Source organism: Artemia sp. Qi Xiang Cuo, chromosome 5, assembly GCF_049724085.1.
Source record: "Artemia sp. Qi Xiang Cuo chromosome 5, ASM4972408v1, whole genome shotgun sequence".
Lineage (NCBI taxonomy): Eukaryota > Metazoa > Arthropoda > Branchiopoda > Anostraca > Artemiidae > Artemia > Artemia sp. Qi Xiang Cuo.
Genome location: NC_142798.1, coordinates 40,687,156 through 40,831,334, shown reverse-complemented (window position 1 = coordinate 40,831,334; position 144,179 = coordinate 40,687,156). Strand labels below are relative to the sequence as shown.

At 35.6% G+C, this 144,179-nt stretch overlaps 3 protein-coding genes across 4 annotated transcripts; 2 read left to right on the top strand and 1 right to left on the bottom strand.

Moving 5' to 3' along the window:
* Positions 1-28,222: 28,222 nt before the first annotated feature.
* Klp64D (kinesin-like protein 64D) lies at positions 28,223-74,359 on the top strand. Of its 2 annotated transcripts, XM_089088857.1 has the most exons (8): positions 28,223-28,325; positions 46,186-46,568; positions 50,526-51,553; positions 60,790-60,970; positions 63,624-63,860; positions 66,148-66,264; positions 71,101-71,240; positions 73,627-74,359. In XM_089088857.1, the coding sequence occupies exons 2-8, from the start codon at positions 46,296-46,298 to the stop codon at positions 73,667-73,669; spliced, it is 2,019 nt and encodes a 672-aa protein (XP_088944983.1). In that variant the 5' UTR covers positions 28,223-28,325; positions 46,186-46,295; the 3' UTR covers positions 73,670-74,359. The 2 variants fall into 2 exon arrangements, with proteins under 2 accessions (XP_088944983.1, XP_088944984.1); XM_089088858.1 differs by lacking the exon at positions 73,627-74,359 and having other exon boundaries at positions 71,101-71,779.
* Positions 74,360-90,815: 16,456 nt separating this feature from the next.
* On the bottom strand, positions 90,816-120,463 carry LOC148952139 (uncharacterized). Its single transcript, XM_089088856.1, has 2 exons — positions 120,397-120,463; positions 90,816-91,374 (listed from the first exon to the last, which is right to left on the bottom strand). Exons 1-2 carry the CDS (start codon positions 120,400-120,402, stop codon positions 90,997-90,999), a joined length of 384 nt encoding a protein of 127 aa, XP_088944982.1. The 5' UTR covers positions 120,403-120,463; the 3' UTR covers positions 90,816-90,996.
* Positions 101,355-103,221, top strand: LOC148952140 (uncharacterized). The gene is made up of 2 exons (XM_089088627.1): positions 101,355-101,402; positions 102,781-103,221. The coding sequence occupies exons 1-2, from the start codon at positions 101,355-101,357 to the stop codon at positions 103,219-103,221; spliced, it is 489 nt and encodes a 162-aa protein (XP_088944753.1).
* Positions 120,464-144,179: the final 23,716 nt, after the last annotated feature.

The following is a 144,179-nucleotide window of genomic DNA, read 5'->3' as shown; positions in this document are numbered from 1 at the left end:
ACGCCTTTGGGTGTATCGGACGGACAAACCCATCTGATAAAAATTTCAGGTGATCATTTTGTAAAAAATAGCTCAACCATCAGATATTAAAACTCCAGGATCGACACAACCCCCCAGGGCCCAGGGACAGGCATTGTAAGTTATACTCAGGGGATATATATATATGTTTTTTTTAGAACGGATACTCGAATAAACTTCAGAGAGGGCTCATTTGATTGAAAATAGAAAGTTCTAGTTCGCTTTTAAAGAGTAAAACAGACCGAAGCTTAATCTAGTCCCCCCACGCCGCTTTTCCCAAAACCCATCCGATAAAAATTTTGCAATAGCAATTTTGTGAAAACTAGTTCCCTTTGATATTGTTATTTTGATATCAGTTTTGATACTTTGATGAATATTTGATTTTTTTTTAAAGTTTGATTTTGAAATAAATTTTTTCTTTAAAGCTTGAAATTTTTTGCAATCAAAAATGAACAAAAATTAATTAAAAACACTTACCGAAAAATAAGTTTTTCAAAGAAAGGTAAATGCCATTTTAAACTTAAGCTCAGCAGATACAAATATTTTTTAAAATTCAAAATTCAAACCGACCAGAAATTACTATTAAAGATTAAATGAAACCCAAATCGAACAGAAATTAAATATACAATCATAGCAAAATCATAAAACAAGTAATAATATAAATGAATAAATAGATCTTCAAGCGAGTAATGCTTGGATTGAATATGAAAATCAAGCTTAAAACAAAAAAAAAACATTTTCCTATTGAAGTATAAATGAAACTTAAAATGAACAGAAATTAAATAAACAATCAATGCAAACAAACATACAATAGATATTAATTTAAACTGATGAATAGATCATAAAACGAGTGACACTTAAATTGAACATGCAAATCAAGCTTGAAACGAACAAAAATCACTACAAACAAGAGTTTGGGTATGGCCTCCTTCTCTCAGTGTAAAAGTCTAAAACCTACTGCGTCATTGGCGCTTTACTGAAAACCAATTTTATTACAAATATTTCCTTTTGTACCTAATATTGAAAATAAACATTAAAATTATAGTAACATTTTGAACTGATGAGCTTTCAGCAATTAATCTTATACATCAAATATTCAGTTTAACTTATTAGCTCTTTTTAAAAGTGTTAATGACGAATATAGTTTCCCTACAAACAAGTGATTGGATACTGCCTCCTTTCCTAACTGTAAATAAAAACCAAAAGCCTATTGCGTCATTGGCGCGTAACTGAAAACGGATTATATTACAAAAATTTTCTTTTCCAGTTCATACAGCATTGAAAATAAAAGTAAAATTACAGTGAAATAAATTATTGAACTGATGGATCTTTCAACAATTAATATCATTATACATCAAATATTCAATTTGATGCTGTTTATGCTTTCCAAGATTGTTCAAGATGCATATAGTTTTCAGTAAAGCGCCAATGACGCAATAGGTTTAGACTTTTACAGTGAGAGAAGGAGGTCATACCCAAGCTCTTGTTTGTTGTGATTTTTGTTCGTTTAAAGCTTGATTTGCATATTCAATTTAAGTTTCACTCGTTTTAAGATTTATTTATTAATTTACATTAATATCTATTTTATGTTTGTTTGCATTGATTGTTTATTTAATTTCTGTTCGTTTTTAGTTTCATTTATACTTCATTAGCAAAATATTATTTTTCGTTTTAAGCTTTATTTTCATATTCAATCTAAGTATTATTCGCTTCAAGATTTATTTATTCATTTATATTATTACTTGTTGTATGTTTTTGCTATGATTGCTTATTTAATTTTCTGTTCGTTTTGGGTTTCATGTATTCTTTAATAGTAATCTCTCGTCGTTTTGAGTTTGAATTTTAAAAGGTATTTGTATACGCTGATCTTCATTTTAAAAAGGACTTTACTTTTCTTTGAAAAACTTATTTTTTGGAAAGTTTTTTTTTAATTAATCTTCGAGAAACATAGCAATTTCTTCTTTCAGTTCAAGTACCCTTTGAATCACTTTTGCACAAGATAGCCAGTGCGCTTCACAATATTACAGAAGTGACGCGTAATTACCTAGCATATCTTCACACAGTTTTACGAACAACCTTGCTTTTAATGGAATGTTTCTTGTGTAATTTATAACTTTCGTTACTTTTGCAAAAATATTGTGAAGTTCCTTGCTTATAGTTTTTGATACGAAAGCTGCTCTGTGGAGCATGCAGTGCATCCAGTGAGTGGTAATGACACTTTGCTTTCTATGAGAGCCCCCTCCCCAGATTCCTATGAGAGCCCTCTGAAGTCACAACATCCCTGGCAAGATTCCCATGAGAACCCTGTTTCGAGGTGTTCCAACATTTTCCCTAGCAACCGCCATTTTGTCACGATTCGTAGCCATTTTTGGCATATCTATTGTTTTCTTGTATTGGCATCTCTTCGTCCCACTATAAATGGAAGCCACGATTCGTAGCCATTTTTGACATATCTATTGTTTTCTTGTATTATCCTCCCTTCGTCCCACTATAAATAGAAGCCATGATTCGTAACGATTTTTAGTACATCTATTATTTTCTGGAAGACACCGAGGATTCCCGTGACCAGGTGTAATATGGATGACGCCATCGTGTGTGACGAGCTAGGATTCAGGAAACCTTGGGGAGTTACAAGCGGAAAACCCCGCTTGTAACTAAACACGGCAGACACGTGGGTGTTTCATAATGACTGAGTCTTATGTTAGGACGGCGCACACCTAGCGTAATGACGGCACACACCTTGCGTAATGACGGCACACACCTTGCATAATTGCAGCGCACCTTACGCAATGACAGCGCTCACATCACTGTCACACAATACTTTTTTGACATTCTATTTTTCGCTGAAACATTCAAAGAGTTTTTTCTTTTTTCTATTCTTTTTTCTTTTTTTTTATTATTTTTTTCTTTTCTTTAGTTCTTTGTCCTCGCTTGGACTCGTAAGGTCAATTTTATTCCAATAAAAAAGTGCCACAAGCGATAGGACTAGCCTGCTATCCCCAGTATTCTGTATCGAGAAGAACTTTCTAGAAATAACCTATTGCGCGCAAGGAGATTTCCCATTTTTCACGCATGCTAGAACGGCATGTTTTTTGCAATAATTTGGCATGCAGTTGGAGAATATCGATTTCTGGACATTATTGTTCCCAATTCTTTCTTAGAGAACGATACTAGATAATATTCTGGATTTTGCTTAATGTATTTCTATTAATAAAGGTGAAAAGGGACTACAAGACATATGCCTTAATTCCATATTTTATTGATTTATTTTCTTGATTAATTAAAAAAAACTTTCCGAAAAATAAGTTTTTCAAATAAAAGTAAAGGCCATTTTAAACTTAAGCTCAGCAGAAACAAATACCTTTTGAAATAAATTCAAAGTCAAAACGACCAGAAATTACTATTAAAGAATAAATGAAACTCAAAACGAACAGAAATTAAATAAACAATCATAGCAAAAACATACGAAAAGTAATAATATAAATGAATAAATAGATCTTAAAGCGAGTAATGCTTAGATTGAATATGAAAATCAAGCTTAAAACGAAAAAAAAAATTCCTATTTAAGTATAAATGAAACTTAAAACGAACAGAAATTAAATAAACAATCAATGCAAACAAACATACAATAGATACTAATGTAAATGAGTAAATAAACCTTAAAACGAGTGAAACTAAAATTGAATATGCATATCAAGCTTGAAACGAACAAAATCTCTACAAACAAGAGTTTGGGTATTACCTCCTTCTCTCAATGTAAGTCTAAAACCTGCTACGTCATGGGAGCTTTACTGAAAACCAATTTTATGACAAATATTTTTTTTGGTACTTAATATTGAAAATAAACACTAAAATTATAGTAACATTTTGAACTGATGAGCTTTCAGCAATTAAAATCATTATACATCAATGTTCAGTTTAATTTATTAGCTCTTTTTAAAGTTGTTAAAGACGAATATAGTTTCACTACAAACAGGTGTTTGGATACTGCCTCCTTTCCTATCTATAAATAAAAACCAAAAACCTACTGCGTCATTGGTGCTTAACTGAAAACGGATTATATTACAAAAATTTTCTTTTCCAGTTCTTACAGCATTGAAAATAAAAATACAATTACAGTGAAATAAATTCTTGAACGGATGGATCTTTCAACAATTAATATCATTATACATCAAATATTCTTTTTGATGTTGTTTATACTTTCCAAAACTGTTCACGACGCATTTAGTTTTTAGTAAAGCGCCAATGACGCAGTAGGTTTTAGACTTTTGCAGTGAGAGAAGGAGGTTATACCCAAACTCTTGTTTGTGATGATATTTGTTCATTTCAAGTTTGATTTGCATATTTAATTTAAGTTTCACTCGTTTTAAGATTTACTCATTAATTTACATTAATATCACTGTATGTTTGTTTGCATTGATTGTTTATTTAATTTTTTTTTCGTTTTAAGCTTGATTTTCATATTCAATCCAAGCATTACTCGCTTTAAGATCTATGTATTCATTTATATTATAACTTATTGTGTGTTTTTGGTATGATTGTTTATTTAGTTTCTGTTTGTTTTGGGTTTCAGTTATTCTTTAATAGTAATTTCTGGTCGTTTTGAGTTTGAATTTTAAAAGGTATTTGTATCTGCTGAGCTTAAGTTCAAAATTGTCTTTACTTTTATTATAAAAACTAATTTTTAGGAAAGTTTTTTTTTAAATCAATTTTTTTTCGTTTTTGATTTCAAAAAATTTCAAGCTTATAAAAATTCCTTATTTCAAAATCAAACTATAAAAAAAATCAGATGTTTATCAAAGTCTCAAAACTGGCACCAAAGTAGCAATACCAAAGTGAAAAAATGGCTTTTTGTCAATCTTTGAGTTTCCTTATTCTGATATTTAATCTATTTTTAAAGAAATGAATATTTGAAAACTTTTATCAGATGGGTTTTGGGGAGAAGGGAGTGGGGGGACTAGATTGAGCTTTGTTGTATTTTTACAGATTAAAAGAGTCTTGATGCACTCGGTTTCCCGCAAAATTAACCCTCTTTGGAATTCGTGTATGCATACTTTAAATATCATCCATAAATATCACCAGTGTAGCCTATAGTCTCTAGCGCCTATCTCTATGCCCTGTGAAACGGTGCCAATCCCCGGAGTTTCACTATCTGATGGTTGAACTATTTTTAACAAAATGGTCACCTGACATTTTTATCGGATGGGTTTATCTATCCGATACACCCAAAGGCGTGGGAGGCGGGAGGGGCTAGTTGCCCTCCGATCTTTTTTCACTCTGAGAAAATGAACTACAATATTAATTTCCATTCAAATGAACCCTCTCTGAAGTTTATACGAGCATACCTTCCATAAGAACCATGTATACCCCCAGAGCAATACTTACAACACCCGCCCCAGCCCTGGGGGGGGGGGGAGGGTTGTGTCAACACAGGAGTGTTTTCTTATCTTCCCTTTGAACTTTTTTTTAGCAAAATGGCTACCTCAAACTTTTTATCAGATGTATTTGGGGAAATAGGTCTGGGGGAGGGGGGCAGTTGCCCTCTGATCAATTTTGACTCCTAAAAAGGGCACTAGAACTCTCGATTTCCAATCAAATCAGCCTCCTTTGAAGTTTATACGACGACCCCTTCTATATGAAGTGCCTCTGGGAAAAAAATAAATGGAGCTTTGGGGAGGCTAGCTGCCCTCCAATCACTTTTGACTCTTAGAACGTGAATTACAACTTTCAATTTCCAATCAAAGGGGCCCTCTATGAAGTTTATACGAGCATCCCTTCCATAGCAACCATATATGCCCCCAGGGCATAACTTACACCGCCTAACCCCGGGCCCTGGGGGGCTCTGTCGAGACACCGGAGTTTTTTTTTGTTATCAGAACTTTAAACTATTTTTAACAAAATGTCTATCTCAAACTCTCTCCTTTGAAGCTTTTACGACGACCCCTTCTATATGAAGTGCCTCTGGGAAAAAAATAAATAAATAAATAATAATAGAACATTGGAGCCGCATGACCTTTACTTTAGACAACGCTATAGCGTTGCCTCTGATATTATTTTATCCCAGTTCCAAGCCAGTGACATATTTTAGAAACGAACGCGCCCCATACAGCATTGCCGCCACTGAAACAGGAGGTTCAATATCCGTATAGATTTGTAGTAATTCTAACTCATTTGACTTTTACCTTTTCAGCCTTATTTTTGGCTAGAATTCAAAGATCATCAAAGTTCTCTCATCATTGTTCTATATGGCAAAACAGTGGCGGTCTTCACACTTTTTGCTAACATCAGTGAGCTGTAAGATCTTAGAAGAAAGATGAGTTAAAAAATGATAATCTTTGCAGAAAGATGTAAGATCTTAGATGTAATATGTTAGTGCTAAAAAACGGGCCTAATGATGAGTAGATCATCAAAGTTCTCTCATCATTGTTCTAAATGGCAGAAATATGGTGTCTTTCACGTATATTGCTAACATCAGTGAGCTAAGATCTTAGGACAAATATGAATTGAAAAAACGATAATCTTTGAAGAAAGATGAAAGATCTTAGCTGTGAGATCTTAATGCTAAAAAACGGCCCTAATGTTTTCAGAAATGGTCAGCAGTAATTCACCAGGATGAAGTTATCTCCTGGCTCCCATCTCCGGGTTTATCTCCCTGACCTAAAATTGCTTACCCTATAGCTCTGAAAATAAAAACTATCTTTTAAAAACTGCTGACACTTACAGCTCTCAACTGATACTAAGTTTTTGAATTCTTTTGCTGTTTTTGATATTTTACTTAAAATTACAAATATAAGCCTGAACTTAAAATTAATGACTGAAATATTTTTTTTCACCGAATTTTTCATTGTTATTTGGAATTAATTTGTCAGGAGTTTCAAATGAGGTGTTACATGACTATATTCAAAAAAATATTATTTTGACTGTTAGGCCTATTGAGGTAGAGGGAGACAAATTTTGTTGCTTCATTTTTTATTCAAAAGCTATCAATTAGCAAATCATTTAAATGCTATCTTTCTTATAAACATGTTTCAAAAGTTATTTCATACAACAAACCTAAAACGGCCCCACAAATCCTCTTTTGCCTCCATCTCCCCTTTCCTCCCAAACCCTCCTTGTCAAAAACAAGTAAAATGAAAATTTATAAAGAGATGCTTTGTAGTGACATCTTTCTGATATAGAAAAGTTTCTCTTTCACAAAAATGCCCTAGTTCCGAAAACCCCCTACTCCAGAATCTTAATACCACGCAAATGAATAACAGACCAATTTAAAATTTATTAAAAAATTAAGGAATAAGGAAGTGAATGTTTAAAATCTTTATTTCAGGAGCTTTCAAATAAGGTGTCGCATGACTGTATTCAATTATATTATATTTTTACTGTTATGGAGGTAGTCAAGAGGAAGACCAAATGAGGTTTTTCACTTTTTGTCAGAGCTTATCAAACAGCACATCATTTGAAAGCTATCCTTCTTCTGAGTACGTTTCTAGCGTTGTTTTCTTCATTAAACCTAAAAGGACCACACAAGTCCTCTTTTGCCTTTCATCTTCGCTTTCCCCTCAAACCCTCCATGTCAAAAAAAGAAAAATGAAAATTCGTTAAAAGATTCGTTATAGTAAGATATATCTTAAATGGAGAAGTTTTCCTTGCCTAGGAATGTCCTAGCTTTATAAACCCTCCTACCTCTGAATGTAAGTACCTCCCAAAGAAAAACATAGCAAATTCAAATTTGGCTCAAAACTATTGCATAAGACTTGGATATTTAAAATCTTTATGGCAGGAGCTTTCAAATGAGGTGTTGCATGACTATATTCAATTATATTTTATTTTTTACTGTTATGGAGGTAGTCCAAATGAGGTTTTTCACTTTTTGTCAAAGCTTATCAAACAGCACATCATTTGAAAGCTATCCTTCTTCTGGACATGTTTCTAGCGTTTTTTTCTACATTTAACCTACAAGGACCACACAAGTCCTCTTTTGCCTTTCATCTTCGCTTTTCCCTCAAACCCTCCATGTCAAAAAAAGAAAAATGAAAATTCGTTAAAAGATTCGTTATAGTAAGATATATCTTAAATGGAGAAGTTTTCCTTGCATAGGAATGTCCTAGCTTTATAAACCCTCCTACCTCTGAATCTAAGTACCTCCCAAAGAAAAACATGGCAAATTCAAATTTGGTTCAAAAACTATTTAATAAAACTTGGATATTTAAAATCTTTATGTCAGAAGCTTTCAAATGAGGTGTCTCATGACTATATTCAATTATATTTTGTTTTTACTATTATGGAGGTAGTCTAGAGGTAGCCCAAATGAGGTCTATCATTTTTTGTCAAAGCTTATCAAACGACACATCATTTGAAAGCTATTCTATTCTAGTGTCGGTTTCTAAATCAAACCTAAAAGGGCCACACAAATCCTCTTTTGCCTCCCATCTCCCCTTTCCTCTCAAACCCTCCGTGTCAAAACAAGAAAAATGAAAATTCGTAAAGAGATTCGTTATAGTAAGATATATCTTAAATAGAGAAGTTTTCATTGCCCAGGAATGCCCTAGCTCCATAAACCCCCCACCCCTGCATATAAGTACCTCCCCAAGAAAAACATGGCAAATTCAAATTTGGTTCAAAAACTATTGGATAAGACTTGAATATTTAAAACTTTTATTTCAGGAGCTTTCAAATGAGGTGTTGCATGACTAAATTCAATTATATTTTATTTTTACTGTTATGGAGGTAGTCTAGAGGTAGGCCAAATGAGGTCTTTCTTTTTTTGTCAAAGCTTATCAAACAGCACATCATTTGGAAGCTATCCTTCTTCTAGACATGTTTCTAGCGTTGTTTTCTACATCAAATCTAAAAGGGCCAGACAAATCCTCTTTTGCCCCCCATCTCCCCTTTCCTCTCAAACCCTCTATGTCAAAACAAGAAAAATGAAAATTTGTAAAGAGATTCGTTATAGTTAGATATATCTTAAATGGAGTTTTCATTACCTAGGAATGTCCTAGCTCCATAAACCCCTTACCCCTGAATATAAGTACCTCCCAAAGAAAAACATCGCAGATTTAAATTTGGTTCAAAAACTATTGCATAATACTTAGATATTTAAAATCTTTATGTCAGGAGCTTTCAAATGAGGGGTCGCATGACTATATTCAATTATATTTTGTTTTTAGTGTTATGGAGGTAGTCTAGAGGTAGCCCAAATGAGGTTTTTCATTTATTGTCAAAGCTTATCAAATAGCACATCATTTGAAAGCTATCCTTCTTCTGAACATGTTTCTAGTGTCGGTGTTCACATCAAACTTAAAAGGGCCACACAAATCCTCATTTGCCTCCCATCTCCCCTTTCCGTTCAAACCCTCCATGTTAAAACCAAAAAAAAAAAAAAATTAAAATTCGGAAAAAGATCCGTTACAGTAAGATATATTTTAAATGGAGAAGTTTTCCTTGCATAGGAATGTCCTAGCTATATAAACCCCCCTACCTCTGAATGTAAGTACCTCCCAAAGAAAAACATGACACATTCAAATTTGGTTCAAGAACTATTGGATAAAAGTTGGATATTTAAAATCTTTATGTCAGGAGCTTTCAAATGAGGTGTCGCATGAATATATTCAATCATATTTTGTTTTTACTGTTATGGAGGTAGTCTAGAGGTAGGCCAAATGAGGTCTTTCATTTTTTGTCAAAGCTTATCAAACGGCACATCATTTGAAAGCTATTCTTCTTCTGAACATCATTCTAGTGTCGGTTTCTAAATCGAACCTAAAAGGGCCAGACAAATCCTCTTTTGCCCCCCATCTCCCCTTTCCTCTCAAACCCTCTATGTCAAAACAAGAAAAATGAAAATTTGTAAAGAGGTTCGCTATAGTAAGATATATCTTAAATGGAGAAGTTTTCATTACCTAGGATTGTCCTAGCTAGGAACCCCTGAATATAAGTACCTCCCAAAGAAAAACATGGCAAATTTAAATTTGGCTCAAAAACTATTGCATAAGACTTAGATATTTAAAATCTTTATGTTAGGAGCTTTCAAATGAGGGTTCGCATGACTATATTCAATTATATTTTGTTTTTACTGTTATGGAGGTAGTCTAGAGGTAGGCCAAATGAGGTCTTTCATTTTTTGTCAAAACTTATCAAACAGCACATCATTTGAAAGCTATCCTTCTTCTGAATGTGTTTCTAGTGTCAGTTTCCACATCAAACATAAAAGGGCCACACAAATCCTCATTTGCCTCCCATCTCCCCTTTCCGCTCAAACCCTCCATGTTAAAACAAGAAAAAATGGAAATTCGTAAAAAGATCCGTTACAGTAAGATATATCTTAAATGGAGAAGTTTTCCTTGCATAGGGATGTCCTAGCTATATAAACCCTCCTACCTCTGAATGTAAGTACCTCCCAAAGACAAACATGGCAAATTCAAATTTGGTTCAAAAACTATTTGATAAAACTTGGATATTTAAAATCTTTATGTCAGGAGTTTTCAAATGAGGTGTCGCATGACTATATTCAATTATATTTTGTTTTTACTGTTATGGAGGTAGTCTAGAGGTAGCCCAAATGAGGTTTATCATTTTTTGCCAAAGCTTGTCAAACGGCACATCATTTGAAAGCTATTCTATTCTAGTGTTGGTTTCTATGGAACGTATATAATGTGGGCTATATTATTGCAAATTAGATTAAAGTAACGTTTAATGCTTTTAGGAAAGATACAATTAAGTATTTTAGGACAGTTTAATGTTTGATTCGGAGTTTTATAGTGTTTTCTTTCGAGTGGGCCTAACTGTAAAGGAATACCCAGTAATATGAAAGTATTTTGCAGATTTTCATTCACATTTTAATATTCAAAAATAGAGCTGGAGTTATATTTGTTCTTGGAGGGGGGGGGGAGGGGGGTAAATGTAGACTTTGCCATCTCCAGTTGCACCATCTATTCTGTAAATTTTACAATTTTTGCCCACAGATATTAAAACTTAAGCTTGTTTGCAACCCCCGGAGCTTGCCCTATCTAGCCCCCTACCTGGATCTGACCCTAATCAAAAGTACCACTTTCTAATCAACTGCCAAATCAAAATTTATTTTCACTTTGTTACCAAATTGGAAAACGAAGGCATAACTTTATCACGGAGGAATGATCTTATTACCAAAGCAGATTTTTTTTTCTTGGTATCTTGAATTCTGCTATTCTTTTGTCTAAATCTTAATAAATCCGTAATAAAACTGTTTAATCTATATTTAAACCAAAATATTTGAAAATTGTATATTGAAATAAAACTTACACCTTCAATTTATGCTAAAAAAAATATTAAAAAGTTTTTAAATTATAATACAGATATCATACGAATATAATTATATCCGTTGCTTCGTACATTAAGGATAACAGACACATATATCAATCTGAAAATAATTAAAGATATCCAATCATGCCTCTCTTTAGCAATTTTTGAAAGCTGACCAGCCTTGAAGGTGGATAATACATAATCAGGAGTCATCTACTGAAACATCCAAGGATTATATCACATTTTAATTACGTTAATACGAAAGTAATTTGCAGATGCATAGACAGAATTGGTGTATTTACCAAATTAAGAATTAGCCCTGATTAGGCAAAATTTTTTAAGTTATTAATACACAGCAAAACGACCTAAGTGTGCATGCTGGAAAACTGAAATAAAAATTAAAATCTATGTAGAGAGGGAGCAGCTTAATGACACTAGACGGATATGACAGTATTTTCAGTGAGATAATCAAGAGAATAAGCTGTCTTTGGCCTGTCATATTGCATATTCCCTCAGTCAGAAGAGTATACCATCTTTGTGGATTCTTAAATGTCATAATTAAAAGTCATTATTCTGCAATGGCAGTCTGAAGCAAAGAAGTAAAACAACGGTAAGAAACAAAGAATCACCGGTAATTGGAGTAATTTTTCAAATATTGTTCTTCAAATTCACAAATCGTCTACTAGGACAGCTTCGACTATGTTACCACCATGAAATCGCATAGGTTATAGAGTAAAACACGCAAAAAAAAACTTACCAGAATACACGAAAAATACCCAGTTGAATCAGCTGGACAGACTCAGAACTGAAAACGAGCAGAAATTAAAATGAGTAGGGCTAACACCCCTATGCAATCTGAAGACCATAACACATTTTGTACTTTAATGAAAAAAGTAAAAAACAAAAATAAACGAATGTGGAATGACATTTTTATATAAATATACTGATATTAATTCCTGAAAGTGTTAATAATTTTTATTTATTAAAGTTAAAAAAGTTAAAATGTTTAAAATATGTTTAGTTTTCAGTAAAGGGCAAATTATGTTCTGGTCTTCAGATGGCATGAGGGTGTCAGCCCCACTCATGTTAATTTCTGCTCGTTTTGAGTTTGACTCGGTTATTTATTGTGACTTCTGCTAGTTTCCAGTTTCATTTATCTGTTAATGGTGATTTGTGGCAGTTTTACGCTTGGAAGATTATTTGACTTAATTTTTGCTAATTTTTGGCTTAATTTTATCTATCAACAAATGAAATGACATCATTTTTATACAATCCTAGAAATAGCTTATCCCAGATTTGCCTCTCACCCACTCACTTGGACTATCTTTCTTGTTTTTTTCTACAATTAGCCATGGCTTGATGAATGCCCACAACTACTTTGGTTTTAATTCAAAATCAAAGGACTCGGTCCTTTGAAACCATATTTTGTCGAAAAAGTTTTTTTTAATTAATCTGAAGAAGGAAAAAGAGTTAGCTATTGGGTCAGGGGAGTCTTAAAGTACATAAAAACTTGAAAGAATCTGCTTAGTCGGACAAGAAGAAAAAAATTCTTTTCCAATCTTTTAGGAAAAATAAGTTTTTGTCTCTGAAATTTTAGCTCGTACAAAGAAGGTTTCACCTTAAGGTGGCCTTTTGAAATTTTAGGGGGCAGTAGCCCAGCATTTATTTGCAGCAGTTTCTGTTCTTTTGAAGTTTGGCTTGATCATTTATTTTAATTAATTAAGAAAAAAACTTTCCGAAAAATGAGTTTTTCAAAGAAAAGTAAAGGCCATTCTAAATTTAAGATCAGCAGATACAAATACCTGTTAAAATTCAAACTCAAAACGTCCAGAAATTATTATTAAAGAATAAATGAAAGACAAAACGAACAGAAATTAAAAACAAAATCATAGCAAAAAAAACATATAACAATTAATAATATAAATGAATACATAAATCTTTAAGCGATTAATGCTTAAATTGAACATGTAAATCAAGCTAAAAATGAAAAAAAAAATTTGCTATTGAGGTATAAATGAAACCCAAAACGAACAGAAATTAAATAAACAATATATGCAAACAAACACACAATAGATGCTAATATAAATTAATAAATCAATCTTAAAACGAGTGAAACTGAAATTGAATATGAAAATCAAGCTTGAAACGAACAAAAATCACTAAAAGCAAGAGTTTGGGTATCGCCTCCTTCTGTCACTGTAAAAGTCTAAAATCTACCACGTCATTAACGCTTTACTGAAAACTATATGTGTCTTGAACAGTTTTGAAAAGTATAAACAAAAGCAAACTGAATACTTGATATATAATGATATTAATTGTTGAAAAATCCATCAGTTCAAGAATTTTATTTGGCTGCAATTTTATTTTCATTTTCAATACTGTAAGGGCTGGAAAAGAAAATATTTGTAATACAATTCGTTTTCAGTGAAGCGCCAATGACGTAGTAGGCTTTAGGTTGTCACAGTTAAGGAAAGGGACAGTATTCAAACTCTTGTTTGCAGTGAAACTATATTCGTCTTCAACAATTTTAGGAAACATAAGGTAAAAAAAACTAATTGCTAAAAAGGTAAAAAAAAACTAATAAATTAAACTGAATATTTGATATATGATGATATTAATTGCTCAAAGCTCATCAGTTCAAATCTTACTGTAATTTTAATGTTTATTTTCAATATTAAGTACAAAAGAAAATATTTGCAATTTAATTCGTTTTCAATTAAGCGTCAATGACGCAGTAGGTTTTAGACTTTTACAGTGAGAAAAGGAGGCGATACCCAAACCTATGTTTGTAGGGATTTTTGTTCGTTTCAAGCTTGATTGGCATATTCAATTTTAGTTTCACTCGTTTTAAGATTTATTTCTTCATTTATATTAGTATCTATTGTATGTTTCTTTACTTAAATTGCTTATTTAAATTCTTTTCGTTTTGGGTTTTATTCATACTTCAATAGCAAATTTTTTTTCGTTTTAAGCTTGATTTGCATGTTCAATTTAAGCATTACTCGCTTTAATATTAAGTACTAATTTGTGTTATTACTTGTATATTTTTTTTTTTGCGATGGTTGTTTATTTAATTTCCGTTCGTTTTGGGTTTCATTTATTCTTTAATAATAATTTCTGGTCGCTTTGAATTTGAATTTTAACAGGTATTTGTATATGCTGATCATAAGTTAAAAATGACCTTTACTTTTCTTTGAAAATCATCTTTTTCTGAAAGTTTCTTTTTAAATTAATTTTTGTTTGTTTTTGATTGCAATACTTGATTGCTTCTATATTAGCCATATATGCCTCCAGGGCATAACTTACAACGGATGTCCCTGGACCCTAGGGGGTTGTGTCGACCCTGAAGTTTTAATCTATGATGTTTGAGCTATTTTTAACAAAATGGTCATTTCAAAAACATTTTCAGATTGGTTTGGGCAAATAAAAGTATCAAGAAGGGATGTGCTAGTTGCCCTCCAATCTCTTTTGACTCTGAAAAAGTGAACTAGAACTTTCAATATCCAATCAAATGAGACCTCTAAGAAGTTTTCACGCGCATCCCTTTTATAAAAACCATATTTCTGTTAGAACCAAGCATAACTTACAACGCCTGCCAACGGGCCTTGGGGTTTTTTTCGACACCAGATTATTGTTATCTGACCTTGGAATTATTTTGGACAAAATGGCTATCTCAAAATCTTTAACTGATAGATTTTGGGAAAAAAGGGCTTGGGGGAGAAGGCTAACTGCCCTCCGATCACTTTTGAGCATTAAAAAGTGAACTAGAACTTTCAATTTCCAATCAAATGAGCCCTCTCTGAAGTTTATACGAGCATCTCTTCCATAAGAACCATATATGCCCCCTGGGTATAACTTACAATGACTGCCCCCGGGCCCTGGGGGGTTTTGTCGACACCAGAGTTTTTGTTATCTGACCTTTTAACTTTTTTTTTTTTAACCAAATAGCTATCTCAAAATTTTATCTGATGCATTTGGGAAAAAAGAGCGTGGGGAGGGGGGGGGGGGTATTTGCACTCCGATTTCTTTTGAGTCTTAAGAAATGAACAAGAACTTTCACTTTCCAAACAAATTAGCTCTCTCTGAAGTATATAGGAGCATCCCTTCCATTAGAACAATATATTCCCCAGGGCATAGCTTACAACACCTGGCCCCGGGCCCCTGGGGGGTTGTTTTGACACCAGGGTTTTGTTATCTTACCTTTTAACTATTTTTAACAAAATGGCTATCTCAAAATTTTATTTGATACATTTGGGGATAATCAAGGGTGGAGGGGGGACTCCCCCCGCCTAAAAAAGTGGCCATCTAAAAATTTTTATCGGTTGGGTTAAGCGGGGAAAGGATGTGGATGGGGGAGGGTTAGTTGCCCTCTTATCTCTTTTTTACTCTTAGAAAGTAAACTAGAACGTTCACTTTCCAAACAAATTAGCCTTCGCTGAAAATTTATACGACCATCCCTTCCATATGAACCATATATTCCCCCAGGAATAATTTATAATGTCTTCCTCCGGGCCCGGGGGGGGGGGTTGTCGACAGAGGAAATTTTTTATCTGACCCTTGGACTATTTAAAAAAAACAACTATCTCAAAATTTTCATCTGATGCATTTGGGAGGAACAGGGTGTGGGGGGGGGGGAGAGGCTAGATGCCCTGCGATCGCTTTTGACTCTTAAAAAGTTAACTACAAATTTCAATTTCCAATCAAATGAGCCCTATCTGAAGTTCATACGAGCATCTCTTCCATAAGAACCATATGTGCCCCGAGGGGAAAATTTGCAACGCCTGCCCCGAGGCTCTGGGGGTTGTGTCGGCACCGAAGATTTTGTTATCTGACTAGAACTATTTTTAAACAAAATTTCTATCTAAAAATTTTTGTCTAATGTATTTGGGGAAAAGGTCGGGGGGGACTAGCTCCCTCCGACCCTTTCGACTCTTAAAAAGTGAACTAGAACTTTCAATGTCCAATAATGTGAGCCTTCTATGAAGTTTATACGAACACCCCTTTCATAAGAGCTATATATAACCCCAGGACATAACTTATAACGCCTTCCCCTGGACCCCGGGGGGTTTTGTTGACTAGAAGAGTTTTGTTATCTGACCCTTGAACTATTTTTAACAAAACGGCTATCTCCAATTTTCATCTGATGTATTTGGGGGGAAAGGGTGTTGGGGGGGGGGGCTAGCTGTCCTGCGATCACTTTGACTCATAAAAAATTAACTACAACTTTCAATTTCCAATGAAATTAGCCCTCTATGAAGTTCATAAGAGCATCCCTTCCATAAGAACCATAAATTCCCCCAGGGAATAACTTTCGACACCTGCCCCCGGGTCCTGTGGGTTGTGTCGACACCGGAAATTTTGTTATCTGACTTGAGCTATTTTTAAACAAAATGTCTATCTCAAAATTTTTGTCTGATACATTTGGGAAAAAAGGGCATGGAGGGGGGGGGAAGTGGCCCTCCAATCTCCTGTAACTCTGATAAAGTGAACTAGAACTTTTGAATTTCCAATCAAATGAGCCATCTCTGAAGTTTATACAAGCATCCCTCCCATAAGAACCATATTTACCCCCAGGGCATAACTTACAACGCCTGCCTCCGAGCCCCGGGGGGTTGTGTTGATCCCAAACTTCTTCTTCTTTGACATTTGAAATTTTTTTGTAACCAAATGGCTACTTCAAAATTTATATCGGATGTATTGGGGAAAACAGGCGTGAGGGGGGGGGCTAGCTGCCCTCAGATCACCTTCGACTTTTAAAAAGTGGACTAGAACTTTCAATTTCCAATCAAGTGAGCCCTGTCTGAAGTTTATACAAACATCCCTTCCAGAAGAGCCTTATATGCCCCCAGGGAATAACTTACCTCGCCTGCCCACTGGCCCTGGGGGGCTTTGTCGACACCGGAGATTTGTTATTTGACCTTTAAACTATTTTTATTATAATGTCCATCTCAAAATTTGTATCTGATGCAATTTAGGAAAAAGGTATAGTGGGGGGGGGCTAGTTGCCCTCCCAATCACTTTTGATTCTGAAAAAGTGAACTAAAACTTTCAATCTCCAATCAAATGAGCCCTCTCTGAAATTTATACAATAAGCCCATCTATAGGAACCTTATATGCCCCCAGAGTATAACTTGCAGCGCCACCCCCGATCCCTGGGGCGTTGTGTCGACCCCGAAATTTTTGTTATCTGACCTTTGAACTATTTTTAACAAAATGGCAACCTCAAAATTTTTATCTGATGCATTTGAGGAAAAAAGGGCGAGGGGGGCTAGCTGCCCTTCGATCTGTTTTGACTATGAAAAAATGAACTAGAACTTTTAATATCTAATCAAATGAGCCCTCTCTAAAGTTTATACGAGCATCATAAGAACCTTCCATAAGAACCATATTTACCCCCAGGGCATAACTTACAATGCCTGTCCCAGGCCCAGGGGGGTTGTGTTGGCCCCTGAGCTTTTGTTATTTGATCTTTGAATTATTTTTAACATAATGGCTACCTCAAAATTTTTATCGGTTGTATTTTGGAAAAAGGGCGGGGGGGGGGGGCAGGAAACTAGTAGCCCTCCGACTACTTTTGACTCTTAAAAAGGGCACTATAACTCTCGATTTCCAATTGATTGAGCCCCCGTTGAAGTTTGTGTGAGGACCCCTTCTATAAGAACCATATATGCCCCCAAGGTATAACTTACAACGCCTGTCCCCAGGCCCTTGGGGGCTTTGTTTACACTGGAGTTTTTGTTATCTCAACTTTGAACTGTTATTAACAAAATTTCTATCTCAAAATTTTTATCTGATGCATTTGAGGAAAAAAGGTGAAGTGAGGGGGGGGCGGCTAGTTACCCTCCAATGACTTTTGACTCTGAAAACTTGAACTAGAATTTTCAATTTCCAATCAAATGAGCCTTCTTTGAAGTTTATACGAGCATCCCTTCCATAGGAACCATAGATGCCCCCAAGGCATAACTTACAACGCCTGCCTTCGGGCCCTGGGGCGTTGGGTCGACTGCAGAGTTTTTGTTACTAACCTTTGAACTATTTTTAACAAAATGGCTACTTCAAAATTTGTATCTGATGCATTTAGGGAAAAAAGGCGTGGGAGGGGGGCTAGCTGACCTCTGATCTCTTTTGACTCTTAAAAAAAATAACTAGAACTTTTAATTTCCAATCAAATGAGCCCTCTCTGAGGTTTATGTATTTTTTATTTTTTGCTTGATGGGACCATTCATTTTGATTTCTGTTCGTTTCAAATTTTAATTATTGTAGTACTTTATTTTCTTCGTCTTAGGTTTTATATGGCTCTTCACTTTTCTTTGAAAGATTCCTTTTTCCAAAGCACTAAAAAAATGTTCGACTTTACCTGAATTAAATAAAAAAACAAGTTTTTTAAACTGAAAGTAAGGAGCGACATTAAAACTTAAAACGAACAGAAATTATTCTGTATATGAAAGAGACTGTCCCCTCCTCAACGCCTCGCTCTTTACGCTAAAGTTTTTAATTGTTAAAAAAAATAAAGTTGTGAGACAGAGTCAAACTTTAGCGTAAAGAGCGAGGCGTTGAGGAGGGGACAGTCTCTTTCATATACAGAATAATTTCTGTTCGTTTTAAGTTTTAATGTCGCTCCTTACTTTCAGTTTAAAAAACTTGTTTTTTTCTTTAATTTTTGAACGTTTTTGAATAAATGCAGGTTTTGATCTTGGCTCACCGTACATGAATAATTAAAAAAAAAATTCATATTAATTTACTTTTATTTAGTTAAATGGCTTTCTCGAAACTTGTTTAATTTTATTTACGAACGTTTTTTATTAGTAATAAATATACGTAACTTACGAATTAACTTACGTAACGTACTTCTTTATTCATATATTTTTAATACGTTTATTAGGGGGTTCGCCCCCCAGTCAATACCTTGCTCTTTAAGCGAAAGTTCAAATTTTGTTCCAATTCTTTAGAAATGACCACTTAATCACAAAGGCCGTTAATTAGAATAAATAACTCTTATGAAAGTACTTAAAAATCTTTGGCTTAAAGAGCGAGGCATTGACTACGGTGTGAACCCAATTATATATGTAATATTTTCTGTTCGTTTAAAGTTTCGATGTTGCTGCTGTTGCAGTTGAAATACATGTTTTTTATATTAAATTTATGATCTTTTTTTAAATAATTCTGGGAAGTCCGGCGTCCCCTTCATAGCAATGTCCCTTCCCCCATGAAAACTTCCTTCATGGAAAGATCCTCCCACATAACCCCTGACCCACCCACCCGCCCACTACCAGGAAAAATATCCCCTGAAAACGTCTGTGTGCTTACCAATAACCAATACTATATGATAACATTGGGTAGAGTTAATAACTTTCAGCCCTCCCCTCGAGAACTTTGGAGGATTAAGCCACCCTAAAATGCATATTTGTAATATTTTCGAACATGTTGAACAAAATGACTATCTCAAAATTTTTATCAGGTGACTTTAGGAAAAAAATGAGCGTGGGAGGGGGCCTAGTTGCCCTCCATTTTTTTTGGTCACTTAAAAAGGGCACTAGAACTTTCAATTTCCATTCCAATGAGCCCTCCCACGATATTCTAGGACAACTGGTTCGATACGATCACCCCTGGGAAAAAAAAACAAAAACAAACAAATAAACACGCACCCGTGATCTTTCTTCTGGCAAAAGATGCAAAATTCCACATTTTTGTAGATGGGAGCTTGAAACCTCTACAGTAGAGTTCTCTGATACGCGGAATATGACGGTGTGATTTTCATTAAGGTTCTATAATTTTTAGGGGGTCTTTCCCCCTTTTTTCGAAAATCAGCCAAATTTTCTCAGGCGCCTAACTTTTGATGGGTATGATGAAACTTATATATTTGAAATAAGCATTAAAATGTGATTCTTTTGATGTATCTATTTGTATCAAAATACTGTTTTCTAGAGTTTCGGTTACCATTGAGCCGGGTCGCTCCTTACTTACAGTTCGTTACAACGAACTGTTTGATAAGGTGAACGTATATTCCCTTTTAAATACGGAGTAATTTCTGTTCGTTTTAAGCTTTTATGTTGCTCCTTACTTTTAGTTTAAAAAAATTGTTTTTGTTATTTAATTTCTGAGCGTTTTCAACTAATGCAAGTTTGAATTTGACTTACCGTACATAAGAAATTAAAACGAAATTTGCATATTAATTCCGGAAAAAATTTCCCCGATGTGAAATTTCCTCTGAAAAAATCACCTCAAGAAACTACCCTCCCAATTTAAAAATCTTCCCGTATAAAACTACCGCTCCCCCACTGAAAATACTTCCCTCCAAAAATATCTGTATACTTCCCAATAACCAATAAAATATGTAAACAATAGGCTAAGTCCAAAGCTTGTAACTATTCCCCGTGGGTGTTGAGGCGTTAAGTTATCTTCAAAAGCGTAGTTATCAAATCTTCTGACTAATTCTGGCCAGTTTCCACAGTGTAAAACTTCCCCTGGAAAGTTCACCCCCCAGAAAATTCCCTCCCTATGGAAAATTTTCCCTGTTGAAAATACCCTAAGCAGAAAATTCACCCCCCCCACCCAAAAAATGTACGCATACTTCCTAATAATAAATACTATACGTAAACAATGGGCAAATTGTATAACTTAAATACCTTTCCCTATGGGCTGAGGAGGGTAATGTTATCTCCAAAGGCATGATTATTGGACCTTTAAACTATGATGAGAAAAATGGCTACCTCAAAACTTTGATCGGGCGACTTTCAGGAAAAATGGGGTTTAGGAGGGGGTAGTTGCCCTCCAATCCTCCAATTTCTTGGTTTACTTGAAAAGGGCACTAGAAATTTTAATTTCCGTTCAAATGAGCCCTTTCCAGATACTCTAGGACTATTGGTTCGATGCGATCTCCCCTGAAAAAAAAACAAAAACAAATAAACATGCATCAATGATCTTTCATCTGACAAAAAAATACATAATTCCACATTTCTGCAGATGGGAGCGTCAAAATTCTAAAGTGGGATCCTTAGATATGCTTTACCTGATGATATAATTTTTATTAAGGGCCCTTGACTTTTAGGGGGTGTTTCTCCCCTTTTTTGAAAATCAGGCAATTTTTTCAAACTCATAGCTTTTGATGGATAACACTAAGCTTGATGAATCTTATATATTTGGAATCAGCATAACAAGCCAATTCTGTAGATATAGCTAGTGATAACAAGATTCTGTTTTTCAGTTTCGTTTACTATTGAGTTGCGTCGCTCCTTAGGTACCGTTCGTTACCACGAAATGTTTGATTGTGTTTGATGTGTTTCTTAGAATGTTGTAGACAACGCAACCTTTTAAGGACGAAGACTGTCCGAGGAAATTAATGCAGATGAATTCTTAACTCCTAATTCAAGGGTTGCCACTCAGCCAGTTTTTTTGGTGCCACTTTGGGTAGCAAAATAGTGTCAATTTTCTATAAAAAGTGTCATTTTCCAAAAATTTGCCGCTCGCAACGCTTCGTGTCGCTCGCGTTCATATCAACAAGCTTCCCAAATTGAAAATATTGCCCAACACGCTTGGGATCACCCCCACTTGGGATCACCCCCGCGTGGTTTCCCGCATCTTTAACTTCTCCAACATTAAATGTCGGATCTGATGCCATCTATCGACTATAAAAAAGAAATTTTCATTTTACTTAGTCGGTGCTGATTTCCGGCTTTGCGCAGTACTTCCACTCTTGTCAACTTTCCAGCCCCCCTCCTAGAAACCCGCTAAAACGCAAATGGTGTTTACTGCATAAAATGGGAACTCGTCCCACAGAGTACTTTCTTCTCTTTTAGTTTCTGAGCAGTCTTTGTTCATAGCGTGAAAAGGAACGGAAAAAGAAAAGAGGAAAAACCTTCATTTTTTTTTTCTTTTGAGAAAATGGAAAAAAAGGACAACATTAATAATCTACATTGAGAGTTTTTCATCCATTTTTTACATAAAATGGACTATATGAATTTTTGCAGTGTATTCATGTGCTTGAATCTTTTATTTTTCCGAAAATGCCGAAGAGAACGCCTCGGACATAGATCGTAGCTATTGATGACCCTATGATAAACACAACTAATAGTGGTTCAAACACTAACTCTTTCATTTAATTTGTTTGGCAAAAACTAGTGGAAAAACAATCAGACAGCTATATCATCTAATCTGTTTATCACAACCTGAATAGAATAAGTTTCACGATAAATTTTTCTTTAAGATGTCTCCAGGGACTAGGGCATAGGAACAGTCAACTAGCATTTTAAGTATCAATATGAAAGCACCTTTATAATAAAACATGGGCATTTAAAGTATCAGCGTGAAAGCACATTTACAATCAAAAATAAGTGGGAATGAAATAGCTAAAATGAAGAAGTGCGTCCAAATTCAATTTATGTAATAATGTAACATAAATTTAAGTAAGAAAAAAAAGTGAAATTAGATTGTGATTTTGCTAATGATAGCATAGGATTTAAGATAATGGAAGTTTTTGTATCAATTTTGTTTTTAATATGATGGTTATGTATGACTATTCGTTTGTCCATTGCCAAGAGTTCAAAGAAAAAATATGAAAAATATGAACGGAAATGTTAGAGCGCATTTTTGCTTCACTGGCCCAGTCACTAAAGAGGTCACTAGATATTCTTGTGGGACATTAGTGAGCTTAGTGGATGTTTTTGCGTTGCTGAGTCGTTGGGTGATGTCACCAGAGAGCTTTTCAGTCACTGGGCTTCAAGAGCTCCAATCACGGAAATCGATGAAAAGACGCGTGAAGTTAAGCAGTCACTGGCCCAGTGACTGGTTAACATATTAACAGCTATTAACATAGTGGCGCAAAAATACACTCTTAGCTTTTCTTGCTTTTTTCTTCTTTGAATTGTAGTCAACCCTCAACTAATAACACATAAAAATTGAATTCAAGAATTGCTAACCACTTGACTGACTTATCGACCATGAGCCTACAAGTTGTTGTAGCAACACAAAATAGTTGAACTAAACAACTGAAAACAATTGAAGGCTTTTCCACCACATTGCAGTTAAATGTCTGTCTCTGTCCTCTTCAATGCCAAGTATTTTGTACCGAAGATCACTGGGTGATCTTCGCTTATCAGTGATAAGAATAAGAATATAAAAATTTCTCACGCCCAAATAGAGACAAACATGTTTGTGTTTTTCGCCGCACAGAAAGATTCTTGCATCCAATAATTGCCGTGAGCAGAGTTAAGATAAGAATCTTAACTGACAGAAAAAGGATATCGATGCAAATCTACATCGACAGTTTTTCTTCCGGTTTTTGTCTGAAAAAATTCTTTTTTTGTATTAGTGCTACTTATCAAAAAAAGTGCCACTTTTGCTAAAAAGCGTCCTAATAGTGTCAGGTTTCCCGAAAAGTGCCATTTTGAAAAAGAAAGTGTCAAAAGTGACACTGAAGTGTCACCGGTGGCAATCCTGTTTAACTCCTAGCATTGGACGAATTGAATTAAAGTTATCAAGTATTTTGCAGTAGGTTGCATAGGTTGGATCAAGCCATGGCCATTACCTTCTCAATTGACCCCAGATGAATGCCAAGCAGGGTTGCCACCGACGTTACGTTCGTACCATTTTTGGTATGTTTTAAATAAAACGGTACGTTTTACGTTACGGTCCTAAAGACGTTACACTTTTGTTACGTTTTTGAATTTATGTTACAATTATGTTACGCTTTTGAACGATAAGTAAGTTTCATATTTTCTGAGTAATCTATTTTTTTCCCCGTGAAAAGAATCCGCTGTTCCCATTTTAATTACACTTATATGAGGTATCGACATTCGTTCATATCGCGGTCATTTAATCTTATAACACAATCACTCAATTATTAGGATGAGAAAATACCCACTTCGCTTACTCGCATTGTAAGTTAAGAAAACATCATGGGCATAAGATTGTATTTGCTAATGACAAGTGACAATAGTTAGTTAGTCACTTTACCAACTTTCAATTTCATCATTTGAATTTGAATCTTGTTCAGTCAACAGTCATACTAAAATGATATGGGGAAGGGGCTAGATGAAGTCAGGAAGAAAAATTTATAACAAAAGCAGGTAAATAATAATAAAAGTTATTTTCTTTTTAATTTCTTTTTAAATATATGACTATAAGATGATATATGTGTTATTCTTTGGGTAACAACCTCACCCCCCCTCCTTTCTGTTTGGTTGGACATAATATCAGGTTTTATACAAAACTTACTCTTTTTATATGGGATTATTAACAGCTGATATTGACAAAATATATGAAACTGTACAAATGAGCCATTTTTTGGTTATAACCATCACTTAGGACTGAGGAGGGTTAGTTCAGGAGGGTTAATCACTGAAGAGGGTTAGTTGAGCAAGAATTTTCGATTTTATGGTAGACTTTCCAAGTATCATGGTCATTTTTTGACATTATACTCCCCCTCCCCATCTGTATTTTCAGAAAAGCGGCCATGATATTTGAAAATAGTATAAAATAAAGGATTTAATGGTACTGCTTGTGTGTTTAGCATGTTTAATTCAGAAAAGGACAATCACTAAATATTTGGCTTAAGAAAAAGACAACTAGACTAGTACCCATTTTTATGAAGAAGATAAACAGTCTTGTATCTGTATAGGGTAGGCTTGCAGTTTACTTAAACACTGATTCGTAGGGACCACACAGGTGGAGTGGGATCCCCAGCCCCCTGAGAACTTAAATTTCTTCCTATTTCTCTGAATTTCTTTATTATATAATAGGTTTTTTACTATGCCCTCAAATTTTTTAATTAAACCATTTCCTGTTCGTTTTTATTAATTCATTGACCTTTTTGTTCCATCTTCCCTTTATTTCTTTGTCACGCAATTTTTTTTTTAATTTGTGAACTATTTTTCAACCACTTCCGAATGTTCAGTATAGCATAACGGTAAGAGCACTTCGTGAGGCTTTGTTAACTTAGGTTGTGATCTTGGATGAGACATTTATTTTTTTTTAATTGGAAAATTAAAAGTTGAAAATATTTTTTTCCAGAATCTATAAATATAAGTGAAAATTAGGGGCAAAAAACGATTCGTTTTTCATAATTTGATCCTTTTTAATTGTTTTCCTCAAATCATCGACTTATTTCGATAATGCACTCAAAACCTAGATAAATTTGGTGTTTATGTTATGTAAAACTCAATGCTTTTTGTGCCCCTCATGTTCACTTATATTAATATATTCTTCAGAAAAAAAATTATTCTCTACGTTTTAGTTCAATTAATAAATGAGTTAATTTTTTTTTCATTGTTTGACTCCCTCCCCTAAAAATTCTTTGTACGTGCCTGGACTTGTGAGACCCATCAAAACAGCTTTAGGCTAGCATTCTTGTGGTTGATTTATATGAACTCTTCTTTTATTTGTTGATTTCTTTTGGTTTGGAGTTACAATTCAAATTACAAACGAAAAAAGACATTTTTTTGTAAATGACTGCCACTTTGCATAAGAACTGATCACAACGATTGAAATATTTTTTATTGTATAAAATAAAAACAAAAGAAAACCTCTATCACTTGGAATTGCTCAAGTCTTCATTTAGGAGCGATCAATCAATCAACCTTTTATTTTTAAATAAATGAACAAACGAAACAATTAAAATGAACATTTCGACTCAAAGCAATGCTTGTACGAGTCACTGTAAACTGTGGAAGTAGGTTTTTCTGGGTTGAAACCAATAATTAAAACTCTAAGTATAAGTCAAAAGGTTCATTTCCTAGTTAAAATCCCATTTCCTTGATAACTAAATTAATTCTGAATATTTGCTGCAATTCCTGGAAGTTGACCGATTAAAATAGAGCAGTTCCGTCAAATGCCCGGATGTGTATCTGCATATTGTGCTGAATATAAGTTACCAATTTAGATTATTTGAGTCAGTTCTAATTCTGTATCTGTCCTCACCATATGTACATTCACTGTATTATATGTACAAATAAACATTTTATGCTCTAAACATAGACTATGTGATGGTTAGAGACTCTAGACATCCTCCACCGGTAGAACCCAGATAATAGGCCCACGCTACCATAAGACTCCAAAGAGAAGAAGTCACACTTTACAAAGTAGTACACAACTTTACATAGAAGTTGACAATTCATAGAGAAATGATCCCAAAAGTTTACATCACACAGATATTGGTAAACAAATTTATATCACACTATGAAATGAAAAGAGAAGAGCTTATAACATAAGAATTAGAAAGGAAAGAATTGAGACGAGGTGGAGTCAAAGAAGATGAGTGAGAGGATAAGATACAAACGAAAAATTGAGACAGTAACTCATGCAGTATCCAATACTGTGTAAGAAAGGTATCGTTTTTGGAGTGTGCCAAATGATTTTATGGATTTAATAGATTCATTAGTTGAGTTCCAAACAGAAATACTTCTATAAATTGGAAAGTGTTGAGACCTTGTAAGCCTTCTTCTCGGTAGCATAAAATTGTACTTGTTGCAGCGGGGTGCTCTTCCTCGACGAATTGTCCTACAAAGTTTGAAGTACCTGGAAAGACCTTGAGGAATTCTATTCGATATTGCCGAGTGTGCTAAACGCAGATTACTAACGTTGATTATCTCTGTTATGTCTATTGTCCCAGTGTCTCTGTATAGGTCTGTCGAGGGGTATAGCCTGGGGAGGCAATATGTGGCATTAACTGCACGGTTTTGTGATCTCTTTAATGATTTTAGATGAGATTTGAATGTATTCCCCCAGACAGAACAGCAGTAATTCAAGTAGGGGAAGACAAAAGCATTATAAAGCATTTTCATCTTGTCAGCACTTAGAAGCAGGCTAGCTCTATGTAACTTTGATGTTTGCCGTAAGACTTTGAAGACAGCTGGGATATGGGATGTTTGAACGAAAGAGAGGAATCTACAAATACGCCAAGGAACTTTGTGACTGTGGTGTGAGGAATGGGATTTCCATTGATTGACAGTGCGACATTGTGAGACAATGAGGAGTTTGAAGGAGCAGAAGTGAAGACTATGATGCAGCTTTTTGTAGCATTTACCTGCATTTTGTTACGAAAACACCAGTCAGATATTTCGGCAAGTGTTTTTTGGGCCTTTTTTGCAGCAGACTCGGGTGATTCAGCAGCAATGAAGAAATTTGAGTCATCAGCAAATGGTACTGGGTGTGAATTTGTAGTAAGACATGTTGTCAGGTCATTGATACACAAAATAAACAAGAGCGCTCCAAGTACCAACCCAAAAATGCCACTTTAAAGCTGGATGAGATGAGACTGAGACCGAGCCAATCTAAAATATTAGACGGGAAGGGAGCGATTAAAATTTTTTTTGGGTCTTTTTAAGAAGCTGGATTTATTAAGATCGTTTAAGTTGAAATTTGACAGTTAAAAAAATTTAGTTGGTTATTTTTTTTTCTGAAAAACTCTAAATTGTCCTGTGTTTATCGGTTTGCCATTTATCTTGTACGTATTACTCATCAACTTTTTGGTTTAAATAAATAGATTCAAAGACTTTTTGTTTAAAAAACCAATAATGTCAATTAAAAAAAAAAAAAAAAAAAAAGAAAAATAGTAGCCTGGGGTTATATACACCGATCGAGGGGGGGGGGGTGTCTTTCTGTTGTGCCAGTAAACCGGAAGCAGCACTTACAGTTGAATAAATAGTAAATTCCTAAAGGTAAAGAAGCATAAATTGTTATTATTGTATCCTTTATGGCATCTTTTAAAAGTTGGAGGGAAGATTTTAATGAGATTATGTAAAAATATATTTTTAAATTATATAGGCAACCAAGTCCCCTCCCTCCTTTAAGTACCACTCTTGATAGCGAAATTAACGAACCCTGCCTTGAAAAGAGACTTTCCTATCAAACATTACGAAAAAATTACGTTTTAAGAGTTTGGACGTTACGAATTTTTTTGGTCTGGTAGCAACCCTGATGCGCAGACGAAGTAGTGCAACTGCAAGAACTATCTTCAATTATTTCAACCAGTCTTGCTGATGAAAACTCAGCATTAGAGAAGACCCCAATTTTCTTTGGCCTCCTCAGCTGAGATACAAGTAATGTCACCTAAAAAAACGTAAATTGCTACCAAATCATATTATTGACTTACAAATAAAGTGAATATACCATTTGATGCCTTTTTGGTAAAATTCTACTTTAGTTACTTTTGGCTATCTTGGAAAGGGGTTGGGTTAGGAAAATGAAACTTTCAGGGATGGATGTACATGCTAAGGTTTGTCCCAGGAAGGTACTTTGAAGTACTTACCTCCACTCCTCCTCCCCCCTCTATATAATGGTAAATTACTGCACATTACTAGGCTAGTTGTTTTAACTCATATTTCATCCTATATTACTATAATAATTATAAATAACTGCTTACCTTACACAACTTCAGCTTTTAACCTTGTTCATTAAAAATATATTCCAAAATTCTATTTCAATCCTAAACCATTTAATTTCCTATCCTTGCTGACTATTGTTATGGTATAATAAAACCAGGTTTGTTGTGATGTCACAACTTTGCTTATCACAAACCCTTACCCTTGAGGGTAGCAGGCACATGCCATAAACCTCTGTGTTGATAAGACCATTTAAACTGTATTAATTAGGGGAAAGATTCGACAAGAGAGACCAGTAAAAATAACCTAATCATTTTTAGAGGACAAATTATGTCATGGGAAGATGTTTTTGAAATCCCTCTTTCACCCAAACTCAAAATTTTCTAAAATTCTACTTTAGAAGCTTTTAAAGTATTTCTAAAGTACTAAAAGATAGAGGGCTAAAAACATCAGAATCCACTTCAGAGGAGACGTTACATCACGGGAAGAGGTTTTTAAAATCCCCCTTCCCCCCAAACTCAAAATTTTCAAAAATTCTACTTTAGAAGCTTTTAAAATATTTCTAAAGTACTAATAGATAGAGTGCTAAAAACATTAGAATCGACTTCAGAGGACAAGTTATATCAAGGGAAGAGGTTATTGAAATCCCCCGTCCCCCCAAACTCAAAATTGTCCAAAATTCTACTTTAGAAGCTTTTAAAATATTTCTAAAGCACTAATAGATAGAGTGCTAAAAACATTAGAATCAACTTCAGAGGACATGTTATGTCATGGGAAGAGGTTATTGAAATCCCCCTTCCCCCCAAACTCAAAATTTTCCAAAATTCTACTTTAGAAGCTTTTAAAATATTTCTAAAGCACTAATAGATAGAGTGCTGAAAACATTAGAATCAACTTCAGAGGACACATTATGTCACGGGAAGAGGTTATTGAAATCCCCCTTCCCCCCAAACTCAAAATTTTCCAAAATTCTACTTTATAAGCTTTTAAAATATTTCTAAAGCACTAATAGATAGAGTGCTAAAAACATTAGAATCAACTTCAGAGGACACGTTATGTCACGGGAAGAGGTTATTGAAATCCCCCTTCCCCCCAAACTCAGAATTTTCCAAAATTCTACTTTAGAAGCTTTTAAAATATTTCTAAAGCACTAATAGATAGAGCCCTACAAATATCAGAATCGACTTCAGAGGACAAATTATGTTATGGGAAGATGTTTTTGGAATCCCCCTTCCCCCCAAACTCAAAATTTTCCAAAATTCTACTTTAGAAGCTTTTAAAATATTCTAAAGCACTAATAGATAGAGTGCTAAAAACATTAGAATCAACTTCAGAGAACACGTTATGTCACAGGAAGAGGTTATTGAAATCCCCCTTCCCCCCAAACTCAAAATTGTCCAAAATTCTACTTTAGAAGCTTTTAAAATATTTCTAAAGCACTAATAGATAGAGTGCTAAAAACATTAGAATCAACTTCAGAGGACACATTATATCACGGGAAGAGGTTATTGAAATCCCCCTTCCCCCCAAACTAAAAATTTTCCAAAATTCTACTTTAGAAGCTTTTAAAATATTTCTAAAGCACTAATAGATAGAGTGCTAAAAACATTAGAATCAACTTCAGAGGACACGTTATGTCACGGGAAGAGGTTATTGAAATCCCCCTTCCCCCCAAACTCAAAATTTTCCAAAATTCTGCTTTAGAAGCTTTTAAAATATTTCTAAAGCACTAATAGATAGAGTGCTAAAAACATTAGAATCAACTTCAGAGGACACGTTATGTCACGGGAAGAGGTTATTGAAATCCCCCTTCCCCCCAAACTCAAAATTGTCCAAAATTCTACTTTAGAAGCTTTTAAAATATTTCTAAAGCACTAATAGATAGAGTGCTAAAAACATTAGAATCGACTTCAGAGGACACTTTATTTCACGGGAAGAGGTTATTGAAATCCCCCTTCCCCCCAAACTCAAAATTTTCCAAAATTCTACTTTAGAAGCTTTTAAAATATTTCTAAAGCACTAATAGATAGAGTGCTAAAAACATCAGAATCAACTTCAGAGGACACGTTATGTCACGGGAAGAATTTTTTAAAATCCCCCTACCCCCCACAAACAACAATTTCCAAAATTCTACTATAAAAGCTTTTTAAGTATTTCTAAAGCACTAAGACAAAGAGCACTACAATCGTAAGAATCAACTTGAGACAACATTATATTGTGGAACTAAGTTTTTGAAATCCCCCTTCGCCCCAAACACAAAATTTTTTAAAGTTCTAGCCTTCTTTTCCATGTGGGGGGGGGGGGTATTTTCCCCGGGGTTAAAGTATTTGGACCGTTTTATGTAATAAAATAATAATTTCTAGGTAATAGGGCAACTAAAAAATTAAAGAATAATAGCGAGTTATCTGTAAATTTTGTTAACAAAAAAAAAAAAAAAAAAAAAAAACATCCTTGTATACAGTAAATGTAATCTTTCATTTAATTTTTTTTTTTTTGAACAAACATCGGTGCCGACTCGAAAGCATTACGGTTTCTGCCAAAGTTAAATTTCCGCAACCTGGGACTAAACAAGCCGAATGATTCAATTTTCTACTGTCGAGGCAGTCTTAGAGTTGTATTATAACCATAGCATGTTATTGAGAAGCAGGAATTGTGATAACTGTGGCCAGATTTGCGTAAAATATAGAAATTCGTTTTGTTGCCAGGAGTAAAGGCTTATACCTATCTGAGGTGGCCACGAATATTCTCAGGTAAAGTGTAATTTTTCAAAATCGGTCTATGACAAAACATGGATGGCTGGTTCACATCTTTCTCTGCTAAAAAATTTCTGTTTTTTGATGATTTGGGTTCAAATACCGCCTCCAAGGGAGAATTTTATGATCAAAAATGTTATTTGATGTAAAAAAAAACCTTTGTGGATTGGAGCCAGTTCTACAGAGAGGTTTGTATGTAAATATATCATTCAAACTCCGCTCCTTTGGGAGGAGAAGGAGTCACTGTTGAGATAGATGAAGCCAAATTTGGGAAGCGTAAATATAATCGTGGCCGGATTGTCGCGGATGCTTGTGTGTTTGGTGGAATAGAGCGAGGAACTGGTAATTCATTCATGGTTTCTGTGCCGGATAGAAGTAGTGCAACGTTGTTGGGAATTATCCAAAACCGAATCCTGCCAGGGACAACAATTATCAGTGACTGTTGGAGGGCCTACGATTGCCTGGCTAGCCAGGACTATTAGCATTTACACGTCAACCACAGCATAAATTTTGTTGACGCTGCAACAGGTGCTCACACACAAAGCATCGAAAGACACTGGCTTGACGTTCGAGAAAATATACCCAAATATGGCAGAAGAGAAGAACATATGGAAGGATATCTAGCAGAGCACTATTTAAAAAAAAATATTCAATCTCGTCAAGAATGCACCATTTCATGAAACATATATCGGAGCTTTATAACCCCAACTAATTTGTTTTTTATGGGTATTATTTACTAGTTAATTTTTAAAACGTTGTAACAGAAAATATGGCAATTTACGATATCTAACCCCATTTGTTCTTAAAGCAATCCAAATGATGTTTTCCAAATAGTTTAGTGTAGCAATCTTCATTCTTGAAGCTGCGAGACGTTATTGAAGTGTACAGAGGGTGTGGGAGAGAGGGGGCGGACTTAAATATTTAACTATAGAAAAATCGGTACTTGTGCATTATAAATAACCCACCACCATACACGAAAGAAGTTAAGTTTGGTTACTGCTAATGAAATAAAATAAAATAGGATGAATATAATAGTTTAGAAACAAATTTGGACTACATATTTGCACATTAGGGGGTAGGGGTAAATCATAGCATATATTAAATACGTAACCTAACCTAGGTACACTTTTCCCTCCCTAAACCAAAAAAAAACAAGAGTTTAAATATTGTAAACACAATAAGAAATCACGCTTTTTTATCCATTTGTCTAACAAATACCCGGTTGTCTGGTTTCCATGTACAGTCTATAGCGGTGGGTTATTTATAATGCACAAGTACCGAATAATCTATATTCGTTTTGATAATTTTTTTTGGAGACCGCTTAACATTTTGAGTTGGGTAACCATATAAAACATTTTCAAATAGTTTAATCCTATAACACTGAGAATCTTTACTATTCTTTTTTACATCTATAATTTAAAATATACAAAAAATGAGAGAACTTATATAAAAATTTTCTTTCATGGGTTGACTGGTTAGCTGCATGGGGATTTGATCGCTGGGGGTGGGGGAGGGCGGGGACTAAATAGGTTGAGTCACAAGTTTGAACCTTCAAACATACAGGAGTTAGGAGGTACAGTTGGGGGGCTGCCGCCCCCAAACCCCCGCTTTTGAAGCCTTTAACAAAAAAAAGTTTTTTAAACGGAAAGTAAGGAGCGACATTAAAACTTAAAACGAACAGAAATTATTCCGTATATGAAAAGGTCTTTCCCCTCCTCAACGCCTCGCTCTTTACGCTAACGTTTGACATTCTCACAACTCTATTTTTGTTAAACAATAAAAACTTTAGCCTAAAGAGCGAGGTGGTGAAGAGGGGACAGCCCCTTTCATATACGGAATAATTTCTGTTCGTTTTAAGTTTTAATGTCGCTCCTTACTTTCAGTTTAAAAAACTTGTTTTTTTTATCTAAAGGCTGCAAAAGCGGGAGTTTGGGGGCGGCAGGCCCCCCAACTGTACCTCTTAACCCCTGTCCGTTTTATCGTTCGAACTTGTGACTCAGCCTCTTTAACTCTTTAGAAAACGTAGTTTTTTTCAAATAATTTATGCACGTTTTGTGTCTTAGTGCTTTATAAATATTTAAAAAATCTTCTAAAGTAGAATTTTTGAAAATTTTGAGTTTGGGGGGAAGGGGGATTTAAAAAACATCCTCCCATAACATAATCTGTCCTCTGAAGTCGATTCTGATATTTGTAGCACTCTATCTATTAGTGCTTTAGAAATATTTAAAAAGCTTCTAAAGTAGAATTTTGAAAAATTTTGAGATTGGGGGGAAGGGGGATTTTAAAAAACTTTTCCCATGATATAACATGTCCTCTGAATTCGATTCTGAAATTTGTAGTGCTCTATCTATTAGTGCTTTAGAAATATTTAAAAAAGCTTCTAAAGTAAAATTTTGTAAATTTTTGAGTTTGGGGGGAAGGTAGATTTTAAAAACCTCTTCCCTTGATATAACATGTCCTCTGAAGCCGATTTTGATGTTTTTAGCACTCTATCTATTAGTGCTTTAGAAATATTTAAAAAGCATCTAAAGTAGAATTTTGGAAAATTTTGAGTTTGGGGGGAAGGGGGATTTTAAAACCTCTTACCGTGATATAACGTGTCCTCTGAAGTCGATTCTGATGTTTTTACCAATCTATCTATTAATGCCTTAGAAATATTTAAAAAGCTTCTAAAGTAGAATTTTGGAAAATTTTGAGTTTGGGGGGAAGGGGGGTTTTAAAAACCTCTTCCCGTGATATAACATGTCCTCTGAATTCGATTCTGAAATTTGTAGTGCTCTATCTATTAGTGCTTTAGAAATATTTAAAAAAGCTTCTAAACTAAAATTTTGAAAAATTTTTAGTTTGGGGGGAGGAGGATTTTAAGACCCTCTTCCGTTGATATAAGGTGTCCTCTGAAGTCGATTCTGATGTTTTTAGCACTCTATCTATTAGTGCTTTAGAAATATTTAAAAAGCTTCTAAAGTAGAATTTTGGAAAATTTTGAGTTTGGGGGGAAGGGGGATTTTAAAAACCTCTTCCCGTGATATAACGTGTCCTCTGAAGTCGATTCTGATGTTTTTAGCACTCTATCTATTACTGCTTTAGAAATATTTAAAAAGCTTCTAAAGTAGAATTTTGAGTTTGGGGGGAAGGGAGATTTTAAAAACCTCTTCCCGTGATATAGCATGTCCTCTGAATTCGATTCGGAAATTTGTAGTGCTCTATCTATTAGTACTTTAGAAATATTTAAAAAAGCTTCTAAAGTAAAATTTTGGAAATTTTTTAGTTTGGGGGGAAGGAGGATTTTAAAAACCTCTTCCCTTGATAGAACATGTCCTCTGAAGTTAATTCTGAAGTTTTTAGCACTCTATCTATTAGTGCTTTATAAATATTTAAAAAGCTTCTAAAATAAAATTTTGAAAAATTTTGAGTTAGGGGGGAAGGGGGATTTCAAAAAGATCTTCCCATGACATAAATTGTCTTCTAAAGTCGATTCTGATGTTTGTAGCGCTCTATGTCTTAGCGCTTTAGAAATATTTAAACAAGTTTCTAAAGTAACAATTTTGGAAAATTTTGAGTTTGGGGGGAAGGGGGATTTCAAAAAGATCTTCCCATGACATAAATTGTCCTCTTAAGTCGATTCTGATGTTTGTAGCGCTCTATGTCTTAGCGCTTTTCAAATATTTATAAAGCTTCTAAACTAGAATTTTGGAAAACTTTGAGTTTGGGGGGAAGGAGGATTTTAATAATCTCTTCCCGTGATATATCGTGTCCTCTGAAGACGATTCTGATGTTTTTAGCTCTCTATCTGTTAGTGCTTTAGAAATATTTAAAAAGCTTCTAATGTATAATTTTGTAAAATTTTGAGTCTGGGGGGAAGCGGGGTTTTAAAAACCTCTTCCCCTAATATAACGTGTCCTCTGAATTCGATTCTGATGTTTTTAGCCCTCTATCTATTACTGCTTTAGAAATATTTAAAAAGCTTCTAAAGTAGAATTTTGAGTTTGGGGGGAAGGGAGATTTTAAAAACCTCTTCCCGTGATATAACATGTCCTCTGAATTCGATTCTGAAATTTGTAGTGCTCTATCTATTAGTGCTTTAGAAATATTTAAAAAAGCTTCTAAAGTAAAATTTTGGAAATTTTTGAGTTTGGGGGGAAGGAGGATTTTAAAAACCTCTTCCCTTGATATACCGTGTCCTCTGAAGTCGATTCTGATGTTTTTAGCACTATATCTATTAGTGCTTTAGAAGTATTTAAAAGGCTTCTAAAGTAAAATTTTGGAAAATTTGAGTTAGGGGGGAAGGGGGATTTCTAAAACATCTTCCCATGACATAAATTGTCTTCTAAAGTCGATTCTGATGTTTGTAGCGCTATATGTCTTAGCGCTTTAGAAATATTTAAAAAGCTTCTAAAGTAGAATTTTGGAAAATTTTGAGTTTGGGGGGAAGGGGGGTTTTAAAAAACTCTTCCGGTGATATAACGTGTCATCTAAAGTCGATTCTAATGTTTTTAGCACCCTATCTATAAGTGCTTTTGAAATATTTAAAAAGCTTCTAAAGTAAAACTTTGGAAAATTTTGAGTTTGGGGGGAAAGGGGATTTCAAAAACATCTTCCCATGACATAAATTGTCTTCTAAAGTCGATTCTGATGTTTGTAGCGTTCTATGTCTTAGTGCTTTAGAAATATTTAAAAAAGCATCTGAAGTAGAATTTTGGAAAATTTTGAGTTTGGGGGAAAGGGGGATTTCAAAAACATCTTCCCATGACATGAATTGTCCTCTGAAGTTGATTTTGATGTTTGTAGCATTCTATGTCTTAGCGATTTAGAAATATTTAAAATAGCTTCTGAAGTAGAATTTTTGAAAATTATTAGTTTGAGGGGGCGGGGGATTTCAAAAAGATCTTAACATAACATAAAGTTTCTTATAAAGTTGATTCTGTTGTTTGTAACGCTCTATGTCTTAGCGCTTTAGAAATATTTAAACAAGTTTCTAAAGTAACAATTTTGGAAAATTTTGAGTTTGGGGAAGGGGGATTTCAAAAACATCTTCCCATGACATGAATTGTCTTCTAAAGTTGATTCTGATGTTTGTAACTCTCTATGTCTTAGCTCTTTAGAAATATTTAAACAAGTTTCTAAAGTAACAATTTTGGAAAATTTTGAGTTTGGGGGAAGGGGGATTTAAAAAAGATCTTCTCATGGCATAATTTATCCTCTAAATTTGAGTCTGATGTTTGTAGCGCTCTATTTCTTAGCGCTTTACAAATATTTGAAAAGTTTCCAAAGTAGAATTTTTGAAAATTTTTAGTTTGGGGGAAGGAGGATTTTCAGAACCTCTTCCCGTGATATAACTTGTCCTCTGAAGTTAATTCTCATGTTTTAGCTCTCGATATATTAGTGCTTTAGAAATATTTAAAAAGCTTCAAAAATAAAATTTTGGAAAATTTTGAGTTAGGGGGGAAGGGGGATTTTAAAAACATCTTTCCGTGATATAACGTGTCCTCTGAAGTCTATTCTGAAACTTGTAGAGCTCTATCTATTAGTGCTTTAGAAAAATTTAAAAAAGCTTCTCAACAAAAATTTTGGAAATTTTTGAGTTTGGGGTGAATGGGGATTTTAAATACCTCTTTCAGCGATAAAATGTATCCTCTGAAGGCGTTTTTGATGTTTTTCGATCTCTATCTCTTATTGCTTTATAAATATTTAAAAAGCTTCTAAAGTAGAATTTTGGAAAATTTTGAGTTTGGGGGGAAGGGGGATTCTAAAAACATCTTCCCGTAACATAATTTGTCCTCTGAAGTCGATTCTGATATTTGTAGTGCTCTATATATTAGTGCTTTAGAAATATTTAAAAAGCTTCTAAAGTATAATTTTGGAAAATTTTGAGTTTGGGGGGAAGAGGGATTTTAAAACATCTTCCCTTAACATAATTTGTCCTCTGAAGTCGATTCTGATATTTGTAGCGCTCTATCTATTAGTGCTTTAGAAATATTTAAAAAGCTTCTAAAGTAGAATTTTGGACAATTTTGAGTTTGGGGGGAAGGAGGATTTCAAAAACATCTTCTCATAACAAAATTTGTCCTCTGAAGTCGATTCTGATATTTGTAGCGCTCTATCTATTAGTGCTTTAGAAATATTTAAAAAGCTTCTAAAATAAAATTTTGGAAATTTTTGAGTTTGGGGGGAAGGGGATTTTAAAAAACTCTTCCTGTGATAAAGCGTGTCCTCTGAAGCCGATTCTGAAATTTTTAGCGCTCTATCTATTAGTGCCTTAAAAATATTTAAAAAAGCTTCTAAAGTAAAATTTTGGAAATTTTTGAGTTTGGGGGGAAGGGGGATTTTAAAAACCTCTTCCCGTGATATAACGTGTCCTCTGAAGTCGATTCTGATGTTTTTAGCACTCTATCTATTAATGCTTTAGAAATATTTAAAAAGCTTCTAAAGTAGAATTTTGGAACATAATTTGTCCTCTAAAGTCGATTCTGATATTTGTAGTGCTCTATCTATTAGTGCTTTAGAAATATTTAAAAAGCTTCTAAAGTAGAATTTTTGAAAATTTTGAGTTTGGGGGGAAGGGGGATTTCAAAAACATTTTCCCATGACAAAAATTGTCCTCTAAAGTCGATTCTGCTGTTTGTAGCGTTCTATGTCTTAGTAGCGTTCTATGAGAAATATTTAAAAAAGCTTCTGAAGTAGAATTTTGGAAAATTTTGAGTTTGGGGGGAAGGGGGATTTCAAAAACATATTCCCATAACATAATTTGTCCTCTGAAGTCGATTCTGGTTTTCGTAGCACTCTATCTATTAGTGCTTTAGAAATATTTTAAAAGCTTCTAATGTAGAATTTTGGACAATTTTGAGTTTGGGGGGAAGGGAGATTTCAAAAACCTCTTCCCGTGATATAACGTGTCCTCTGAAGTCGATTCTGATGCTTTTAGAACTATGTTTATTAATGCTTTAGAAATATTTTAAAATGTTCTAAAGTATAATTTTTGAAATTTTTGAGTTTGGGGGGAAGGGGGATTTTAAAAACCTCTTCCCGTGATGTAACGTCTCCTCTGAAGTCGATTCTGATGTTTTTAGTACTCTATCTTTTAGTACTTTAGAAATACTTTAAAAGCTTCTACAGTAGAATTTTAGAAAATTTTGAGTTTGGGTGGAAGAGGGATTTCAAAAACATCTTCCCATGACATAATTTGTCCTCTAAAAACGATTAGGTTATTTTTACTGGTCTCTCTTGTCGAATCCTTCCCCTAATTAATATAGTTTAAATGGTCTTGTCAACACAGAGGTTTTTGGCATGTGCCTACTACCCTCAAGGGTACAGGGTTTGTAATAAGCAAAGCTGTGACATCACAACAAGCCTGGTTTTATTATACCATAACAATAGTCAGCAAGGATAGGAAATTAAATGGTTTAGGATTTAAATAGGATTTTGGAATATATTTTAATGAACAAGATTAAAAGCTGAAGTTGTGTAAGGTAAACAGTGATTTATGATTATGATAGTAATATAGGATGAAATATGAGTTAAAACAACTAGTTATGTGCAGTAATTTACCATTATATAGAGGGGGGGGAGGAGTGGAGGTAAGTACTTCAAAGTACCTTCCCGGGACATACCTTAGCATGTATATCCATCCCTGAAAGTTTAATTTTCCTAACGCTACCCCTTTCCAAGACAGCCAAAAGTAACTAAAGTAGAATTTTACCAAAAATGTTACCAGAGAACAACAATTATTTGAAAAAAGAAAATAGGCTATTGAAAAAAAAACTCAATTCATGGTTGCTGCCATTTTCACTACTGCCCCATAAACAATATATTTTTTTCAGACAAATTATTTTTAAGACAGGTATCAACAAAACTCCATCAGGGATTGTAATTACTTAAGCAGCATTCACAAGCATGTCTAGCTAGAATCCCATGTCTAGACATGTGTCTAGCCAGAATTCAATGTTTATGCAACAACCATTCACAAGTAAAAGTTGGTGCTTAGCTAAAACTGCAAACTTAGTTTCAAATTGTCATTTCTAGCCAATCAACACAGCTTATGCAGGCAAAACTTTCAAATATTATAATCCCTTTTTTTACTGTCACAAGCTAATGGAGGAGATAAGCAAAATAATTGCCTTAGTGTGCTTTATTATTATGTCTGGTGTTGTATATTTGCCTAAAATGAAAGAAACAATTAATGAGAAAACAAAAATTAAATTTCAGTTTACAAATATAAACAAAAATGATGAAAATAATGGATATTGATACATTCTGATTGGCTGTAATAAAAAATCCTAGACATTGAGTTTTAGAGGCTAGAACTCAATGTCTAGCTAAGCGCCTTGTCTAGCTAAGCGCTGAATTTTACTTGTGAATGATCTTTGCCTAGACATTGGATTCTGGCTAGACACGTGTCTAGACATCGGATTATAGCTAGACATGCTTGTGAACGCCACTTTACAATACAATCAAGCACTGTGAATGCCTAGTTTTGTGATATTTTAGTCTTGAAATAATAAAAAAAAAGAAAATTTATATTTTCTATTTGTTTTCCACCAGCTCATTTGGGCATATTGTGCCAGCAATATGCCCATGGTTGACTTAGAATGTCTCTAAAATGTTTTAAAACAGAAAAAATTATTTAAAACAGAAAGACCCACCTAGGACAGGAAAGCTACAGGGTGGGTTAATAGCCCTTGACATATTTCAATTTTTAATAGCTTTTCCTTCAATTCATCCCCCCCCCCCTTTGGGACACCCCTGTCAGTATGTATCCCAATTTTTATTTATTTCCCTTAAAATCAATGAGTATATAAAATAAATAAATAAAATTGCCAAAAAATACAAAATATACAACAACAAAATATCAGACATTATTTAAATTTTTGAAAAAAGGAAAAGGTGGTGCAAAAGAACTTACCTACCATTTAATCTTTAATAAAAGCTCCTCATAGACGTTAGGGCTAATCAATAATACCAAATTTGGATTTTTCACCCAGTTGTGCTTGCTAAAAGAAAACATTTATCATTTTCTTTATTGTTAATACATTTCTCAAAACAAGCAGCCTATTCTAAACTGAGGCTCAAAAAACAAAGCTGGAAATAACTAAAATAATTATCCCAAACTGCCACTTCTTTAGCCTAGGCCTATCCCTCCCTCTTCATGCTTAAATTATTCTGATTATACAAGATTTCATGGATAAAAATTGATTAAAGTGAAAATCTTGCAAGCCTATACCAAAATATGCAGCTAAAATTGATTAGAATCAAAATCTTGCAGGTCCACAATTCCTTAAAAAGAAATATATATATTTTAAATTCATGCTTATAGAAAAAAAGCATCAACAATTTTCTATCAAGAAAAGACTTATTGCAGCTTATTGAGGTTTTAAGTGCAATAAGCAAATAATAATTGTAATAGCTTATATGAGTGCAAACAAATGCAATAGCAATAACTGCAATAAGCAAATGAATGCTAAAAATTTAAAAAAATTATTGCAATTTTTGAAATAAGCTTAACTGAACATGGGGCTTATCTCTGATGGTTATTTCAATAAAAATGAGTAGGTCTACTAAATAATGACAGTGGGATCCAAATCCTGGAAGTGATATAAATAGTTGGAATTGGCTGACTAAAACCTTGGAAAATTCCTTGTTCAACATTAAAGCTTAAGCAAATATTACCTGTATAACCTAGTTTTTTTTACACATCCTCAACACAGCTATATGTGATAATTTGTTCATGATTGGCTTTGTATTCCATTGAGATGCTTTGTTCTTGTTTTAAGATCCTATAAGTATCCAAGAGTGGGCAACATTTAGCTAAGATGAAAGTAAAATCTTCACTTGTTGCCCTTTTTTATGCTCTTTCAGAATTCAACAGTTGCTTCTGGGGAAAATTACACCCCCCCCCCCATAACTTTGCCCTCCTGATCTGTCAGTGTTCAGTTGCTGAAAATTCAAAGACTGGCTTTTAAGAAAGACTTTTATGGAAAAAGAGAATTTTTTACATTGTAGAATAAATTTACTTATTTCAAAGGTGAATTTTGAGGGGGGGGGGTGCAAACCCAGATTTCCATGTTTTTAGCCATGGATGATAAGTTGTAACATTTTTGCATTGGGCCCATTTTCGAGGGATTTCAGGCTTCTTTCAAAAATCCACTTTTGAATTGGATTTTATTCTGAATAATATTGTATTTTACTCAGGAAAAAGAGTTTGTTTAGGCACATTTCTACCTTTGGTTATTATTGACCAGGATTTGCCCTTTATTAGGTAACCATGATGTGTGAGGCTGTACTGCAGTAGTAGCCTACAACTTTTTTATTTTTGTTACTTTCCTATTTGCTTCTTATAACAATTAATAAGAAAAAAAATAATGAAATATTAGGATTTTATCATCCTTATCCACATCCAAACTGGAAGACTCTCCTGGAGGCACAATATAAGAAAAAAATTAGTTACTAGAACCTGTATAGTCCTTGTGCCTCTGTTCTGAATGCCTCCAAGTAGTCACTTTTTCTGAATGGAAAAGCACTAAAGTCACTTTTATTGTGCATCTTGTTGCAGCCGACCCCTGTAAATATGTTTCCAAAAGAATGTCTAGTGAGAAAAAATTGCCTTTTGTTGCTAATTCAGGAATGGTAATTGTTATTTTCCTTAGTCTTAATAGTAAAATGTTATTTTAAAAAAATTGCAAGAATTTTTAATGAGCTTAAAACCCTTTGAAAAAGACATTGCAGCAAAATTGACATCATTTTTTATGGGCTTATAGATCCTTTTAAAAATTTCTGCTAATTAAGACTAATTAAAATAATAACCACCATTCCTGAGTCAGGTACAAATGACAATTTTTTCTCACTAGCCTGTTTAAAAAAAAAAGACTCAATTTTTAAACTTCTGGTTACTATGGCTGTTTTGAGTCCTCTAAGGGCTCAAATGTAATTTCCCCCAAGAAGTAAATATCGAATTATAAATGAGCATAAAAAAAGGCATCAAGCTATGTATTTACTTTCATCCTAGCTAAAGTATGTTGTCAAGTGCAAATTTACCAATATTTTATCATTTTATTTTTTTCTTCTAGTAGTATAGTCTCAATGTCCTAAAGCTATGTATAGGACCAGCAGGGATGGGGGTTAGAGGTAAATTATCATAAATGCTTATTTAACCATACAAAAGAGCATAAAATTAGGAATCTAAAAATGCTTCTATTTTGTTTTAGCATGTCTCCTTCTGGAGAGCCCTCACTCTACACATTTACCTACTTTTATATCTCAAAGATTGTCAAATTCATCAAAGATCAGTGCCCTCTGGAGAGAGAAGGAGTGGGGGTAGGTGCTTCAAAATATCTGTAAAGTTGTAGAATCACCGCTCTCTAGAAGGAGACATTCTAGAACAAAAGAGAGACATTTTTAGATTTCTATAATTTTATGCTCTTTTTTTATGGTCAAAGTTACATTTTGACAATTCACCATCACCCCCAGGTGGATCAATAGTTGTGGAGCAAATAAGCAATCCAGCTAAAAAAGAACAATGAAATTATTGCTTCATAATATGCAGCATGTTTATGTTAATCAGATTATCATGTTAATTGATTATTACTCACATTTTTAACTCATTCAAAATTGTATTTTTTTTATCCAATATTCAGCACAATCACTATGGCTAAACTGGATATCTGAAATGTACATAGAGTAACCAGTTTTGTAACAAATTAATCAAGGGAAAGAACGACTGACAAATCAATTGTTAGAGCTATATATGGTCCATTAGTGGGGTAGGGGAGTCCATTTTTAGGGATGACTATTATGTTGAAAATGAGCATAAAATAAGGAATCTAAAGGTATCATTTTTATTTTCTATGAGTTTTGATTAGAGTCCAAGGTTATTTAGGAGGGGACTAGAAATGAATTGTTGTAAGCACAACTTTAACCATTAAAAAGAACAAAAATGAGCAATTTAAAAACACTGCTAGTTTTGTTCTAGTATGTCTCCTTCTAGAATGCTGCTACCTGTAAATTTACTGAAGTTCTTACCTTATAATATGCAGCATGTTTATATTAATGAAACTAACTTGTTTCTTTCTATTGTTATTTATATTTTTAACCTGTGTCCAATATTCAACACAATCACTCAAACTAGATAGGATACCTTCAGGACTTCACAGCATAACTAGTTAACAATGGAACCAAGAATAGAAACAACAACAAACAAATATATTATTAGAAATCTACATATGGGTCCATCAGGGGGGGGGGGGAGTGCATTGTCAGATTAATGACTATTATATGGAAAAAGATAATAAAATAATCCAGTGGTTCAATTTTGATTTTTAGTTAGTTTTTTTTTTATGTAGCCAGGGGCTATATATGGTACTATTAGGGGTAGGGCCATATCAATATAGATTTCTGGGATCCAATTTCAATTCTGATATATAGGTATTGTATCAATATAACTTGCCAATAACTTCCCCTCCAGAAAACAAACCTTACCTAAAGTTTAACCCCCCCCCCCATTTTTCTGCCAATTTTCATGCTCACATGTTTCTTCCTGGTCTATTACACACCAAAGAACAGCGTCAAAAATTCTTAGTGGATTCCAAAAATTAGGCCATTTACAAGATTTCTGATCTTCAGCTTCTGAGCCAAAAACAAAAATGGTGGATATTTGCAGAAGTGATAAATAAGAGAAAAATTAATCAAAGAAGCCAGTTTAGTGAAATAAACGCAAATCTATGCAAATCTGATTGAAAGAAGCTTAAGATATTTATTGAAATTGATTATCCAAAACCCAAGTTTAAAGAGCGGGTTTTGAATTTTAATCATTTGCATATGAATGCAAAAATTTTACTTTATAATCATATGGTATGGTCTCTTACTAACGAATCCATGCTAGGCAAACTGGATACAGGGGTGCAGCTAGAGTTTTAAGTTTGGAGGAGGGATTTAAAGAATGTATTGACAAAATCATCCAGTTTTTTGACAAAAGTTGACACACAAGCTAAATTTCCAAGGTGTTGACATGTGGCAGCAACACTTGGGAACTCCTCCTTTTCCCCTCCTTACAACACCCCCTATTCCCCTTAGCTGTGCCCCTAACTGGATATCATGGTTTTAACAAATTGAATCTTTCATCTATTCAAGTGAATATTCATTAAACAGAAATGTATGGTTTATTATATTCTTTTTAGTTGTTTTTGTAGAAGATTTACATTCTTGAAGTCACCATACACTTTGATCATTGCTGTAGCAGATGTGTATTGAAAGGTATCAACAAAAAACATATTTTGACTTCATTTGTCTCACCTCTGTTGTTCTCTCTCCCCTTCCAACAACTGGACAAGCAAAAGGTTACATGGGGACATCTGGTGCCCTCTTTTGTACAAGTTACACTTAAAAGAAAATATATTGGCCAATAAACAATATTTTTTTTCTGATATCTAATAATGACACTGACCCTCATATTGGCCCAATAATGTTGGTTGGGCCCTAATTAGGCCGTGGAGCAAATACTCAAATCTAACTAAATGCAACTTTAACTGTACAGAAAAGCATAAAATCTGCAATGGAGTGAATTCTCAAATCTAAATAAATGCAACTTTAATTGTATAAAAAAGCCTGCATCTGAAGCATCTTTTTCATTTTGTCCGTTTTTTCTTCTCAGTAGCTAGCTGGGCACTAGATCATCATAGACAGCTGTTTAATAGCTCACTTTAAAGTAAATTGCTGCATATAGTTGCTTTTGTAATTAACAAAGAATTAAATCAATGTTTTTACAAAAAACTTTGAAAAGAGCTCATTTGATTAAAAATTGAAAAGGCTACTGCCCTTTTCGAAAGTCAAAAGTGATTGGAGGGCAACTAACCCCCTCCCACACCCACCATCTCCCCAGACACATCCAATCAAATTTTTGAGATAGCCTTTTTGTTCAACATAAATGAAAGGTCTGAAAATTAAGTCTTTGAGGAAGACAACCTCCCCCCCCCCCACCCCCCTCAGGACAAGTGTTATAACTTATGCCCTTGGGGTATGTAAGCTATATATAGAAAGGGTGATCGCAAAAACTCCAGAATGGGCTTATTTGATTGAAAATCAGATGTTCTAGTACCCTTTTAAATATTCAGAGTGATCAGAGGTTGGATGCCCCGACCCCCACTTCTTGTATTTTCCTGAAATGTATCTGATAGAATTTTGAGATGACCATTTGTTGTCATAGAAACTTCGAAAAGAGCTCATTCGATTGGAAATTGAAAGGGCTAGTGCTCTTTTTAATAGTCAAAAGTGATTTAAGGGCAACTAACCCCCCTCACACCCCCACCATTTCCTCAAACACATCCAATAAAAATTTTTAAATAGCGATTTTGTTCAACATAATTGAAAGGTCCGGAAATTATGTCTTTGAGGATGACGACCTCTTTTGAGGAAGAAATTTCAGTATATGTTAATTAAACTGACAATCCACGGTCATTTGTTTGTTGTTTTTTTTCAGTAAAGCACAAATTGTTTTCTGGTCTTGAGAAGGCATAGGGGTTATCAGCCCTACTCATGTTTATTTTTGCTCGTTTTGAGTTTAACTTATCAATTGGTTGTAATTTCTGTTCGTTTTTAGTTCCATTTTATATATATATATATATATATATATATATATATATATATATATATATATAGACTAATTGAGCCTGATTAATCAAATTTGAAATTAAAAGATATTAGAAAAGGAGTAAGGTGTAATTTTTGTCAAACATTAGTTTTAATTTATTATATTTTTTGTGGTTTTGTACATTTCATTGTGTAGTTGTGCATATATCCTTGGTAAAGAGGGAGGACATATAATCAAGAATTACTTCCAGGTTGACTGTAAATAACCAATGTTGATCTCAATATGGTATAAAAAAGCCAGTAGGATTTAAGTTCCATGAAGAATTTCTGAAGCTCCATTGCCAAAACCAACCAAATAATTATGGGAAAAATGAATGAAAGTGGAGGTGACTTTGTAAAGGTGGCTGTTCGAGTTAGACCTTTAAGTGATTCAGAACAAAATGCAGGCCATATTTGTGCTGTTGATACAAATGAAGACCTTGGTATCATTGAAGTAAAAAATGCATCCAATACTGAAAATGATGCCAAAGACCCTCCAAAGACCTTCATGTTTGACACAGTTTTTGGCCAACAGTCTAAACAGGTTGATGTCTATAATAAAGCTGCAAGACCCGTAGTTGAAAATGTGCTTCAGGTTGGTCAATCCTTAATTTGGTTCTGAAGTAAGAGTAATTTTTTCCTCTAGCTTGTTAAAATGTATTTTCCTTTGTTTGAGTAATCAATCACATTTTAGAGACTAGTCTCCTAAAAATTGAATGAAACTCATATTGCAAGCCAAGAAAAGGATCAATAAAATGTTATACTCGCCTCAGTTCTAAGTTTTTTTTAATCCATCTCATTCACAAAAGAATACAGTTTTTATCTCCCCCCCCCCCCAAACATTTCTTGCAGATTATGCTACTGTTTAATCTTATGCTGCTTTATACTTTTTGGGAGCCAGTACTGATTCACTCCAAGGATATCCTTCATATCCTGGTTTATTTGCGTTGCATTATATAACGCTAGAAAGCTTATCTTCTTTTGTTTCATAAGTACCATTTACTGGCAAAGGACCATATTTTTTAATGAAAAATTGGACTTTCTTCAAAATGGTAAGGTTTAAAATTCGTCTTGTCTTTTAATGATTTTTTTCTGGGGAATTTAGTGCTTGGTTGTGACAAAATCACCAATGTAGAATATAATCACCTGTCTGTGCGGCTCCTCCCATTACAAAGCAATGGATAATTATATTTTAGTCAATAATGCTCATCTTAAAGTTCAACATCAAAGAAAGAATGGAAATTCTGGAAAAATTCAACTTGATGCCCAAGTTCTTCCTGAGATAATTAGCAAACACTAATTTGACAACCTGTGTACCCTTTTTTTTTTTTTTTTTTTTTTTTTTTTTTTTTTGTCTACGTCTCTACTTCGGCGGTAATAGATTCTGTTACAACAGGGGCTCATAGTGCCAAAAATCTTGACCAGACTGGAGACCAAGTATTTTGACTCTTCCTCTCTTCCCTCTCTCCACTTTCAATATTTAGGTCCCCCTACCCCCCCCCCCCTAAGATTCCCTAAAAGTTTCCACTTGATCCACAAGGCTGTTCCCAGGATGTTACAGATACAATGTTTTGATCACATGGTAACTTAATAGTGTCTTTTGATTTACTTTGTTACTAATTAGATCCTATATACTATGGAGAGTTATAGTGTAAAGATGTCTAAGGCGATCAGGAAAAAAATGTTGTCTTCCCCTCTGTCCTCCCTACATGAGTCAAAACTATAGGTCCGCTTATTCCTTCTAACACCTCCTAGGGGTTTCAAATTGATATCTCTAGCCATTCCACTGATGTTGCAGATACACTGTTTTGATAACCCGTACCAGTAGTCCTTTAATTACCTCACTGCTTAGACGTGAATAAATTGTAATTCCTACAGGGGTGTATAGTGCAAAACGTTTAGGTTGATTGGAGACATATCGTTTTAGCTACACCCCCCCCCTCCCACCCCCACTTCCCCATGTAAAAAATTAACAACAATTGGGCTGTTGGTGCCTCCTTGGGTGTGGTATTTTGATTTAGATATTGCCTTTCTCTTTTTTCCTCTTTTTAGAAGAGCCTTCCTAGGTAGTGTCTAGCACCCACCATCGTTTTGTCCCCATCTCCACAGCTCTTCCGCCAGCCACCAGTCCTAAGCAGCACTTGATTCTCGGAACTGTTCGTAGCAAGAAAACTTCTTTTCTTCCATCACAGGCTGCTTCTCAAGGACTTTTTTCTTGTGTCATAGTTTTTGCCTGATATATCCAGGGGGAAATGCATGATTTTCTACGCCAGTACTGTTTTCATTCCGTCAATAAGTCTTGGTTAAGTATTTTACAAAACACCCTGGAGGCTTAAAACCTTGGATTGTGGCTTAAAATAGCAGCATTAGGCCCCTACTCGCGCTAATAATCTTAGGGTACCATGTGAAGGTTGTTACCATTACCCTCTTCGAGAAAAATTGCTGATGGGCAATTTTGATAGTCTGCATACGCATATTGTCTTTAGATTTATCACTGCCCCCCCCCCAAATCGAAGTTTAAAGTCGACGTGCCTCCCCTTGCCCTTGACACCTTTTATAAGCTTCAAATCGATTTCTAAAGCCGTTCTTGAAATATTGTGGATGCAGTATTTTGTTAACCTGGTCACATGCAGCATCTTTCATTTTACGTCACTTCTTCACCATGAATATATTCTAGTTAGCTTAAAACAGCAAAACTTTTAGGGAATTTTCAACAAAATATGTTTAGCCCCTTTTTGTCCCATTCCCAAGTAGAAATTAGAGGTCTGTATGGGCCTCTCCCCATCATAAAGAGACCAGGAAATTTCAACTAGATAACAAGCTGGTCCCTTGATGTTGCTGATATGCTATTTTAAGATCCTGGCAACACATGGCTTCTTTTCAGTTACCTTTGCTACTTAACCATGAATAGATGTCCATAGCAGCTTATGGAGCAAAAATTTTTAAGCAAACAATAGACAAAATATATTTAGCCCCCCTCTCCCCAGCATAATTTGAAGTCCCCCTGCCTCTCCCTCTTCCTCCTCCTACGCTACCTAAAAGTTTAAAATGTACCCCTGGAGCAGTTCTCAGGGCATTGCAGATTTGGTACTTTCATTACCTACTACTACTACTATCAACTCACCGGAGCACTAAGTCGCCTGTGGCCAACACAGCTACACACGGTCCTCTTCCATCCCAATCTGTTTGACGCCTCCCTCCTTACACCCTCCAAGGAAGTTCACACTGCCCATAAATCTTTCCTTACGACATCCTCCCACCCCAACCGGTGACGATCTACTTTTCGTTTGGCCCTAGACGGTTGGCTGAAAAGGACAATCTTTGGCAATCTGTCATCCTTCATTTGTAGAACGTGCCCTAGCCATCTCAATCTTTCTCTCGTTATAGCCCTCGAAAATGGGATTGAAGCATACTTTTCGTACATCCTACTGTTTGAGATACATTCAGTCAGTTTGGTTCCCAAAACAATCCGTTGGCAATTGATCTGGAAAGCATCTAACAAATCTCCCTCCGTTTTTCGGAGCGCCCATGCTTCAGAGCCCTGCTTCACCTCTGTCATCACTGTAGCCTCCAGTTTTCTAATCTTGGTTTACAAATTTATCTTCCTATTCTTCCAAAAAAATTTCAACCATGAAAAAACAACCTGGGTCTTGGCTATTCTACTTGTAACATCTTTATTACAACCACCACCTTTACTAATAGTACTACCTTGATAAGTGAAGCTGTCCACTTGCATATAATGTTTTTGGACTTAGCTCCACCCTCTCTCTTCTTGCCTTTGCAGTACCTAAAAGTTTCAACTTCATCCCCCAAGCTGTTCCCAAGATATCGCAGGTATGCTATTTTGATGACCTGGATGCACATAATGTGTTTTGATTTGCCTGTATCCCTCCCCTACATCTAAAATTGGAGGCCCACTTAACCCCCAACACTTTAAGCTTTTTAGAATTCACTGCCCTATATTATGTCTTCTCAAATGAAAGCACATATTATACCTCATTTCCGACCGAAAAGGAATTCTATAAGAAAGAAAGAAAAAAAAAACTGTGTCAGCAAGTTTATAAATTCGCAAAATGTATGTGGTAAAACATAGCCTAATTTAATAGTTTAGCCGGGTACCAGTGACAGCACTTGGACCCTGAATCTTCTTTGTTCTTCGCCTATTATGCTAAAATACCTGTATTCTTCAGAATACCCCACAGAAGTATTTATGAGATGAATCTTGGTAGGTATTTGGAAAAATTATCTCCTATATCCCCTGTGCGCCTATATGAGTTCATTTTGTTGATATGACTTTCTGTGGTGTCCTGAAAATAGTATTAAGAAAAGATTCTCAACCCCACCGTTTTATTGGTCTTTTTACACTTAATCTAAACAAAATTACTTTCTAACTTTCTTGTTCATTTTCAGGTGCTTTCTTTATTTATACTTATCAGTGGCAAAATATCTTGAGATTGTTTATTCTTCTATTGACAACATGAAGGTTCGAAAATTGGGGAATCTTATCATTTGTTAGATATTTTTTTCCCTAAACATTTTATTCCTTTTTCAGGGATACAATGGAACAATTTTTGCTTATGGTCAAACGGGGACAGGTAAAACCTATACAATGGAGGGAGATAGATCTGTACCCGAAAAAAGAGGAATAATACCAAATTCCTTTGCTCATATTTTTGGTTTTATCGCTAAAGCTGAAGAAAATAAAACATTCCTTGTTAGAGTATCTTATTTAGAGATATATAATGAAGAAGTTCGAGATTTACTTGGTAAAGGAAAGAAATTGGATGTCAGGGAAAGGGCAGATGTTGGAGTGTATGTGAAAGATCTATCTACATATGTTGTTCATAATGCCACGGATATGGAGAAAATTATGACACTTGGAAATAAGAATAGAGCCGTTGGTTCAACAAACATGAACGCCCATAGCTCACGGTCTCATGCAATTTTTACCATAACAGTTGAATGCAGTGAAAAAACTAGTGAAAAGCTACAGCATGTTCGTGTTGGGAAATTACATCTGGTTGATCTAGCTGGTTCTGAGCGTCAATCTAAAACCGGTGCAACTGGTGAGCGATTAAAAGAAGCTTCAAAAATAAATTTGTCTCTTTCAACTCTTGGAAATGTTATCTCTGCTCTCGTTGATGGTAAGAGTGGACATGTACCTTATCGAAACTCCAAGCTAACTCGTTTACTGCAAGATAGCCTGGGTGGTAATGCAAAAACATTAATGTGTGCAAATATTGGTCCTGCTGACTATAACTATGACGAGACAATTAGTACCCTTAGATATGCATCCAGAGCTCAGAAAATTCGTAATTGTGCTCGTATCAATGAAGACCCTAAAGATGCTCTTCTGAGGCAGTTCCAAGAAGAGGTTGAAGAACTTAGAAGACAGTTGGAAGAGATTGAAAGTAGCAACGAATCTGAAGATGACCAACACAAAAGTGCTGAAAAAGTTCATTCGGACATTCAGGCTAAATTTGACGAGAAGCTGCTAGAAGAAAACTGTACTGAAGAAGCTGAAAAAGAAAAGGCTGCAGAAGAATTGAAAAAGCATGAAGAAGAGCTAAATCAGGCCAGGTAGGCTACCCCTTTCCTTTTGTCAAATAGCCTACCTTACTAAATTTCTCAAATTTTGCTTAAGGTTGAATGAACTTCTGAATTGAATTAATGAATTTTATTTTCATAATTGAACTGCCAAGTTCACGAACTTCTCATAAGATCCTCTAAATTAGTAGAAAATGGATGGGTAAACATATAAAAGTTGAGGTTTTGACGCACGTTGCAGGTTATACTACCTTAAATTCCTGAACCTGGATGCCAGATAAGGAGATAGAACTTCTCAAGTTATTTATATTTAAGCCCCTCCCCTTTTTCTGGGAGAATTAAAGAAAAATTGGGATACTTGTGGTGACTAACTACATTACAAAATAAAAAAGCAATATTTTTCCAGTAACTTACTTACCGTAATTACTTATACTTGAGATGATTTATCCAGGAAAATTTTGTTTGATAACCTCCTGAATATCTAATTTATTTTTACTTTCCACTGGTTTTGTGTTAGACTATGTGCATGAATTAATTCTTAGAACTCAATCGCCGTTTGAAGCGATTTCTGTAATGCTCATTATAAAAGTGATTTACGAAAACATTGGTAATTTATCATGCCTATAACATTATTGTTCATGAAAATCCAGAGCCGATGCAGTAGGATGATAAGATTTATTTCCCAAAATTGGAGAATCAAAAGCTCAGATGGGCTGTATTCACACTTCAGAGTCAAAATTGAAATCCGGCAAAAACGACAAAAGAGCTATTCCGCAATGAATTGTACTAGTTCTGTCTTGTTCTCAACTGGAAACTACTGTCACCAACCTGATTACTTTTCGTTGTTATCCTTGTCCATTTTCCCACCTCGCAACACCCTAGATAATTTCACTCCTAACCCTGACTTACTGTGGTTGCCTTGTGCTTGTTACAATAGTAATGACCGGCTTCGGTTGAAACTAATCACTCTCTTTTACCCTGTATTCTTGCCCAGCGCCCCAATTCGAAACGCTTTCCAGGAATCGTTCCAATCCATCGACTGTCGTGCTTTTCAAATCGTTTTAAACTTCTTAAATTCTTAGTTACTAACGCCGAAAGTCTAAATTTTGAGAGGCTAACCGAGCTTGAGACGTTATCAAAACCAAACCATATAGATGCTATAGCTGTTATAGAAATATAGTTCCATGATCCCATGATCCTGAATCCGTCATTTTGGACAATTATTCTCAGTTTACTAAGCTCCGTCCTACAGGTTGCTCACTTTTAAAAAAAAGTTGGTGGTTTTTAGTTTTTTATTAAGGGTAGCCTTTACCACAAATTATTTCAATCCTTAGTTAATTTGAGTGTGATGGAATTCTTTGGCTAAGTATCAGGCCGAAAGTACTCCCCCTTCTTTCAATATTATTGCATTAGCTGTTTTTACTACTCGCCAAGCCAAAATGCTGATTAAAAACATAGATTCATCCTGCAATTGCAGACCTGCAAAAGTGCTGATATATCTTCTCTTAATGTTCAGCAAATAGCTAAAAGACCAACTACTAGGGTAAGCACCTCTCTTGTGCTGAGGCTCTTCTGTTAATGTTAAGCATATAGTTAAAAGACAAACTTCTAGGGTAAAACCTCTCTTGATGTCACTCTATCCAATATGAATAGTTTTACAGACTATCCTCGCCCCTCAGTGTTGCCCTCATTGGCTCGGAGAAATATCCTTTCCCTCCTTTTGTCTCCCTATTCAAACTTTAAACAATCTTTTTCAATCACCCACGGCTCCTACCACCCTCTTTGCAATTCTAGTCTTCTTGTTTTTGGTAAGTGGCTGAATACCGAATAATGATCCAATACTTATAAAGTAGAAAATCCTGATGATAAAATTGCTACTTTCCACACAAAGCTTAATGATAAAATTTTTGATTTCTTTCCCTGAAAAAAAAAAAGGTTTCAAAAAGTGCTCCAATAATAAACCCTACATCAATCGACCTACAGACACTAATTGGGAATAAATAACAGCTTTTCAGAAAGGGAAAAATGGATGAAGCTTGTGAATTAAGAAAGATACTTAAACAAGAATTTCTTAAGCCTGCCCAATCCTACTAAAAAAATACTCGTAAGGTCCAAGAATTGTTTAATAGTAAACCCAAAAAATAGTAAATCGAGATAAAAAAAAAAGTACCAGTAAGAAGCGACACGGCTCAATAGTAACCGAAACTCCAAAAAACAGACTTTTAATATCAATAAATTTATCTAAAGAATTCGAGCCTGAGAAAATTTGGCTGATTTTCGAAAAAGGGGAGAAACACCCCTAAAACTCAAAGATTCTTAGTGAAAATCACACCATCAGATTCAGCGTATCAGAGAACCCTACTGCAGAGGTTTCAAACTCATACGTGCAAAAAAGTGGAATTTTGTATTTTTTGTCAGAAGGAAGATCATGGATGCGTGTTTGTTTGTTTTTTTGTTTTCCTTTTTATCCACAGGGGTGATCGTATCGAGCCAGTGATCCTAGAACATCGGGAGAGGGCTCATTTGAACGGAAATTAAAAGTTCTAGTGCCCTTTTCTTGTGTCCAAAAAGATTGAAGGACAACTATCCGCCCTCCCACGTCCCTTTTTTCCCCAAAATCCTCTGATCAAATTTTGAGGTAGCCATTTTGTTCAGCATTGTTGAGAAGTCCCAAATTTATGCCTTTGGAGGTAACATACCTCCCCCCTAGTCCTTGATAATTTTGATACCAGAACGGAACTTTGATACCAAAAGATATATCAAAAGAATCGGCTTATTATGCCGATTCCAAATATATAAGTTTCATTAAGTTTAATGTTACCCATAAAAGGCTACGAGCCTGGGGAAATTTGTCAGATGTTTGAAAAAGGGGAAAACATCCCCTAAAAGTAAAAAATCATACCATCAGATTCAGCGTACCGGATAACCCTACTGTAGAGGTTTCAAGCTCCTATCTACAAAAATGTGGAATTTTGTATATTTTGTCAGATGAAAAATCATGGATGCGTATTTATTTAGTTTTTTTTTTTGGGGGGGGGGGTTCTTTTGTTTTGTTTTTTCCACAGGGATGATCTTATCGAACCATTGATCCTAGAACATCGGGAGAGGGCTCTTTTGAACGGAAATTAAAAGTTTTAGTGCCCTTTTCAAGTGACCAAAAAGATTATGCCAAGGAGAATTTTTTTCGGCTGAATCTTCGGCAAGAAAGTTTACAGAGGGGGGGGGGATTCTCAGCGGTGATGGAATTGCCTGGAAGGAATTTTATGGGGGGAGGGTATTTTACGTGGGAGGAGTTTCCCTGAGGGGAGAGAATTTTTCATGGAGGATGAGCCAGATTTACCGACATTATTTGAAAAACCGTCAGAAATTAAATAAAAAAACAAACAATTTTTTTAACCGAAAATAAGAAGCAACGTTAAAACTCAAAACGAACAGAAATTATTCTGCATATGCCCCCATTCTCAATACCTTGCTCTCTACGCTAAAGTTTGACTGTTTGTCCCAATTTTTTTAAGAACACCTCTTAAACACAAGGGCCGTTTAATTAGAATTCTAATTAGACTGCCTTAGATATTCTAATTCGCCTGATTAATGTTTTCGGCGATTTTCTTTCAAAGCCATTGTCTGTACCTTCCAACGGAAATACCGAGCCTGGGCAGTTTCTACAAACATCAAAACACGTTTTCATAACCCCTCCTAGGTCCGGTTTTGAAGGTGTTCAGCTTATCTATCACACATCTATATTCTGAAAACTATTAGAGGATTCCCTGCAGATTGGCTAAAGGAAAAAATCCTACCCCTCACTGACTTGAAGCAATTTGGGAACCTCAAATCCACTTAAACTTCCCGTTACCTTGTTTATCTTGTCGACTCCATTAGGAAAATTCGTGAAAAGCCTAATGCCTGTCTATTTAATTGTGTTGCAGAGCAAAACTGCTGCTTTCACAGCTGTTTTTACCTTTTTGATGGGTGGTTTTTACCTCCGCTGTGGTAAGAGACGCAAACTCGAAATTTTCCTGGGCGTGAGAATCGTGAAACGGGGAAAAAAGTTCCAGTGGAAATTATAAGATTTGCTGTAGTTTTCCAGAAAGAAAAAATGTTCGCTTCCTCATATTGTACTTGGTGTTAAAGTAAAATTATCCCAACTGGGAAAGTCAACTTTTTCACAATAAGTTTATGTCATACTCTTGCAGAACATTAAGTTATCCCTTTGAGAACCAGAGAATAAAGGCTCTAGATTTCTTCGAAACAACTCTGGAAAAATCGATCCTGAATGCCAAATTGTGATTTTCTGGGTTGTTTTCTGAAATTTTTTATTTGATACCTCTTGTGTGTCAATCTTGTGTATCAAGTTCGCAAGATTACACGAAGTTGCTTCGTTCACTTAGAAATAATTTCCAAAGTTGTCATGATACGTTAATTTTTTATATCCTAGAGGTATTTCTTTTTCCCTAGAGGTAGTTAGATTTTTTTTTCCAACGTGGATAAACAGATTTGAAACTTCTAAGAATGGGAGCTGACATAAGTTTTCCAAAAATAAGATTTCTTCTTTGACTTTCTATTTTAAACTTTTGATTTTGTGTATTTCCTATATTTTTCCGAAGTAGAACGCCCTAGCTTCGAAGCTTAACTTTCAAGAAATCAAATAACTTCGGAAACTGGTCGAACTTTATATTATCTCTTCGAAAATCTATGACAGATTTTCATATCTATCATAAATATTTGGGAAACAATAGAGGAAATCTTGATTTTGAAAAAGAAGCTACGATTTTTTTCATTTTTTCTCTATTTTTTTTTTCATTTTGATGTTTATTGTATAGTAGACGTTTAATGCCACGGAAAGTTATCAAGAAGGTATATACTCTTCTGTATCCGAAAAGGAACCGCACACTGATAAAAGAGAAGTTTATACAGTACATTATTTCATGAATGTTAATTAACCGCAATAGAGTGTTAAGGTATATGGTCCCTCTAATAGAAGCGATTTTTCGGCAAGCCTGCAGCTTTACCTTACGCCAAAAAGACAAAATACTTCAGTCATTAGATTCATAAGTTTCATATATATCCATTCACTGAGCCAGAATTATGGTAGGCTATAACTTTGACTTTGTCTAAGAAAAAAAATTTAGTAAAGTTGTTCTCATTTCAACGATTTCAACAAATTTTTGACTCATTTTCAATCTAAAAAACCGTATGTGCCCAATTTATAAACTGTAATTCGACAGATGCGTTGAATTGTATTTCAGCTATGAAGCGACATCAAAATTGTCATCTTACGTTAAAATACTAAAACCATAGAGGAGCAGAACACAAATATTTGTATTGATGTGGTACAGAGTTTGACGATTACCTCGTACACTCATAATGTATTTCCAGAATTCGATAGTTACAAGTTGACCTTACAAATAAGAACTTACGATAATCATAACGCATTTGCAAACTTATACAAGTGCATACACATTTATTATCCATTATATATAGTTGTATGTGTTGGTTAGCAACTGTGACCCATCGACCACCGTCGCTGCATCAATTTATCAGGTCTTGGCAACGGGGTTCTAGTCTCAATTGATATCTTAAAAGCATTTGACCTTGTTAATCACAATATATTAGTTGAGAAACTTGCCCATGAGTTCGATATTGACTTTTTCGTGGTAAAGTGGTTCCCTCTTTCGTATCAAATAGATAAAAAGTAGTCAAATGTCTGAATTATTATTCTAGTCCTCCCTCTCCATAATAAATTACCCCAAGGTACTCTCCTAGGCCCCCTCCTTTCTCTAGCTATCTCAAGATCAACAGCCTTGCTGAGGAATTTAAAGACAGATGGAAATTTGTCGATGACCTAACTGTTGTTGAAATCTACCATGGGAGTTTAATGAGCAACCCCATGGGTATCCTCAACGAGATTGCATATGATGCCTCCGACTTAGACATAAGAGTAAACCCCTCTAAATTCGTGATAATGCTATTATGTATCGTTGAATCCCCGCCCCTTTTTTATTGATACTATTCCTCTTAAATTTTTGCATCCTCCTTGAAATTCCTTTGGTGTGACAATTTCTTCTCATTTAAAGTGAGCTATCCATGGGAAATATCATTCACCGCGGTAATGCGTCTATGCCCCTCTTAAGCTTTTGAATAAATTTTACGGCTTCCTTCCCACTCTTTAAGGATTAATACCTTCTTTTTCTGCCCTCGTCTTGAATATGATTGTCCATTTTGGCAACCTTCATGAGTCAGATGAAATTGAATCCATTCAGAAAAGAGGCATGCGAATAATTTCCAATAATAATTACGAATATTTGACAGTAAGTTCCATACTCTCTTCTTCTAAGATAATAGCTAGGGTAGAAACATTTGAGTGCAGAAGAGCTACTGTATAGTTGTAGGAGGTTTTATATAGTTGCGTGTGTTGCTCTGCGACTGTGACCCATCGATCACAGTCGCAGCAGCACTTCACCGAGCCTTGGTAATGGTTTTCTAGTTTCAATTGATATCCCAAAAGCATTTGACCTTGTTAATCATAATGTAATAGTTGAAAAACTTGTCACTGACTTCGATATTGACTTTTTTGTGGTATATTGGCTGCCTCTTTCGTAACATATAGGTTACAAATATCCAGATGTCTGAATAATTATTCCAATCACCTCCCTATCCACAACGCAGTACCCCATGGTATTCTCTAATCCCCCTCCTCTCTCCAGATATCTCAAGATCATTACCCTGGCTAAGAAATTCCTCGACAAATGGACGTTTGTCAATGACCTAACTGTTGTTGAAACCTACCATGGGAGTTTAGGGAGCAACTCTATGAGCATCCTCAACAAGATTGCACATGATGCCTCCGACTTAGAAATAAGAGTCTCCTTGAAATTATTAGGTGTCATAATTTCTTCTGATTTAAAATGGGATATCCATGAGAAATGTCATCCACAGAGGTAATGCGTCTATGCCCTCCTTAAGCTCGTGGACAAATTTTGTGCCCTCCTTCTCATTCTTTAAGGACTTGTACATCCTTTGTCTGCCCATATCGTGAATACAATTGTCCATTTTGGCACCCTGGCATGAGTCAGACGAAATTGAATACATTCAGAAAAGAGACGTGCGAATAATTGTCAAAGACAGTAAGTTCCATATTTTCTTCTTCTAAAATAACAGTTAGGTTTGAAACTCTTGATTGCCTGGGAGTTACGTTGTGCCTCTGTCTTCCAAAGAAAGCAATGCCAAGCCATCGTGCGCAAAATATTCCCCCCCCCCCCAAAAAAAAAAAAACACTACCAATCTAAATTCCACCCGTCTCGGGATGTTTCTCAGCCTGCACCTATCTTGTTCCTCATTTGCTACCTTGCCTCCAGATATGAAATTTGTCCCCTACATTATCGAAAAAAATAGTAAAACATCGCGATAGTTTCCCTCCTTTTATTATCTGTACCACTTCCTGTGTTTTCTTCCCATTTTGCCTTATTATTCACTTTTTTAATCGATTTTAAAATTTGGTAGCTTTATTAGTTTTATATTTTGGACCATGTTACGAATTTCTCTCTCCTTTCTCTTTTGAATAATTTTATCACAGCACGCCTTGACCTCAATCAAAGATTAAAAATAATTAAAGCTAGCAGATTTTATCAAGGAAAAAATCGGTAAAAAAAAACAAAAAACAATTTAGTCTTCATAACTAAAAACACAGAACAAAATTTAGTAAAAAAAAAAAAAAAAAAAATATTATGTTCAAATTAATAAATTAAACTTTACACAATGAGTGTTAAAAAGGATGTGGGGAGGGGGAAGGAAAGGGTTGGAGGAGATTCACTTATTTAGCATATCACTGCGGAGTGGGAAAAGTTCTCACCCAATAGATTGGAATTGGATTCAGCTTAGGGACCTCTCAGATTAAGGGACTTCCTCGTAGTTTTTAAAATAAAATTATTTTGTATCTATCAAAAAACGAGTAAAGTAATTTAAAACTTTAATTTTTGCAAAGGAAATGCCGGGATATAGAAATCCAGTAAAAACAGTGGTCCTAATTATATAGCTGACATGCAGCAGAGCCTGTCAAATGACAGACATAAAAAGCAAAAAGCGGATATTCTTTTGTGAGGATTGGAGACACTTTTTTTTATACACCCCTCCTATCCAGTGTAAAATTGGACAGGCTTTGCTGCTCGTAATAGATAAACGAATGAAAGTAAGTGGAAAAGTAAATTGTTATTATTTCATCATTTCAAAAATGATTTGGTGAATAGTTCCCACTCCCTTCTCTTTGGGAGATATCCTGGTCGAGACTCTCAGTATTTAACCATAATTACGGGAAAAATTACGTCACAGTTTTAATGAAACTCACTGACGAATTATATCAAGTATATAGTCAAGGGAAAGGCCTCAACGTGAAACCCCTCATTTTAGTTGAGAGGCATCAGTTTGGATTACCTTATGTACTCGTTACCCCAACTCAATGGAACCATGGGGCTCAGTTGCTCAGTACCTTTCTTTTTTAAATCAAGCCACTTAGCAATAGGGAGAGAAAAATAATGTCCAAGAAAAATGAAGTAGGAGGAATAAAGAGCATTGTAAACAGAGTTAAATCTCCAAAACTAATTCGTGCCCCTAACCTTATAGAAAAACATTGGTTTATAAGAGTAAAGTAAATAGTCTGGTAAATAGGAAAGTAAATTTTTCTGCTTGACGATTTGTATTGAGGATGAGTTATCAGATCATTTTTACTATAGATACTTTTATCGCCTTTATTCAGTTCTTGAAAGGACTAAGTCTTCAAAGATACCTAATTTGTGTCTAAGAATGCGATTTTTCTTACACTATTTCTCTTCCTGGTTGAAATAATTTTTTTTTTGTGGAAATAGTTATTTCGTAAGCATCACCTAGACCCGACCAGTAAATCTTGTCTGTCAATAGACTCTTGGCTTTAATAAAATTTAGATTGTGGTTGTCATAGCTGCCTCTTTCTTGTCAAGTGACCTCATGAATGAAATTATGTTCTTGAACACCCTACAGAACTTTGATCAAGATACAATTACAAATACCGATGTGTTAAGCTGAGTTGACCATAATAATGGAAAGGACGTTGATTTTTAAATTATTTGTCTTTGAAGCCAGTTTTTGTGGTAGTTAGATCATCTCTTTTGGAACGTTCTTGACATTAGGACATGCCTTAGCGTAAAATTCATTAAATACTTTGTCCAGCAAAATCTCTTCCTGTATTTAATATTTTGTTTTATTTTTGCATTTTATTTCATTTTATGATTGCTTTCTAGGGCAGAGGCAGCATCATTGAAGCAGAAATTGGCTGCTTTGGAGAAAAAGATACTCATTGGTGGTGAAAATCTTTTAGAAAAAGCAGAAGAACAAGAAAAACTTCTTGAAGCAGCTCGTATGGAGCTCGAGGAACGAAGAAGTCAAGAAAGCATACTTAGAAAGCAAATTGAAGAAAAAGAGGTGATTAAAAGACGATCTTCATCATTTTCCAGAAAAAAAAACCTTTGTTCTTTTTCTTTAGGATTGTATTTAACAAGATAGTCGTACATTTCAGCAATACTAACAAAAAACTCTAGCTTGTTCTTTTTGTTTGTAATGTTGTTTAGAATAACTTAGCTGCTAAGTTATCCTCTCTTGTATAGAAATAATGTGAGAGCTTGTTTAAATCGTACTCATACAAAGATTTTCGATATATTTCAATGCAGGTATAAATTGGACCCATGAATCCTCCCCTTTTCTCTAAGCTTTTTTTTGGAATAAGGCAAGTATTTTACACCTTGTTCAAAGTGGAATCACGCAATAATTGTCAATCTATATTATTGGAGGAATAAAATGGATGTATGGCCCCTCCAACACCCCTGCCCCTGTCATAACAAATTTCTAGCAGTAAGGTGGGCATATTGCATCTCGCTTTAACTTACATCACACAAGGTCGTTCAATAAGATAATTTTTTGAAAAATTTTCGAAATTAATATCATGAAAGGACGGATCTGAAGGTAAAAAAAAACCTACGGACCCGACTCTTCTAAATTAGAAATATCAGTCATATCTTTGGTTATAAATGATTAGCTCTTGATTTTCTGGTGGGAATTCCCTTCTCTTCAAAGGGATGTCCCTCATTTATTAACAATACCAATGCAAAGCCAGCAAGTGTTGTTGAAATTGATATGATGGAATGTTAATTTTATCTCCATCTTGAAAATGTTTATTTAGATAAAAATTGACACATTTCTTTCTTGGGATTTAGCTCAAGTGCTGGCTTTCCTCCAAAATATATTCACAATAGAGTCGAAGTCGCACACTCTTTTTGGTGATAGAACTTCAACAATAGGCAAAAATTTCAAACAGTTCGTGGTAACGAACTTTAAGTAATGAGCGACCCGGCTCAATAGTAATCAAAACTCTAAAAAACTGAATTTTGATATCAATAGATATATCAAAAGAATCCGATTTTATGCTGATTTCAAATGTATAAATTTCATTAAGTTTAGTCTTACTCATCAATGGTTACGAGCCTGAAAAAATTTGCCTTATTTTCGAAAAAAGCGGGAAACATTTTCATAGAAGTCATAGAATCTTAATGAAAATCATACCATCAGGTTCAACGTATCAGAAAACCCTATTGTAGAGGTTTCAAGCTTCTATCTGCAAAAATGTGGAATTTTGTATTTTTTCCCAGAAGAAAGATCACGGATATGTGTTGTTGTTGTTTTTTTTTTGTCAGGGGTGATCGCATCGACCCAGTGGTCTTGGAATCTCATGAGAGGGCTCATAGTGACCAAAAAGATCGGAGGGCAACTAGGCCTCCTCCCCCACCTCTTTTTCCTCCAAAATCGCCCGATTAAAATTTTGAGATAACCATTCTGTTCATCATAGTTGAAAGGCCCAAAAACTCTGCCTTTAGATATAACGTGACTCCCCACATGCCCAGGAGAAAGGTCTTGAGCTATAACAATTGCCCGTTGTTTACGCATAGTATTTGTTATTGGGAAGCATGCATACATTTTAGGGTAGGAAGACGAGTTTTCGGCTGTTTTTTTTTCACGGGGGAACTTTCCTTGGGGATGGGGGGTTAATTTCTTGGGGGTGAACTTGTCAGACGAAATTATATAATGGGGGCATTCGCCAGAATACCTATACAAAATTATTTTTATATTTCTTGCTTTCTCTTTTCCGTCTCATTTTACGCGTGAAGTTGTTAAGGATAATTGTCCTGGATAAATTTTCACCGGGATTGAATTGTCTAGAGGATATATCCGTGGGGAGGGTATTTCTCCGCCAGAGGTGGGGCCAGATTTCCAGGGATTAATTTAAAAAACGATCAGAAATTAAATAAAAAACAACAAGTTTTTTCAACTGAAAGTAAAGAGCAACATTAAAACTTATAACGAATATATATTATAACGTTTTTGGAGCGGGCTTCACCCTCCTCGACGCCTCACTATTTATGCTGAAGATCGATTTGTTCGACATTTCTTTAATCACACCATAAAAGTCTAAGGGTTAATTAATTAGGGTAATTAGAACCTTTTTTTAAGTGCTAAAAAACTTTATTTCGAGAAGTAAAGTGTTGAGGACGAGGCAACCACCTTCATATTCGTAATAATTTATGTCTATTTTAATTTTTAATGTTGCTCCTTACTTTCAGTTTAAAAAACTTGTTTTTTTTTAAATTTAATATAGAACAAAAATGCACCTAAGAACTGCGAAAGCGTGAGAAGATCAGATTATCATATTAACATAACATTTTGAATTAGAAAATAATAAATCAGGACAAACTTCGAAAGATTATTGCGCAAAAGTGGCCAATGGGAGAAAAACCTGATTGTATTTTCAACTTCAGCGCAGGGATGATTCTAGGCCGTGGGGGGGGGGGGTGCTGCCCCTCCCCCCAGTTTTTCTGACATCTAAAATTAAATTCGTTTTATATATTTTTATATTATATATTTTTGCTAATTATGAGGCCTAAACCCGCCATTGATTCAGCGTGAAACAATTTTATCAGAACTGCATATTTTAGTTTTTGAGCCCAGACTGTGTTTATCAGTATTGTTTTTTTCGTTGTTCACTCACTTTATTATTATATTTTTGTTCATTGTGCCGTCTTTTTAGGCTGTAAGAATTGATATTGAAGAGAAATATAGCAGTTTGCAAGAAGAAGCCATCGTAAAAGGCAAAAAGATAAAGAGGGCAACTAGGCTATTAACAGAAGCCAAATCTGAGCTTGAAGACATGGCTAATGAACATCAAAGAGCCGTCGAAGTCATGCTAGAAAATGTTCGACAATTGGATAGAGAACTACGTCTTCAAAATCTACTTGTTGATAGCCTTGTTCCCAACAAATATTTGGTAATAAGTTTGAACATAATTTGGTAATAGTGAATGCTTTAGTTCAGTTTCTTAATTGTAAACTTGGCTTGAGCTTCAAATCAAACAGTATATACTCGTGGCATTAAAACCTCTCTGGTCAAAAATACGAGGGTTGTTTTGTTTTTACCTCTTTTGGCTATAAAGGAAAGACGGGTAAATATAGAAAAAGGAATGTTTTTCCTTAAAGTAATATACAATCAATTTGCTAATCTACGCAATCATCTTGACCATTGGGGCTGCTCAAAAGAGCTTGGCTCTGCGGGCAGCGTTTTCAAACTAACAAGGAATCCAGAGAAACCCTTTCAACTCATTTCAAATTATTGATGGTGACATTTTATAATGAGGGGATTACAAAGCTTGTTCACGGATATGACGAGTGCCTCAATTGTTAAGGTTATTATGCAGAGAAATAAGATTGACACCACGTTACTTATGGTAATAAAATCCTTTTTTTTAATTCCCCCGCCTCTTCTTTATAGCCAATCGAAGGCTGAAAAAAAACAACCCTCGTAGTAAAAACATATTGTAAAATTTTTGAAATAATTAAACTATTGGCCATTTATTATTAGTTACTTTCTTTGAAGCAATTAAACCTTGCTTATAAAAGTTTAATCACATACGAAGATTTTACTTTATATATATATATATATATATATATATATATATATATATATATATATATATATATATATATATTATGTTAATATAATCGAATGTATGTCTGTGTGCGTGTCCTGTATGCATTACTATACTATTCATCGTATCGCCTAGAAACTTTAAGACATTGTCGAATACACTCTTACGAAGGTTTTAGGTAAAAAAAAATTCGCACCCCTCCCCAAGGTCCTCGTAATACTTTTTGTGCTGAATGAAATTAGAGACCCCTGACCATAAATATTTGACAGCTCTTCCGTTCAGAGCATTCACATTTTCTCGATGTTAATCACCCAACAACGCCCGACGCGTAAATCAATAATCCTAACCTCGTTTTTCAAATGCTTTTGAACATAAAAATACAACCGTTATGTCACCCGTAGGAAATATTTTCTACGGGGGGGGGGGGATGTGGGATTTTTGATGGATGGGTACGTGGAGTATTATTCAAATATGTTTCAACTTAATGTTACAATCCATTCCCAAGATCAAATACAAGACTACTAATCTTAAATATGAAGGCGCAGTTTTTTTCAAAAAACAGATTTCGTTTTTAACATCAACTAACTATGGAAGCACGTAGATGTAGCAATTTCCTTTAAAGTGAGCTATTAAATAGCTCTACGATGTTCCAGTGCCCTGCTAGCAGTAGAAAAAAAAATAAAAAAAAGGATACATCAGTGCAAAAACGTGATTTTCCTTGTTGATCAAGCGAGGGAACTGTAATTTTCCTGGATTCGTTTTTGGCCATGGCTATTCTATTGGTATACTTTTTGTTCTGATCCGGTGCCATTATGGGGGGGTTTCTTGCTATCTTTTGAAATTCCCTTAATATTGTTTTTGAGCTAAAATCTAACTATTAAGACTAATTTAGATAATAGTTGTAGTTTCTGAATCAGCAAGAAATGTGTGGGTTTTTTTGCTATGTAGTTTTCTTTAAAACGTGGTTTTAATTTTTGGTTACCATGGGCCGGGGTTTGTTCTTTAAAAGGTTGAAGCTATCTCTGCAACCATGATACGGGACTCAAATTTCGGAATTAGTTGCAGCAACCCACTTCAGGGCCCAAAATTTGATTTTAGGGGTGATATTATGTGGAAGCGGCTCCAGTCTGAACCAAGCAATGAAAAGAAGAAAGATTGAAAGGGATTTTTAATAATGAGGAAAAGTTAAAGAAATAGAGAATGCAAATAAAGTGAGTGCAATTCTTAGCAGGAAGAATTGACATAAAGACAATGTATATTTCATATTGGTTTGAGAACACGCTACTTTTTGTATTTCTATTCCTGGCAATGTTTTCGGGGGGGGGGGGGGATTAACAAGCTCTTTAAGCCTACTGCCATTTGAATCAATTGTCAAATTGATAGTGGGATATGTTTCTTAAAACACTTCGCTAAACGTTTGTTTGTTTTTTTTTTTTTTTTTTTTTTTTTTTTTTGTGAAAAGTTGTCAGGTCAAGTAACAATCATCGAATTTTCACTCAGCTTTTCTAAAGAGAGCTCTAACACTTTTAATCGATTGAATCCAAAGGTAATTATAGATGCGTCGCCGAATAATTGATGGCGTCATATATTAAAACTGCTAACTTTTTACATAGTTTATTGTCTTTTATAGCGCTTGATTGAAGATAATGTCATGTGGAATGAAGAAATTGGAGATTGGGAATTGAAAGGAGTTGCTTACGCTGGAAATAATATTAGAAAACCTTCTGGTCGCTCAGACCTGAAAAAGGTAAGTGAAAAGGCATTTATTTTTAATATACATCCTCAGGTTTTTTTTTTTTTTTTTTTTTCGGTTCAATATAACCAAAAATTTGGATCAGCTGCTTAAAGAATAACTCCTACGGGGAATGTGCTTTGAGATGCACAGTTAAATCGGACAACGGACGAACATTCAAATGTACACAGTTGACACGCCATTCAGCTCTCAGTCTGGTGTTTTAATATTTATTTATGCAGTATTTTTTAGTCATTACTAGTCAAACTTTTTCTCCGTTTAAGCTTCTAGGAAAAAAAAAATGTGATACGAGAAGAGAGGTCGACAAAACTGTAGTTTGGTTATATTTAATATAGTTTAACTCGCAAATTAGACAGGTAATTTTAATTTCTACAGAAGGCCGGGGGGGGGGGGCCAGCAAATACACACTCAACACCGTTTTAGTAAAACGTATACAAAACTCTTGGTATCTTAGCATTGGCCTGCTTGATTAAAAGGTGTCGACGAAGCACACAATAATCAACGATGCAAAAGGGTTACTTCGATGCCCTTTTTGTAATTTAAACAAGTGAGTGGGACTCAAATATTGACAATACTCTAGATAGCCTAGGAGATCTCTTATAAAAAAAAACACATCAAAGCCATACCACTTCAATACGCAAGCAGACCTCTGGCACCAAGCCCCATGAAATTTTGCAACAACTTTGGCCCATGGGTTGCCACTGGAGAGCGGCATCAGTGAAAATGTCTATCTGATTGAACATGACCCCTAAAAAAGGTGGAACAAGACATTGGGGCTCCAATCCTCACAAAACATAAATGAGATTTGATTGGTCCTTCTTATGAATACGGAAGACAAGAATTTAGTCCTAAGCTGACGAAGGTGCGGTCGAGCATGGACACCCGAAATCATAAATTTTGCTGTTGACCAGATCTTGTTAAATGAATTCCGCCAGTCTGCCTATTAATGAGGCTGATGGAAAGAATATTTTGATACTATTACCATTGATCTTAATCATAACCACTTAATATTAAAGCACATCATTAATGTTAAAGCTGAAGTATTATTTCTGAATTCTTAGGTTGAGTGGGGATATTAATGAACAATACTAATTTTTGATGTCAACTTACTTCCCCCAGATTAAGTAATGAAAAAAACTTATTAATTTTTTCAAAAATAATTATGTTAAAAGACCTTTAACCTGCTTTTTTTAATTGTACTGACTTAGGTTATGCGTAATATTTTTAAATAATAGGAATTTCATTTTGTTAGGATCTCATTTCAGAATACAATACTCAACCTCCCAGACATACACGTTGTTAAACCCAAAAATGATTTGATTGTGCAGATTTTTGTCACCAAATTGGTGTTTGCTAGAACTTGTAGAAAATAACGAATAGAGTTCTTAAATAATTTTTTTTTTCGTATAGTATTTTTTCTTGTATGTTTTAGCTTTTTATTTTTTTATCATTTTTTTCCGTTCCCGAAGGCTTCCGGATGTAAGCTTAAATATCCGAACATTTTATGTCTTAGATGAAGTTTGACCGATTATTTATTTATTTTCGTTTCATTTTAATTATAAACAGAAAGACAGTGTGGTGTAAGAAATTATTTAGTCTATGATTCTTTTCATCAGGTTTGGCCAATATCCATCATTTTCCCTGGAATTTGAAAAGTACATTTTTTTTTGGGGGGGGGGGGGGGTGTAATTTCGTTGGAAAATGTTTTTTTTTAGTATTTTCATGGAATAAGAAATTGAAAAATTACAAATTTTCCACCCCTACCCCTCCTAGATTTTGAAAAATACAATACCCTCCCCTCTAAATTTTCCAGAATTGATGCCGCAAATCATAAAACTGGTGAATTGCTACAGTTGTTGTTTCGAGTGTCTATGTTCGATCGAATCGTGCGAGGAAATTCCTACAGTTTTGTTATCTGTGTCCATGGGATATTTGTTAGATATTAATAGTTAGAACTTGTGTCACGTCTTTAGAAGACCCGCGCTCAATCTACACATTGTCGCTTTTATTGCTCCTCAACCTGGACCCACATGTCATAGCCTCTGCAATACTTCACGGTGTCTTTCCACTGGAGCATTGTCTCTGTTCCTTTCAAGTCTTAAATTTACTCTCAACATTTTATTGATTTTTTTTTTCTTTTTTCTAATGTGGAAATTTAAGGAGATTCTATCCAATTTTTTTTCAGTCAAAAGATGGAAGCTCTTGAACAATTGTAATAACTACACATCCGTTCTAAAGGCTCTGTGAAATGTTAAAGCCTCTGTAACCTATGGATCAAAGTTGCAGAGCAGTAAAAGTGACAATTTTTGTCTGATTAGAATTCCACTCACTAAAGGCACAACAAAAATCCTAACTGACAATCCCTGACATATCGAACTGAGATCCAAATTAAATGGAGGCCCTTCTTATGGATGCGGATGACAAGAATGTTGCCCTTCCCTTTAGAAGATTCGATCAAGCAGGGACTTTAATGGCTTTTACTGTAGTTGTTGACGAGGATTTGTAAGAAATTTACCAAACATAGGCTTAAATTCTTATTTTGATAAAAACTTTTTCATGGGACTTGCAATGAAGCTGTTCGCTTCAATAATTTGTTGGTTTTTTTCTTGTTTTTTTAGTGCCCAGGTTCTTTGTATTTGTTTGGAACTTTTGACCTTGGTAATTTACGCGAGTTTTGAAAGTGGAGTTTTAAGTTAGTTGTTGGTAGAGCCTCGCAGTGTAGACTGAGTCATGGTAGTGCTGCAAGGGGCTACTTCTTTCTTCTCTGGTCTATTTTTTACTGCAATTATTTAGTAAGCTACAAGTTTCCTTTGTCCTTGAGGACGAGGGTTCGAATCCTAGTGTACTGAATTATTTGGTTTGGGACGGGAGTCAGTGGCGTTACTCTTTAAGCTCCGTCCTGGTTTGCCCAGGTCTAATTGGGTACCTGGTGAAATCTGAGGGAGGTAAACAAGAAGGGTTTGGAAAGGTACAGGTGGGTTGGCCCCCAACCCCCCATTGCACTTCCTGGCTGAAGGGCCAAGAAACGGAGATCAGCACTGCCGGTAGAGGCTGTAAAGTCTCTTACCCTTACCCTTTTTACCTTCCTTACCCTTTTTTTACCTTCTCCGAAAAAGAATATGTTATAAACTTATGTTTTAGTTAATGGCTTGATTGCTTTTAACAGTATCAATAATATGAATTTATGTACAGCAGACAGCTGACCATGAAAAGCGATTGTTTCGATTGTATTCTGATTGTAATTGAAAAACTTAGTTACGATTATTGTCAGATTCCCCTTGTCTGTCAGCATTTGTATGTAAGGTTTAGGCTTGTTTATTGGTATGGTACAACAAAAATGTGTGACGCGATAAGAAGTGCAAACCAGGTACAAAGAAGGCCAACTGATATGTTAGTTTTCTAATATGGTGATATTATCCCTAAATCACAAATTCTTGCTGAAGTCAGCAATAAGTTAAGAAAAAGTCCGAAAATCCTGCGAAATCTTGGGATTTTCGAAAATCCTGTAAGAAATCTTACCAAAATTTATAAATTCTTGATCTCAGGAAAAATTTTGCAAAGTGAAAAATTCAGATATATGACACAGGTTATATACAAAAGGTATATAATTAAGTAATAAAAATAAATGATAATAATAAAAATAAATAATTATTATAAGTAATAACAGTAAAATATAACTATATGTTTTACTCGAGACCAACATTACATAATCCCTAAGAAATCTACTTTCGGAGCTAAGAAAGCTTCGGTTTGCTTCCCGTTTGTATTAATTTAAATAAAAAGGTTTATCAAAAGAAGCTTTTTCCACGAAAAGTAAAAAGCATTAATAAAACTTGCAGAAATAAAGTCATGTATAATAAGTCAAACTTAAAGCGAATGGAAATTACTATGAATGAGCAAATGTTGTATAAAACGGACAAAATGAAAATAAATTGTTAAGCGTAATCCAAAACAAATTACCACAAATAATAATTGGTGCTACTGCCCCGTGAAACCGCCAAAAGGCTATAGTGTCTTTTTCCCTTTTCTTTTAAGGTCAATCGGTTTAATGAGTAAACAAGGAAATAAATAAACTTAAAATATACAGGTATCGTTTTGTGACAAAATGCACGTTGAGATTCATAAACATAAAGCTTTATCACTAACGGGCAGTACGACCCCATTCTACTCGTCGACCATACAACCACACGGCTCCTCAATATATAGATTATTTTAAACTTAGCAGTATTGTTGTTCCCTTCCTCTCCTGACACGTATTTACCTCATTAATTAGACTAATCAAGCTAACAACAAATTCAATTAATTCAGTTGATATTTAAAGAAAAAAGCTATTTAAGTCTAAACTTCATCTAAACTCATTTATTATTATTTTTTTGAGCTTCAACTTAATTTTAATTTAAATTACTTTTAATAGTTATAACTTCAACATAACTTCCATAAGGAAATTTTTTTTTTAGAAGAAATATGTTTGTGACTTTCAATTTATTTTTACTGTTTTAGAATGAAAATTTTTTTTTACTATTTTTCGTTTTTCTTCCGTTTTGTTCAAAAGCATAGAAAATGGTTTATGCCTGAAGAAAACCTTTAAAACTTTAGTTTGTATTTTTTACGTTAGTTGTTTATTTTGCTGAGCGCCCTATTTTGAACTGGAGGTCAGTAACTGGTCCACGAATTAACTGTTGATGCATTGCAAAGAATGTATTTCAAAGGAAAAAATTATTAGTGAACATTAAAACTAATTTGACTCTTACATTATAATCCTAATGCATTAACAAAAAAATCTCGGAATTTTTGTTCACTTAGCAGTTTTTCCAATTTTCTTTCTCCTAGAAGTCTGTCTTGGATCTGAGCGCCATCTATTTATCATATTCTGAAGATTGTTTAACTGAGTCATTCCGACCAGCTTCTGCTGCCAGAGTACGTTCTTCTCGTGCCCGAACTACCAACGCTCGATCTGCAGCAAGGAGAAAGTGATTAAAATTATAACTCTTACATTCCTGTTGTTAGTTTGTATAGATTATTGTTTTTAAGTGTTGTCTTCATCTTTATGCTATAACTGCGTTTTAATGAAACAGATCAGTTCTTGAAATTTAAAAAATCTTGGGAAATCAACTTTTTTTTTCTTGTCTTCTGTTTATGTATATGGAATTGAAAATGCGAATTCCAAAATATGGTACCAAAATAACTTACTGCGAAAGTAAATGAATAGAAAAAAAGAAATATTGAAGCTCTTACAAATAGAATGAGAAATTTTTACTGGACAATGCAAAACCATAATAAATAAAAATTGAGAAAGTAAGTTTTCTCCTATTGGTAAATTGGTGATAAAATGAGGGTCTGGACTGTGAATAGGCTGTTACGTTAATAAATAATCACATGTTAGTCAAGTTTACACATGCTGAGAAAAGCGTCCGAAAGAACGTTCCCATGTTAGGAAGATAAAAAAGAGCTTGCAGTTTCAAAGATCCAAAAGATCCCGGCTATCAATTGGTAGATCACCTTCAACTTCTAAAACACATGGGCATTTCAACAGTATGCAATTATAATTTTTTTTTTTTTTTTTTTTTTTTTTTTTTTTTTTTTTTTTGAAAGCTATGTCATAATTTATAGTGACATGTTAATAGCATAAAATTAGAACTACTATTAAAAAAGTTGTTATGTACGACTGAAACAGGCTTAAGAAATTGTATAGTTTTCATATTATTAGTTTAGTTCTTTAATCTAATTATTAGATTTAATTTAATAAAACATTGGTTAGATTTGATTGCTTAATAATTAATGCTTAATAATTTAATTGTTGAATACTAAAATTACATTTTTTAATTTATTCATTATTCTTCTACTGATTGATAATTAGATCACGGCTTTTGGTCGATGGAAAAGATAATAGTTGTACGAATTGCAAGCCACTGCCTTGTTTGTGTATTAATAGAAGGATAGCTCGCTTACTAATGGGGCACCAGGCAATAGAAAAAAATCAATATATCCTAAGAATAAGCTTGTTGTTCTTATTAAAACAAGCTAATTTATCCATATATTATTTCAGATTGGTGGCAGATTTTTTTTGTTGTCGATATTAGTTTGAAATTTTCAGGGTGTGGCATAGTTCTATGCACTGGTTATGGATAGGTATAAACTATCCACTTCGAATTATCGCTTGTTATGCACTGAATATTAGTGCTATATAGCAATTTTACAGAAAAAAATACTTGCTGAAATGTTCAAGTTGCTTTGTTAATCTGTCATGTAAAATTATAATATGAAATCATTTATTTGCTTCTTTCCTAGAATGCATTCAGTAATCTTGATTTATTTTGAGTTACGTTATGCATGAAAGTTTATGCCCTAAGAAAGTTTCATTGTGCATCTGATGTAACTTTTGACGCTGACTTTGAAAATTTAATCATAATATTTTCATTAAAATCACTTTTGCGTGATAATTGTTTAAATGACAATGAATTAAGAATTTCTGTGAGGACAAAATTTGAAAAGCCAGAGCAAGTTATCTTATTGACCAATTAAAATTATGCGTGGGCTTAAAAAAATATCCTGGTTATAGCATATTTTTATATACTAACAGCAAAGGAAAGATGTTTCCGTCAGGTTGGCTATGTTTGCTGCTCTGAGAAGAAGATAGAGGATAAGAGATTTTAGCTCTTTAATCTGTTTTTATATATATATATATATATATATATATATATATATATATATATATATATATATATATCTACTGTTCTTGTATAGTTGTTTTTTTTTTTTTTTTTTTTTTTTTTTTTTTTTTTTTTTTTTATCGTTTGTAAGATGAACAACTTCCCTGGAAAAAAAATGCCCTTGAAAAGACTATTACGCGAAACCTGTCAGCGTTAAGAATAAACTTGATCAAATTTTAATTTAGCATAATATACTGCAGTAACAAAATTTAAAAAGTATTTTCTTTAGTTAAATGCCCAAATTCTGTAAAAGAAAAAACTATTGTGCAAAAGTCTGGGTGGAAAAAATCAGTTTATAATTTTGAGTTCAACGGTAGATCGCTGTGTTGTCTTATTAGTTATGTATTGATGCTAGAAGGTGCAAGGGTTTTATTTCCGTTCAGATAAGTTGACTATGTTGTAAACCCAATGCGGTTTGTAACTGCGATAACTGTTGAACTTCAACAAGAAGCAGAAGATGATTAAATTATTTATAAATTTAAAATAAATAAAAGAACTTGATATAAAATCAGGCTAAAGATAATTTTTTTTATTGACAAACTTCTACAAAGAGAGTGATGTTAGGAGAACGTATATGCGGGTAGTTTTTTTATGAAATTGAGTTGGAGTTGTTGGTTTTACGTTCTAAGGTGATTGCCTTTTACAGGCGTATCTGCAAGCAAGTGGATTGTCGAAAGGGTGTTTCTTGACTTGCTAATCTTCTTGGCGTAAATGATGCAGTCTTAGAGTTCTAAACATAAGATAATTGCCTGAGGTTATTTATCATGAAAATATAATTGATATTATGTTCTGTGAACGATTCTAGTCGTGACGATGATGTCATTTACATCATTCCTTTCTTTTTGTTAATTCTTTTTGAGTTTACTGACAGCCATTAACATAGATTAAGCAGTCTTGTGTATTCAGACCAAAGGTACGCTTAGAAAATATCTACTTTCTTTGATGCTTGAAAAAATGGGTTTGATCATAGTTGAGAGGCAAAAAAGTGACAAACGCACTTTTTGGTATGATATAGCTATGTTTGCACAGTTCCTAATAAATTCCATCTTCTCCTCTGAATGGTGTCATCGTGAAATAATCTACTGCCTAGTACACACTAAATATCCTTTTGACCAGAGTCGCCATTAGTGGATTACCATAAATTACTCTCTATTTTACCTCTCTTCCTCCCTCTCACCTCCCTCTCTCCTTCTGTGGTCGTATTTTCTTTTTAAATAGCTAGTGTCTTAAGTTCGATGGTCTTAAATATTGTGTTTCTTATCATTGATGTTGAACTGGTTCGGTGCTTATGACATAGCATCTTTAGTGTGGTATTGTTTGCTGTAAGCTCACATGTGTTATGATCTCATTATTATGTATGTGTTTTTTGACTCAATAAAAATAGTCGCACAAGCGTTAGTATAGCGTTGTATCTCTTTTGACTGATAGAAGATGAAATATCCGTTCAATACAAAATCCTGTTCTGTATTTCAACTTTTCTTTTCTGTTGCTCTTCTTTCGTAATTCTTCTTTTTATTTTTGAAAGCTTTGGGATTTTAATCTTTTTTTAATTTGTAGGTATGAAATAACGGAATTTCTAAAAATTATTCGTTTAATACCATTTCTGAATACTTCAGAAACTATGCTATAACTCGTGTGGAGGGTTTGCTATAGAAGTGAACCGAGTCCAGAAAACCCAACTATGAAATCATGTTTCCTGGTTGTAGGTAAACTTGAATCCTGTAGTTTTGGCAAGGCTTTGTGGGAACATGAAACACTTTGAGTATTAAATATAAGAACCTTAAACCAAAGCAAAACCAATTGAACATGATTCACTGTTGCTCCGAAATGAAATAAGATGTCTTATAAGCACTACATCAGCTTGCCTTTTTTCTGGCAATACCTTGTATCGACACAAATATTTGATTAAAGTTAAGCATGGATGTTTCTTAATATCCTCAAGGCGAGTTGGATGCCGCAGTCAGAATTCATCTACTTGCCATGTCTTTGAGATAGGACCTAGTATCCAAAGGGCTAAAAAAATATTTCACCGATTTGCCTATTCTCCCCTGTTTGTCCACAGCCAAAACCTAGTATGAACATATTATATTGGAAAACCTAGTATCATAGGAGGCAAACATGAGAAGAAAACGAACTTCGTAAAACCTATTGCCGAAATTCTCTATTCTCTTGCTCTAACAATGAAAAAATCCAAAGTTTTCTGATTTCCTTTGAAAAAGTAGGTGCTAGGGTTTGACATAGGACAACCAAGCTATTGTAATTTCTTGTCTATTGCATGAGCTTCAAACTTACATCATAAACACACTGAAAAACTGTAGGTTTCAGCTACAATTTATCAACAAAAAATGGACGGAAAAGTGAACATCAACAGACGCACAATGTGTCTTTTTCTTTATTTCTTCTAGAATGAAAACACCTAAAGGAGCACAGAGAAAACAAAGAGCTATCTGTTCTGCGAGGTAAGACCACATTAACTCATGTGAACTATGGCAATTGTTCAGTTAGTAAAGGACGCATGCATATGATTAAGTCAACAAGAAATGAGAATTTAAATGTACATGACCTTATTGATGTATCTTAAAAGATATTCACTTTTTCTGTATAATGTACATATAATTCAACCAATTATTATTAATATTTCATAGCTCTTAATAATTTCTGTTAAGTCATATCGAAGTTGAGGAAAGAGATACTTACCTGATCATAATACACTTAGACTACCAAGGACATCGAAATGAAACATATTTTTTCGCCTGGTCTCATCTTTGGTATATTCATACCTGAAAACTAGAATTCTCTACGTTTTTTCTAATTGGTTGTTATGAAATTATGAACAAAATTGTGGTTGTGCAAGTTTCACCATTGTTGCTGCACTGAGCCGTGAAAAAAAATAAGCGTAAACTAATTCAGTAAATTTGACGATGCTTTTCGTTCCTGTTAATTTGAACCTAAAGCAATCTGTTGATTCCCATTTTGTTAACAACACATTATTTAAAACCGCATTAACCCCCCCCCCCCAAGATTCAATCTTGTTTTTTGATAAATGCTGTTAGCCCCTGACACACGAAAGGTAGTATGGAGGACTTTTCATCATGACTTCTGAAGAAAAAAATGAATTTAATGTTTGTGTTATACATAATAGAAATTAAGTAAAAAAGCGGTGATTGGAATTAGAAGAAATAGGGATTCTACAAATCCATATCTAAGTAAAGAACGATGCTGGCAGAATGTATTATTTATTTTTGGGTTTTTCCATACCAGGGCACTTCGTATCGAAGGAGTTGTCGTAGAAACTTCGAAAATGGCTCATTCGATTGGAAATTGGAGTGGCTAGGGCTCTTTTTAATAGTCGAAGTGATTGGAGGGCAACTAGCCCCCCCCCCCCACGCCAATCATTCCCCCAAACACATCCAATTAAAATTTTGAGATAGCCATTTTGTTCAGCGTAGTTTATTTCCAGGTAGAAAATATATTTTTGATGAGGACACAACCCTCAGGGTAACGGATTTAAGTTATGCTCTGGGGGCATATAAGAAAGATATTGGCAAAATGTATTATTTATCGTTTTTTCCTTTAGAGCAGGGCACTTCATATCGAAGAAGTTGTCATACAAACTTCGAAAAGGGATCATTCAATAGGAAATTGGAGTGGCTTATGCCCTTTTTAATAGTCGAAAGTGATTGGAAGGCGACTAACACCCCTTCCATGCCCACCATTTCCCGAAACATATCCAAAAAAAATTTTAAGATAGCATTTTTTTCAGCGTACTTGATTTCCAGATAGAAATTATGTTTTTTTTGGAGGACACCGCCCTCAGGGCAAGTGTTGTAAATTATGCCCTGGGTGCATATAAGGTTTTTATTGAAGGCGTTGTCATAGAAACTTCAAAAAGGGCTCATTCGATTGAAAATTCGAAGGGCTAGTGCCCTTTTTAATTGTCGAAAGTGATTGGAGGGCAACTAACCCCCCTCTCCCGCCCACCTTTACCCCAAACACATTCAATCAAAATTTTGATATAGCCATTTTATTCAGCGTAGTTTTAAGTTCTGAAATTGGAGTGGCTTGTGCCCTTTTTAATAGTCGAAAGTGATTGGAAGGCGACTAACACCCCTTCCATGCCCACCATTTCCCGAAACACATCCAATAAAAATTTAAGATAGCCATTTTGTTCAGCGTACTTGATTTCCAGATAGAAATTATGTTTTTAGGAGGATACAGCCCTCAGGGTAAGTGTTGTAAATTATGCCCTGGGTGCATATAAGGTTTTTATTTAAGGCGTTGTCGTAGAAACTTCAAAAAAGGCTCATTCCATTGGAAATTCAAAGGGCTAGTGCCCTTTTTAATAGTCGAAAGTGATTGGAGGGCAACTAACCTCCCTCTCACGCCCACCTTTTCCCCAAACTCATCCAATCAAAATTTTGAGATAGCCATTTTATTCAACGTAGTTTTAAGTTCTGAAATTGGAGTGGCTTGTGCCCTTTTTAATAGTCGAAAGTGATTGGAAGGCGACTAACACCCCTTCCATGCCCACCATTTCCCGAAACACATCCAAAAAAAATTTAAGATAACCATTTTGTTCAGCGTACTTTATTTCCAGATAGAAATTATGTTTTTAGGAGGACACAGCCCTCAGGGCAAGTGTTGTAAATTATGCCCTGTGGGCATATAAGATTTTTATAGAAAGCGTTGTCGTAGAAACTTCAAACAGGGCTCATTCCATAGGAAATTAAAAGTGCTAGTTCCGTATTTAATAGTCGAAAGTGATTGGAGGGCAACTAACCCCCCTCTGACACCCAGCTTTTCCCCAGACTCATCCAATCAAAATTTTGAGATAGCCATTTTATTCAACGTAGTTGAAAGTTTTAGAAATTAGGTCTTTAAGGATGTCAACCCCTCCCCTGCAGCCCTCAGGGCAAGGGTTGTAAGTTATGCCCTGGGGGCATATCAAGTTTTTATCGAAAGTGTTGTAGAAACTTCAAAAGGGCTCAATCAATTGGAAATTGAAAGGGCGAGTGCCTTTTGAATAGTTGAAAGTGATTGGCTAGCGTCTAACGCCCTTCTCACGCCCACTATTTTCCCAAACACATCCAACCAAAATTTTGAGATATCCATTTTGTTCAACGTAGTTGAAAGTTCTGGAAATTAGGTCTTTTAGGATGATAACCCCCTCAAAGCCCTCAGTGCAAGGGTTGTAAGTTATGCTCTGGGGGCATATAAGGTTTATATAGATAGTTGTTTTAAAAATTTCAAAAAGGGCTCATTTGATTGGAAATTGAAATTGCCCTTTTTCATAGGCAGCGCAATCGCGGTGCCTAAGTAAAGAACGATGTTGGCACAATATATGTTTTTTTTTCCATACCAGGGCACTTCGTATTGAAGGAGTTGTCGTAGAAACTCAAAAAGGGCTCATTCGATTGGAAATTGGAATGGCTAGTGCCCCTTTTAATAGTCGAAAGTGATTGGAAGGCAGCTAACTCCCCTTCCACGCCCACCATTTCCCCAAACACATCCAATCAAAATTCTGAGATAGCCATTTTGTTCAGCGTAGTTGATTTCCTCATAGAAATTATGTTTTTGAGGAGGACACTCCCCCACAGCCCTCAGGGCAAGGGTTGTAGATTATGCCCTGGGGGCATATAAGGTTTTTTATAGAAAGCTTTGTCGCAGAAACTTCAAAAAAGGCTTGTTCGATTTGAAAAAGGGCTAGTGCCCTTTTTATAAGTTCAAAATTACTGAATAGCAACTAATCCCCTTCTCACACCCACCTCTTCCACGAACGCATCCATTACATCTTCTATATAGGTATTTTGCTCCAAATGGTGGAAAATTCCAGAAGCTAGGTCATTGAGGATAGTAACCCCCCAAGAGCCTTCAGGGCAAGGGTTATAAGTTGTGCCCTGGGGGCAAATAAGGTTTTCAAAGAAAGCGTTGTCGTAGAAACTTCAAAAAGTACATTTATGTCAGTTCTTTTTTCGGAGCTGGTTAAAAGAAATATTTAGAAAAGTGAAAATAGCGAGTAGTCATCATGGTATTGTACATAGAGGCAGTTCAATAATTGCGTTCTAGTATGTCAATCCAAAATGCAAGGAATATGACGTTATCAGCGTTTATTTGGCATTTCCATGACAAACAAGAATCGGAATTTCAATTAAATGCTGGAAATAAAAATTAAAACAATTAAATGATTCCTGGAGCGGACCTCCTTCTACCAAATTTTATGACCAAAGTACAACCGATTTGACCTATGATAGGCAGCGCAATCGCGCTGCCTAAGTAAAGAACGATGTGGGCACAATGTATTTTTTTTTCGTGGTCTTAGACCAGGGCACTTCGTATCGAAGGAGTTGTCGTAGAAACTTCGAAAAGGGCTCATTCGATTGGAAATTGGAGTGGCTAGTGCCCTTTTTAATAGTCGAAAGTGATTGGAGGGCAACTGGCCCTACCCCCCCCCCCCCACGCCTATCATCCCCCCAAACACATCCTATCAACATTTCGAGATAGCCATTTTGTTCAGCGTGGTTGATTTCCAGATAGAAAATGTATTTTTGAGGAGGACACTCCCCCACAACCCTCAGGGCAGGGGTCTTAAGTTAAGCCTTGGGGGTATATAAGAACGATGTTGGCACAATGTATTATTTTTTTTTTCCTTTAAAGCAAGGCACTTCGTATCGAAGAAGTTGTCGTAGAAACTTCCAAAAAGGGCTCATTCAATTGGAAATTGGAGTGGCTTGTGCCCTTTTAAATAGTCGAAAGTGATTGGAAGGCAACTAACCCCCTTCTCATGCCCGCCACTTCCCCAAACACATCCACTCAAAATTTTGAGATAGCCATTTTGTTCAGCGTAGCTGATTTCCAAATAGAAATTATGTTTTGAGGAGGAAATACGCCCACAGCCCTCAGGGCAAGGGTTGTAAGTTATTCCCTGGGGGCATGTAAGGTTTTTATAGAAGGTGTTGTCGTAGAACTTCAAAAAAGCTCATTCGATTGGAAATTCAAAGGGCTAGTGCCCGTTTTAATAGTCGAAAGTGATTGGAGGGCAACAAACCCCCCTCTCACGTCCATTTTTTCCCCAAATACATCCAATCAAAATTTTGAAATAGCCATTTTATTAACGTAGTTTTAAGTTCTGGAAATTAGGTCTTTGAGGATGACCGCCCCCCCCCCCCGACAGCCTCAGGGTAAGGGTTGTAAGTTATGCCCTGGGGCAAATAAGTTTTTCATTGAAAGCGTTGTCGTAGAAACTTTAAAAAGGGCTCATTCGATTCGAAATTTAAATGGCTAGTGCCCTTTTTAATAGTCAAAAGTGATTGGAAGGCAACTAACACCCCTTCGATGCCCACTCTTTCCCCAAACACATACAATAAAAATTTTGAGATAGCCATTTTGTTCCACTCGGTTCAAAATTCAGGAAATTATACCTTTGAGCAGGACACTCCTCCCACAGTCTTCAGGGCAAGGGTTATAAGTTATGCCCTGGGGGCATATGAGGTTTTTATCGAAATCTTTGTCGTAGAAACTTGAAAAAGGGCTCATTCGATTGGAAATTGAAACGGCTAGTGCCCTTTTTAATAGTCGAAAGTGATTTGAGGGCAACTAACCCCCTCTCACGCCCACCTTTTCCCCAAACAGATACAATCAAAATTTTTAGATAACCCTTTTATTCAACGTAGTTGAACGTTTTGGAAATTAGGTCTTTAAGGATGACAACCCCTCCCCACCACAGCCCTCAGGACAAGGGTTGTAAATTATGCCCTGGGGGCATATAAGGTTTATATTGAAAGAGTTGTCGTAGAAACTTCCAAAGGGCTCATTCAATTGGAAATTGAAAGGGCTAGTGCATTTTTAATAGTTGAAAGTGATTGCAGAGCGATTAACGCTCCTCTCTCGCCCACCATTTTCCAAAACACATCCAATCAAAATTTTGAGATATACATTTTGTTCAACTTTGTTGAAAGTTCTGGAAAATAAGTCTATTAGGATTATAACCCCCTCAGAGTCCTCAGTGCAAGGGTTGTAATTTATGCCCTGGGGGCATATAAGGTTTATATAGAAAGTTGTTGTAGCAATTTCAAAAGGGGCTCATTTGATTGGAAATTGAAATTGCCCTTTTTAATAGTCGAAAGTGAGTGGAGAGTAATTAACCCCCCTCTCACGCCCACCATTACCCCAAACACATTCAATCAAAGTTTAGAGACAGCTATTTTGTTTACCGTAGTTGAAAGATACGGACATTATGTATTTGAGGATGACAAACCCCCCAGAGCACCCGGGGCAAAGGTTGTAAGTTATGCCCTGGAGGCATATAAGGTTTTTATAGATAGTGTTTTCGTAAAACTTCAAAAGAGGCTCATTCAGTTGGAAATTGAAGGGGCTAGTGCCCTATTTAAATGTCGAAAGTGAATGGGGGGTAACTATCCCCCCTCTTACGCCCACCATTCCTCCAAACACATCCAATCAAAATTTTCAGATATCCATTTTGTTCAACGTAGTAGAAAGTTCTGGAAATTAGATCTTTGAGAATGTCACCCCCCCCCCAGCCCTCAGGGCAAGGGTTGTATGTTATGCCCTGGGGGGAAATAAGGTTTTTATGTAAAATATTGTTGTAGAAACTTCAAAAGGGCTCAATTGATTGGGAATTGAAATGGCTAGTGCCATTTTTAATGGTTGAAAGTGATTAGAGAGTGACTAACGCTCCTCTCACGCCCACCATTTTCTAAAACACATCAAATCAAAATTTTAAAATAGCCATTGTGTTTAAAATAGTTGAAAATTCTGGAAATTATATCTTAGAGGATGACAGCCATCATAACAAAACTGAGGTTACAGGTTGTCATTTATGCCCTGGGGGCATATAAGGTGTTTTTAGAAAGCGTTCTCGTTTAAAAAAAGGGCTCATTCTATTTAAAAAAAAAAAAAAATTAACAAGAAAAACAGGTTTTAATTTTCTATAAAGCAGTGAAATATAAAACAATTAATTATACACAAATACTCCGAATATTTCGGCCCCACGTCCGGGAGCCTTTCTCAACGAAAAAAAAAAAAAAATAAAACAAAAATAAAAATTCTTTTTAAAAAAACTTAACTTACATCAAAATAAAACATACTAAACACATAAAGAGAAAGAAAAAAACAAAAGAAAAATATAAATAAATAAGAAACAAAACTCACATATTAAATAAACACTTCCATGCACTGAATGTCAATAATGATTCAACTCGCCTCCTCACAGTATATAAATTGAAATCTATCAAAAATGAAGAATATATTTATATTAAGACCAAAACAATAAAAGGTCAACTAACCCCCCGGCCCATAACCCCTAATTAAATTTCACAAGTTCATCAACCAATTTATGAATTATAAATTGAACGGATTCGTTTGGTTGCAAGCTTAGCTGCAGTTCGTTTACTTTTCCCATCTTTTAACCCATTCTGACCTTTGTTCGCAAGGTCATCTTTCGTTTCAGAACTATTATTAAAATCAGTTCTGGTTAAATATCTTGCCTGCATTTCAATTAAACTATAATAAATTGAATTGATCCCAAAGTCTCGTTCATGTTTATTGATACTAGTGCCCCCATATATTATCTTTTTTATTTCTATAATTTCCATGAAGCTTTGTAAAAGTCCTACAGACCTATCTAATATTTTTGTTTGAACAAATAAAATAATGTGATGATGAAAATTATAAAGATGTTCTGCAACAGCTGACTCAAACGTTTCTGGTTTTTTGTTTTGTTTTAGAGCGCAATCTATTGCATTCTTGTGTTGTTGTAGCTTATTTTCTAAAGTTTGTTGCGTTCTTCCCAGATAAAATTTACCACAAGAACATGGAATTCTGTATACTCCCTTTTGCAAATTTCTCGGTACCTTGTCTTTCCCTTTATTTAACAACGAGCTTATATTATGTCCTGATTTAAATGCTGTATTTATATTATGTTTTTTTAATTCTCTTCTTAATTTTTGTGATAAAATTGGGATAAAAGGCAAAGTTATGTAATTTGTTTCTTGATTCGACCCATCATCTTCTAATATTTTTGGTTCCGTCAACTTTTTTTTCCTTTTTTCAATTATTTGAGAAATCATATTTTCCGGATAGACATTACCTATTAGAATATCCTTAATAAAAATTAGTTCATTTCTTATGTATCCTGGTGATGCTAATTTTAATACCCTATCAACTAAAGAAATAACCACATCCCTATTTACTTGGATCGGATGATTTGATGTGAAAGACAAATAACGGTTGTTATTAGTCGGTTTATGGTAAATTGAAAATGCTATTTCGTTATTATTTCTATGGATCAAAATATCTAGAAACGGTAACTTATTCTCTGTTTCCTTTTCAATTGTAAAAATTAATACTCCTCCCAAATTATTTAAATGTTCCAAAAAACCTTCAATTTCTGATTCCCCGTAATTCCAAATAACTAAAATATCATCCATATATCTGCCCCAAAATTTAGGTTTTAAAAATATGTTTCTATAGCTAAATTTTCAACATACTCTACATAAATATTTGCTAACAACGGACTTAAAGGCCCTCCCATTGCTAAACCCCTAATTTGATGGTAAAAATTATCTCTAAACGTGAAATAGTTAGTATATCTGCTAGTTATTCTGACTAAATTTAATATAGTTTCGAGTTCAATTCCCGAAGATAATTCTTCTATCTCATTTTTTCGTTCCTCAAGTTTCTTGGATAAAATACTAAATTATTTATCAAAAGGAACATACGTATACATGGATTTTATATCAAAACGGAAAAATTTAGATTTTTCTGATATTTATACACGCATAAGTTTATCTTTTAAAAAATTCCAAGTTTCTTATATACAAATCTTGGAGATATAATAAAGGTCTAAGAGTCATTGCTGCCCATTTCTTTATTTTTACCATTGGTGAATTGGTTGTTGAAACAATAGGTCTTAAGGATCAATTCAATTTATAATAGTTTAATTAAAATGCAGGTAAGATATTCAATCAGTACTGATTTTGATGATAGTTCTGAAACGAAAGATGACCTTGCAAAGAAAGGTCAGAATGGGTGAAATGCTGGGATAAGTAAACAAACTGCAGCTAAGCTTGAAACCAAAAGAATCCGTTCAATTTGTAATTTATAAATTGGTTGATGAACTTGTGAAATTTAATTAGGGGTTATAGGCCGGGGGGTTAGTTGACCTTTTATTGTTTTGGTCTAAGTATAAATATATTCTTCATTTTTGATAGATTTCAATTTATATACTGTGAGGAGGCGAGTTGAATCATTATTGACATTCAGTGCATGGAAGTGTTTATTTAATATGTGTTTTGTTTCTTATTTATTTATATTTTTATTTTATTTTTTTCTTTCTCTTTATGTGTTTAGTATGTTTTATTTTCATGTAAGTTAAGTTTTTTTAAAAAGAAAATTTTTTTTTTGTTTCATTTTATATTTTTTTTTCCGTTGAGAAAGGCTCCCGGACGTGGGGCCGAAATATTCGGAGTATTTGTGTATAATTAATTTTTTTATATTTCACTGCTTTATAGAAAATTAAAACCCGTTTTTATTTTTTAAATTTTTTTTTTTTTTTTAATGGAAAAGCAGTGTGGTCTAAGAAATTATTTATGGCTCATTCTATTGGAAATCGAAAGGCCTAGTGCCCTTTTTAATAGTCGAAAGTGATTGAAAGGCTTGACATTTTTATAGTAAAGATCAATGTGGGTATAATGTATTATTTTTGTTGTTGTTGTTATTTAGACCAGGGCACTTCGTATCGAAGGAGTTGTCGTGGGAACTTCGAAAAGGGCTCAATCGATTGAAAATAGAAAGGGCTGATGCTCTTTTTAATAGTCGAAAGTGATTGGAGGGTAACTAATCTCCCTCCCATGCCCACCCTCCCATTTGCCCATTATGTTTAAAAACTAAATGTTGCCTTAAAATTAGATAAAAATGCACTATGGTAATGTTAATTCCCAATAAGGCATCTCAGCACTATCCCAAGAAAGGCTGAGGGTATTATGTTCAAATTTTTGTCGCTACTTCCGCTCTTAAAATTTAACCACATCAAAATAGCGCAAGTGTATCCAAGCTATCAAAGAAAGTAAACATATTTTTTTGCGAATAGTATCAAGTTTTTTATTTCAGGTCAACAAGAGGAGGTATGAAACTAAATTAAACACTACTATTTGTGTCCAGATTTTTTAAAGGGTGTCTGCTATTAAAAATTGCTGGAAATTTTTCTCCAGCATACAAATAGCAGGCCGAACTGTTAAGTGTTAAAAAAAACGAATAGATTTAAAGTATAATTTCATATGCCTCCTAGAAGACTATGTAAATATATAATAAATAAGAGTATATTTAAAAAAAAATTTGCATAGAACAACTTGTCAGGAGAAAAGTAAAGAGCTACATTTAGTCAGAGATGAGTACTAATAAAATCAAATAATCCACTAAGCGTGAGACAACCATAAATCAGCATCGATAAATAAATGAAATACAAAACGAACAGAAATTACCATAAATAACCGAGTCGAACTGAAAACGATCAGAAATTAACAGAAGTTGGGCTCGAAACCCTTATGCCTTCTCAAGGCGAGAATAAAAATTGCACTTTACTGAAAAAAATATAAATGAATGTTCATTGTCAGTTTAATATACATATTTAGTGATCAAAATATTAACATTATTTGATTTATTAAACTCATTAAAGTAAAAGCATTTATATTTTTTTCAGTAAAGTGCAAATTTTGTTCTGGCCTTGGGAAGGCAGAGGGATTTTGAGCCCAACTTATGTTAATTTCTGCTCGTTTTGAGTTTGAATCGGTTCGTTTTGAATTTCTGTTCGTCTTGGGTTTCATTTATTTATCGATGCTGATTTGTGGTAGTTTCACGCTTTGTATATTATTTCATTTTATTTTTGCTCATTTTTTGCTTAATGGAGTTCTTTACTTTTCTTTGAAAAACTTATTTTGTGGAAAAAGTTTTTTTAATTAATTTAAGTAAAGGGTTAAATATAACAAAGATAATTTGTGTTTTTAATAAGATGTTCTTGTATGTGAGTCAATAAACTCGGTTTTGATAATTAAAAGTGCAACATATGACGTTTTGGTCAAAAATGAGTTATGTATGTGTCATGGGTAAACAGCATGAGGAATCGAATTGTGCAGTCAGAATTGTCCTACCTTGTACAGTTACGAAGATAAAAAGAGACTTGCGCTAGTTTTGACAGAAGATTATTATCCTATGGAACTATAAAGGCATTTGCCTTCTTTTTTATTTAGGAAAAAGGAGACATATACCAAAAATGGATTAACTTTGAATTCGCTCAGAATACTTTTGACAGAAGAGGATTATCTTATCTATAGAAAAATGGCACATGCTCCATAAAATGGAATAGTTTTGAATTCGCTCGGAATATTCCAATTTCAATTTATACCACTGAAAAGAGCATAAAATTGGTTTAGAATATGTTTTCTTTATCTCAATTTGAATCATCCTTCAGAGTGGTCAGAGCCGACAAACTTTTTTCTGTTTTTTGGCTCTCCTAACAAACTGCAAAAATGGCTTATGTTCCGCTTTTAATTGTCACAGCCGATCTGATAACTTGAAGCGATAACTTTGAATAATTTCATGAATAACCATATTAATGCATAGCTTAGATTTTTCACTATTCAGTGATATATACATTTTTTACTATTCCTGATTGGTAACAAAATGTTTGGCTTACATTCTTATATAATTTTGCTCGTGCCTTCTTTTTTTTTCTAATCCAGTTTAGTGCCGGTTAACGGAAGCTTTCCTCTTACACTTTATAGAGCTCCATAATAACATTTTTTCCGCTCATTTGCTGCTGATCTTTCACACATGTTCCTTATTTTCAAACTTGGCGCCTGCTAATTATTACTAAAACTGCATGACTTCGTGTGGAGATCTTTAATTTTTAAGACGTAAATGATTGAAAAATTTCAATTTAATAAGTTCAGAGAATCAGATTTTACAGTCGTTTGGACTTTAAAAAAGTGTTGTTGTGTTGCTAAGCGGTTTGACCCAACTTTAGCATAGCGAAAGTATTTAAGAAGTAAATAAATACTCTTTATTGTCATAATAGCACGCAGCTAGCAACGGGCGTTATACACAAAGAAAAATATAACACACAGCAAATATAAACATGAATTATTAAGACTTTGCACAGTAATTTTAAGGACTTTATCATTATAGTGCTTCACAAAGGACGATAGATACCGTTTTGATTCCTTTTGGGGCGAAGGAACTAACATGATGATGTAAAGGCTTTTCCACGTTTTTTGACCGACTGGTTTGTAGTCCTTTAAAATCTGGTACATTTTTGCGATGGGCATCAGAGTCTAGACTTTTTTTCAAGGAAAAAATTGCCCTGACTATATATGTGAATTCCATTTCAGGTTGCTTTTTCAATTTCTCCTAAGATTTTTATTTCATCTTTAATTGCAAGTCTGACGACTTCTTGGTACGGAATCGCGGTTTTCGAGAAGCTAGCACTTCGAAGTCAAATTCAAACCACTTGACAATTTAGTATTTGGATGAGTATGGGACGGTTCCCACTAATTTTAGATGTTGAAGGTTATTGATAATTATTCTAGTTTTGACTGAGTAGCAATATATATATATATATATATATATATATATATATATATATATATATATATATATATATATATATATATATATATATATATATATATATATATATATATATATATATATATATATATATATATATATATATATATATATATATATATATATATATATATATATATATATATATATATATATATATATATATATATATATATATATATATATATATATATATATATATATATATATATATATATATATATATATATATATATACATGGGCATAGGAAGGGGGGCAGCTGCCCCCCCCCTATACCTTAAAATGTACATTATATTTGGATTAAAAAGCAGATGGTTGTAAAAGCAGTTTTTAAATGCCCCGCAAACAAAATCATAACTGCCCCCCCCCCCCCTAGACAACATGCTGCCTATGCCCATGTATATAGTATATATATGTGTATATATATATATATATATATGATGTATGTGTATATATGTGTGTGTGTGTGTATATATTTATATATATATATATATATTTGTATATGTATATTTATATATATATATATATATGTATGTATATATATATATATATATATATATATATATATATATATATATATATATATATATATATATATATATATATATATATATATATATATATATATATATATATATATATATATATATATATATATATATATATATATATATATATATATATATATATATATATATATATATATATATATATATATACTTAAATAACTTAGGTGATATTTAATAAGTACGAGCTCATGTACATTTCAATTTTTGTGATAATAAACAGAAATAGAAATTGACACAATATTACTTAAAACTAGTATCAAACAGTTCGTGGTAACGAACTGTTAGTAGGGAGCGACCCGGCTCAATAGTAACCGAAACTCTAAAACACTAAATTTTGATATCAATATATACATCAGAAAAAATCGGATTTTTATGTTGATTTTCAAATATATAAGTTTCATCAAATTTAGTCTTACCCATCAAAAGTTACGCGCCTGAGAAAATTTACCTTATTTTCGAAAAAAGGGGGAATACCCCCTAAAAGGCATAGAATTCTAATGAAAATCACACCATCAGATTCAGCGTATTAGAGAACTCTACTATAGAAGTTTCAAGTTCCTATATGCAAAAATGTGGAATTTTATATTTTTTGCCAGAAGAAAGATCCAGTATCGATCCAGTAGTCCTAGAATATCGGGAGAGCGCTCATTCGAATGGAAATTAAAAGCTCTAGTGCCCTTTTTAAGTGACCAAAAAAATTGGAGGGCATCTTGGCCTTCTCCCACGCTCATTGTTTTCCCGAAGTCACCCAATCAAAATTTTGAGATAGCCATTTTGTTCAACGTAGTCGAAAATCTAATTAATATGTCTTTGAGGATGACTTAATCCCCCACGGTTCCCGGGGGAAGGGCTGTAAGTTATAAACTTTGCCCATTATTTACATATAGTATTGTTTATTGGGAAGTATACAGGTGTTTTCAGGAGGAATTTTTTTCTAGCGGGGGGTCAGGGTTGGAGTAGGGGTTACGAAGAGGATCTTTCCATGGAAGATATTTCCTTGGGGGAAGGAAGATTTCCATGAAGGGGGCGCTAGATTTCCCAGCATTTTTTAAAAAACGATCAGAAATTAAATAAAAAACAAGTCTTTTATCTATTGAAAATAAGGAGCAACATTAAAACTTAAAACGAACAGAAATTATTCCGTGTATGAGAGGGTTCACCCCCTAGTCAATACCTCGCTCTTAACGCTAAAGTTTTTTAGTACTTTCAAAAGAGCTATCTATTATAATTTAATGGCCGTTTTAGTTCAGGCGTTTTTGATTCGAAAAAAAATGAAACGTTAGCGTAAAGAGTGCGGCAATGAGTAGGGGGCAAACTCCGTAATAGACGCAATGAAAAAAAACAAATGTGTAAACTCTCTACGTAAGTAAATTCGTGAGTTACGTCAGAACAAAATTTCGAGAAAGCCAATTAGCCAAAAAAAGGAAAATTAATATGCGAATTTCATTTTAATTATTCATGTACGGTGAGCCAAAATCAAAGCTGCATTAATTCAAAAACATTCAGAAATTAACTAAAAAAAACAAGTTTTTTTTAACTGAAAGTAAGGAGCGACATTAAAACTTAAAACGAACAGAAATTATTCTGTATATGAAAGGGGCTGTCCCCTCCTTAACGCCTCGCTCTTTACGTTAAAGTAAAGAGATTATTACGTAAATGAGAGGGTTCGCCCCCTAGTCAATACCTCGCTCTTTACGCTAAAGTTTTTTAGTACTTTCAAAACAGCTATCTGTTCTAATAAACCGGCCTTTATGATTCAAGGGTTTGTGATTCGAACAAAATTCGAACTTTAGCGTAAAGAGAGAAGTATTGACTAGGGAGCGAACTCCCTAATATACGTAATAAAAACATACGAATATAAAAATTCGTTACGTAAGTAAATTCCTAAGTTACGTCACAACAAAATTTGGAGAAAAACAATTAGCCCAAAAAAGGAAAATTAATATGCGAATTTCATTTTAATTATTCATGTACGGTGAGCCAAAATCAAAGCTGTATTAATTCAAAAACATTCAGAAATTAACTAAAAAAACACGTTATTTTTAACTGAAAGTAAGGAGCGACATTAAAGCTTAAAACGAAAAGAAATTATTCCGTATATGAAAGGGGCTGTCCCCTCCTCAACGCCTCGCTCTTTACGCTAAACTTCGACTCTGTCTCACAACTTAATTTTTTTAAACAATAAAAAACTTTATCATAACGAGCGAGGCGCTGAGGAGGGGACATCCCCTTTCAAATACATAATAATTTCTGTTCGTTTTAAGTTTTAATGTCGCTCCTTACTTTCAGTTAAAAAAAACAAGTTTTTTTTTAGTTAATTCCTAGAAGAGCCCTGGTTTGTGGCAGCCCTTTCATGTGGTGATGAGTAGATAGTAGTTGAAGGCTTTCGGTATCTGTATCTTTTCTCTCTTACAGCCTTCATTTTCGATTTTTATTCTCAGTTATTCTTGTCAAAAAGCTGTTTGTGTTTTTGAAGACTCTTTTACTTGAGATCTCTGCAATTTCATTACTGATATTAGATTTTATCTACTGTTTTGGAATGGTAGCCTTACTACAAATCTTGGAAGTTAAAGCGCTACTTAAAGAAAAAAGCAATTCCTAAATAAATGATGAAATTATAATGAGTCGAGGCAGAAGATATATTTTACGCTTCACAGAAATGTACATCCAATATTGAAAAAAAAAAAACATACAGGATTTCTCTATTAGGAAAACACCCAGTATTCCCCAACGAACTACATGGTTAATTCAAGATTTACGTCTCAAGATTGCATAAACAACTAGTCAAAATATAAAAAAAACAAGTTTAAAATTGGAGTCCTGGGGAAATTCCAGGGGACATGCCTGCTGGTACACCACGAAAATCTCTGGGGAAGCCAATGCCCATTCCTCTGAAAAATTGCCAATCATTGCGGCCTAGCCACATTGCAATGTAAATTAGCACAGCTATACATACAATTGCAAAAAATAAATGTATGATCGCCAAGCATCCACAGGCACAGCTTTTAAATTTTCTGAATCCTTCTTCATAATGATGCATGTGCACCACGACATTTGAATCTTTTCCAAGGAAGCTGGTTGGATTTGGGGCCATTGTTATACTTTCCAGGTCCGCTCCGCGGTCAAAGTCGTTGAATGCCGGAGGTGGTGAAGATGGGTAGTTTCTAAAGTTGTATTGTTGGCCCTGAAAATGAAAGAAACTAATAAAATGGAGAGAAAAATAAGTATAATGTATTCACGTTTGGTTTTCTTCACGACTAAGGTTTGATATTTTTTTCTTCGAAGTTCAAGTTGGTATGTTCACTCCAGTCCAAATTTTATTGTTGCAGCGCTTCCTTGACTTTAACTTTGTCTGTTAGTAAGGAATTACCATAAAGAAAGAATAAAATAAAAAACGAGGGAAAATATTCTGGCCACCGAATGCTAATTTTTCGTTTTTTATGCAAATTCATCTGAAACCATACAGAAATGCTCTTAGACACATGCTTTGTACGCAAATATACCTGAAAACACTGACAGATCTTGGCTATTTTTCCACCAGATGATAGGCAGATTAAACCAAACTTGAATTCGAAACAACTCGATGGACGGATTTTTCAAGGCTATGTAGAAATCATTTTGATTTGTCTTCAGCATAGATACCAATTGTATGCTTGGACTTTGACAGATTTACGTCTTATTGCATATATTTGGTCAAACAGTTCGTGGTAACGAACTGTAAGTAATGAGCGACCTGGCTCAATAGTAACCGAAACTCTAAAAATGGAACTTTGATAAAAATAGATACTTCAAAAGAATCAGATTTTTATGCTGATTTTAAATATATAATCTTCATCCTACCCATCAAAAGTTACGAGCCTGAGAAAACTTGCCGTATTTCGAAAAAAACAGAAAACACCCCCTAAAGTTCATAGAATCTTAATGAAAATCACACCAACAGCTTCAGCACACCAAAAAGCTCTACTGTAGGAGTTTCAAGCTCATGTCTGTACCACTGTGGAATTTTGTATTTTTTGCCAGAAGAAAGATCACGGATGCGTGTTTATTTGTTGTTTTTTTTCCCGTGGGTCATCTTTTCGACCCTGTGGTCCTAGAATTTCGTGAGAGGGCTCATTCAAACGGAAATTAAAAGTTCTAGTGCCCTTTTTAAGTGACCAAAAAAATTGGAAGGCAACTAGGGCCCCTCCCACACTCATTTTTTCCCAAGGTCCCTAGAACAAAGTATTGAAATAGCCATTTTGTTCAGCATAGTCGAATCATCTAATAACTTTGTCTTTGAGGACGACTTAATCCCCCACAGTCCCCAAGGGAAGGGCTGCAAGTAATGAACTTTGCCCATTGTTAATATAAAGTATTGATTATTCGTAAGTATACAGACGTTTCAGGGGAGGATTTTTTCTGATCGGGGGGGGGGGGCGCGGGGGGATTGGGTTGCGTGGGAGGATCTTTCCATGAAGGAATTTCTTATGGGAGAAGAGAATTTCCATGAAGGTGGTGCTGAAATTCCCAGCATTATTAAAAAAACAATCAGAAATTAAAAAAAGAAGTTTTTTTCAATTGAAAGTAAGAAGTAATATTAAAACTTAAAACGAACAGAAATTATTACGTATATGAGGGGGTTCTTACCCTCGTCAATATCTTGTTCTTTACGTTAAAGTATTTTTAGTGATTTCAAAAGAAGATATTTATTCTAATTAAACGGCCTTTGTGATTCAGGGGTCATTCTTAAAGAATTGGAACAAAATTCGAACTTTAGCGTAAAGAGCGAGGCATTGACGAAAGGGTGAACCCCCCCCCCCGTCAACACCTTTCTCTTTACGCTAAAGTTCGAATTTTGTTAAATAATGACCAATATAAATAATAATCCGTTTGTGTTATTTCCCGGCCTATATTAGCATTTAATTTTACTTTAAGAAGCTTCATAACTATGATTTTTATGTGATAATAAACCAAAGATATTGTATGTCTTCGGCGTGTGGCTGTTATTAAATTAAAAAAAACAAGTTTTTTCCAACTGAGAGTAAGAAATAACATTAAAACTTAAAACGAACGGAAATTATTACGTATATCTTTTAAAGATCTTTTCTTTCATTCATTTCCGTGATTTAAGAATTTCTCAACTTGTGACTTTCATTTTCATAAAAATAGTTTCGACTTCTTTGGCCGTTTTGTTACAATGCCTTACGAAAGTAGAGGGCGCCCTTAAGATACTAGACGAATTGACGTCACAGCCACACGCCCTTGTTCTAGGCCAATCAGAGAGCTACAAAACTAACGGGAGTGACATCACTTAGCCCTGACTTCCAGGAATTTTAGAATGGATTTGTATAATAGGCCCAAGAGGTCCTAGCAATAGCTCATAGCAACCACAACTAATATAAGGAAGGATTTTCAGTATTGTTGTTATTAGTGTCAGAATAGACTTCAAGGAGAGAGAACAGTTTGATTATACTCGTTTATTTATTTGCCAAAATATATATTTGCAATAATGAGTGGTATGTTTACACTATTAGAAGTTGATAGTGGAGCTGGTAGCAGCAGAAATGATACAAGAGTGTCAAACATTGCAGTAGAAGTCACAAGAGGATCTCGACTTTGTCTTGAATGAGATGAAGTGTATGCAAGATACGTGTGATTTTTAAATTGGAAATTTAAATTGGAGGAACAATTATACTTTGCTGCGAAAGTCGATATAGCACATATGCATAGACTTCAAAGTGCTTTAGATGCAACAGTGAAGCATATTGAGGACAAAAAGTTATATCGGTGATTGTATGTGTAATACATTATTGTTGTAATTATGCTGACACCCAATAAAATTGTTTCGAAATCGAAAATGTTCTTTTTCTTTTTGTTAGATTTTTTTTTAAGTAGGCTATCGAATATTCTTGGAGTAGAAGGAATCGTGGCTAGTCTAGAGTCAGCAGTGAGAGTGTTAGGATTGAAAAATGAATGAATTTGAGACAGAGAGGATTAAGTCGAATCTTGTGATTATGGAAAAATGTTTGATTTTAGATGGTGATTTTCTTGAGTTCTCTTCAACGGAAAATATTTTCTCAAAGAATACTTGACAATATAATGGGGAATGATTCTCCACCATTGGACTATTGTATGCAGCTTTAACGACTTAACTCAAATGCTTTTACTCAATTTATTGATAAATAAATTGAAAGATAGCAGAATAATATCGTGGATATACTTGTGAATTCATTACCATATATTATACGTAGATGACTCTCCCTTCAAATCAGGTTTTGTAATGTCACAAAGTTACTCTTCTGTCTCTCCTCTCCCCCTCTGAATTTATCGAACGTAGGTCAGTTTCATTTTAGCAGTGAGAGAGCTGATACTGGAAACCAAAAAATGTTTTATACATGTCCACTAAGTATGTATACTCTTGGCAGTTGGTCATCATGTGAGAGTTGTACAATTATTGATGAGTATGATGAAAAGTGCAAATTATGGAATTCATGTAAATTACATATAGGATATGCAGTACAAATTAAAGACTGTAATTTTTGTCTTGAAGAGATTTGTCACTCCCACCCTAAAGGCCAAATATGCTCGATATGTCACTATGACAAATGTGATGAGCGGAAGAATAACTTTCCTGATATTATAGGAAAGAACCGTAAACGATATTTTTGTTTATTTCTACGAGATTGGTATCGTCGTGGTTTTAAATAATTTTGGGAAGAAGAATCAGGTCTACGATTCAACTGTTGAGGTTACAAGAAAATTCGTTTTCTGTGTCATGGTTGCGACAACACTGCCTATTATAACTGTAAACCTTATGATTTCTATTTTGCTCTTATAGAATGCGATTCGCCATGTGAAAAAACATGTGATTCTGCTTCAAAGAAAAAAGTGGAAACACGTAAATTGCACAAATATGAATGCAAATAGTGTCATTGACTGTACAGAGAGATGTGATTAGAGTGAAGTTATATTGTACTATAGAAAATGTGACCCTGAGTTTGTAGCAAATCAAGATCAATATACAGTGAATTCAAATGACCTACTGGCATTAGTGTCTCTAGACAGTCGTCTATACACAGAAGAAAAAGAATTCTAAAGTGAAGAATAAAGACATTGTTGTTGTATATACATTTTTTTTATTAATAAACAAATTTACATACATTTTAAAAAGACTTTACTCGTAGGGCACTAAAATCAATATTATACAGGTCTGAGAGCCTATTTTCCACCATGAAGTCGTTCAGACGTGAATTGTCTACGTAAATGCTGAGAAACTACTTGTAAGTATAACCACGACATCTGAAAACAAAATACATTAGCGTATGAAAATCACAGCTTTTATTTGTTAAATCATGCGCTCTCTGCTGGTTTTTAATAATAGTTTTCCCGCTGCTTTCAATAAAATTGTTGATGTGTGGAGTGTAGAATGTATAGGGTAGGCTGAGAGGATAAAAAAATCAATAGTCTTCATTGTTTGAAAGATGCACAACCAATGACCGGTTTTCACAATCGACGGACTGCTATTAACAATGATAATTGTATTGTTTGCACTTTGAATTTTTCCAAGGAAGTCCGATGCTAAACAATAGGATCTGTGTTTGGACAAGTAGGGGTCCATATTAAACAAAATGATTATTTGACTAGTGTTCAGGGTGGAAGGTCTAGTAGAACACTGCCTTCGGGAGTGATTTCCAATAGGTTTCAAATTGATTTAACGAGATTAGTGCGGTACTCTCAGGTAATGGGTCGGCAAATGTACACTCTAAACGCACACTCCCGGTTCGTACTATACTCAGATCTTGGGTGCCAGACAAGTCTATTACATTGATATCATGTGTTTTAGCGAACATTTCTTCGGTTATACCATTTTCAAATAGTTGTGATACATGATCTAGGGTTTGCATTGTCAACTCATACAATGTCATATATGATTTGTTAAAAGATAGATTTTAGAATGGTATTTTATCTAATTTACACAAAAGAGATGAAAGCTCCAACATCTCAAATTTATTTATGCAACCAGTCCACGAACCGTCTGCACTAGCACTTTTTACAAATGCCAATGCTAATTTTGATAGAGTTTAGTCATTGATAAAGGATAAGTCGGTGAAGGTGCACGACCCTGTGGCAAAATGACGTTGATTGGTGATTGTATAAGGAACAAGTAGTTTAATATTATTTCCACTGGCTCTCAGTTTTTCCACTGCCAAAGAAATAGAACTCATAACCTGCTGCTTTCGCATATTTAGTATTGCCGAGGTGAGTGAGAGGGAGAGAGTTACATCGTAATCGATAGCAAGCTCCCCCTGTAAGATGGAACGAATTGAAGCACGTTTAAATGTCTAATCCTCTGCAATAGCTAATGGTAAATGTTGGGGTATATTCAGTGACTCAACATATATTTTTCCAACACGATTTTGATTACAAATTTCATCATTGTTAAGTGAACCTTTATTACTGACAACATTCATGAACTGATATCAGTTGGAGGTGCTTCTCAATTCCTTGTATGACTTGGGTGTCACCAACATGAACTGCATATAGCTTGTATAATTTGAGAGATTGTTGCTTGTGCTCGCTAGCGTTCCATTTATGTAGACACTGATTTTTCGAAATAAATTATGTAATATACAATTTTCATAGGATATTCCATCAGCAAGAATTGACATTCCATTGTCAGATTTCTTGACTATCAGATGTAAATCCTTAAGTGTCGAAGACATGTCCATAAATCAGTCTTCACTGGAATAAATTTGAAAGTAGATATTATCGGAGAGCGGTTGTTGTGGATATAATTGTTCATAATATCCATCTTTTACGCTCACATCAACATTTTCTGCATGGAATAGATTTGATGATGAAGTGATTGAAGGATGGGAATCCTTATGCGGTAGATATGCCATTGTTCAGTCTATGAAAAGAAATCCTCTTTAGATCTGATAATTCTCTTCCTTGGGCTTCTTCTTCTTCTGCTTCTTGTAGTAGTAGTAGTTTTTTTCTTTTTTTCTTTGACAGGAGTGATGTCTTCTGTTTCTGACCTGAGTAGAGACTGATGAGTGATGCACTCTTTCCCAACCCTTTTAAACCTTTTCCATTTTACCGAGATTTCAATTCCTCACCAAGGATTCGTGCACTGGACCTAAGATTGTCCGCAACACTTTTTTTTAATCTTTGCTAGAGCCCTAATTATATAGTATAGAAGATGCAAAATCTGTCACAGACAGTACAGTATATTTTTTTAGCCAGGGGTAGTGCAGAGCGAAACAGCTTAGCAAACCAACTGCCAAGACCATAGCCAGACATTGATGAACGACCTTTGTAATATCCATTCCATTGCCCTGTTGTCTTGGATCAAGAGTAGCAACAGAGCAGTCAATATAAGGACAAATGAATAACACTTTTCTATTAGACATCTTGTTTTTGGACACCAACAACGATGGGTCGAAAATGACATGTAATTACAGCCAAACCTTTTGATATTGCTAGAGGATCACCTAATTCAGTTCTTTGTGTTAACTGACAGAGTTCAACAAATGAAGCATAGAGCAATATACAAGTGTCCGAGGAGAAGGCTGGCGGGTAGTCAGCAGAAATAATATTAGTTTTTCCGGCACTTTTACGATCGATAATATTGAGTTTCAAACAAAGAACACCTCTTACATTATCGTTGAGAATAACTTTTTCACTGTCCATGGGTGTAATAATGTAGGTCTTCCGCTCTCTCTTTGTATAGTTGATTTGAAATGCTCCATTTTTGCAAGTGTAAATTTATCTATTGATAGTACAACACAAATCATTTTCCTCGTATGGTATTACAACATATGAATATTCCAACCAATTGATCTTTTGCATTTTATGTGGATCGCTAACGGGTTGGGGCCAATCATGGGGTCTAATTTTTATATCATATTTGTGATCTTTTCTCAGGATATCATATGTACTTTTGAGAATACAGTCGACAAGAGCAACTTCATACGTGCCGTCGAATTTGAAGGTGGGAGAGAGTTTCGTACAAAAATCATTTGTTTTATTCAAATCACTGTAGAGTGGATCAAATACATTGGACATGAATGTCACATAGAGATCACTGGGCATTGTTAATGTCTTCAACTGCAACCCAAGAATCAAAATCAGAGTTTATCCTAGCCAACGAACAAGCAACTGTCTCTTGCCCCTGCGAGTACGACTCTTTAATATCTTTTCAATTTGATAAGTTTCACTACTGTTTCTAACTTTTTGTAGTTCATAATCACATAAACCACCGAGAATCTCATCATCTTTGGTGTCTTGCAGACGATATGTTATGGATTCGGTGTCTAGGATTTTTGACACTTTAAAAAGTTTTGTGGACCATAAATAATTCCCCTTTTCAAAAATATTAGCAGTTCTATCAATTCTAACAGTATCACCAACATTGAATTTTTGTTTCACAATTTTTTTTTTCACTGGAATATTGTGTAAGAAAAGTGTCAAATGTACGTATTTTCATATCGATGAACTTCCTGAGGGCTAACATTGGACAAAGATCGATGGGCTCGTTGGTTGTATATATTCACGACTTTAACTAGATCATGAATAAAAGCAGCAATATTTTCAGTGCACGATAATTTAAAATTAATAGACGAATCGTTCTTATCAATCGTTCAGCCAAGGCAGCCTTTATTAGACTATGACTATGATAGAGCTTTGTATTATATTTCAATATAACCTTTTGCACATGTAGATTAACAAATTCACTACCACGAAGACTATGAACTTTTCTATACCTATCTTGTTAAATAACACTTTCTATGCCCTGGGGCACTTCAACACCTCTTTTTGATCGCAATGGAACATAATATAAATAGCGACTAAAGATACTGACTCCCACTAGAATATATTTTTAGGGTGTATTGTGTCGTCGTTGAATCTCATCTGAAGTTAAAAGATCTGGTTACATTATATGCAGTGGGAAAAAGCCTTTAATTTGTCGATATTGTTTGCCATGAATCCTATGATTTCGATGTAGAGTGTAACTCGATTCATTTTCTAGATACTCTTTGGCACATTTTAAAGTGTTGACATCGCCACTGATGACTTTAGACAGTGTTGTGAGGGAATTTAGACTTCCCACTTCACCAATATTTTCATAAATATGTTTTGAAACTTCATCCATTTTGAACGCAAATACATTTTCTAATGATCACTACCATTTTGCATACTGGAGGGTGGCGCTTCTGATAGTGAGTTGATGTCAAAATGTCTTCGCTTTTGTCTAGCCATCACAATTGGTGTAAGCAAATCATTGCTGCTGCTGCTACTGCTAGGAGTGCTAGTATTTTCCAAGATTGATTTAAAATCTCCTTCCTCTTCTTCTTCTTTTTTTAAATGGTGTTGTCGTTGTTGGTGTTGCTGTTACAGGACTGACAGCTCTACTATATTCCTTTAATATATTTAGAATTTGCTTATTGCCAATAAGACTTTTGGGGAAGTTTGATGTATTTAGATAGCTGCATAGATTATTGTCAAATGATAAAATCCTTTACGATTTGTAACCAAATCAAAAATGAAATCAAGTAGATTATAACTTATTCCTTGAATTATTATTCGTTTCCCTGTGCTTTCCACTTGAACTTGATGATCATCACTCTCCAACATGAAATATGTTAACACTCTTTTACTCTTTTCTCGAAATGTGTGAGGCAGGAGGTTTCCAATAGTTGTCACTATTGAACTCAATTCATTCACCTTTAATTGTATTGTTGTTGTTGTTGCTCCAGCAGAATCTTGAACAGATGTTTCCTTTTTGGGGTGGGAATCAATGACACTTACATTCACGGGTCTCTCACGATAAGGCTTATGATTGTCCACGAGACGAAGTGCATCTTGAAGTAAAACTAGGTAAAAGCGAGGTTTGTAAGTTATGCCCGGGGGGCATATAAGGTTTTTATAGATATGGATGTTGCAGAAACTTCAAATAGGCCTCATTCGATTGGAAATTAGAAAGGCTTGTGCCCTTTTTAATAGTCGAAAGTGATTGGAGGATAAGTAGCACCCCTCTCACACCCACCATTTCCCCAAACACATCCAAACAAAAGTTTGAGATTGCAATTTTGTTCAACTTAGTTGAAAGTTCTGGAAATTAGGTCTTTGAGGATGGCTGCCCCCTCAGAGCCATCAGGGCAGGGTTGTAAGGTATGCCCTGGGGGCATATAAGGCTTTTATAGTAAGCTTTATCGTAGAAACTTCAAAAAGGGCTCCTTCGATGTAAAGGGCTAATGCCCTTTTTAATACTCGGAAGTGAGTGGAGGGCAACTAAGCCCCCTCTCACGCCCACCATTTCCCCAAACACAACTAATCAAAATTTTGAGATAGTAATTTTCTTCAACAGTAGAACCCTATCAGGAGGTCCCATGTGGCACCCCTGCTGCCACCTACAACTTTTTTGCACCCCAAATAAGGGCATAGCCTCCCTAGGGAGAACACGTGGTTAATGGGGTCAATGACCTCTTTTTCCAAGGTCGATTTATTTGATGTTTCTATGTGTAATAGCTCCGGGGCGAAGGTTGCACATGCGCATTGAATTCTAACGGGAGCAATGTTATTGATCTAGGACTCGAGGGGGAAGTGAATTTCCGAGAAATTGATTGCGTAATCGAGGGGGAAGTGAATTTCCGAGAACTTGATTGCGTAATCGAAGGGGAACTTGTTGATTCACGAAGGGGAAATTAAGAAACAAACATGGCTTCTTTAATCTGTGATTTACATAATCGCTAGGGGAAATTATTGATTCACGAAGGGGAGAATTATGAAACAAACATCGCTTCATTGTTGTTTGGTTAGCTTAACCTGAGAAATTGATTTACATAATCGGCGGGGAAATTGTTGATTCACGAAGAGGGAATTAAGAAACATTAAGGCTTCTTTAATCTTTAGACCTGAGGGATTTATTTATTATTGTTGTTTTTGGACAAGTGCATGCTAGGGGTGAATGTCAAGGTGTTCTTGGAATAGGAAACAGTTAGATCACATGTTTCCTTCTCAGCCAATCATCGAGTCGGATACATCCTCCTTCTCAGCCAATCAGAGACCTGCTTACATATGATTTTCACCGTTACATAACAATTCACCCTTGAGATTTCGTATATAACGGACATGCAATGTGATTCAATTATCAGAAAGTATTTTGACGCTGTGTAAACAACAATGGATAAATTTGATGAACTTGAAGCCTTGGCAACTTCAATTTACCATGTAAGTACATTTTTTATTTTCAATCGAATTTTCCATGGACATCGTCCCCTCTATATTTCCAGCTAGATCCCCCCTCCCTCCACCATTGTTTTACAATCCCAAATTCTCGCAAAAAGAAATACTTATCCTTCCCTCTATATTTCCACCTAAATCCACCCCCTCCCTCCACCATTGTTTTACAAACCCAAATTAAAGCTAAAAGAAAAACTTATCCGTCCCTCTATTTTTCCGGCTAAAACCCCCCCTCCCTCCTTTGTTTTAAAATCCCAAATTCTAGAAAAAAGAAATAATTATCCATCCCACTATATTTCCACCTAAATCCCCCCCCCCCCACCATTGTTTTACAATCCCAAATTCTCGCAAAAAGAAATACTTATCCTTCCCTCTATATTTCCAGCTAAATCCACCCCCTCCCGCCACCATTGTTTTACAATCCCAAATTATCGCAAAAAGAAATACGTATCCGTCCCTCTATAGTTCCAGCTAAATCCCCCCCCTCCCTCCACCCATGTTTTAACAAACAAAAATCTCGACAAAATAAAAAATTCTCCTCCCCAAACAATTTACCGCTCACTCCCCCCCCCCCCCACCATTGTTTTACAAAACCAAAGAATCGCACAAAGAAATAATTCTCCGTCCCACTCTATTTCCACCTAACTCCCTCCACCATTGTTTTACAATCATATTCTAGCAAAAAGAAATACCATTTTGATAAAATTGGCCTTTCTGTAAACCCTATCAACTTCTGCATATCTCTTAGCTATTAACCCGATATGGTTTGACAGTAGATTTCCGCAGGGTTATAATTACTTTATCGTACCCTCTTCAGATGTGTTTACAAATGCGGCAGGCAAAGGGACTATTCCTCTGTCAAATTAAAACACTTTTAAGCAATAATTAGAATTTTAGTTTCGTAACCTGTATGGAGAAGAGAAACAGATTAAGTTTAACAATATTTTTAGGGCATTATGTGAAAGGGGCAATACATCGCTTCTAACAGCTTCATTGTATGTAAAAGTAAAGGGGGATTCTGTGTATAGACATGTACGCCAATTGACAAGAAAACTAATGTGTAAATTTATAATTTTTTCATTCCTTCAATAAAGTTTCTTTTTTATTCAAGGGGGTGACTCAATGATTTTTGTTGGGGGGCTACAACTTTTATTTTATATAGAAAAGATAATTGCTTAGCTTTCGCTTGAATAAATTGAATTATTAACTTTATGTGAGGGTAGGCTTAATTTTCCTAAATTTAGGGGGAGTGAATATGGTTTTTGTGCTTTCTTAGTGATAAACTAAACCAAAATAATGTTTAATAACTTTCCTTCTTAAAAAAGGGGCAAATTATTTTGATTTGATTTTTCTTCTCTTCTTTAAGGCAAATTATGAAGAATTTGCGGACACTGCTTTGATGAGACCTATGGCTGGCGCAAATAGCGTCGAATGCGTGCCCCCTCCTTCCAAGAAAGCGAGGGCCAATAATGCGCCCCCTGTCATGCAATATGATCGCTGGCCAAAACCCCCCAGCTCCACACTACCTGCCCAAGTGCAGCCACCTACGCAAGCCACTCTTAATCGAGCCACAATGGTGTCTGGCCAAACACTAAAAACAGAGTGGGTGAATAGCTTCAATGCCGAAGCCCCACCTATACAAGCTTTTTCAAGGGGCTCAGAAGCTACCCCGGCTGCACAAGTCACAGCTCCTATACAAGAAATTAACGTCACCAGTCCCTTCGCCCTCCAACACACGTTACCTGGACCCGGTTCAGTCACACAAGAACATAGCGACGCCACCCCGTCCACCCTCCAACCCACGTGACCTGGACCATCCGGCACCCAAGCTCAGAGGGATTATCTAAATGTAAGTATTTTGTCCTACCTTTCTATTTATTCATTTTTCAGTCCTTTTCAATCCCAATATAAACTTATCTCTGTGAGATATTAAGCCCTCGCCACAACCATTGTTTTAAATTTATCTCCCTCGGAGATATCTAAATGTAATTTTTTTCAATGAAACCACTCTTTTCTCTGCTCCCACCTTCCCTCGGAGATATCTAAATGTATTTTTTTTGCAAAGAAACCACTCTTTTCTAATCTTTGCTATCGCTTTCGATATCTCATAAGAGAATAATTTTAGGTAATTTCTATTAATAATAACTGAATTTGAAACTCAAAATGCTATTTTTTCTAATCTTTGATATTTTCTCTGTTGCTATCTCTTCGATTTCGATATCTCATAAGCGAATATTTTTCATGGGTAATTTCAATTAATGCTCACCATTTGAAACTCAAAATCCCCTATTTTTTCTAATCTTTACTATTTTCTCTGCTGCTATCACATATATTTTAGATACCTTTGAAACTGAATGCTCTTTTTCACGTAATTTGAGAGAGAGATTATCCCATCTGTCACATATTGACGTTCTAATTTACACTGAATATTTCTATCGTGTCAAAGATTTTAGCGAGTGAAAACCGAGTTAACGGTTCAATCCTGGAACCTGCGCGCGGTTGCTTACAATAATTGTGAGTTAATGAAGAGTTCACCGAACCTATAGAACGGGATTAGAGAGAAACTTGGACTTATGCAGTCTAACAATACGGTTTTTTGGGGCATTAGGTACACGGCTGCGACCCGTGGAGCCGGTGGGCCGGGGAAGCGTTGCGGGAAGCGATGCGGGCCCTGAGAAGTGCCAAATGGATGCGCTGTGGCCCCGACATGCGCCACTGGTCAAGGTCGCGCCATAGGGAGGCGCCACGAGGCAGTGAATCTGTGGTGGACGTGCCCCGGGTCAGGAAATCGCCCAAGGGAGGCAAGTTGGTAATTTGTCTTGAAAAAAAAAAAAAATTTTTTTTAACAATTTTCAAATAAAAGACCAAATTGTCGCTTTCTATGTCATATCTTAGATTATATTCAGTTGAATTAACCAAATGTTATTAAGCAATAATAATCCAAATTTTAAAAACAGTAGGGGATGATTTGAACACTCTGAAAATAAGCTATTTTTTTTCATTTATAGATTGCATTGGTCCCATATTCGCCGTCTAGTGAAGAGGAGGCATCTTTGGAGTCCCCCAACAATTTAACATGGGACAACTCTATTGAAGTAACTTACAATATTGATGAGTTTTTTGCTTATTTTTTAAATGTATATAATAGCGCTGTTGTGGTGTTATACTTGACCCCGAATAATTTAAAATTTTTAGAGTATTTTACAGGGACCCCACAAACCTCCTAAACCAACACGACTCCACTTCTAACATCCGAAGTGGAGCATTCGCCATATATTGTTGAACAACTGGGGGGAGGGGGTAATATACACGCGGGGGAGGGGGGAACAACTCTCCCAGACTTTCAGCTGTCCAACAGAATTTTAAATAATATAGTTGTTTTCACTGCAATGTTTGGTGATCCCATTAATACACTACTGGGGGGAAATTTTGTTTTTGACCCTGGAGAACTTGTACACAACTATGTAGATAAAATTCGTGCACTTCGGGAGAACCAAATGCCAGTGTGTGGAGGTCGTGATTCAATTAAGGTTTCCATTGTTTTAAAAGTGTTTTATTTGAATGAGGGAAAAAGCGAGGTTTATTATCATTTTATACATTCCGAGACGCGTTTGGTTTGTTCAAATTTGAAAAATTTTGAGGGTGCTTTCATGGATTAGATTGATCAAATTATAACACATCTCGAGAACTATAAAGAAAATGGAAGTGGCTCAGTAGTTCTTTTTATTGAAAATTTAAGTGATAATATTTGTAAAATTAAGAAAGATTTTATTGTAAGAGGGGGGGCTAGTTCTGAAAGGGATACTATTTTAAATTATAATCCAGATCTAGTAGGTTGTCGTGGTGTCCAGCGGATCTGTTTTGAAACAGATCAAAAGTGTTTCAAGTATGCTTTCCTCATCTCAGCATTTGAGCCTCTAGCTCGGGACGCTACCAAGACGAATTTAGACATTTGGGCTGTACATGGGAAGGAGGGCTCCGCTTTCCCAGTTGTAGATTTTTCGTGCTTAGAGGGGAAATACCCAGTAACGCTTCGAGCTATTGACATGTTTGAAAGGGCTAATGCTCATTTAAATATTGGCGTTACTGTGGTACAATACGAAACTGAATTTAAAGATGGGGTTCGTTCTAAAAAGAAGGGGGTGGTTTTCCCCGTAAGGGGCCCGTCAGTTGATTTGGTTAAACACTGGGTTTGGTTATTATACACACCACCTAGTCAACCGAACACAATCGGTCATTTTAAACCTATCACTGACATTAGTAGAGTTCTGGGGGAGGGTACGCATAGGGGGACCCGTTTCTACTGTCCAACATGCCTCTCTAGATTTTGGACTGAACTAAAGTTACAAAATCACATGAGGCATTGTAGCCGCCACGGCTATCAGACAGTGGAAACGGTTTCAGGGGATAGGTCAATTCTACGATTCAAAAATTTCCAAAACACCCTTCTCCAGTGCAACAAAATATCTTTGGACTGTGAGGCTAAGCTGATGGAGGTGAATGACCCAAAATTTCCAAACAGAGTCAAAGAACATCAGGCCATTGCAGTGTCATACGCCCACGCGCAAAGAGACAGTTCTAACACCGTGCAGTTGTTAGAAATAGTTGAAACATTGGATGAGCGGGAGTGCATGGACAAGGCATTGACTAAACTGATTGTCTGGTATTATTGTTATTGTTCTCTTTTTATAACTACGATTGTGCAAAGTTTGTGTGCGGAAGATTATCGGATAGATATTGAAAATCAAAAAATATGGTTTGTATGTAATTGCTATTGGGAACAGTAGTATGCGCATTTGGAACATTAGCCACTTTGGTGTAGGGGGAAAGTCATCTATCATGACACGTGGGTGGAGTACCGCTCCTCGGGGGGTAGTCCGGGTAGGTGGGTTGCGCATCCCTCGGGTCATTTAATTGTTAGCCAGCAGTTTTTTATCCCTGTTTTTATTCATAATTCAAATTATGACTTAAAATTTATTTTACCGGCACTGGCACGTATGCATAGGGAGGGAGGGGGAGTAGATTGTCCATGGGTAAATAGTTCATTTATCTACAACATAATTCCCAAATCAGCCGAGAAGTTATTGCTTCTCGAACTGAAATGGCAGGCAGTGAATAATGGGCATACGTATTGGAATAAAATCAGGTTTTTAGATTCCTTTAGTTTTTTCCCCAAGGCATTGAGTCAATTGATTCAAGTGCAAAAAGGCGACAATTTTGATAGCTTTCCCTTGCTTAAACAGCAGTTTCCAGACAGTGAAATGTATGACCTGTTGACCTGCAAAGGTATATATGCATACGATTATTACTGTTCTGGCGCACGCCTAAGTGAGGAGAAACTACCTCCAATTGAAGCTTTTTACAAGTCACTGACCAACAGTGATTGCACAGCCGAGGAGTATGAGTTTTCCAAGAAGGTGTGGTCCAAGGGGGATTGTAAAAATGGGTGGGATTATTGTAGACTGTACTTGGCCAGTGACGTTCTAACGATGTTGGATATAGTCTGTAAGAACACAGACCAGATCTATTCAGAGTTCGGGTTAGATATAGGCTATTATTTTTCTACGCCCCATTTAGTGATGGATTTAATTTTAAAAATTAGCAGGGAGGACATAGGCATAATCACTGACATAGATCAGCACCTTTTTGTAGAGCGTTCAATGAGGGGAGGGTATGTTTTTCATGGGGACCGCGTCTTATCAACCGATCCGAGCGGACAAAGCACCGGTGCAAAGTCAAATGCAGTGTTCTTGGACATGAACTCATTGTACCCCTCGGCAATGTCCAACTACTCTTTGCCGTGTGGGAACTATCAATGGCTTGAGAATCCTTGTGAGTTCCCCGACATTACCACCGTCGAGGACAATGGGTCACAAGGAGGGTTCTTTGAAGTTGACGGTCAAATTCCACTGGCGCTTCACGACTCAGTCAAAGATTTTGTTTTTCCCTGTATCAATCGGCCGGTGAGCAGGGACTCTCTGAGCCCCTACAATCGTTCATTGGTTGAGGATATGGGGATGCACTGGACTCCCTCTAAAAAGAAACTGATTGCTGATTTGGACCCTAAGGAGAATATCGTTGTTCACCATGTGCTTTTGCATTGGATGGTGAGCAACGGTTTCAAGATCACTAAAATACATAGGGTCCTGCAGTTCAATCAGCGACCCTACTTGAAAACTTTGATCGATACCTTTGTTGATAAACGCTCTAAGGCAAATTCAAAGGTGGTGAAGGAAATGTATAAGCTCATTCTAAATTCAGCGTTTGGCAAAATGTGTGAGAGCGTACGTAATAGATCTCGCTGCGATGTCGTGACTGACCCTCTAGAGTGTGCACGAATTATTGCCGATCCCAATTTTACATCGTTCACGAGCATAGAGGCCGGCATGGTTCTTCTACACAGGCGAAAGCGAAATGTAGTACTGAACAAGAATATAGTAGGAGGTCGTTCAGTACTGGAAATTTCCAAGAAGCTCATGTTGTCGTTCTCTTACAATGTGTGCAAGGTGCAATGGCCACGGGAGGTTCAAGTTTTCTATGGAGATAAATATTCTCTGCTGTTGAAGGTAAATTGGACGGAAGATTTGTCGGGTGATCTGGAAAATAGGGAGCACATCAGCTCGCGGATGGATTTCACCAACTGTAATCCATCTCTCAACCCCGAGTTGGTGAAACATCAAGCCCCCAACCAACTATTAATGGTAAAATCAGAGACGGGGAGTGATTTGATAGCCCGGGGGATGGTCCCGGGTCACAAAGTTTATTGTGTGGAAACACAGAGTGAGGACGACAAGAAGGCGTGTAAAGGGGTGCCTACACACTTTGTAAAGAGCAATTTCAATATGAGCGTGTACAGAGATTGTGTAGAAAGTAGCCTAGTGCCAAAAGCACAAGTGCTTGAAATTTGCTATTTACAGTATAGAAATTAGACTGTGAGAGTAGCGAAGAATTTGATGTCATCTATATCCGACAAGGTCTATGTGCTCGAAATCGGTGTGAGTGTTCTACTACATTGTCACTCTCGTCTTTCGAATCAATTGGAATGCATAGAATATCGCAATCAACTTGGTCTGGATAAATTAACCTACCCAACTACCCTCCACCACCACTCAAACTGGTCATCTAACCCAAGCACTAACCCAACCACTCAACTAACCCATAGCAGTGACAACAACTATTCTTTTACACCCCGCGGCCGCCCGGGGGGGGGGGTCCCTTCCCCGGGCCGCCCAGGGGGGGGGGAGGTCCCGCCCGTGGCCGGCCAGCCTTCGGCCCCGCGGCCCCCGGGGGGGGGGGACCCACACCTTTAAATTCATCAAGTTCAACTGTGCTATTGTTCCAAGTGAGTGTGTGTCTGTTTTTTCTGTTGTACAAAAAAGTGTTATTGTATAGAAAAGTGTTTAAGTTGACAAAAAAAAAAAAAAAAGTGTTGTACAGAAAAGTGTTGTTGATGATGGACAAAAAAGTGTTTTTTTTTATTGTACATAAAGTATTGTACAGAAAAGTGTTTTTTTTTTTAAAGACAATAAGTGCTTATTTATAAAGTGTTATCATTGCCCTGTGCTGTTCATGTTGACTGCAAATAGAGTTTTCATTTTGACCACCGGAGAAGGAGAAATTTTGTCAACTGTTCTTGTTGAACAAGTGTTATTATTATTTTTATCGTTGTTCATGTTGACTGCAGAAATATTTGTTTTCATGCAGTGTCGAAATAAATGCTGCCATGAAATATTTTTGTTGTTGTTCTTGAATAGATAGATCTATGGGGAAAATTATTACTACTTATTCATTGAGCACATATGATTTACAGTTAGTTGTAGTCCGACTGTTGTCCCCAACAGCAGCAGCAACAGCATGTATCAATTTAAAACACCCTTCAGATCGTTTCTGTGTGGACCGTCAATGTCGGTGAAAACAACACTATTAACTATAATAATTCAAAATTGCAATAAAATGTTTTTGGAAAAGCCGAAAAAAATCTACTATTGCTATAGTATTTGTCAGGAGTCCTATGATAAAATAAAAGCTCTTGCCACAACCATACCAATACAATTCATACTAGGACTTGATGTTTTCAATAGTATTGAATCGAACTCGTGGTTAATTATTGATGATTTGGCTGAATCCATTGAACAGTTCTCACAGGAAATGCTACAACTGTTCACCATTCGCTCCCATCATGAACACATTTCCGTTACCCTAGTTCTACACAATCTGTTTCATCAGAGCAAATGTATGCGAACCCTTGCTTTGAATTGCACTGTCTATATCATCTATCGAGTCGTGCGTGATTATATCGCGCTAAAAAAACTCAAAAATCAAATAGAACCCCGCACCCCTTACATTATGTTGTCATCGTACACACAGGCGACTAGCAAACCCTACGGTTACATATTGTTGGATCTTAATCAGAGCACTCCCGAGGATCTACGTGTAGTCACCGACATTTTCAACAATGATATTACAGTATATCTTCCAGTGAACATTAGAAAAGACTATTAGTTGCCATTATGACACTGAAGAAACTACACGAACAACGGCATCTGTTTTCCATTTTAAGCACTTCAAAACCGTTGCTTAGGAAGGCTATACTCAAACACGGTGTTGACACTGATTTCATTAATCTAATATCTGAACTTTTTTTAAATTTAACTGAGGGCAATGTTCAACTGCCAGATGGTTTTAGACAACAGAAAAACCAACATCTTTTCACTGTCCGCTCCTTGTATTTAAAAAAAATGGTTAAAAAATTAAAAAGAACACGGTTCCTTCAGGCGAGCGGTAGCTTTTTCACACTTTGACTACCGATAATTCCAGGACTTGTAAACAGTTTTCTCTAGTGAGAGAATAGCTAAACCCTATAAATTGAAACCATTTGAACTTGTTCTCTCGCCCATCGAACATTTTGAAGACAATCTAAGCAAAGTCATTAATGATGAGAATATTGCCGATGACAAAAAACTGCTTTTACTTCAAGATGCATTGCGACGTGTGGAAAAACATAAACCATATCGTGAGAGACCTGCCATCGTCGTCGATCCCCCTAAACAGGAGACATCTCAAGATTCTGTACAGTACCAAAGGAGAGGGACTTGAATTCGAGTGTATTGAAAATTGGAAACCTATTGCCACTCACCTACCGAGAACAGATTAAAAAAATATTATCCTATCTCATGTTGGAAACTGTTGGTGAGCATCAGGTTCAAGTCGAGAGCTCGGGGAAACGAATTATAATTCAGAGAAAAAGTTATAATCTCGTTGATTTAATTTTTGATATGGTGACGAATCGTAAAGGTCTCTTATCCTTTGACAATAATCTATACACCTTTCTGTGTGCAATAAACTTCTCCAAAAGTCTTATTGGCAATAAGCAAATTCTAAAGAAACTAAGAGAATATAGTCCACCTCCAACAACTTCAATTAAAAAAGAAGAAGATTCAATATTTGAAGATACTATCAGCAGCAGCAATGATTTTACACCACCTGTTGCTGCTATTCAAAAGCGAAGACGAATTGATTCGCTCGTCAGTGTGCAAAAAGGGAGTGGACGTTATACTACGTGTCTACGCTCGAAATTGATGAAGTTTTGAAAGGTGTCTATGAAAATATTGGCGAAGTGGGAAGTTTAAGGTCCCCCAAAACGCTTTCCATATCTGTCTCCGGCACCACCACCACCACATTGAAAAAAGCAAAAGAGTATCGAGAAAATGAGTCGAGTTACACACTATATCTAACTCAAAGGATTCGCAGTAAACACTATCGACATACTACAGCCTTTTTCCCTCTGCCTATAATGCAAACGGATATTTTAACTCTGGACGCACTTCAACAACGTCACAATGCCCCCTACAAATATATTCTAGTGGCAATCAGTATCTTTAGTCGCTATGCCTATGCCATTCCACTACGATCAAAGAGAGGTGTTGAAGTTGCTCGGGGCATTGAAAGTCTTCTAGAACAGGATTCGTATAGAAAAATTCAATCGGATCGTGGCAGTGAATTTGTTAATCCCCATATGCAAAAGGTTCTTTTGAAATATAATACAACACTTTATCATAGTCACAGCCCGATAAAGGCTGCATTGGGTGAACGATTAATAAGAACGATTCGTCTATTAATTTCAAGATATTGCACATTTAAAAATACACCTGATTTTATCCCTTATTTAGATAAAATCATTCATATATACAACCATCGACCCATTCGATCACTGTCTAACTCCACAACATCGGCTGTTCACTACAATGAAAACGCATTTGATGTTTTTCTAAAGCAATACTCCAAGGTGGACCAAGAGAAAAAAAGAAGAAATTCAATGTTGGTGATACTGTTCGAATTAATAGAACCACCAATATTTTTGAAAAGGGGAATTATTTATGGAGCACCGAACTTTTTAAAGTGTCTAAAATCCTAGACACCATACCCATAACTTATCGACTGCGAGACAACATAGATGATGAGAGTTTCTGTGGTTTTTATGAATATGAACTGAAAAAAGTTAGAAACACTAGTGAAAGTTTTCAAATTGAAAAGATATTAAAGAGTCGTACACGCCATGGTAAGAAACAGTTGCTTGTTCTCTGGCTAGGATACAACTCGGATTTTGATTCTTGGATCATTGCTGAAGATATTGACAATGCCCATTGATTTCTATGTGACTTTCATGTCCAATGTTTCTGATCCTCTCTACAATGATCTGAATAAAACAAGTGATTTTTGGACGAAATTCTCCCCCACCTTCAAATTCGACGACGGAAAGTATGAAGTAGCTCCTGTCGATTGTATTCTCAAAAATACCTATGACATCCTGAGAAAGGATCGTAAATATGAAATACAAATTAGACCCTATGATTGGCCGCCACCACCAGGTGATCACGAACAAATTCAAAAAATCAATTGGAAGGATTATCCATATATTGAATTACCCTACGAGGAACTCACCTGTATGAATGATTTATGTCGTTCTATTAATAAAACAATGTCCTCTCATAAAAAGGGAGCTTTTCATTTCAACTATTCAAAGGAGGAGGGTAAGATCTACATTAGTTCACCCATTGCCAGCGACAATGTTATTCTCAATTATATCTTAAAGTATGTACTTGGCTTTAAGATCAATATAATCAACGGTAGAAGTGCGCGAAACACTAATTTCATTTTCGCTGATTACCCGCCTGCCTTCTCCACAGACACCTGTATATTTCTCTACGCTTCATTTGTGGAAACATCTCGGGTTGGTAATTCAAATGTTCCCTTCCTACGAGTTCTTGAACGAAAAACCAATCAAGAACATATTCACCACTACAATATAAAGCATCTTCAGTATATTCCCGTAAACACTTCCTATTTGGAACTCTGTCAGTTAACACTAAGAACTTAATTAGGTGATCCCATAGCAATTTCAAAAGGTTTGGATGTGATTACATGCCATTTTCGACCCATCGTTCAACAGCAAGATGTCTAATAAAAAAGTGGTATTCACTTGTCCTGATATTGACTGGTATGTTAATACTCTTGGCCCAAGACAACTGGGCAATGGAATGGACTACTACAAGGGTCTCTCGTCTATGTCTGGCTACGGTCTTGGGAGTTGGTTTGCTAAGCTTTTTCGCTCTTCACTACCACTGGCTAGAAAATATCTTGTACCGGCTGCGACAGATTTTGCATCCTCTACACTATACGATTGGGGCTCTGGCAAGGATTTAAAAAAAAATGCTTCGGAAAATCTTAGGTCCGGTGCACGAACCCTTGGCGAGAGATTAAAACAGAATGGTAAAGTTTTAAAAAGGTCAAGAAACAACGTATCACTCATCAGTCTCCACTCAGAAAGGAAAATTAAGACATCCCTTTTGTCAAAGAAACGAAGGAAAAAGCCGATACGTAGTGTAAACAGAAGTCCCATGAAGAATAGAATTGTCAGATCGAAACAAGATTTCTTCTCCTAAAATGTCCTATCTAACACATAAGGACTCCCAACCTTCAATCACCGCCTCATTGAATCTATTCAATGCTGAAAATGTCGATGTGAGTGTCAAGCATGGATACTATGAACAATTCTATCCTCTACAACCCCTCTCCGATAATATCCACTTTCAAATTTATTCCAATGAAGACTACTTTATGGACATGTCTTCAACATTTATAGATTTACAAATGAAAGTCCGGAAATCCAATAATTCAATGCCAATTCGGGCCGATGGGATATCCTATGAAAATTGTATATTACATAATTTATTTCGTCAAATTAGTGTCTACATCAATGGCACGCTGGTGAGCACAAGCAACAATCTCTCCAACTATACAAGCTATATACAATTCATGTTGATGACACCCAAGTCATACAAGGAATTGAGAGGAGCCTCCAATGGATATGAATACATTACTAATACTGATAGTACAGATGCACTTAAAAATGCTACAACTAGTGAATTACATCTAGTTGGAAAAATATATCATGAAATATTTAATATACCCCAATGGCTGCCGCCCAATGTTAAAGTGGATATAAAATTGACGCTTGCACCCTCCAATTTCATATTGAGAAACGAACTTGCTGGCAATCCCGATGTAAGTCTCTCCCTCACCTCAGCAATACTACATGTACGCAAACAGCAGGTTATGAGTTCTGTTGCTTTGGCCATGGAAAAACTGAGAGCCAATGGTAACAATATTAAACTACTTGTTCCTCATACAATCACCAATCAACGTCATATTGCCGTGGGGTCACGCACCTTCACCGATTCATCCTTTATCAATGGTGAAATTCCGTCGAAATTGGCGTTGGTCTTTGTAAAGAGCGCCAGTGCAATAGGATCATGGACAGAATGTCCACATAAATTCGAGATGTTTGGACTTTCATCCCTTGTGTGCAAAGTAAACGGCATCCCACTCTACAATCTATTTTTTGATAAATCCTATAGAACATTGTATGAGTTGACCATGCAAACCCTAGATCATGATTCGCAACTATTTGAAAATGGTATAACCGAAGATGTGTTTGTTAAAACACATGGTATCATTGTACTGGATTTGTCTGGCACACAGGATATGAGTATAGTATGTACAGGGAGTGTGTGTTTAGAGTATACATTTGCCGACTCATTGGCTGAGAGTATTGCCCTAATCTCACTAAATCAATATGAAACCTATTGGGAAATCATTCCCAAAGGCAGTGTCCTACTAGACTTGGCACCATGAACACCAGTCAAATAATCAATGTATTTAATATGGTCCCCTACATGTCCCAGTACAAATCCTATTGTCTACCCTCAGACTATCTTGGAAAAATTCAAAGCGCGAATAATACCTTGATTATTGTTAATAGCAGTCCATCGACTGTGCTGACGGGTCATTGGCTGTGCATCTATCAAACAATGAAGAATATCGAATTTTTTGATCCTCTTGGTCTACCCTATACATTCTACACACCTCACATCAACAACTATATTGAGAGCAGTGGGAAAACTATTATTCAAAATCGAAAGAGGGTGCAGGATCTAACGACTAAAAGCTGCGGCTTCCATGCACTACTATATTTTGTGTTCCGATGTCGTGGCTATACTTACAAGCAGTTTCTCCACATTTATAGTGACAATCCCCGTCTGAACGACTTTCTAGTGGAAAATATCCTCTCAGAGCTATATGGTATTGATTTCAGTGCACTAAAAGTAAAATGCTTAAAAAATGTTTGCGAATTTGTTTATTTATAAAATGTATATATACAACAATGTCTTTAAATCTTCACTTTTATATTTCATCATCTTAGATGTATATGCAACTGTCGTGAATCACTAATGCTGGTAAATAATTTGGATTCACTGTATATTGATCTTGATTGACTGCAAAGTCAGGGTCACATTTTCTACAGTACAATGTAACTTCACTCTTGTCATATCTCTTTGTATAGTCAATGATACTATTTGCATTCTTATTATGAAATTCACGAGTTTCAATCTGTATATTTGAAGCAATATCGCTTACGGTGTTTTCAAGTTGTGAATCACATTCGTTAACTACCAAATTAAAATCACTTGGCTTATTGTCATAGTAGGCAGTGTCATCACAGCGATGACGTAGAAACCAAATAGTCTTGTTACCCCAACAGTTGAATCGTTGGCGATATTCCTCTTCCCAGAATAATTTAAATTCTCAACGATACCAATCTCGTAGAAATAAACTGAAATCACGTTTGTGATTCTTTCCAATCATAGTGGGGTAAGTAGTCGCCCACTGATCACATTTATCATTGTGACAATTGGAGGAAAGGTGTCTTCTATGATGAGAGTCACACACCTCTTCACGACATGAATAAAAAACTTTAATTTTTACCGTATAGCCTCTATGCAATATACAAGGATTACATCATTTACACTTTTCACTATAGCCATCTATAATTGTACAATGCTCACATTGATTCCAACTGCCAAGAGTGTACATGCACAATGGACATATATAGAACATTTTTCGGTTTCCGATGTCAACTCACTCACAGCTAAAACGAAACTGATCGCCCTCGCTCGATAAATTCAACGAGATGGAAATGGGGGAGAGAGGAGTAGCTCTGTGATGTTACCTCTTTCGAATCACGGGGGAGCCATCTACATTGAATCCATTGGCAATGTTTTCAAAAGTATATCCACAATATGATTCTGCTTTGTACCAATTAATATATCAATAAATTGACTATAAGCATTTGAATCACATTTTAAAAGTTTCATACAATAGTCCAATGGGGGAGAATCACTCCTCATTATATTGTCAAGTGTTCCCCGACAAGAGAATATCCTGCGTTTAAGAGATAACTCGAGAAAATCATCATCCAAAATCAAATGCTTTTCCATAAACACTAGATTTGATCTAATTCTCTCTTTCTCAAATTTATTCATTTTTCAGTCCTTTCACTCCAACTGCTGACTCTAGACTGACCCTGATTCATTAGCCCTAACCACAAAAGAAAGAGAACATTTTTGATTTCGAAACAATTTTATTGAATAATTACAACAACAACAACAACCTCAATAATACAGAGCATGTACAATCAGCGATACTGTTTATTGTCTTCAATATGTTTCACCAATGCACTTAAAGCACATTGAAGTCTATTCATGTGTGCTATATCAACTTTAGCGGCGAAACATAATTGATCCTCCATTTTAAATTTGCTCAAGGATATCACAGATCTTGCATATACTGCATCCCAGTCCAAACAAAGCCGTGATCCTTTCGTGATTTCCACCGCAATGTTTGGTGCTCTTGTACTATTATCATCAACTCCACTATCAACTTCTAATAGGGTAAACATTCCACTCATCGTCATCGTCAACACACACACAAATATATATCCAAAATGAGTAAAGTCAAACTGTTCTTCTTCTTCTCACTCCTTTGAATTCTATTCACAGACTAATAAAACTATATAAAAAAAACCCGTTCCTTATATTCCCACCGCCGCTAATATGTAAGCACGTCTCTGATTGGCTGAGAAGGGGGATGTATCCGACTCGATGATTGGCTGAGAAGAAAACATGTGATCTAACTGTTTCCTATTCCAGGACACCTTGACATTCACCCCTAGCATGCACTTGTCCAAAAACAACAATAATAAATAAATCCCTCAGGCCTAAAGATTAAAGAATCCTTAATGTTTCTTAATTCCCTCTTCGTGAATCAACAATTTCCCCGCCGAGTATGCAAATCAATTTCTCAGGTTAAGCTAACCAAACAACAATGAAGCCATGTTTGTTTCATAATTCTCCCCTTCGTGAATCAATAATTTCCCCTAGCGATTATGTAAATCACAGATTAAAGAAGCCTTAATGTTTCTTAAGTCCCTCTTCGTGAATCAACAATTTCCCCTTCGATTACGCAATCAATTTCTCGGACCTTCACTTCCCCTTCGATTACGCAATCAATTTCTCGGAAATTCACTTCCCCCTCGAGTCCTAGATCAATAACATTGTTCCCGTTAGAATTCAATGCGCATGTGCAACCTTCGCCCCGGAGTTATTACACATAGAAACATCAAATAAATCGACCTTGGAAAAAAAGGTCATTGACCCCATTACGTAATCATTCTCACTAGGGAGGCTATGCCCTTATTTGGGATGCAAAAAAAGTTGTAGGTGGCAGCAGGGGTGCCACATGGGGCTGGTACCCCCTCCTCTACTTTCAACGTAGTTGAAAGTTCTTCGAGGATGACAAACCACCCCCCCCGCCCTCAGGACCAGGGTTGTAAGTTATGCCATGGGAGCCTATAAGGTTTTTATAGAAAGCGTTGTCGTAGAAACTTCAAAAGGGCTCATTCGACTGGAAATTGAAAGGGCTAGTGCCTTTTTTAATAGTTGAAAGTGATTGGAGAAAAACTAACCCCCCTCTCACGCCCACCAGATCCCAAAACACATCCAATCAAAATTTCTAAATAGCCATTTTGTTCAACGTAGTTAAAAGTTCAGAAAATTAGGTCCTTGAGGATGGCAGCCCCCTCACAGCCCTCAGGGTAAGGGTTGTAATTTATGCCCTGGGGGCATATAAGATGTTTATAGAAAGCGTTGACGTAGAAACTCAAAAAGGGCTCATTCGATTATAAATTGAAAGGGCTAGTGCCCTTTTTTAATAGTCAAAAGTGATAGGAAGGTGTGACCTTTTCATAGTAAAGGGCTATGTGGATACAATGTATTATTATTATTCTTTTTTTGTTTAGACCAGGGCACTTCGTATCGAAGGTGTTGTCGTAGAAACTTCGAAAAGGGCTCATTCGATTAAAAATAGAAAGGGCTATTGCCTTTTGAATAGTTGAAAGCGATTTGAAGGCAACTAACCCCCCTCCGACGCCCACCCTCCCATTTCTCCATTATGTTTAAAAATTGCATGTTGGCTTAAGATTAAATCAAATTGCACTGTCTTAATTCTAATTCCTAATACGGCATCTAAGCAGTATCTCAAGAACGATTGAGAGTATTATGTTATAGCTTCCGAGGCTACTTTTGCTCTTAAAATTTAACCAAATCAAAATTGCTTATGTGTATCCAAGCTATCAAAGAAAGTAATCAGATTTTTTGCGAATGGTATCAAGTTTTCTATTTCAGGTCAACTAGAGGAGGTATGAAACTAAATTAAACACTACTATTTGTTTCCTGATTTTTAAAAGGGTGAATGTTATTAAAAATTGCTGAAAAGTTTTCTCCAGCATGAAAATAGCAGGCAAACTATAAAGTCTTAGAAAAAACAAAAAGATTTAAACCATTTTTTTGGGATAAGATTATGTCAATATAAAATGAACAGAAATTAATTTTAAAAAAAACTTTTTCCACAAAATAAGTTTTTCAAAGAAAAGTAAAGAACTCCATTAAACCAAAAATGAGCAAAAATTAAATCAAATAATATACCAAGCATGGAACTACCACAAATCAGCATCGATAAATAAATTAAACCCAAAACGAACAGAAATTACAATAAATAACTGATTCAAACTCAAAACGAGCAGAAATGAACTTGAGTATGGCTCAAAACCCTTATGCCTTCCCAAGGCCAGAACATAATTTGCACTTTACTGAAAAAAATACAAATGAATGTGCATTGTCAGTTTAATATACATATACTGACATTTATTAATCAAAATGTTAATGTTATCTCATTTATTAAAGTTATAAAAGTAAAAACATTTTCATTTATTTATCGATGCTGATATGTGGTAGTTTCACGCATGGTAGATTATTTAATTTTACTTTTGCTCATTTTTGGTTTAATGGAGTTCTTTACTTTTCTTTCAAAAACTTATTTTGTGGAAAAAGTTGTTTTAATTAATGATTAAAGAAGATAGGAGATTGTCTTTTACAAGAGGGGTACTGACTCTCCTCCAAACCTTATTTCTTATGCTGTTTTGTTTTCACAGTACTTCTTGAAAGAATACTCTAATACAAGAACAGACAAAAAACAAAACAAAAGAGAGAAAGAAAAAAAAGCCTCGAGAATAAAAGGTCTTGTTGATGCGCATTTGTTTTCAGCATTAAAATTTTACTTTCAATTCTTTGAAAGGCCATCGATAAAAAAAAAAGACTTGCAGTTAGCCATTAACTTTATTCATTCCTGTCAAAACTACCTTGATTAGAACATCATAAAGCTTTATCGTAAAGAATGGGGGAGGGGTTAGCCCTCACGTTTCTTAAATTATTAATTTTTTAGGAATCAGCCAACTAAAGCAACTAAAAAATATATGGGTGGCCAATTGCTCTTTACTTAGTTAACGTAAGAAATATATTGCCTTGCTTTGCTAGTGTCACTTCTTATTCTTCGGATTACCAATTGCCAATGCTTCCTCAACTCAATGGGGCATAATGTGTATTCTGCGCGCAATAGTCTCGTCATCTTCATTAAGAGCTGGTTGCTGGTTTCAGTTTTTCGATTTCCAGGTCTCTCATTCTGATTTCTGTCCTCCAATTTAATCGATTTCTTTCTTTATCTCGCTGAAGTTGTTTGTACCTTCTGAAAATGCAAAGCTATTTTTGCTATTCTTTTCCTTCTCCTGTTTTTGTTGAACTATATAGTTGTTCATTAACGGTGTGTTGGACTTACCTGAATTATGCAAGTTTTGTAATCAGCCTCAAAAGAGTTTAGTTGAAACTAATTTGCACAACGGCATTAAACTGTAATATGATTAGGATCTCTTCTGGAACCAACCTCATATTTTGGCTCCTACAATAAAAAATAGAGAAACACTGGCATATTCCTACTTTTACAAAAAAATAAACAAATTTTATGAAGATTTGAAGATTGTTTTAACTATGTAATGGTTACAAAGTAATTACTAGAAGTTATTTTTTTAATTATTAGTACAATTATTCGAAGTAATTGTTTTTGCCAACCATGTAGATCAGATTTGAAAAAAAAATGTTTTAACTATCAGTCATTCCCTTTTCTTTATTACGGAAGCTAAATTGTAAGTTAAAAAATAATGAAAACAAAACAAATTCTGAAGCATATAGGTTACCTTCATGAACAGAGAAATATCAAAGTTCTACTTTAATGCACATATCAAGTTGCTCCATGCACTGAATCTGTTGCTGAAGGAAGGAAATTAAAATGCAAATTTCCTCGTACGAAACTTCCTTCTTCCGTCGAACTATTTTGTAGATATTTCATACTTTTTCTTTTATGGTAAAAATCAGGATTCAGGTAAAAGCAACATCAAAATCATTTAATTAAAAAAAAATACTATTGTTAAAAAGCAGGTTCGTAAAACCAGTTCTTCCATGTTAAAACAATAATATAAATAAAAATCATGGTTCAAGCGCTTGGGACAAATGACAAAGGGTAGTTTACAGGTGCAATAGATATCAACCCCTCCCCCCCCAAAAAAAAAAGAAAAATCAAGTTATAGTAAGGAGCTACTTTGAAACGTGAAAAGACGTTATTTTGTTTGATTAAGGGGACTTATATACCCTCTAAACCTCTCGGACTTGCCATATAAGTTGTTCTATTGCTTTTCTGAAAACACTTTTGTGTGCAATAAATGCAGCCAGTTGGTAGTTGAAAATGTTTTATTTGCCAATTGGCTTTCATTACAATTGAACAGAAAATGTTATTGTTCAGCACAAATACAAATCAATGAGGCCTCCAAGCCTAAAGGTACTTTAATTATTTGTTTAACTCAATTCCAGTTGTCCTTGTGTTCAAACATTCTTTCTGAAACTACTAGGGAAATAAGCCACACTTTTTCGTAAGAAAAACACTTTTTGACGCCTTATACACATCTCCTTCCCGCACATGATTTCCCTGGACTCCGCCTTAACAGTTGATGCTTAACTTTACAATAGTCTATAATCTTTAGTTTTATTGGATAAACGGTCTGTGATAATAGTAATAGTTTAGGCAGTTTTGTTAGAAACGTAAAAAGATAATTTACGGGGCAAAGAAAATTACATACTTTGTTGGGAATACAGGGAAGAAGATCTTAAAATGGGCAAAACAAAACTTTTTACTCCTAATTAGTTGTATTTTGAGTGAGCTCATGCGGATCATTCATTAAGTCAAGAAACGCCGGTTTCCCTAAAGTGTCCTCTAGAAACAGCAGGTGTACCTGAGTAAATCATGGGACGCTATGCAGATCCGATTGTTCAATTATTTACGCTATCTTAGAAATAACCTAAGATATACAGTTAAATCTCTAAAGGAGTATTTGAGGGTAGCAAAGCCAAGTGAAATTAAAATTTTGATTCCAGTAGGGAGGTAAATTGAAAAACAAAAACAAAAAAACAGTGTATTCAGGTCCTTGAAATCACAGGTCTGCAAGTTCTTTGAAACAGCGGAAGAGATGGAGTTGGAGCTTTCAGACACTTTTGGAGAAATGAAGGGGGAGGGTTGGGTAAGAGAAACTTAAAATTAGGATTTTGGGGGGGAGAGGAAAAGAAATAATCTATTTTTATCTTTAATCTATATGTAAATAACATATTTTGCACTATTAAACCCTACGAGGTTTATAATTCATGAACGGTTAAGTAGCGATAGACCAAAAGGCATTGTACACTCATTCGGTGTCAAAATAGCATATATTCTGTCTCTCTTTAAATACTTACGGTATAAAACTGAAACATTTAAGGGATGTTAAGGGGTAGAGTGGCAAATGGACGTTGAATTGTAGTTTAGGGTAAAACGTAGAGCTAAATCAAAAGACATTGCGGGATATAAAAAAAAAAAAATCGCGGGAATGAAAAATTACTGCTTGAAGATCCATTTAAGAGTTTGAGGAATAGTCGACAGGGGGAGGGGTGTCGATTCAATTTAAAATTTTTCAGTTCGGGGGACTAATGGAACTTTACGAATGACAATACATTTTAGAAGAAAATATAATTATATTGATTCTTTGTGAGAAAAATTGGTCTTTTTATTAAGTCGATCCACTTTAACATTTCAGGCCAGAAAGATACCCCTGTATAATAGTCCAGTAAATCTATAGACAAAATCGACCATCTGGGACAAAATTGCAATATAAATTATTTGTAAATCATTTTGTAGAGAAAAAAAATTCTGTATAGCATACCAAAAGTCCCCAAGAATCCCTTTGGTGGAACAGGGTGAAAAAACGGGGGAAAGGGGAAAATCCAGGGAAAAACTCGAAAATCTACGATCGGTAGTTTTGACACTGAGAATGGCATTCTTGATGCTCTTGGGTCCAAGAAGATCTAATATATTTTTTTTATTGCTGTGTAATAGGTCGTTCCCCCATTTCCCCACTAACAGGGAGAAAAGAGGGGGAAAATAAAGATCCTGCACAGCAGTCTGCAAGACTGGTTTTCTGGGGTTTCCCATTGCGAGAAGAATGAATGTTTTACTTTGATTGCCCTGTCATTGGCCTTTCCCCCGTTTTCCACTTACAAGGCAAAAAGAGGGGAAAATCAAAATATCCTCTAAAGGGAAAAGATAGTCAGACGGCTCTACAGAATATGGAGAGGAGAAAAAGGTCTATCAACTCGGCTTTAAAACCCTTTAACACCGTTTTGACGAGAGTTTAACATATCCCTGGTGCTTTTCTTATCCTGTTTGCTGGAGATCCACTAATGGTGCATTTACACATAGTGGAAATACGAGCAGATTGTGAAAACCGAGCCGATATCCCGACCGGTTTTGTGCTTGAAATTTTCTCCAGCTGAAAGTTAGAGCAAATTTCAAGCACAAAGCCGGTCAGAAAATCGGATCCGTTTTCACAATCCGCTCGGATTTCCACTATGTGTGAATGCGCCATAAGTCTAAGTGAATACACATGCTGGTACCTATTGAAAGCTTTAACATAAGCATTGGACACATTTTACTGATCATAAAGGTAAGACATTTTTGTTTTTTGAATTATCAATGAGAATTTCGGGAAGAAAGTGAAGGTTCAAAACAAGAAAAGGGAAGGCTTGTGGAAAAAGAGTTCCAAACACGCAGAAAAACGTAGAGGCGAATCCAGGATTTTTTTAAGGGGGTGGGGCTCAAAATAGGTTGATCCGAGTTTAATTAACGCAATATTGTGTTAATTGAGTAAATTACACTACTTTTGACCATGTTAGGGGGGCGCCCCCTCACCCCCCCCCTGGATCCGCCACGGAGACAAAGCCAGTAAGCGATTTTTCCCTTACCTAATTTTGCAGCGACATCTAGCGGCATAAGGTGAAAAAAATTAAATGCTTTTGGTAGATGGTACTAAGATTCTTTGTCATTAAGACGATGATTTGCATTTTACCATGAGATGGCTAATGGACTAACGCCCAAACCTCATTATAGTCACACTTGTGGCTAAACCCTATGTGTTGGATACGAATACAACGTCAGACTAGTGATCTAGTTTTTGAAATTAGCGCTACCCGATCCCTTCAAGGCTTTTTCTAAAGCGACCTCACACGCAGGTCGCAAAGTAATTTAAGTCCATTTTGCGACCGGTCGGAAGGTTTAAAGTACATTCCCACACTGATCTAAAGTGGTCGTTAAGGTCGTAAAGTGAATTCAAACTTTAGTGAAAATTTGGAGCTTTCCTTATAGCTCAGGCTGTTTTATGTTGTGAGGCAGAGCAGAAATAGAAGGAAATGATTTGTGTTACTTAGGAAGTGCGACGCGTCATATTTAAGACGCTGGCTTTATAGTTCCTAAATTCTATTTTTACGTGTCAACGATCGGTAAACCCTACGTACACCTTAAGGTATTTTGCTTCCTCATTTTACATCCTATGTCTGAGGGCCGCTTAATTGGTCAAAACTCTTAACTGCGCCTCCTCGCTTGAGGCTGATTAGAGGTGTCAAACTCACAAATATTATGAACAGATTTGCTTTGTTTTCGTGTACGAAACAGGGCTTAGCTTTGGGTTTAGCCACAAGTGTGACTACAATGTGGCTCGTGCAAAATGCAACTCTTTCTTGCTGAATAATTTTTTGTTTGCAGTTTTCATATGACGCCTTATTCATGGAGGAAGAAGATGAACGTTGCAAGCTCTGCAGCCGCAGCATCCGTACTGGTGGTGCAAATGTCAGAATCACAAACAAAGGAGCTCTTCGGATCAACGAGACCAGTCTGCAACGGGGTGAAGAGATAACAGTGGAAGACGGTTCCAAAGATTCCAAAGTGGTACTCTAGTGCAACTGATCCGGTGAACACTGCTGGAAGGCCACAGGGGAGTACAAATCGAGATGCATTCATTAAAGCTGTTAATTATTTCGAAGAACTTGAAGATGAACAGTTTACAGTAAAAGATATATCAGAAAAGATGAGGCTTTTTCTTGGACCAGACCAGTCGCCGATCATCACAAGGCATATAAAAAGACTCTTTAATGAAACCCACGGCGGCCGCAATGTGATAACTGACACAGGCCAAAAGATTGGTGTTATGACTTTCCGACAAACAGCACATGAGATCCTTCGTGATTTTACAGAACTCCACAGCCGAGTGAAGAAGACCAGCTGAAGTTCATGATAGAGACAGTGGCCAAAATAATTAAGAATGATATTAAGTTAGTGCAGTGTACAGACTTTGACTAACCAAGTCTGAGCAGTATAGAAGAAAAGGAAAAACTTATGAATCTCTTACCGCAATCTCTGAGGCTTCTTCTTTCTCTGCTAATCGCCGGATCAGACAAGATCCTACTGGTAGGTTCAGTCAGTCAAGCAATAATGCAGGATTTTTGCTCGCTTCTTTACAAGTATACCTTGGAGTTCAGCTACACCACCAATCTGGTTCACGTTTACTCATCGACCAGCTGAATAGGCTAGGTTTTTCTACTTCTTACATTGAAGTGCTTTGATCAGAGCGATCAGAGCGTTCTGCCACAGTAACTCATGGTACAGAATTTTCAGCGATGACTTCTGGAACTTTCATCCAGTTCATTGGCGACAATGTCGACCACGACGTTTGCACCATCGATATGAAAGGTACTTTCCATGGGATGGGCATGCTAGCAGTTGCCACACCAAGGCTACACAAAATTCCAATCATAATTTCAAGAGAAGTTGTAAACCTTGAAGTACTCAAGCAGGTTGGACAAGTGCCTTTCTTCTTCTACAACAGAAGCCAAGAGGAGAACAGTCTTGTGTACAAACCCATTCCAACCAACACCTTCGACGACAAGATCGATGGCATTGGCCTACTATGGCATGCAAGCAAGATACATGACACGAAACGGGTCGGAGGGACTGGATTTATACATGCAATTCCCCGTGGGTCACACAAAGGCACTTGTAGATTGTTTTTCTGGATCGACTATAATCCCTCCGATCTTTCTTGTGGATACACGACCTTACGTTTTATCTTGGATAAAGCATGCTAGCACGGAATGGTACCAGTTGTGAGTTTCGACCAACCTTTGTACATGAAAGCGGTGAACATCATCAATGGTGAGCCTGCTGATAGTCCTCTCAAGTAGACCCCGAAGCCACGCCGAAAAGTCAGCGGCGCGCCGCCGAAAAAAAAAACGGTGGCGCGCCGCCAAGCTTGCATCCGCGCGCTGACGCCGCTGCTGACTCTATCGGCGGCGGCGTCACTAATACGCCACAGTTTTTTTTTCGTTTTTTTTTTCTCTTTTTTGGTTATCGATATAGACCACCGGGCTTCAACCGTCATCCCGGCGAATCTGTGTTTTAAAAATAAATACTGTCATCTTGGGCTCGCCATGTATATCGGTTCATAGGAAGGAGAAGAAGAAATTTTTCTTGAAACAAAAATTCTACCTCCCACTTTAAAATTCTGTTCTTTCTGAATTCTCTTCATTTTTCTTTCTGATTTTTCGGATGAAAAGAGGTAGGTAAAAGAGCATTAGGCAATTCAGGATGCTATCATAGGCAGCGCAATCGAGCTGTCTAATAAAAGGTACATTTTGTCAAATTGTTTTATTTTTTTTTATTATTTTTTTTCCATACCAGAAAAATTCGTTTCGAATGATTTTTCCTAGAAACTTAAAAAAGGGCGAATTCGATTGGAAATTGGAATAACTAGTGCCCTTTTTAATAGTCAAAAGTGATGGAAGGCAGCTAACACCCCTTCCACGCCCCCCGTTTCCCCAAACACATCCAATCAAAATTTTATAATAACTATTTTGTTCAGAGTAACTGATTTCCAGAGAGAAAATATGTTTTTTGAGGAGGTTACTCCTCCACAACCCTTTGGGCAAGGGTTTTGTAGTTATGCCCTGGAGGTATATAAGAACGATGTTGGCACAAAGTATTATTTATTATTTTTTTCCTTTAGACCAGGGCACTTCATATCGAAGAAGTTGTCGTAAAAAAATTTCGAAAAGGACTCATTCAATTAGAGATTGGAGTGAATTCAATTAGATTCAATTAGAGTTTTTAATAGTCGAAAGTGATTGGAAGGCAACTAACACCCCTTCCACACCCACCATTTCCCGAAACACATCCAATCAAAATTTTGAGACAGCCATTTTGTTTAACGTAGTTGAAAGTTCTGGAAGTTAGGTCTTAGAGGATGACAACCACCCTCACAGCCCTTAGGGTAAGCGTTGTAATTTATGCCCTGGGGGCATATACGGTGTTTATAGAAAGCGTTGTCGTAGAAACTCAAAAAGGGATCATTAGTTTGGAAATCGAAAAGCCTAGTGCCCTTTTTAATAATCGAAAGTGATTGGAAGGCTTGACATTTTTATAGTAGAGATCGATGTGGGTACAATGTATTATTTTTTTGGTGTTGTTGTTTTTTAGACCAGGGCATTTCGTATCGAAGGAGTTGTCGTAGGAACTTCGAAAAGGACTCATTCGATTGAAAATAGAAAGGGCTGATGTCCTTTCTAATAGTCGAAAGTGATTGGACGGAAACTAATCCCCCTCCCACGCCCACCCTCCCATTTGCCTTTATGTTTAAAAAGCAAATGTTGCCTTAAGATTAAATCAAAATGCACTGTGTTTATGCTAATTGCCAATAGGGTATCTCAGCAGTATCCCAAGAACGACTGAGGGTATTATGTTCAAACTTTCAGGGCTTCTTCTGCTCTTAAAATTTGACCAAATCAAAATAGCGTAAGTGTATCCAGGCTATCAAAGAAAGTAAAAAAATTTTTTTTGCGAATGTTATCAAGTTTTCCATTTCAGGTCCACTAGAGGAGGTATGAAACTAAATTAAACACTACTATTTGTGTCCAGATTTGTAAAGTACATAATTTGTACTTTACTGACAAAAATACAAATGAATATGCATTGTCAGTTTAATATACATATACTGATATATAGTAATCAAAATGTTAATATTATTTGATTTATTAAAGTTATAAAAGTAAAAACATTTATATTTTTTCAGTAAAGTGAAAATTATGTTCTGGCCTTGGGAAGGCATATGGGTTTTGAGCCCAACTTATATTAATTTCTGGTCGTGTTGAGTTTGACTCAGTTATTTATTGTTGTTTTTTTTCGTTTTGGGTTTAATTTATTTATAGTTGCTGATTTTCGGTAGTTTCCCGCTTGGTAGATTATCTAGAGCTAGTATAGAAATATATCTATAGAAATGAATTACATTTTTTTTTTGCATAGTAAGCAGAGCACACTGAAGTTGAAGTAGCCTTAAACTTTGACTTGAAACGTTATAACTTGACCACTTCTTTCAGAAAAGTATTTCGGAGGGTTATTCCGTGTTGATAAGAAAAGAGGGTAAAGGTACAGTTTAGTTCCTCCTGTTGTGTAGGGCGCAGGAGCCCTATGGTGAAGGTGCAGGTTTGTTCTCCCTTGTAAAACAAATTATTTCAGCAGATACAAAGAAGAAGCCCATTAGCGGCATTCTGTGGGACCCCAAGGTCCAACACTAGTATCAGATCCCGCGAGTGGCAGTATACGCTCGTTAAGGTCTGGCTGTACCGGCCACATGTGCCTCAGCTAAACGGCTTTGTAGCACGACAGGACTGTTAGTGATTTCAAAAAGATCAATGGCTCCAGGCAGAGTGAACAAACTCACTTTTGTTACATCAATTGTAAATGAAGTGATGTAACCGCTGATTTAAAATTGTTGGTGTTGTTAAGGCATGGTATCTGATTTGTATACAGTGTTTTTTCGATGTTGTTATTTGTTTTGTTTTTTTCACTTCCTTTTCGTATGTATTTGATGAACAGGAGATGTTTTTGAACAGGCCCAAATCATTAACAAGAAGGAAATGACTAAACACGGGATTTTATAGGAACAATGCGATGTTAAACATAAACACAACATAGGTTTCCCTGGGTCTAGTGGCTAAAAATGATAATTCTACTTGGTCTGATCGACTGTGAACATAAACACTTTCCGCACGGCCCAACAAATTCCTGTTTTGTCATATTGTTCTTGTACGTTTTTAGCCAACCATTTAAAAATCCTTACTAAAATCGAGGTTGAACGTCCTGGGTGAAGTGGAATTTTTATTATTATTTTTTATTATAAAAATCGGCGCGCCGCCAAAAAAATTTCGGCGCGCCTGGCGGCGCGCCGCCGCCGATACTAAATCACACATTTGCCGCCGTCATGTCGGCGTGGCGTGGCTTCGGGGACTACTCTCAAGGCAGCAATTCCAATGATCGGTGGTCTCCATTGCCATATGAGCTTTCTTGGAGCGATCGGGCACTTGACGACGGAAAAAGGAATAAAAAAGTGTTTGAATGCTTACATGCCGATAACACCATTTAAGCATATCCTTAGAGGTAAAGCTGTTTCAAGAGCCATTAGAGTGCACGAGCTTATAGATTCAGCATTGCAGATCACTCTCTTTTGCAAATCTTATGGTTTCGACTGCACAGATGACATAAGTGCGAGTCATCATGACTTAGCAGAAGCTTCTGCAATATATATAGCTCTACTATGTGAGGAAGTAACCCTCAAAGACGCATCCAACGCAGACGTAGTGTGTCGAATCCAAACGAGAATGATGGATTTTCAATACACGCTGCAGAACAACAGGACTGCAAAAATATGGCTTCAGTATTCAGAAATGTTTGGAGTGCTTAAGAAGGCCATCAGGGCAGAACGGACCGGAAACTGTGTGCAGTTTCTTCAATTGCTCTGAGAGATGCTCTCTTACTTTGTAGCTGCAGGCGACCACCAGTATACGAAGTCCGTTAAAATATTTCTTCAGCAAATGGAAGAACTGAAAGAAAGTAACCAAAAAACTGTATAACGAAATCGCAGATGGGATGTTTGTCATTCGAAAAAGCAATAGATTTTGGGCCGGGCTCTCTACCGACTTAGTAATTGAGCAAGTACTGATGAGTCGCTAAAAACAAGTGGGGGACCCCCGAGAGGAAATGGAATGAGTGAGACGCAAAGGTTGATCTTGGCAATGTCAATACCAATGCGAGCCGAAATTAATGAGCTTATGCAGTTACTCCCCGGCGTTGAGTAAGTGTCATCTGACCAGTACGTTTCTGCAAGACCAGCTCGGATAAAAAGAGATAGAAAGGACGTAAAGACCTTAGTAGCTTTTTTGCCCAGTCCTCTCCGTATGACAACTACACTCAATTGCGCAATGTATTGAATGGTATGACAGCAGCAAGGGATGTCAACGCAGATGCAGCAAAGGCGATAGGAAAAAAAATTCTGAAGTCAATGGACGACGCCGATCGCTGCATCTTCAAGCGCAAAAGCAAAGCGATTACGATGGCCTATGAAGGCAAAATTTCCGAAGCTGACGATGAATACATACAAATTGACGCAAGTCTTCTGTTCCAACATCTTGCAGCAGCTGCAACTACAGAAGGAGGGGATACGGAAGAAACTCTCAGATTTTCACTCTCAAGCTATCCTACTGCCCTTTTCGAATCGCCAAGCCTGTCGCGACAGCCAGATAGAGTTGATCTAGCAAAAGCTATTTGGAAATTAGCAAAGGCAGAACCTGTGAACGTCCTATCAAAAGATTCGGAAAAATACGTGATCAATAGCGGATGGCTGCTCCAGCATATTTTGTGGAAAACAGGAAACATTTTCTAACAGATTTGCAACAGTTACGTTTTATTCGTGACACATAATTATTCAAATGTTTCCATCGTCTCTGATGGTTACCCTTCAGGTCCATCTACCAAAGATGTCACCCAGGTTAGACGAACGAAAGGTATTCAGTGTCCGACGCTTGAATTCACACTGAGTATGAAGCTACAAAGGAAGAATGAGGACTTCTTGTGGAATCCCAATAATAAGCAGAACATTATTCGACCTATTGGTAAGAAGCTTGTCCACGCCAGCCTAACGGTCCTTCATACAGAGAGATATATGGACGTTCTCATTGCATTGACAGGTGTTGATGCGTCCAAAATGTAACCACTGTAGTCGGAAACGACACTGATTTACTGATCATTCTCCTCCCTCACCTGCCTCCGATCTCTCGCAAGCCAGGAATCTCTGCTTCGAAACCAGTACCAAGTCAAGAGCGCTATCAACTAAATACTGGCACATCAACTTCATCAAAAGATCGCTGGGACAGGTTTGTCACTATATTCTTGTTGGCCACACTCTTCTTGGTTGTGACACGACGTCCTGTTTATTTGAGATAGGAAAGCAGGCTGTCCTGCCATTCCTGAAAAGCCATGCAGAATTTAGGAATAACTGTGAAGTATTCCTTAATCAGCGCTCTACAAAGGAAGAAGTCCAGCAAGCCGGTGAAAATCTTTTGCAGTGTTTTTACAAGACTAAGAAAGAGGAGGGTCTCAGCAAAGCTAGGTAAAGGGTTTTTCTTGGGAAACTGAACAGCTCAAAGACACAAACTTTTGTGAACCCAGAGAGATTTCCACCAACTCCATTGGCTGCGAATTTTCATTCTTACAGATTCTTCTATCAGGTAATAGAATGGCGTACTACTGCGTCAGAACTCGACCCAAAATACTGGTGTTGGCGATTACGTGACGGACGCCTCACTACAATCATGACAGACATCGAACCTGCTCCGCCTCACGTTCACGCGTTCACGCGTTCCAACTGTGACAGTTCACGTTGTAGTTGCCGAAAAAATGGATTGCCTTGCACACTTGCATGCAAAGACTGTCAAGACTGTCAGTGTGTTCTAAAAAAGATGTTTTTGTTAATAACGATGAAGAGGAGGATGTTTAATGCAAATCCTTGATCTAATCCTTTTTAATTCAATCAAAACCGTAATTATTTTTTGCTGTGATTACCGAAGTTGCCAGATTTGTTTCATTTTTTATAATTAGTTTTGTCTTATGTTTCTATAAAAAAAAACTTTTTTTTTCGATTTCTCTGCGCAGAAAAAAAGCAGACGTGCAGTTCGAGCGCACAATAAATCTGCCCCGGAATTTTTACAATTTTCCCCCTTTTCCCCTGTTTTTTACCCTGTTTTGCCTAGGGGATTTTTGGAGACTTTTGATATGCTGTACAGAATTTTTTTTTCTCTACAAGATAGTGTAAAAATCTTTTATATTGCAATTTTGTTCCAAAGTTTGGTAGATTTACTGGACTACATGTGACACCATCGTATTAAGAAAATCTGAGCAATTCACTCTTCTTAGTAAATCTGTATTAAAATCTCTCATCATAAATTTATTTTTATTTTCATTATTAATTTAATCTAATAATAATTCCAATTCATCAATAAAAAAACTAATATCACACGAAAAAAAGTTTATTTATTGTTTTCCATGTATTTTTCATATTCTCTTGATTTTCATGAAATTCATTTTGGAAATAAAGTTTCTGAGCTTCCCGTTTTAATGAGTTCACAATATTAAAATTTTTGAATTTTATAAAATTATCATCTGAATGATCCTTTAAATAATTCAAATAAAGTTGGTTTTTCTGCTTTATTGAAACTAGAATAACTTTTGTTATTCACGGTTTCTTAGGAAAATTTCTGTTTAGGGTTTATTCTTCGCAAGGGACATGTTTCGTTCATTACATTCGTCACTATCTCACTGAAGAGGTCATATGCTGTATTTGGACACTTTTCCTCACACGCGAGAAATTTGTTTCATCCATCATATTTGGAAAACTCTTTAGGTTTTTATTATTCATTTGACGGTAAAACGAAGCCCTTTCATTTCGTTTATTTTCTTTGACTGATCCAGCTTTATTTTACTTATTAAAAAAGGTGATCCGGCCCGTCGAACACAGTCACATCTGCTTGAGATCTTTCGAGCAATCCGCCATTAATGAAAATATTACCAATTAAAAGACGCCGTAAGATGCAAAATCCGAGTTGGAATAGTTACAAGAGGAAAACTATCATGTGACACCATCATATTAGCAAAATCGGAGCTATTCGCTTTTTTTTAGTAAATCTATATTAAAATCTCCCATCATAATTTTTTTTTTTCATTATTAATTTTATCTAATAATAATTCAAATCCATCAATAACAAAAGTAATATCACATGACGGATTTTTGTAAATCAATCCCAAAATCAAATTTTTTTTCCTCTTCATTTTTTATTTCCATGAAAAGGGTTTCGATCCGACCTTCAAGCCACAGGGAAAAGTCATCCCTAACCTTCACTAATCAAAAGGCCTAGACCATCCCGCTCCATGGTTGTCCGTTCTCTTCGCTCGCAAACATATCCTGGAAAAAGAAAAATCCCAGGGCAGTGACTTGTTAGAACCTAATGTCTCACATAGGCCTACAATCCACGGTTTCTTATCTAGCAAACTTAAAATCACACAAAGAAGAATATGCTGTTCTTAGACATTGACAATCATGGTTGTAGCGGCAGCTGCAACTTAGTAAAGAGCGAATCACGGCCCATAGTAACCAAAAGTTAAAACTGCCTAAAAACTACCTAGTGAAAAAAAATTTCCATCTGACACTGATTCAGGAATGGTAAGTATCGTTTCAGTTCGTATTAAAAATAAAAGTTTATTGTGAAAAGAAATTTATTGTTATTTCGAAAAAAGCCTAAAACCCCGCGAAAATCGCGTCAGATCAAAATGAAAAGTGTGCCATGGAATCAGCATATTCAAAAACCTTGTTCAGGGAAATTACAGTCCCCAACCTTGAAAAACAAGAAAAATCACTTTTTTGTATGGGTAGCACTGATCTGTCTCCCTTTTTTTCTCCTTTTTTCCCAGGGCTAGCGGTTTACCAGAACATCATAGAGAGATGCTTAATAGCTCATTTGAAAGCTGTTTCTCACATCTACGTGCTTTTTATATATTCCGCCAACTGCAAGTGCCATATGGCACAAAATGGGTCCAAATTGCACAAAAAACGGCACCTTTTGTCACACTTCTTAAGTTGAAAAGCTTTGAAGCATAAAACGGTACCATTGTAATAATTATGTTCCAAAACCCTTCACTGAAGATTTACAAGGGACCCTTCCCGTATACTCCCCTCCCAGCCCCCTTAGTAAGTCTCAGATTCACGACTCTATACTCGTTCAGTATTCGGCTAAGTTTGATGAGATTGAAAACAAACTACGGGCTCTTCAAAACGCAAACCTAGCCCTGGAAAATAGGGTTGAACAGCTTGAAGCACGTCTTGATGATATAGAGCAGGAAAAACGACTGAATCAGCTCGTATTTCATGGTGTTGACCACAGTGGGGGTCTTCCCATCTCTGAGTGTGTATTGAAAGTGATTACAGATAAAATGCAAGTTTCTGATTTTTCTTCGACCGCAATAGTTTCTGTATTTAAATTTCGAGCAAATTATACTGATTCGGACACCATTGTAAATGCAAAAAAGCGTCCTTTGCCTTTGTTGGTAACGTTCAAATTTGCTGAAATTGCAAGAAAAGTGTTTGCATGTAAGTCAAAGCTTGCTCGGTCGGGAATTTTCGTCACCGAGTACCTAACATCAAAAAAGAAACAGATTCTTGACTTGGCTAAGAGTAAGCTTGGAAACAGAAATGTTTGGTCGAATAACAGGACAATTTTTGGAAAAAACTCGGTGGGAGAGATCCGTCAAATTCGAGCCATGGCTGAAGTGGTTCGTCTGCCGAATCTGACCATATAATTTTGTGTTGTGTAATTTGTTTTTTTGAATTACTTTTTTGGTTTTTTTTCCTTTTTTTTTTTTTTGGAAAATTTTCCGTTCCTTTTTTTTTTTTTTTTTTTTTTTTTTTTCCTTCTTCTTTCTGCCTATCAGTTTGTTTTTTTGTCGTAAAGGTAATCACCCTCTTCAATGAGTGCGAATATATATTATGACCCTTTGAATGAATTCGAAAAAAACCGGTTTATTCTTGGAAGCCAAGCTCGTGACACATTTGCGGGGGATGATGAATGCATAGATAATTTTTCGTTGAATTGTCGCCCTAGTAATTATGTGAATCCAAATAATCTTTATGAGTATTCAAATCTTGCGAGTGCAGAAAGAACGATCGTTTTCTGGAATTGTCAAGGTCTAAGAACGGCATATTCTTCTTTATGTGAGATTTTAAGTTCGCTAGATAAGAAACCGTGCATTGTAGGCCTTTGTGAGACATTTGTTTCTAGCAAGTCACCGCCATGGGTTTTTTCTTTCCCAGGATATATTTGCGAGCGAAGAGAACGGACAACCATGGAGCGGGGCGGTCTAGGCCTTTTGATTAATGAAGGTACCCAATATTGGGTTAGGGATGACCTTTCCCTGTGGCTTGAAGGTAGGATCGAAACACTTTTTACTGAAATAAAAAATGAAGGGGAAAGGAACTTGATTTTGGGATTAATTTACAAAAATCCGTCATGTGATATTAGTTTTTTTCTTTATGAATTTGAACCATTGTTAGATAAAATTAATAATTAAAATAAAAACAAGTTTATGATGGGAAATTTTAATATAGATTTACTAAAAAGATCGAATAGCTTAGATTTTGTTAATATGATGGTGTGACATGATAGTTTTCCTCTTGTGACTATTCCAACTCGGATTTCGCATCTCTCGGTATCTTTCATTGATAATTTTTTCGTTAATGGTGGATTGCTTGAAAGATCCCAAGCAGATGTGATCGTGTCCGACGGCTCGGATCACCTTCTTTTAATAAGTAAAATAAAGCTAAATCAGTCAAAGGAAAATAAACAAAATGAAAGAACTTCGTTTTACCGTGAAATGAATAATAAAAACCAAAAGAGTTTTGCACATATGATGGATGAAACAAATTTCTCGAGTGTAATAAAGGAAAAGTGTCCAAATACTGCATATGACCTATTCAGTGAGATAGTGAAGAATGTAATGAATGAAACATGTCCCTTGCGAAGAATAAACACTAATAGAAATTTTCCTAAGAAACCATGGATATCAAAAGCTATTCTAGTTTCAATAAAGCAGAAAAACAAACTATATGTGAATTATTTAAAGGATCATTCAAATGATAGTTTTATAAAAATCAAGAGATTTCGGAATATTTTAAATGCAGTAAAACAGAATGCTCAGAAACTTTATTTCCAAAATGAATTTCATGAAAATCAAGGGGATATGAAAAATACATGGAAAACAATAAATAAACTTTTGGGTAAATTTCAGAGTAAGGAGGAGGTGAGAGTCATGGAGACAACAGGAGGTCGTCTTACCGATTCTCAAGACATATCTGAATTTCTGTGTGGTTATTTTGCAAATGAAGGAAAAAGACTTTGCGAACAAGCGCGGGCTAAACTACACACATATGCGAGTTTTGGATCTGTCATTAAAAGACAGCCTGTAAGTCAGAATTCCTTTGAGTTTGCAAGGTATTCGGAACGGGAAGTGGCACGATTCTTGGGTACGATGAAGTCAAGCTCTAGTGGGATGGACGAGTTTTCCCTGAAACTCATAAAGGCTGCAAAAACGAGTGTCTTACCTGTGTTGACGCACCTCATCAACCTTTCTTTAGATCTTGGAGTCTTCCCCGAAGCACTAAAGATTGCAAGAGTGATTCCTCTTCATAAAGGAGGGAAAAAAGATGACCCATCGAATCGAAGACCTATATCTATTCTCCCATTTTTCTCTAAGTTGTATGAGAAAGTGGTACATGCCCAGTTAAGTTATTATATTGAAAAGAATAAAATTCTAATGGAAAATCAATGTGGGTTCAGAAAAGGGCTATCTACGGATATAGCAGTTCTGAAATTGGTTGATTGGATTAGTGATGCATTTGAAGCTGGTCTCATACCCGCAGCTGTGCTTCTGGAAACGAAAAAAGCGTTCGATACCGTGGACCACTCAGAGCTTATTCAAGCTCTAGACTCGATTGGGGTGAAGGGTTCAAGTCTAGAGTGGTTTTCATCATATCTACACAATCGGTATCAGATAGTTCAGAATGGGTCATCTTTATCTTCAAAAAATAAAGTAGAGTGTGGGGTCCCACAGGGGTCAATCTTGGGACCTCTACTTTTAATTATTTTCATTGATCGAGTGAAACATTACCTGTCAGAGGCTGGTGTCATCCTGTTTGCAGATGACACTTTTCTCTTTCTGGCAGCGCCTTAACTTGATTTTCTGTATAATAAAATTCATAATGCAGTTTCTGAATTTCTAACTTTTTTTCAGCAAAATATGTTAACCCTAAACTTTTCTAAAACTTTTTTCATGATATTTTCTAGACTTTCTTCTATTGCTGGAAATGATCATATCACGGTTCAAGAAAATGTGATAAAGAGAGTAGCAACAACGAAGTATTTGGGGTTTTTAATTGATGAGAACATGTCGTGGAAAAACCATTCAAGTGCAATAGCTGAAAAATTAAGCAGAGGCCTTGGGGTGAGGCGAAGAATTAAAAATCTAGTCCCAAAAAAGATCCTGAAAATGATTTATTTTTCTATGTTTTACCCATATATTAGCTACGGATGCTCTATATGGGCAAGTAATTTTGTTACATGTTTCAAAAGAGTACAAAAACTTCATAATAGAGCTGTAAAATTATTATCTGAATTTGATGATTCTGATGAGGTTCCTGCTTATGAGCATTTTAAAAAGAATAAGTTAATGGATGTATCCCAAATTCGAGATTACCAAGTCGCGATTTTCTCGTATAAATATTTGAATCAGCTGCTCACCCCTGCTTTTGAAAATATTTTTACTTTTAATAGAGACCTTCATGATCATAATACAAGAAAAGCTGATGACTTAACTCATGAGTTTAGGAGCACCACTCGGGCATCTTTTGTGATTCGCCATTATGGTCCCCATGTTTGGAATATATTGCCCGAGTATGTGAAAAATGCGCCTAGTCTTCCGGCTTTCAAGTCACGGGCAAAGAAGTTTCTTTTATCTCGTGAGTGAATTTGGTGTTATGCCCACTCCAGGTTGTCATTCTATTTAAGGTATTTCCCCGATTTAGCTTGCTTTTTTTCTTTTTTCTTTTTTTTTCTATCTACTTCTTGTCTTTTCCTCTTTCTCTCTTTTTTCCTTTATTCCTTCACCAGATAATTTTCTTGTGTGTTGAATAGCAAGGTATGAATGTTATTTTAATTAGCTGAGAGTGATAACCTCGCTTGCCCTTTCAAGCTTATTGTCTTTCTTGGCAGGCGAAAGGCGAATAGTGTTTGTTTTCTTTTTTAATAAATGTATATCTCATATCTCATATCTCATCTCATCTCATTAGCCTGTTGGGAGAATTTACTATAAACTCTTTAACACGGTCAGAATCAGACGTCAAAAATCATGTTTAGGAAAAAACTGCCTAGTGGAAACACTGCCTAGTCACGGTCACGAATCAAAAGTGAAAAATCATGTTTAGGAAAAAACTGCCTAGTGGAAGCAAATTGTCATCTGACACTGATTGAGGAATGGTGACTATTATTTTGGTTCGTCTTAAAAGTAAAATTTTATGGCAAGAAGAAATTTATGACGATTTCGAAAAAAAACCTGAAACATCTCGAAAATGGAGTCAGATCAAAATTAAAATTGTACCATTGGAATCACTATGGTCGAAACTCTGGTACAGAGAAATTACAGTAAACCTCCTTGAACAACAAAGAAAATGACTTTTTCCTTGTTGTAGTACTGATGTGTCTCCCGTTTTTTTTTTTTTTTTTAGCAGGGTTAGGGTGTGACCAGAAAAACAAAGAGAGATGTATAATAGCTCTTTTGAATGGAAATTAAATTTGCTATTTTCTCTTTTAAGTAATCAAAAATACTGGAGGGCAACTAGCCTCCCGTCCCTCCCTGAAGGTCCCATCCCCCCAAAGTCATCCAATCACAATTTTCAGATAGTCATTTTGTTCAACATAGTTCAAAAATCAAATATCTTTGGTTTTGGTGATGATACAACCCTCCATAATCCCTGGAGAAAGGGCTGCTCACTGTATCGGTATCGGGCGTAATTATATTACGCGTACCGGTGTGAGCTTATTGTTATTGGGGGTATTGGAAGCGCATTTGTCTAGACAGATGTTTAATAGCTCATATAAAAGATATTGCTTATATCTACGTGAGTGGCGTAATTTCGTCAAAATACCGAGGTGAGGGGGGGGGGGGGGGGGTCAAAGTTGGAGCCAATTTTTTCAAATCAAGTGAAAATGATAGTGAAAATGGAAAATGAGCCATATATTACCATAGAGACAAAGATATACTAAAGAAAACTGACTTGTTTCTCTGAATGCCTGAATTATGAAGGCTTATCTTAGTTTTGACAAGATTTTTTTTTGCAGAAGCAAAATTTTGGCTGGGGGGCAAAATGAGGTCTGGGGAGCAAACTGGCGTCTGAAGGGGGCAGTTGCCTCCCCCCTGCCCCATATCAATTACACCCTTTCTACGCCCTTCCTATAAAACTCCACCATCACCGATTAACTTAAAACATACAAAAAAATGGTAGCATTAGTCTATGCCCTCTTGAAAGAAAAGTTACTGGTACTTATGTATTATACAGACACACTCAAGAAGGGCTGTTAGGTTAATCCTAATGAAAGATGCCATAACGTGATGAAAATATAATACTTTAGTTTATATAATAATATAATTTGAGCTAAATATTTGCACATTAAGGAGGGGGGGGGGGGTAAAATAAATCTCATAAAGGGTTTAAAACCCTAATTCAACCTAACCTAACCCCCACCCCCCTAATGTGCACATATATAGCCTAAATTACACAAGCCAAATGCATTCCGTCGCCCCTCAGATATCCTTGTGGCTATGAAATCGTTTTGATCAGATCATACATTCAGTAAACTTCTCGACTGTTTGGTATCATGGTTGCAGCGGTAGCTGCAACCTAGTAAAGAGCAAGCCACAGCCCATAGTAACTAAAAGTTAAAAAAAGCGTTTTGTAAACAACTGCCTAGTGAAAAAATTGCCATCTGACACTGATTAACGAATGGTAACGGGGTTAATGTCCAAGAGGATGTTCGTGTTCGATATGGAGTATACCAAGGAGGCGAGTTATCCCCTAATGTTTTTAAACTTTGTGTTGCTATAATGCTCTCTAAGATAGCTGATACTTGCTTTCTTTGTTTTTCTGATGTATCGTATATTGCTTACACGGGCTGTTAGGTTAATCATAATGAAAGATGCCATAACATGATGAAAATATAATACTTTAGTTTATATAATAATATAATTTGGGCTAAATATTTGCACATTAAGGGGGGGGGTAAACTAAATCTCAGAAAGGGGTTAAAACCCTAATTCAACCTAACCTTACCCCCACCCCCTAATGTGCAAATATAGAGCCTAAATTACACAAGCCCAATGCATTCTATCGCCCCTCATTTATCTTTGTGGCTATGAAACCGTTTTGATTAGATCGTACATTCAGTAAAATTCTCGACTGTTTGGTATCATGGTTGCAGCGGTAGCTGCAACCTAGTAAAGAGCAAGCCACAGCCCATAGTAACTAAAAGTTAAAAAAAGCGTTTTGAAAAAAACTGCCTAGTGAAAAAAATTGCTATCTGACACTGGTTAACGAATGTAACGGGGTTATTGTCCATGAACGGGGTTAATGTCCAAGAGGATGTTCGTGTTCGATGTGGAGTATGCCATGGAGGCGGGTTATCCCCTAATGTTCTAAAACTTTGTGTTGCTATAATGCTCTCTAAGATACCTGATACTTGCTTTATTTGTTTTTCTGATGTATCGTATATTGCTTACACGGGCTGTTAGGTTAATCATAATGAAAGATACCATAACATGATGAAAATATAATACTTTAGTTTATATAATAATATAATTTGAGCTAAATATTTGCACATTCAGGGGGGGGGGGTAAAATAAATCTCAGAAAGGGGTTAAAAACCTAATTCAACATTACCTTACCCCCACCCCCAAATTTGCAAATATATAGCCTAAATTAAACAAGTCCAATGCATTCTGTCGCCCGTCATTTATCCTCGTTGCTATGAAATCGGTTTGATCAGATCGTACATTCAGTAAACTTCTCGACTGTTTGGTATCATGGTTGCAGCAGTAGCTGCAACCTAGTAAAGAGCAAGACACAGCCCATAGTAACTAAAAGTTAAAAAAAGTGTTTTGAAAAAAAACTACCTTGTGATAAAAATTGCCATCTGACACTGATTAACGAATGGTAACGGGGTTAATGTCCATGAACGGGGTTAATGTCCAAGAGGATGTTCGTGTTCGATGTGGAGTATGCCAAGGAGGCGGGTTATCCCCTAATGTTTTTAAACTTTGTGTTGCTATAGTGCTCTCTAAGATAGCTGATACTTGATTTCTTTGTTTTTCTGATATATCGTATATTGCTTACACGGATGACACCCTAATTATTAGTAGGAGCAAATTTTCATTGTCTAAAATGGTGGATAATGTGAGAAAAGGTTTTTTAGATATTGGACTTAATTTAAATTTTGAAAAGTGTGAGTATCTTTGTTTCAACGGTAATGCTACGAAATCTCCTTTGAATTGAAATTATGCTTCTATACGTTCAGTTATAGCCTTCGTTAGTAGGGAAAGGGGTACCATTTTGGGTACTTTATGTTCTTTCCTGTGCTATTTGGGTACTTTACGTTCCTTGACACCTTTCCAGAGCATGTAGTTATGGATTTGCATACTTTATGTTCCCTCCCATGCTATTCTAAGGGATTATGTTCCCTCCCATGCTATTCTAAGGGTTTATGTTCCCTTCCATGCTATTCTATAGCGCTAGGTTCCTTCCATTGTTATTCTATGGGACCTCTACACGTGATTAAAACACTTTATGAAACTATGTGCTATTTGCTTATGCCCCATTGGTACCTTTCCAGCGAGCGGGGATTCCCCTCCGGTTCCTAAACATTGCAAAAAGGAAAATAGTATGAGCGGGGATTCCCCGCATAAGTGTGTTTCAACTCAAAGTTTTTCAACCAGAGTGGTTTTTGAGCCGACATCTGTTTTTTAGGGGGCCAATCAGAAACAACGAAGGTAATTACTCCTCTCTCTCTCTCTCTCAGACAATTTATTGTTGTTGGTAGCTCAGTTTCATTGTGGCAGTGAGAGTGTCAACACATGGAAAAAATGTTCCATTACCGTCTGCTATGTATGTACACGCTGGGCGGCTGCTCATAATGTGAGAATTGCAACGTGATTGATGAGTATGATGAAAAGTGTAGATTATGCAACCCGTGTAAATTGCATAAACGATGTGCTATACAAATTAAAGGTTGTAATTCCTGTCATGAAGAGGTGTGTGACTCTCATCCTAGAGGGCACCTATACTCCAATTGCCTCTATGATAAATGTAATCAATGGGAGAATACACATCCCGGTATGATTGGAAAGAATCCTAAGCGTGATTTTAGTTTATTGCTAAGAGATTGGTATCGTCGTGGTTTTAGATTGTTCTGGGAGGAGGAACCGGGTCAGCGATTCAACTGTTGGAACAAAAAAAGAATATGGTTTCTACGTCATTGTTGTAAAGACAATGACTACTATGATTATAAGCCCACTGATTTTTATTTGGCTGTGACGGAATGTGATTCGACACTTGAGGACACTGTTTGTGAAATTACTTCAAATAAACAAATTGAAACATGTCAATTCTATAGAATGAATGAGAATAGTATCATTGACTATACAAAGAGATATGACAAGAGTGAAGTTACACTCTATTGTAGAAAATGTGACCCCGACATTGCAGTACATCAGGATGATGACACTGTGAATTCGGATAATCTAATTCCACTAGTTGTACTCAACAAATACCTAGTAGAATATGAAATCTAAAGAGTAGAATAAGTTGTTTTTTATCGTGTAAATAAAATTTTATCAATTAATAAAAAACAATTTAAAATACAATTTTAGAAAATTTTAATAGTAGGGCACTAAAATAAAAATTAAATAAGCTTGTAAGTATATTTTACACTAGAAATTCGTAAAATCGAGGTAAGTCAACGTAGATGTTGAGAAACTACTTGTAGGTGTAGCCACGACATCTGAACATGAAAAAGAGTAGTGCATGAAAGCCACATGTCTTAATCGTTAAATCCTGTACTCTTCGTTGATTTTGAATAATTGTTTTCCCACTGCTTTCAATAAAGTTGCTGATGTGTGGAGCGTAGAATTTATACGAAAGGCCAAGAGGATAAAAAAATTCAATATTATTCCCTATTTGAAAGATTCATAGCCAATGGCCGGTCTTCAAAGTCGATGGACTGCCATTAACAATGATTAGGGTATTCTTAAGACTTGGAATTTTTTCAATGAAGTCTGATGGTATGCAATAGGACTTTTACTGGGACATGTATGGATCCATACTAAATACTTTGATTATTTGGTTAGTGTTCATGGTGCTAGGTATAGTAGAACACTGCTGTTGGGAGTGATTTCCCAATAGGCTTCAAATTGACTCAATGATATAAGCGTGATACTCTCAGTCAAAGCATCGGCAAATGTGCACTCTAAAAATACATTCCCCGTTCGTACTATGCTCATATCCTGAGTCCCCGACAAGTCCAAAACAATTACCCCATGATTTTTTGAAAACATTGAATCGGTTATTCCATTTTCAAATCGTTGAGAGTCATGATCTAGGGATTGCATGGTCAACTCGTACAGAGTTCTATAGGATTTTTTGTCAAAAGATAGAGTGTACAGTGGAATACCATTCACTTTGCACACAAGGCTAGATAGACCGAAAAAATTAAAATCATGGGGGGATTCAGTCCAGGATCCAATGGCACTGCCACTCTTCACAAAGGCCAAAGCCAATTTTGATGGGATTTCTCCATTGATAAATGATGAATCGCTATAGGTACGAGACCCGGTGGCAATGTGACGTTGATTGGTGATCGTATGGGGGACAAGAAGTTTAATGTTGTTGTCATTGGCTCTTAGCTTTTCCACTGCCAATGCAACAGAGCTCATAACTTGTTGTTTTCGGACGTGGAGAATTGCCGATGTGATAATGACATTTGCATCGGGTGCTGCTGGAAGTGTTTTTCTCAAAATGAAATTCAATGGGGCCAGCTGTAACTTTATGTCAATCTTGACATTGGGGGGTAGCCATTGGGATATATTGAATATCTCATGATTTAATTTTCCAACCAGATGATACTCCTGGCTCACTGCAGTAGTCAACTCACCATCAGTATCAACACCTTATCGATATTCATAGTCCAATTATTGTCCTATCAACTCCTTGTATGCCTTTGGTGTCATCATCATAAATTATATGTAGCTTGCATAGTTGGATAAATTATTGCTAATGCTCACCAATGTTCCATTAATAAATACATTAATTTGTTTGAATCGGTTGTGTAGAATACACTTTTTGTTGGAGAGACTATTGGCAGCATTTGGAGTAGTATTATTGGAATTTTTCTTCACTACAATATTCAAATCAATAAATGTTGATGACAAATCAATGAAATAGTCTTCATTGGAAAATATTTTAAAGTGTATATTTTCCGAGAGGGGTTGTTGGGGTTGGAATTGTTCATACTAGCCATACTTGACACTGACATCAACATTTTCAGCATTGAATAGATTCAATGAGGAGCTGATTGATGGATATGCTTCCTTGTG

Coding starts and splice junctions, on each gene's coding strand:
- Klp64D (XM_089088857.1), top strand. CDS start 46,296: ATGGGAAAAATGAATGAAAGTGGAGGTGACTTTGTAAAGGTGGCTGTT. Junction 51,554..60,789: donor GAAGAGCTAAATCAGGCCAG/GTAGGCTACCCC, acceptor ATTGCTTTCTAG/GGCAGAGGCAGCATCATTGA. Junction 66,265..71,100: donor GTCGCTCAGACCTGAAAAAG/GTAAGTGAAAAG, acceptor TCTTTCTCCTAG/AAGTCTGTCTTGGATCTGAG.
- LOC148952140 (XM_089088627.1), top strand. CDS start 101,355: ATGGATAAATTTGATGAACTTGAAGCCTTGGCAACTTCAATTTACCAT. Junction 101,403..102,780: donor TGGCAACTTCAATTTACCAT/GTAAGTACATTT, acceptor CTCTTCTTTAAG/GCAAATTATGAAGAATTTGC.